Source organism: Drosophila mauritiana, chromosome X (assembly GCF_004382145.1).
Source record: "Drosophila mauritiana strain mau12 chromosome X, ASM438214v1, whole genome shotgun sequence".
Taxonomy (NCBI): domain Eukaryota; kingdom Metazoa; phylum Arthropoda; class Insecta; order Diptera; family Drosophilidae; genus Drosophila; species Drosophila mauritiana.
Genome location: NC_046672.1, coordinates 7,345,713 through 7,489,891, shown reverse-complemented (window position 1 = coordinate 7,489,891; position 144,179 = coordinate 7,345,713). Strand labels below are relative to the sequence as shown.

The window sequence follows — 144,179 nt, the reverse complement described above, 5'->3', positions numbered from 1 at the left end:
CGCAAAAATGTCCCCCTAACCATCATTTTTACCTCTCCCGAACAACGGCTGCCAAAAAATGCAAATCAACACCCCGTCCCTTTGAAAATCTCCGCCTCCAAAACCCCCAATCATATATTCCTTTTGCGACGGTTGGAAACTTTATATATTTTTACAACGAAATGAAAAAACAATAAAAATAAAAAATTCCACAAATCCAACATGGCATAACAGAAAAAACAGAAGGAATGCAAATGAATGTTCCAAGCAATCGTATAGAAGATGAGGATACCTAAAAATTCATTACATTCTAAAATGAATAATTGCAAATTATGTTTTTCGTTTGCTAAAAAACCATAGAAAGGAGAAAAACATGAACCATTTTGTCTAAGTTCAGCAACTATTAATGCCTTCAAATTGTTTAATTGGTACTCCTTGATGTTACTTTCGGTTTATTATAGGGTATTCGGTTGCAGGCGTCGTCTGTGGGTTGTTAAAAACTTTTTAAATGCGAAAATGAAAGAGCAACAAGGCAATGGAGTCGTGGAAATGGAGGGGAGTTCTCCAATGAGTGGTTCTGTACTGTTCCTGGTTAGAATTGACAGGCACGCAGGCGGCACAGGATACAAGCAGCCAGGACACAGCGTCAAGTGCCTCAACAGTTTGGCAACACAACAATTGAGTTTGTCCTCCAACGTTCGCGGAAATGGAGGCGGCAATGAGGGTGGGTGTGTCACTGCTGTTGAAACATTTAATTTACTGGAATTTGGCGCGATGTGTGTAAGCTTATTAACAGCTTTTGGGGGATCAGCGGGGAGTTGGAGACGGAAAAAAATTAAGGGGATAACGGAGAGTGGGGGAACTTCCGCGCCTGTTTTTCTATGCAAATTTCATTTGTTTCTGGGTGCTGGCCACAGATGTTGGCTTAATAAAGTTATAATAAAGGTAGCTTAGCTGACGGCAGCTGTGGAACAATGGATTTGATGCACATGGCAGTTATGCTATTACAATGATACGAATACAGGACTCCAAAGGTCGCTGGTTGGATGCTTAAGGCTTGGTCTGATTTCTAATCTACTTTTCTATACGGCCCTTTACCAATTACTTTCCATTTACTAACGTCTTGGCTTTTCAGTCAATCTTAAGACGCTTTTAAGTTCAACACCAAGTCCCTGCAGCCATTATTTAGACTTGCTTGCCCACCGAGAAAACTCACACACTCATACACCGAGACAGATTCACTCGGAGCAAACAGGAAATTCAGATTTAATTGTCCCGTGGGTAATGGTTGGGCGGGAGCATGGAAAAGGCGGTGGAATGCCGGTCCAAGACAATGCAAATATATCCCTATACAAATATAAATCTCAAGTGACTTCAGCCACAGAACTGAGCCAACGTCTTTTGTGTGTTCTTAACTTTTTTCTCCAACAGCAGCTGGAATGAAGGACAGCAGCAACAGCAGCAACATCTCGTCGAGCAACACAGCAGGGATGCCATGCTCCACGGGAGGAGCAGTAACGTCGTCAGGGGTAACCACCAGCAATGCCACGCCCAGTGCGCCTAGTACGCCCACATCAGCAGCAGCAGCAGCAGCGGCGGCAGCAGCATCTGCTGCAGACCCAACCGCAACGAATCCGCAAAATCCGCAGCAACGCAGCAAGAGCAACATCCATGAGCTAAGAAATCAGGACTACGTCAGTCGTCTAATGGCAGCCACACCACCTTATTTGTATTCCGCACCCGTGGGACCGAATAATTTCTTTTTCAGCGATATGCTGCGTTCCTTGGTGCAAGCGCGAAATAATGAGACGGCGCGTGTCTTGCAGCTGCAGCAACAACAGCAACAGCAGCAGCAGCAGGCACAGCAGCAACAGCAGCAGCAACATCAGGCCGCCTTGGTGAGGCGGCCAAGAAAACGCTCCTGGTCGCACCGGCCATACTACGAGCAATTGCGGGAGCGACGCGATGCAGAGGAGAAGCAGCAGCAACACCAGCAGCAGCAGCAACATCAACAGCATCAGCAGCAGCAACATCAGCAACTTCAGCAACAACTGGTGCCGGAGAAACCTCTGGAGCTAACCAATAAGGCAATGACACCCTATGGCTATGCCAAAATGGAAACCAAACCAGGTGCTTTGGGTATAACACCACCAACGCCGCAGACGGCACCACCAACGGCTGGCAATAAGACTGGTGGTCTGGGCGGTGCCGTGGACACTAACCTGCAGGACAATACACCGCCGGCGGCATCGTTGCCACCACAGGACTTGGTCCTGCCGCCACCACCACCGGTTTGGTATCCACCACTCTATGCACCCTACGGCATCGATCCGTTGCACTTCTTCATCGATCTCCGAGTTTCCGGACACATATACGATAGAAAGAAGGAGAATGTCTCACCGCTTTCGAGTAGCAACAATGCACTTGCCGAAGAGGGTTCACCCGGCTCGTGTTCCAGCTCGGGCGCCACATCCGCTTCCGGTTTGGCCAGTAATTTGCTGAGCAAACAGCGTCATGGCTCCGCCTTCACCGTACCCATACCCAAGGCGGCCCAAAACGATGCGATCAATCTGTGCGCCAACGCGGCTGGATCAACCGCCGGCGGTGGTGGCGCAGTGACCACCAGCACATTGGGCAACAAATTCGAGCACTATGCCAAATACTATGATCTGGGCGAGACCAAGGAAAATCAGCCGTCCAGTACGGCTGCTAATCTTTCGGCAGCCGCTGCTGCCGCCGCTGCAGCTGCGAACCTATCGAAATCGGGCGCCAGCTATATGTTGCAACATCTGCCACGCCTATACAGTCAGTTTGCCGCCCATCAGGCGCAGGTGCAGAGCCAGGATACCGATGCCAAGTCGGAATCGGCATCGGTTAGTGCCTCACTTTCGGCACCCGATCTTTGCGATGAAGATTCACTGGGACGAAATTCCAGTGACACGGGCGCCGGTTTGGAGGGAACCAGCGGCAATCAGGCCAATTGTGACATCGATGTGGAGATCATCGACTCCATCAAGTATCGCACGGATGGCGAGAGCAGTCGATGTTCCAGCAACGACGAGGCTTCCATCACGCAAATCGATTGAGGCTACTTATTTAAATAATACGAATAAAGTTAATGTGTCCATGATATGATCATTGTTTAATTTATTTTCTACAGAAATTGGGGGTTTTAAGAAGGTAAGTAACTTGGAAAATAAGAAGAAACAGTTACTCGCCAAATATGATTTCTATACAACAAAATGATAAGGATCTATTCAATCAACGTTTCTTTGCAAATAAACATGACAGCTTGTAACTGAAACTCTGGCCCAAGTTGAAGATTCCCTGCCCCTTGAAATCTGCAGCGGTAAAAGTAATTTCATAAATCATTTCACGCCGTCGTCGTCGCCTGTTGGTTCATCTTTCACGTATTTGCTGCCTCAAGGCATTTTTTAAATGTCGTTGCGCGAATTGTCGAGCATCAGGCCCACCAACGTTGGGCGCCACATAAAAAAGGAGCCTTCATCATACCGCCACCGAGCATTACACGCCTGACTACGCTTTGTGTAAATTAAAACTGCTGCCGGCTGCTGGCTGACGATGACAATGCCACCCACTTCCCGCCACAGTTCTCTTGCATTCCTCGTTTTTTTTATTCTTTTTTTCATTTGAGCCCCACAGGATATTAATTTTTACACCATTCATTGATTTTGTTTGCTACCCGGTTGCTTAATGAACACATTGCAATGCAAAACGGTGGGGGCGTGGCGACTTGTGCGTTCACCAGGCTCGTTTCCGTTTCCGTTTTTATTTATGTTTCTTCTTGTTTTTCCCCCCTTAACATTGTTATCAAACGTATGGATTTTCATGAGTTTGCAAATTTCTGCACATTGAGGCAGAAAAAGTGCACTGAAAGCCAATCAAAGCAGCAGTAACAAAACAAAAAAGTGAATAAAAAACCAAAACGAGTACAGTCTGAATCAAAAGTGTCGATAAAAATTTGCATGGACATCGCTAAGAGAGGCGGGGCCAAAAAAGGAGAAGCAAAGTGGGGCTCTCATCATCATCATCGTGATTGTGTAATCAAAGTAAGTAGCAAGAAGAGATAGCAGCGAAATTGAAATTCAACCTAATTGCAGGAAATTTATAACTCAACTTAACAGCTGACAGATTTTTCCCTTTTTGCTGCCGCGGGGAGTTCTTTGCGGTTAGAGGAGGGTCCTTTCATGAATACTTGCGTACTTTTGTTATCCTCTCGAAATTCATAAATCTTGGCAGACGCTCATAATTCATGCAACAGTCGACAATTGGCAGCGGTTTCCACTCAAGACGATGGGGATGATAGTGGGTGTGGGTAAGGATTTTCCAACCAGCAATAAGATCAACTTGCGGCTGAAAACAAATTTTACCAATGACAATTCGGGCTAACTGGCAACCAACAAAAAAAAAAAAACAGGAAAATATTTCGAGAAAACCCGAAGAAGCGTTGAAAATCCTTTGGGCGAGGATGGGGTGGAGTTTCTTTTTTAACAAACAATGAATGCAGCATCTCCCAAGGGGACAAAAGTACTTGGGCGTGTTGACAGCTTAAAGCTTTCCCCTTAATTGATAGATTTGTTTGTCTAAAAGGCAAGGAAATTAAAGAAGACGTGAAAAAGAGTTATTGTATTGGGTGGAATGGGATTATTTAATGCTACTGTCTCTTGAGATTATATTTATGGCTTATTTAAATTTACAAAAATATGTTATTTCACAAAACACAGTTGTAACTGCAACATCTAAATTAACTTTAGAAAATCAGAATTTGCTACTTTAGGAAGAAAAATTACAGAAAAATTAGTTTTTGTAATTCAGAAATTACCCAAAACCGAAACATGTGGCGCCATCTATGGCTTAAGTTAGCATTTAAGAAACCGTTACAGTGAGCGCCATCTATGACTTAAGATACCACATACGAAACCGTTACATCGAGCATTTCAAAAGATTATCGACTGCCAATGCTGCCCATACTTATATTGTCTTCATGGGTGGCACTGAATTGGCGCGCCGTTCAAAATATTTTTTTTAATCAATTTTCATTTGTTCCTTTTAATTTTCAGACACTAAATACATAAGTAAATTCGAGCAACTACGAACTTGGTCCCAACATGGCAAACAAATTAAATCAGACTACCTTAAGGCAGTCTTGCATTTACCACCAAAAGAGTTTTATTTGGCCTTCGGCAAATTATCATGTTATTGTGACTGCTCGCATTTTTTTGTCTATTTGTTCTGCTTTTGTTGTCTTTTTTCACTTTTTTGACTTTGCTGTTGTATTAAATTCATGCTTGTAAATGAGCTCGAAATGCTGATTATATTAAGAGAGGAACGCGCTTTATTTGCTCATACATATTTATGAGAAAATTTTCCAGATAGCGATATGATTTTTTTTTATTTTTTGCTTATGGTATTTATTTAGCTTAGTTTCTTGGTCCCAAGTTACTAATTGTGGCAGCACGTTTATTAAAAATATGACGATTAAGTAACTTTAAAAATAGTAAAATAGTTTTTATACAATTTATTGTATAGGTATTTTCAAATGCGTATTTGATCAACAAAAAATCCAGCAATAACTGGGGAGGGTTCAAAGTAAAGAAACGAATACAAGAAAAGAAGATAGGCAAAAACGAAGACGCAAAATCAAAGGCAAATGTAATGTAAACGGGATCATTTTGCGTCAAAACAAAGTGGGGCTAGGTGCGAGTGGGATGGTGCTATACAGGACCAACGAGAAAGAGAGAGAGTAAGCGACAAAAGAGAGAGAGAACGCCATTTGAAGAGCGAGAAAAAGCAAAGAAGAGAGAATAAGAAGAAGGCTGCCGTTATTTGTTTGACATTTATCAAGAGCAACAATAACAAGAAACTAAAACAACAAATGCAGTGCGGGCAAGCGAGATGGAGGTAGTCATTTGCTTGACATTTTTAAGAAACAATAATAAGAATAACAATAAAATAAAATGTTACCATTCAGAATGTAAGAACAATGACTTATTAAAAATCCAAACAATAAAACTATAACTTAACTTTTCAGCTAAGTAAGTAAAGCAAAATTTAAAACAAAGCAATACAAAATGACGCTTTGAAATCAAAAGCAAGTAAACTTAACAACAAAATGCACAATATCCAAAATTTACAACCAAAATTAAACCAATAAGTTGAATAAAACTAAACGATGAAAAGAAAACGACAAGTCAGCACCAAAAAGCGTCTAAGATAAATGCCATAAAAATAAACAAAGATTAACGAACACGAGTGGATGGGGGAAATCGTTGACTTCTATGCAATTTTCCGCCTATTTTTACGCGCTCTTTATGCGAAGAAAGACTAAAGAGAGAGAGCGAGAGAGCGTGCTTAATGCAACAAAATATTAAACATGGCTAAATGCGTCCAACCGACCGCCACCCACCGTCCCGCCGCCACTCCCCCTGCCCATCAACGCTTTTCAACGACCTCAGCTAGACAATAAGGCAAACAGAGGGAAGAGCAGAAGGGACAAAAGAAGACGATGAAGAGGCACCGTGGAACGAAAATGCAAATGGCAATGGGATAAAACAATTACTAATGTGCATATGCTTGCCGATCAATCAATGGATACAGTGGATATGCAAATGGGAGAGGTAAGCAGATTTGAAATTCTAATTATCCAAAATACGCATATATAAGAAATCCAGAAAACTACAGATTACATGCATAGACCTCAGGTAGGCTAAATATGCCAATTGAATATATTGAAAGCGCAATCTTTAGATAGATCTGAAGATCTGGGAAAATCTATTTATAAGCTAGATACATAACATTAAAGCGAATGTAGTTCTACTTTTCCACATTTATATGCCATTTTTTGCAAGCCTTGTGTCACTGTGCACCGCATGAGCTACATTTTTCTTTAGCGTCTCATCAACAACATTTTGGGGCTATATAGCCACCGATTCGGATCCACATCTCTACACCTCTGGCTGCTAAAAATGTTTTTGTTAATGCCTTTGGATTTTCGCTTTTCTGTATCTTTAATTGTGTGTATTTCTCTATGCAGTGCCGCGCATTTGATCGCTTTGTTTTCACTTCATTGAAATTTAATACAGCCGCCGGCACCATTCACAGGTTCGGAACATTTAGGCAGACATAATGATAACTTCGCTTTTATAATTGTTTATTAAGGTCTTATTTCGAAAAGGGTTATATTTTATGATTACCATTGCAAAATGTTAGGTAGGTAGGATTACCAACTACACATTGGGATTTTTCCACTCAAGGTCAAAAGTGTCTTAAAGACATATCCAACCAGAAGGTATAGACGTTCTACAATGTAAAAATATGAGATTATAAGGTTAAGATAACGCGGTTTTATACACTTTTCCCCTCCCTTTTAGGAAGTTCGTTGGCTACTCACACAGATACTGTAGCTGATATCTTCAATACGATTCCTATGTGAACTGTGTGTGATATTGTGTGTGTCTTTTAATTGCATTCAATTTCGGTGCTCGGCATTTGCATATTTCGAGTCCGATTCAAAACTACATGCGACATTGGACGGGTTGATGGTGATAGTGGCGATGATGAAGATGGTTTGATCGTTCGGTTTTGATGGGATGGTTTCGTGGGAGTGCGGATGCGTATGGCGATGTCGATGGGGATGGGGATGGTGCTGTTGTGGTCTGGGGTTGTACATGGCAACAGAAAATTTGTCGGGTTTGTTTGCTTTATTGCTCCACTTTTGCTTGTGACTTTTAGTGCCCTGGCCGCTGTCGCTGCTATTTGATTTTCACATTTTTCTTTATTTTGGTATCACATGATTATACAAACATACTCCACACTCAGATACAGATATGTAGTATACCTGCGGCTTGTATGTGTGTGCGTGTGTGTGTTTGTTCGGTGGAAAATGTCTTTTTCGAAACGTTCTTTTTGTTTTGTTTCATTTTTTTATTTGGTTACTTTTTAGTTTCGCTTTTTGAGTGACTGATCTGTTGATGTACACATTTGTCGCTGTCGTCGTCGTTTGCGCTGCACAGCAACAACATGCGCATAGTGACGTCAAAGTTTACCTTCATTCTTTTGTTATCTGCAAATATTAAGAATTCAAAAGTAGTGCTAATGATGTCGATCAATTAATGCTCTTCTACAGCTATTTCCCATTATACAAGCTCTTATCATTTCCCTGAACCGATGATAAAATATGTACATATTTTGGTATTGCCATGCAGATCAGATTCCTCTATTACATTCAGAATAGAAAAGTTATCATTAACAAAGTACAAATAAAACCAAAACTTGAATTAATTATAAGTGCGCGAGATTAAAGGTTATGTTGAATTTACAAAATTTTATAGGGTAAGGAATGTGTGATACAACTATATTGTTAAATCACGTGTTGTTGTTAGGTCCGACGAGTTTGGTAGCTATGGTCCCTCTAAAGCATGCTCTTTCTAAGCTTTTCCGCTCTCTTTTAGCTCTCTTTTGACTCCGGCTTGTTGTGCTTTTTTTGCACCTGTTTAACTGTTTTTGTTTTTTCGCCGTTTTAAGCGTTGTTTTGTTGGTGCGCAGGGGCGGGTTGGTAATGTAAGCCCCCCATTAACGTTGCCATGGTTCTAACTGGTTTTTTGAAATTCCTTCGCACTGCAATTTCACTTGCCCATTGGTATTTGGCCCCCAGAGCGAGTTGTATAACTATTTATGTGAGATCGTGTATATAGACCAGGCGACAACAACTACAGTACGGCCTCCAAATAAGCAATTAGGTGCGAAACTTATTGTAGCTTAAATATTAAATGTTCAATGATTTAAATAACTTACTGTTATAGGTTAGTTTTCATCAGCTTATATATATTATAAATATTACAAAATTTTATATTCATTTATTGCCAATTAAAGCAGTTTCCACTGTACCACAACGATAACCGCATGGCAAATCAAATGGGAGAGCCAAAGAGAGCGACACAAACACAGTGGCGTCGCGTAAAAAAGTTGTGAGTAAACAATTGGGGCCGCTCTCTAGCGTCTCTTCACTCACATCTTTGCGAGAGAGTTTGTTTATGCGCGTTTGTCCCACATAATTTTTGTTTGTTAGTTTTTCTCTAGGGTTGTCATATTTCAAGAAAAGTAGACCATTTCTATATACAGAGGTGGTCAAAAGTATTTACACAACGAGCTTTTTTTTCAATTAGTTGACAATTGAAAAAAAAGCTCGTTGTGTAAATACTTTTGACCACCTCTGTATAAATGTTGTCTTACTATTACAACATAGGTACATATTTAGGTATTATTAGGAAGTGATCAAAAATGTTTATATGAATTATTAATTGTACAAATCTACTTTAGATTCCCAATTTTTACATACATATATATGTATGTTGCCTATTGTATAAGAAGACTTAAGAAAAAATCAGTATGACAACCATATTTTTCAGCTGCTTCTACACGAGCTTCTGCTTTGTTTTTCTGTGTGTGAGTGTTCTATTTTCCAACACACACGTTTTTCGTTTTCGTTAAATTCGCTCTTTTCTATCTATCTATCTCTTTTGCGTATTTTTGGCCAAAGCCACGTTGTTGGAAAAATCGGTTTGTTGGAGGCGAATAAACCGGCCGGAAAATTGGGAAAACAATTCCTATTGGAGTTACGAGAGATCTTTTCTCTCTCTTTCTCTGTGCGCTTGTGTTGTTCTAGGCAATCATCTAAATTTTGTATATTTTTTTGATGACAAACCAAACGATAAGAACATGCCTTCTTTCTTTATGTTGCTTATCGTCTTTTTGACTTTCTTTAGCTTGCTTTGTTTGTTTCGTTCAGCTCTCTCACCGTTTTTCATTCTCTAATTAACACGTTCGCATTACAATTTTCATTAATAGAACAAAATGCGAAGAGAGTTACCAAAACTAGAGCGATTTTAAAATACAAGACAAATACGCACGCAGCGTAAAAACAATAACGGCATCCCTATCTCTCTTTCACTCGTTCTCACCTAGTAAATGCCGATACATTGTATTTTTGTTATTTGCGCGCGGGTGGGGACCGATAAGAACAATAACAACAAATTCTGAGAGATAAAGAGAGAGAAAACGCGAGTGTGATTGACTTTTTCGCCGCTGCGTGTGACATATGTTCACCCACACAGAAGCGGTTTAATACAGTGTGTAGCATTTATGTAAATGCGACGAATACCTTTTATCGATAATAAATAAGAGGGCACTGTGAGCCAAAAATTTGCTATACTCTGCATGAATATCTATATTTGGATTCATCATTACTAGCAAATATAATAATGTATACATACATTAGCTAATTTTACAATTCAAAGCAGTTTTATTGTGTAGTTCCATAAAGTTGTAACATATTATAATATTATTAACGCTTGCGTTTGTTTCTTTAAAATGTGCCACTGTGCAAGAACAACAACGCGAGGTAACTGTAAGCGCTGCTTCTTCTTCTTTCGCTACTTCTACGTTTTGGCAACAACAAAAACCATGTGTTTGCCACGCGCTCATTGCGCTCTTGTGCTCTCAGTGCGCTCAAGAGAGCGCCACTCTCTTCTATGCCATGTGTTTTCCGTTGCTTTGCTGCGTTTCAGAAACAAATCCAAATCAACAAATTGCAACCATTTCAATCAATTAGCCGTTTGAGCCTTATGTTAATACGGCAGCTCGAAGAATATCAGCAATGCCAGATTTAAGTTTTACACACGATATATGTTTCGACTGTAAAGTAAGCGAACAACTGTGTGTGTTTTTGTTTTATTTGTTTTTTTTTGGTACGCTTTCCATTGTTGTTGTTGTTCTGCCTCAGCTGACGCCGCCGCCGTCTGCGCTGCTTGTCTGCTTGACGTTCTCGCGTTTGCCTCCGCATTAATTTTTTTGCCTTTCAGCGCAGCGGACGTGGGCACGTAAAGTATTTACGAAAAGAAAAAGAAACCCCCTTAAACAATAAACTGCAATAAGTAAACATAAGCAAAAAGTAAAGACTCCAAAACAAACCAAGCAAAGCTAACGAAACGCCGCCGCTGATAAGACAAAAATAATTCAGTAGGTATGCCAAACCTTTTTTTTTACAAGTGTACTTGTGTTTAGTTCATTTGTGATAATTAATAACATAATCCAAAACAAAAATTGCAAGTGCCGCCAGCAAAAAAAAGAAACTGATATTCGCAAAAAGAAAAAAGAGAGAGTGTGCTGCAAAGCCAAAAAACAGTGAGTGCCAAAAAAACAACAGAAGAATAACAGGGAAAGCAGCAACAACACATAAAACAACAAAAAGCTTAAACAACGTGGTAAACAGCAAATATTGTAGGAGTATTTTTAGTGCTGCCCACCGTATGTGTGTGTGTGTGTTTGTGTGTCACCAAATGTGAGTGTGTGTCCCCCGCTATGTTGTTGTTGTTGCTGCTGCTTCTGTTATTTCCACTTCTTTTCACGCCCCCCGCTTGGAAGACGGGAAAATTGGAAACTGGAAGCAAGCGAAATTATCAATGATCCCTCAAAACAAAAAAGGATAGGGGCGTTTCTACAAAAAGGGGGGCGGGGCACCCGCATGAAAAATTAAAATAAAACAAGGCACAATTGTTAGTTAAACGCAATATTTCAAACTACCATACGCAGAGAATGAAAACAAAATTTGATATTATTTTCAGACCAAATAGCTGAATTTAAAAGTCAAAACAATGCCACATTGAATTTGAAGAAATAGAAAATAATATAAACTCTAGTTAAGCCACAAATTTCGAATCTTTGAGATTCTTTCTATCAATAATTTTGAAATTAAATCGTCGCCACCTGTTGGCCTTTTATATAAGCACACTCGCACACACACATACTCGTGCAATGAACGCATATCAATCAAAATCTGGGTTATTTGCCCCTCTTCGACTTCAATTCTAATGCAAATCCCATGCCGAATGTTTGACACCCTTTTACCTAAGCCTATTCTAACCCGAAAAGTGAATGTTTGCGCTTTACAATTTACACCAGCTACTGGTGGACCTAACTATGATGAATTTCAAAAGATCCCGCCTATAGAGCTTTCGGAACCACAAATTTAAGTTGTGTATATATACTAGACAGTGAATTATCTCTTTGTTATTTGAAAAACACGTTTTTTGAGGTTTTAATGATTTTCCACTGTAATCCACTTTGGTTTGTTGTCACTTTTTTCTCGGTTTCGCGTTGGCCTGTTACCCTTACATGCGCACACAAATCTACACACGAGCGCGGTGTGTGTGTGCGAGAGTGTGTTTGGAAAGGGGGTTGGGGTAATGGGTGGGGAGGGGGTGTGCGTCGCCGCTGCGTCAGCAAGAAAATGTTCTGGCAGAGAAACGAGGCGCAGAATATCGACAACGCTTTGTCGTTGATTATACCCTGTATTTTATGTCCCATAGCGGTATATTAGGCTGATATCGCTATGCTGATTCATAATTAGCATACAGCAAATCCAAATATAAAAATGTGTCAAAAAAATTTAAACGATTGGCAGTTGTTTACATAATAAGCTAGCCCGAATTTGGGGTTTCTAGCAGTTACAAACTGATGATCGCGATTGGTTTCTATGTAGGGTATGCTATGTTTGATCGACAATACTCGTTACTGGTTTTATTTTGGCGTCGTTGTTGTTTTTGCTCCTCTTGCATATTTCATGTGTGAGTTGCGATCGTGTGATTTGTTGCTCTCCTCTTCTTCCCTGTCTCTCCGGCACTCACTCACTCACCCTCTCTCTCTCGCTCTCTCTCTCTCTTTGTCCCTCTCTCCCTGTTGCTCTCCCTGTCTCGCTGCCTTTCTCTATCTGACCGAGACGCTAATTTGTTGTTGCTAGTGGTGCTATATAGCATATAGCGTCGTGTCTTGATAAAGCGACCTCGCCATTGCCTGCCTTCTTTTTCGTGTTGTTGTTGCTGTTGTATTTTTTCCCCTGATAGTTAACCGTCTTCTATAGTTTGTAAAATTCAGTTGTATCATCAATTGGAATGACGAAAAAACTTAGCTAGCACTTATGCAGATTGTGAAGATCACGTGGAACTAGTAGCTTTAAGTTTGGGTTTAGGGTTCATAAGCACTCTGTGCAATTAGCACGGCGATTATGCAACGACGAGCATTCAAGAAAATCCAATGAATACTTCAGACTTTCAAAGCTTTTTGCGTTGTGTGTATTGTTTATTGTTTTTCCTACTAGTTTTTTTTTTTTTTCGGTTGCGTGTATGCGTGTGGCGGCAATTTCCGACTTAAAAACCAATTGGAAATTGAAATTCCTTGACGCTGGGCGGGATTAAAAACTAATTGAATATCGGCCGTAACATTTCCGACGTTTCGGGGGCGGCAAGTGGGTGGTTTGGTGGGCGGTGGCGGACGTTTGGGTGGTTGTCGGCGGCACGCAAGACGCGCACCACCCAAAAACAACAATAAAGCCGAAAAACTCGTGCTGCCAAAGTGGCTTCTCTCTATTTCACCGTGTGTATTTATGTTTTTCTCATAGCTTCATTCCAGTTGGATCGAGTTTTTTTAAAATGATAATTAAGGAAGAGGTACTACAAAAATTTAAATAATTCTTCAAAGCAATAAACATTTCGTGCTAGTATGACAACCATGGGCAACTTATTAGCTCTTGTAGAACTTATAAAATGGGTTTTAGGCTCCATTTGCACTAAATTTATATTACTTTAAGAATTAAATTGCTTGAGAGCTATTCATCTGACCGCTGCTGTTGAGGCGTGTGGTGTGCTTTTTTTGAGAACCTCAGCATAGAAGGCAAACTGAGGCTGATTTTCTGTTTGTTGATTACATAAAAAATGAAAATAATTATGTATGTATGTACAAATGTTGTGTGTGTGTGAGCTGGTGTGTGCTGGTGTGCTCAACTAAAACACATTCACAACCAAGTTGTTAGCGCGATAAGATATAGCGACTATTAAAACAACAACTAAACGGCGGCAATAGTGCGCAAAATGCAAACAAAAAATAAAGTAAAAAAAAACTTAAAAGTAGCAACAGGAGACGACAACTTTGTTGTTTCGTCGTCGATTGTTATACAACAGCAAAGGCGGAGAAAATAGAGCGACGCATCTGCATCCAAATTAGAATTGGAATTCGAATTGCAATTACAATCGGATTGAAAATAGAAGCAGCGGAAATAGCAGGTCAAAAGCACGTTTAGCAACATGTTAGTTTATAGAAATGTATCAATGGTAAATAATAAATTAAGATATGCGCATTATTGAGATATCAAAAAGAGGTTGAGTATATAGTGTTTCAACCATCGTGGCATATTTTTTGAATGAATAACGAACTCTGTATAATGCGAACTACAATGAAGACTCATAATTGGTTTTTGGATTTCACTTTGCGGCGATATATTCGTACATATATTTTTCGTTTTCATTTTCAACTCAAGCGAGCATACATATTTTCCATTTGTAATTGTTTAGAATACACCTGTTTCCCACTCTGCGCCCATTCAGACCAATATGGAATGTTTTCCCAGCTGTTAGCACATGTTCACATGTTCGTTTTTCACTCAATGCTGAGCAAATGCAGTATGCAAATTAATATAAGAGAAAATAATACAACTTTAATCGTTAGCCAACAGTACGAATACGTAATGCCATCCGACCTGCTCCTATTTCCATCAATTATCAATCCATCTATTTAACCAAATGTTTAACGAAAAAATAACGTGGCTTGGTACTCCATATTAGTTTATTTTCTTTTATTGTGTTTTCCTGCTCTCCATCATCTACGAATGTGCTAATTAGTGGGAAACGTTTAACGTACGAGTCTGTGTCAATTGGTTTAAGTTGGTTGATTGAAGGGCATCCCACTGTGCCTGATGCCCACTGTACGAGTGTGCCAAACAAACAAACAAACGAGCACAGTGTTTGTCGAAAGTTTTCATCCCATTGCTAACCATTCGCCAGCACGCACTGTTTGGTCACAGTGGACACTCGCTTGAAACGACACTAATTGAAGTGGCTTTGAGAATACCAAATGATGATGTTGGATGAAGCTGTTAGTTAAAATAGCGGCTACTGTACAAAGCATTCACAACGTGAAAGGACAGTGTTATGGAGAGCCCACTGTAGTTTGTGATGCTTTAAAATGTGGATTTCAATCAATTTTCAACCATTTGATATATGTGTTATGCATGGGTGGTAACACTTTGGTGGGCTGTGTGAAATGCAATTGTGGCATTCAGATTTCAGTTAGGGGACAAGTATGCTACCTTATTAAGCCGCATCACGTATACGCCACCGATGCACATCGTTCCCGCTGTTATCAGCGATTGCTCTTTTTTCTTCTGTTTTCTTTTTGGTTTTTTTTTTTGTATTTGAGAACGTTTTCGCCTGCTGCCCACAAAAGGGTAAACAACTTTTGCTCTGTCAACACTGAACACACTCATTATTCATTATTATTTTTTCCCCCAGGCTTTTGTTGTATGCACACATATTGTTTTTCATTTTATTATTATTATTCTTTTTTTCTGCTTTTTCGCGAGGGAAATGTGCGCTTTGGCTATATTTAGTTGTATTAATTGCGGTTGACCCAATTTGTTATTCTTGCACAGGCGACGCCTTGTGTAATTGCTTAGAGCAAAAACAAAGAATAAAAAAAAAAAAAACAACAAATTATAGAAAAATAGTAAAAATAAACTGAACCAAACACAGCAGACGGTGAAATGCAGATGTGCACGAGGAAAAGCCAAAAAGAGCACATGATGGGTTTATTTTGGTTGAACGACGACGAAATCAATTGAAATTGAAATTTTTCGCCGACCACAAGAAGTCGAGTAAAATCGAGCTGAATAAAATCGAAATTGTCAGTCGAAGGAAATGTAGAGTCCGTAATTCGTCGTCTCAGATGATCATTGAGGTGATTTTTTTTTTTTTTTTTTGTTGCTGTATTTGCGGGGATTATCGGGGACTGTAAGTTGGCCTGGCAACAGCGAAAAAGACCTAAATGCCAAAGCGACAAAACAGCAAACAAAATGTACTAGCAACATGCCTGCATAAACACATAAATGTATGTAAAGAAAGGCATTTGCGGGCATTAAGTATATACTTGCGATACTACACCACTTAAAGTCAATTAAACAACAATAAAATAACCATAAGAAAGTCATTAAGTAGAGATTTGAAATCTATGTTTCACAAAGGTTTATTTAAATCAAATAATATTCGTATTCGATTAAAAACTTTAAAAATGGCTTCACTATGAAAAGTGATTTGTTTAAATTTAACTTTATGCACTTCATTTAAGTTTGTAAGATTATAAATATTATTTAAGTGCTTTACGAGGTGCTAATTAAAGTTGCCATCATATTAACCGAAATTGTACGCAGATTTGTACTTAGCTACATAGATAAATGTACATATGTACATCTATTTATTGTACATATGTACATACACAGAATATATACTTGCCTTACATGCATACATTTATATTTAGTTCTTTCTTTTGTTGTCTCTCCTGCTGCAGTTTTCACCGTCTTCTTCTGCCCATGCCTCTGGTTTCTTTTTTAGCTTTTTGTGTCTGTCTGTCTTTTTTTGGCGTGCCCAAAAAGCCGGCAAACTTCGTTTTTATTTACGCTCTTTTCTTGTGGCGCTTAATGCTCTTTGAAAAGCGCGCTCTCGCTCTGTGATTTTCTCTTTTTCTTCTTCTTGTTTTTAGCTTTGTTTTTTTTTCTTGGCGTTTTCATTTTCAATTTCGTTGTTGTGCGTGCGCCGTGGAATGGGGAAAAAGTTGTATAAATTTATTTATATTTTCAACAAATATAGGATGATACATAAGCGGTCGTCGTTGTTCAATTTTCCGCTGCTATTGCTAAAATTAAATATGGTTAAACAGCAACGCCGAAAAGCAACAAATGCGAAACTAAAAACAACTCAAACAAAGCGAATGCACTGCGAGAAACTTATATCATTCGGTCGCATGACGGGAAGTAAAGAGCTTTGAACATGTTCCTTGGAATATTTATATGCTAACCAAATGTAAATAAAAACAAAATAATAGATTTTATAACAATTAGTGAATACATTATATATTAAAAATTTATTACATTTTTTTCAGTGCGTTGCTGCATTCGATATGTTGTTGGTATTGGAATATTTGCGTTCGCTTAATTTATTTAGTGTGTGTGCGTTTGGGTTTTGGCTTCTTGTATTTCCTGCTTTATCGCTCACCTCTTTGGCTCTCTTCTCCCCCTCCTCACCCACCCACTTCACCCCCCTGTTTTTGTCGCACGTGTCGCTTTAGATTGTGCTTTTGGTTTTTTTTTTAATTTTGGCAAGCGGCTAAATCGCTAGCGTTATATTAATTAATTTAATTATGCATTTAATCAACTATTGAGCTAGTTTTTCTTATTAGGAAAGTAAACAAGTGTTTGCGGTGTTTTTCTGCTGCTTTTAATTATGACGTGTAGTTTCAGTTGCTAATACACGAATTTTGTCTTGTGCGACTTCTAATTAATTAAATTAGGCAATTGGCTAGATTTTTTCATTTGATTTGAGTTTATTTTTATAATTGAACATAGTTCCTATGTTATTTGAAAACACTATGAATTGTAATGAAAGCATCAATTTTTCTTCTTATGTGAATTCGATTTGAAGAAAATTATGACATCTTATTTGATTGTTACGTACATTTTTAAACTCGTGATTTCGGTTTTTGGCGACTTAGGTCATCAAATATGTGTGGATAAATGGTAAATAAATTTAGTTTTTTAGTCAGAAATAATGACGTATTTTGTTGAGCGCACATTGCTGTTGCCATTTTGTTTATTTATAAATATTTAGAGAATTGTAATAAAATACAGACTTCTGAGTCACATTTGCTCACCCAAGAGCGCAGCAAAGAGAAGTTTGGAAGAGAGCCAATTGAAGTAAGAGCTTTAAAGAGTTATAATTCAAGCCTAGCCCAAACAGCTGTTTGTTGTGCCTTATTTTTGTTTTTGCCTTTGGCTTTTGTTGTTGCCACGAGATCCTTGCCAAAAGTTGTTTATGTTAAGGAGCAGAAAAGAAGGGTGAGATGGGGAAGCTGCAAGGGCTGCGGACGAAAAGAGACGGACAGCCAGCTGGCCTCCACGAGCTTCGAATTTGAGTATTTGTTTTTTTTGTCAAAGTATAGTTTTATTTCGCATATTTTTGTCGCGTTTGTATTTGTTTCTGCTCACTTCAATAAATGGCAATGTCATGCGCGAACGCACAGACACATACAAATATATTGAGAGGTGTACAGTAGGCACTCGAAAATCGGCAATAGAAATCGATATGTTATTTGAAGTGCATAGGCAGAGTGTTTGCCTTAATTTGATCTAATTTAGCTTACAGTGAGATTAAAATTCCCAGATATGAATTTAAAGCTACAGCTGCTTAGCAATTAAGTGAATATAAACGTTTCATTAACTACTTTTAAATTATATTTTACTGTACCTACTCACTAGCTTGTTTACGACGCTTTGACTTTGCTTTGGCTTTTATTTATTTTTATTTATTGTCGCTTTGCCGGCTCTCTCTGTCTCTCGTTTCTCCGCTCTCGTACACAATGAAAGCTTTGTGTGATTTTTGCCAGAGAGTGAACGGGAGAGAGAGAGAGAGAGAGTGTGTGTGTCGTGTGGGTGTTGCGGTGTGTGTGTGCTCAACAGAGTGGGGCTGGTGGGGGTCGGTTTTTCAATTGCTGTTGCCGCCGCTTCGCTTCATTCGTTTGCCTGCTCGCGTGCTTTACGGTTCGAGATTAACGAGAAAATCTTGTAAAAACCTTTTAACAAAAAAAAAATTACTCCATGGTTTCATAAACAAATTTTGCGAACAAAATATATAGCCACAGTAAATGGAGAAGTCTTCAACAATTTCCTAAACACTTAAGAAATTTTTTTTGCGTGCCAATAAAACGACAACGAAACTGCAAGAACGCCTTGTATGGAGGTATGTGATACTGAATCCACACAAAATAAATATAAATAAAAAATAGAAGAAAACCAAATTTTTTAAAGCGGCCCATAAAAATAAAATAAAAATAACAATAGTGTGTGTGTGTTGGTTGGTGTTTGTGTGTGAGTAAAACAAAAATAATAATAAGAAATACGAATGGCAAACAAAGAGAGAGGGAAAGAGCGAGTGTGGTAGAGAGACGGAGGATCGCAGATTACAATTTGAATTTTAAATTGGTTTTTTTCCAATCAAAAGTACAACTTGGCATTTTGTAATCGATTCCCCATTCGAACTATTTCATTAATTTTGCGTAATGCCCGATTTTCTATGCATTCTCCGATTTCATAATCATGCCTTAAACTTAGCTACTAAATGTATAAAAATAACAACAACTAAAAAGAATGCCTAAGAAACGAAAACCACGTTGAAATTTCGTTTATATTCCTCTCTTTCTCCGGCTGCCCTTTCTCTTTGACACTGTATTTTGGTTCTCTTCTGTCTTTAAAGCAGTTTAAACTGCTATTTCACAGTAAAAGCTCCATTAATGAACCAAAATCGCTATTTCCAAACTATAGAAATTGTATTACGCCTAACGAAATACAGCTGAACTTCTTCCCCAAGATTGATAATAAAATTAAAACTCATGAGTAATTCGTTTTGGAGCTAGATATTTTGTTAAGAGTGCACTGCAGACTAGCTGACACACTAAAAAAAATGTATTCTCTTATCGTCCACACTATTTTTCTCTTTTACGCTTTCTCGCACACACACGTGCAATGACATTTGTTTTTTTTTTGTTTTATGAAAACGACGCGAATAAGCTAACAATAAATAGACAACAACAAAAGCGATCAACAGCAATTATAAACGCCAAAAGCGCTTTTCTAGCGGCCTTGCTGCGTTTTTCAGTGTATACAAAAACCAAAAACAAATCCAACTCAGGCGTGTACATATATAGAAAAACTTAGCCAAATTTGTACAGATTTGTTGCGTTTTTATTTATATTTATTCCAAGCACATTTTTTAAACAAATTTTTGTTTGCCTCGCTTTTGGTTAATAGTTTATGCCAGATATACATGTTTTATTCTTTGTGAATATTTATAGAAGATGGTGGATTTGCATAAAATATAATACAAATCGAAAACTTTTACTTTTCATGCACCCTTCTTATTGGTTTTTCAATGAGTTTTCTTTTCAATTTCATCTTTTTCATACCTCATACGCCCTGTTGTCGGTGTTTGATTATTCTTTTCGATGATTTGACCCAGGCGTATACGTAATGTGCAAGGCAAAGCGTAAGAGAGCGTGAGAGAGAGCGCGTGAGAGCAGTCACACACACACATGCGCACACTCACCGACACCAGGGCAGAATCACAGACATGGCGGCCACATCGTCAGGCATTACGTATACGCCGCGTGGTTGTCGCCATCGCATTTCTTATTTTCTTTCCATTTTATTTATTCTGATAATTTTCCTTCTTTTGTTATTGGCATTGTATATCGAGAAATTGAGAAAAATCGAGAAATTGACGATAAAAGTGAACCGTCTTGCTTTAAAGAAACATTAACGAAGTGTCGACCTGAAAATTGGTGGGAAAATACAACATATTCATTTTAAGCCGTTTAACGAAAATATAATATAAGTGCCCATAATGCTTAAAATACATGCATAAGTAAACTTTGTGTATCATACGAATAACTAACGAACAAGGTATGCAATTTCTTGAATACTGAAGTTACTAATGCTAAGCATTTTTCTTATCGCGGTTTGGACACCTAAAACCGAATAAATCTGAATCGCAAACACGTATTATAAACAATTTCCCCTTCGTAATTGTTTAAAAATCATTTTTGATTCACCTTTGTTCTCTGTTATTTGAATGAATTCCAGAAGTTTTTGTTTATATTTCATCAAATGAGAGATAGCGAGAGAGAAACAGGGCGAATAACACAAAGAAAGAAAGAAAAAAGTTCTCTCAAAAAATGCTGCTGCTGCTTTTCCTTTTTCGCTGTTTCTCGATTTTATTACACCTTCTGTGGTTGTTGTTGTTGTTGTGGTCATTTAGCTTTTTGCCTTCTATGCTATCTTGTTGATGGCCGGAAGTATGCAAAGCTTTTTCTCTTTCTCGCTCTTTGTTACGTTGAATGTTTTGAAAGCTGTTGCAATAATTTCGCCTATTGTTTATTGTATATTTTATTTAACACAAATCAAAATAATTAAATACACATAGACCGCAAACAAAGCATTGTAAATCAAGGCAATTTCCATTACACTTTAATCTACGATAATTGTAAATGGAAGTTAAGTCAAAAATGCCGGCTACTCATTCTCTTTCTGGCATCTGACAAACGTATTTGCATTTTAATATACCATTATTTTTTGTTATCTCACGCTCTTCATTTTTCGTATTACATTTATTAAAAGAGGAAACAACTCATTTAACATTTTTTCCATATTCCATATTTTTTCCCATTTTCCCCTCTGTCATTTCAATTGGGCGACAATTTTCCCAACAACAGCAAGAAAAACGAAACATGCTGGCTGTCAATTATTTGTTTGTTTGTATTATTGAACCAGTCGCACGCTGATTACCTTACGAGGCTTAACCATTTTTCTACCGTCAGCTGGGTATCAATAGTTTTATGTAAACACCAACAAAATGGGGCCAGAAAAATGATGCGGAAAAGCGCATCCATAACACATGATTACTTGGATTCCAACTAATGTACTTAAGCGGTTGCACAAAAATATGCATTAAGAACTTGTAAATAAATGTATATTCAACGCACCTGTCTTCATATTTCGTTAGTATTTCTGGCAGTCTCAGTGACTTGTTGATAATTGCATAATTTGCAGGGTATCAACGGGCGGTGTCTCGCTATCGTCGTGACTTAACTCCACTTGCTAGTCGGTGGTTTTATTTGCTGCTAAGTGGCTCCCTTACGATTATTTTTTTGACACGCTCGTAAGCATCCGTGTGCCGCATTTGTGCACACTTTGCTACATACATATACATATATATCATGTATCTGGATGATTCATCCTCCATCATCATCATCATATTCTCCTCAGTAGTTTCACGGCGTTTCATTAGCGTGGCTGCTTCTATACTATTTTCTATTCATTTTTTTTTATTATTTTGGCTTTTGTTTTTTAGCAAGCAGTTTGCTCAGGTACAGTTACCACTGGTTTTTTTGTTTTTGGCTTTTGCTGTTAATTGGCTCGCAGAAGAAAAGACCCAAATGCAAGACTTGCACTCTCTCCTGTTCTCTTTCTGTCCATTTCCTTTTTTTTTTGTGGGTGGATGGTTTTGGGGGGTTTCCAGATGACATTTAAAACGGCTCCGTGCTGGAGAAAGGTCTTCAGGTCACAGCCCAAAAGCTAAAAAGCCAACGAGAGAGGCATTTTGTTGACTGTGACGTTGACGTTTCTAGAACACAATACTAATCTCGCAACGTTTACAGTGCACGCTCTAAAACATGAAAAGACAAAGTTTTTTGCGAATTTAAAATAAATTTTGTTTATTCAGCTAAAATCTGAGTCCCAAAGTAATCAAACAAAAATTGAAAATAAACGAATTCAGCTATTTCGCCTTAGGAAAGTTCCACTGTAATAACAAACCGTAGCTGCGGCTCAAAATCAAATGCGTAGCTTTCTCCCTTTTTTTGTTCTCTTTCGAACACAACAATAAAGCTGAGATAAACAAATTCAAACTGAGAGCAGCGGAAAAGAGAGCCTTTCACCGGACAGAGAGAGAGAGAGAGAGAGAGGAAACATATGTATCGGCATTTTGCGATGGAGAGTTTTTCCAGTGCTGCATTGGCCAAAAATTGCTGTTGCTTCTCTTATTCTTATTGTTCTTGTTCATTGTTGTTGTCTCCATGCGGCCATATTTGCTAATTAATTATGTCAAAGCAACAACGCACCGCCTCCACTTCCACCTCTGTTCATCTTCTTATCTCAAACACGCTCTTTTGCTCTCACTCAATTTTTTGCCGCTCTCTTGCGACGCTGCAAAATAAAATATTCGTAAGCGTCTTGTTATTATTTTGTTGTTGCTCTGAAAAAGAAATACAAAAATATAAAAAAAAGCAAAATAAAAAGTTGCCAAGACAACGAGTAGACTTTCAAAAAAAAGAAAACAAAAATTGCGTCGTTTTTGCTACAATACACGAATTCCAGACTTTACGCAGTAAAAAATGTATGACATTTGAAATGAAATTATATACCGACTAATATTTAATCAGTTTCATTAGCGATTTAAAACAAATGTGCACTACCGCGATATTAATTCCCAATTTTTTCTGTAAATGAATGTACGCATCTTTTTGAACACCATAAATTATACACTTTTATTTTCCGTGTATAATAATAAATACAACTTTCAAGCTGTACTTTTTGTTTTGGGCGGTCAGTGTAATGACGGCGACGTCGACTGCGCTGTCGGCGTTGGAGGTCAGCGGAGCTTTGTTTTTTCGTTTTTGTTTTTATTGTTTTTGTTGCCCGTGCGTTTCGTTCTCGTCGCGTTTGTTGTGTTTTTCGCATTTACGGTTACGGTTTTGTTGTGGCGCGCACTTTTCTGCCTCTCCTCGTTCTCTTTCCCGCCCCGCCCCTGTCTCTTTGCCCTTCCTTTTGCCATACGTTTTGCACATGCAAAACAATGGGTAATAATCAGGTAGGTTAGCGCAAGAAGAAGAAAAGGAAATACAGTCCGCACTCGAATAGAAAAATTTTGATAAAAATAAGATATACAATTAAACAATCAAAATTAAAACGCAACTTGAAAAGAGGTCGAATACACAATTTGTCTCTTATATGTTGATATGTTCCTTTTATCGCGGTCCCTCTGTACTAGCTAGTAAAAGTAAAATTGCTTCTTGGACATTTCTATTGTCGAGTTTTCGTTAGTTTCCGTAGTTATTCTTGTTGTGCCTGCCCCAAATGAAAATCAATAAATAATAATACACTTTGTTGGCTGCCCCCCTCACCGTTCGCATCCCTCACTTTCTGTTTAACCAACTATTCGCCCTCTCTTTCGCTCTTTAGGCTTGCGATGCACGACAGCAAATATATGTTGCCCCTCGGGCAAAATGAATATTTAAGTTAATTGCCTTTGATGTAATAGCATGTGATGAGCAACTGACTAAATGGATGAATAAATGATGTATACATTACTCGATTACTTTAGTTCGATCGATCAGAGATCATTGAATTGTTCGAAAGAACGTATTTTGACCTTTAAACTTTATTGAAATTTGCACACCCAATTAAAACAAATCTTTGGGAATATAAGAAACGATTTTCACTGCTGGCAAATTCAATACTTTCTATTTGATTGGTCATCGATCATTGATCTTTGGACTCTCTTTGAATTAGAGTCGAATTACTCGGAACTTTAGTTGAAGAAAATAACTAGAAACTATAAGGGAATATACGCCCGCATACAGAAATACTGATAAGATAATCTGCACACACATGTAGAAAGAGAGGGGGCTACAAGAACAGGGAGAGAGAGACAGGTTCATTATTTGAGAAAGAGAGCAGGTGAAGTGCCAACCCTGTTGGCGTCATAAAAATGCCACAAAAAGCAAACACGCGTAAATTAGAAGTAACAACAAAAAAGTATAAGAACACAAAAAATGTCTTCGATTGCGTAAAATTAGGAAAGGCAATATTATTATTATAGAGCGGGTGCTCCGGGAAAATACCCAGTAAAGTATGCAATAAAAACGGCGAAGGACGTTCAATAACAATAAAATTGATAAATAATTGATTATGCGGTTTTTCGTCGTCTAGTAAACAATAATCGCACTTTACGAAAAGTCAATTTGATGACCGTACAAAGTGCAGTAAATTGATCATTTCATCAAACAATCATTAGATCATCAGCGGGTTGGGCTAAAAATACAAACTTGGCTTTAAATAGCCGGATAACCAAAAAGGAATTTCATACCTAATGATGAGGCAATCTACTGAGATTATGACAACACATAATGTTCGATGATCGCATTCTAAAGTGTTTGAATGTAATTGATGCCATACCAACGGGTCACGATACCAATATCACAATCGATTCTTATACCAACGCATTTGCCATATGTTTTTGTGATGTAAGATCAAGCTAAAGTTAAACAGGGCGAATTGCAAACTCTGACTCAGAGCAAATGACCAAGCCTGATGTCTAAAATCATCGGCCGATGATGTAATGAACAATAACTGTGGTTTTGATAAATCATGCAAATTAACTTGGATGTTGCACAAACGTATGGTTTCTTTAGAAAGAAATGGTTGCTATTATTAATAGAATAATTCATATTTCTAAGGTATTACCCTTTCTGACACGGACTAAACATCTTTATTTCCATTTTCTCTTGCAGCATGTCCACAGATAATCCCACACAGTTGCTGACCACTCGTGATTTGAGCCAACTGCGTGGACATCTGCAATCCGGAACAGTAGCGATGCCCTCCACGCCCACTTCTGTGGTGGCAGCAGCAGCAGCAACAGTGGCTGCCGCCCATGGATACCGCACCATTGCACCGACCCAACAACCCGCCAACAACAGCAGCAGTAGCAGCACTAGCAGCAGCACCAACAGCAGCACAGCAACATCTGCAACAGCAGCAGCAGCATCAGCTCAACCACCTGTAATACCACCAGTTATATCCACAAGCAATAGCAACATGCCGGCAAGTGCCTCAAAATATGTATTTCTGCAGCACAATCACAATGGTGGTTTTACGGCATACGATGGCTCTGCAGCCACAACAGCAGCGGGCAGCACCGGAACTGTAGGTGCCACCGGTGGCAATATAGTACTCCTGGCAGCCACGCCGCTGGAAGCCAGTTCCGGCGAGGCTTTGGTCAATGTGCGAACAACTGAAGATGATGGCGAGTTGCGTTCACTGTCCTGGCTCAGCGATACCAATTTAATTAAGGGCATTGTGACCACAACGGCCGGACAGGCAGGAAAACGTGGTGCAACGGTGGCCATCAAGTCGACGGCTGGGGCAGCAGGCACGGTGGGATCCGGTGCCCCCAATGGCAATCTGTGTATAGTCAGCGATTTGATAGAAGAGCTACCCACTAATCTGAGTGAAACCAGTGAACAGGAGTCGACCGGAGGAGCAGCAAGTGGGTCGGCACCAGCAGCATCAACTGTGTACAGCACCACAACGGTGCACAAAGGAGCCAGTGGCACCACCACCGTGGTGGAGTACAAGGCCAGCAAAGCCAATCAGCAGCAGCAACAGCCGCAGCAACAACAACAACAGACGACCTATTTGCCAACGCCGACAAGAACCACAATGGTGGGTCACGGCTATATGCCAGTGGTGGTCAGCAGTGCCAGCCAACCCATACTATCGCCCGCCAAACAGCAGCTACCGCAACAGATTTACGTGACCAGCAATGGCAGTTCACCACCCGGCGGCGGGACCATCTACAAGGCAGCCAACCAGGCACTTAGCTCGCCAACCACCAGCAGCAGCAGTAGCAACACCACCACCCACCATCCGCACAAGAAGTATCTGCGCGAAAAGATGCACGTCCAGATGGATCACAGCAGTCATGTGGCCTCAACCGTAACGGTGGTCAGTTCGCCGGCCTCCTCGAACAATTCCTCGATTAGCAGCTCCAACACAGGCTCTGTATCCGGTTCGGGTTCCTCGACAGCGGCTGTGAATGGTGGCAATAGCCCAGTGCCCAAGACCAGTAGCTTTAGCACCGTATTCGAGGCGGTCAACTATGCCACATCGGCTGCCAGCAACAGCAGCAGCAGCAACAGCACACCCAACAGTCAAGCCATACTCCATGGCCAGGAGTCGCCGGCTGTGGTGACCACAACGACATTGATCAGTGCCGGATCCCTGCCGCCGGGCTACAGCTTCGTCAATCAAGTGGCCAGCACGCCGCATGTGCTGTGAGTTCATCTAGAATCTATTCTATTCTTTAGACACCAATAACTAACGCCTTCTCTTTCAGTTCCACACCAGCGCATGTTGCCTCTCCGGAAACGCCACCCGGAGCAGCTTTGTTGCCAGGAACTTATTATGCCACAAGCACCACATCAGCGGGCACAACCACAACCACTTTACAGCCGCGCAGTCTGCAGTTATCCGTCTCGCCGCCGCCGCCAAATATGACGCCCACGAGTCAAGTGCACAATGGATCACTAGGAGGAGGAGGGGGAGGAGGATCCGGAGGAGGAGGAGCCAACCTGCGGAGTCCTAATAGCTACGCCAGCTACGACAACGAGGATTCCCTCAAGGAATTCGATCTGGTGGTCAGCTCACGCTTGCACACAAGCACGCCGCAATATTCGGTGTCCAAAAATGGAGCCAACGGTTATGGTAACGGCAACAGCAATGTGAATGGCGGCGGAGCTGGTTCCAATACGCCGCAAAAGCAAAAGCATCCCAATAACGTGCCATACGATCCGCTAGTGCATACCAATAACAAGCCGCCATATAGCTTTAGGTAATTATATACAAACACGAAAAGTGAGATAATTGAGTTATATTTAAATGTTATCAACCAATTGCAGTTCCTTGATCTTCATGGCCATTGAGGGTTCGAATGAGAAGGCACTGCCCGTTAAAGAGATCTATGCGTGGATTGTGCAGCACTTTCCGTACTTCAAGACGGCTCCCAATGGCTGGAAAAATAGCGTGCGCCACAATCTCTCGCTGAACAAGAGCTTCGTCAAGGTGGAGAAGGCGCCGAACATGGGCAAGGGATCGTTGTGGCGTGTGGAGCCACAGCAGCGCCAGAATCTCATCCAGGCGCTGAACCGTTCGCCCTTCTTTCCCAACTCGGCGGTGGATAAAATCAGTCCCTCGCTCAAGAGTCCCAGTGGCGGATCCGCATACGATAGCCTCGATGGCGGCGGCAGTGGTGCGGTTACCTCGGCTCAGCCAGCGGCTGCTGGTGCTGGAGTTCCGGCTGCCTCAGCCGTGGCACTGTCCACGCCCACCAAAAGCAATGGTCTGGCGCTGGCCAATGGTGCTAGTCAGGCCACAAACGCGGCCAGGCCGCATAGTCCCAATGGAGGTGGCAGTGGCAGTCATGCCCGCTTCGATCCCTACCTATTCCCCAATCTGTCCAAAGCTTTTCGCAATATACGCGAGGATTCGGTCGGGCAGCCACTGCTGCAAGATGCCCTCGATGACGAGCTGTCCGGCGATTATCACAATAATAATAATAACAATAACAGTGGCAGCAAGTACAATTACGTGGGTTTGAATGGGTCAAATGGAGCTGTCAGCGGTGGTGCTGGGTCCAACGCAAATGGAGCTTCCGACGGCATCAATTTCGCGCGACTGGCACGCGATTGCGGAGCGGACAGCATGGACGATGTGCATGCGGCGACGGCGATGCTCTACCTCAAACACGGACCAAAGGCCTTTAGTGAACCCTTCCAGAATGGGTAAGTGTCGGGCATGAATGTACCTTCTAGTCAATCCAGATATCTAATCCACAGTTATTTGCTCCACAGTAGTGGCCCGGTGATAACGAGTTCGCCGAGCGAGGATCACACATACTCGGCGGGTGGCAACAGCAATGCGGACAGCGGCTCCTCCACGCCACTGACCAATGGCAATGCCCTGGCCAGCGTGGCGCAAGCAGTGGCCCAGGCTCAGAATAACCAGGGAGGCGCTGGATCCGATAGCAACTGCGCCAGCTCGGATGCTGCCTACGATAGCAGTGAGGAGAAGTGAGTTTTTCGCAAAAGGTTTTCGTGTATGTTTCTCGATTATAACCGATGGTTTTTGTACCCTTCAATCAACAGTCACAACATCACGCCCGAGGAGATGGCCGATCGGCAGCGACATCGCGACGGCGTGGACGCCCTGCTCTCGCTATCCGGCTCCTCGATTGTGGAGTGCGGCTCGGTGGCCACCACACATTATCACAGCAACGGGAGCAGCGGCAGCAGCCATGGATCCCCGCACAAGCGAGCCTCGAGTCACAGTTTGGAGGAGGAGCACCTGCAGCAGCACAGGGAACAGCAGTTGCAGCAGCAGCAGCCACAGCAACATCACCACCAGCAATTTGGCAGCACTCAAGCGGTCTACACCAATGGCAATGGCAGCAAGATGGCTTTATTGAGCAGTGCTGCCGCCAATGTGGCACTCGCTCAACAGCAGCAGATTCACCAGGACTTGTACTCCTCGACGGCTGGACACAATGCCAGTGTGTATCTGGGCGGACTGAACAATCACTGTTTGCCCGGTGGCGGCGGTGTGGGCTCGGTGAACGTGGCGGCGGGCATGTTGCCACAGCATTTGAGTGCTGCAACGGCGGCAAGTAAAAATAAGGTGAAACCATTGCGAGGATTACGCACCAAGTTTAAGCGAAAGTCCGCCTGGATGCGGTGAATATGGCGACAGGCTGGCGGCAAATGGACCTAGTACAGCCGTCCAAAGATCGCCACCCTAACCACGCCCCTGCCCATACGCCCTCCCGCCCCTGCGATCTGTTGTTGTCTCTTTCTAAAGCAAAAATTGTTCAAATCACAGAGCATTTAGACTAAATTTCGTAATCTTAGCAAGTTCATAGTTTCTTCAGATTTTTTATTGCTCTATCTTTTACAAATTCTTGTGTGTTTTCGTTTTTGTTATAGAAGTTTTTTTGACTACCATTTTTTTTTGATTATTAATTTAAAACCTTAGCCCTTATGTTTTTAGGTTTTTTTTTTCTGTGACTTTACTATGCCCCGCAATTGAATGTTGGCCATTTAATTATTACTTGATTAACTATTACTATATGATTTATAAGCCATCCTAGCTGCAATTTCTTAGAACTCCTAGATGTTAAGTGACTTCTTATATTTTAGCTTGTAATTTTAAATTGTGCAAATATTTTACAGACCAATCGCAGAACGAAATTACTTTTAATGGCAACCAATTGAAATCGAAATCAGAGTTATAATGAAAAAGTATCTGGTTTTTTAGGGCCCACAATTCGTTGTTAGCTTTTAATACATAAAAAACTCTAGTTTATTTGTTTTTTAACTCGCGACACGAGGGACACAAGCAAAGTGAACTTTTCCAGCGTATCAGTGACAAGGTTTATATCAAAGAAAACAACACGTAAAACACCAACCAATTGAGCTAAGTAGGAAAGAGTAGCTAAGTAAAAGAAAATAAGAAAAAAATTGTAAAAAGCGAAAGAAAAAGGAAAAAATGTAGAAAGCAAACGCAACGTTTGTACAAATAGCAACCAGAATTAAGATTCTTTTTTATTTCGGTTTTGTGCCGCAAGAAAAGGTTTTTCCTACACTTATAAGATCCAAAACACCCTACTTACATGATCTAAAAACAAGCGATATAAAAATATATACATATATATATATATACATATAGATGGAGAGTTATATAGAGAAACGTAAGATAAGCCAAGCAAAAAAACCCACAAAGAAACACACATTTAGCGCCTTATATATTGAGTCCTTAGCTAAAAACGAAAGAGAGAAAATGTTGAATTGTTTGAACTGCTTTGTTATACGAATGCATGAGTACATATATATATTCTATATATATTTAAGGCCCCATCCCTATTTTGACCTGCCCAGTAACCCCTTCCCTCCGCTCCCCTTCCCCTCACCACACTCAAGCAAATGTTAAATCAAAGATATTTAGTTGATAAGCCAGGGAGTAAACCGGAAATCCTAATTGTAAGCTTCATTTAGATGGTTACGTACATAGTTGAAATGCTAAACATTTGTTAACAAGAATCCAACCGTAAGCTAGCCGATTTTAGTTGAATGAACCTCCTGCAATTTCCCTACCCAGGTGTACATATATACAAAATGGATTAAGCTGTTGAAATGATGCTGCACATCTTTACATAGGCATATTGTGGAAACCAAGAAATACTTATTAATTAAATAATTAAATAGGCGGAAGGAAAAACTTGACAAAGAACGCCCTAAGTGTTTACACTTCATGTACCTTTTTAGCAAAAAGCAAAAAACGCAAAAGCAAAGATCGCATTAAAATTGTATACATACATATATTTAAACTACCAATTACGAAACTAAACTAAATGTTGATGTCAAAGAGAAACCAATTTGCTAGTTGTTACAAACCAGAAAAGAAAACATAAAACAAAAAAAAACAGAAAAACAATGTTAAAACTATTTTGTTCCCTCAACAACATATTATTAAGATTATGGTTTTTGTTTTTTTAGTTTAATTACGTAAAAATATTGCCTTGATGCATATTTTGGGGAAGGAATGTGACTAAAATACCAGAAGCGAGAACAACAAAATAATTGTATGCCTAGCTTTAACTTAAGGTCCTAAAAGCAAGAAAAAAAACCAAAATACAACCCTTTTTCATAAAATCCTTCGTACGACACACAGTGAAAGACAATCGCCGCCCGTGTTGTTGTCGTTGTCGCTTAAGTTTAAAGTTTAAACAAATTCTATGTAGCTATAGATACCTACGAGTAATATATATATATAGATTACACACACACACACACAGCAATAGCAATGTACACATACAACAAATATTGTTATACAACCTTAAGCTTTTGCCGAGATAAGGTGGATAAAACTATCTTCCCGAACCCACAGATTCTATAGCCCACAATCCAACCACCCAAAACAAAAAAAAAAAAAAAAAACAATCGATGAGCTAACCACTTTTGTTACCGTGTTTTTTCTTCTACTTTAATTATTATATCGCATCATTATTATTATTACCGTATATATTCATGGTATATATACTTACATATATGATTATACAACTTTTTTTGCGTACCAAATACACACCAATCAAAATGTGAAATATTTTCTTTATCTCTATGTGTTTTATTTCGGTTAAATTTTTTTACATCATTTTATCATTTTGTGGGTTGTTATTTTATAAACTTTAATTTCTACTCCTATTGACAGCAATGTGAATATAGCTTGTAGTTGTACATAAATGAATATAGAGTTTATATAGAGAGATCGGATTCTGTTGAACTATAGTAAGTGCCTGTCTCCTCCCATGATGAAGTTGAAACAAAAAAAAATATTAAAACCTGGGCCAAAACCAGAGTAGAGCTTTGATTAAACGTCGCACTGTTGCCAATTTTCATAGATTCGTTTGTTAAAGTGTTAGCTTGAAGCTAAAAGAAATCGATCCTTAAGCCCCGCCTTGCTTTAGCCTGAAAAAAAGATAACAACGATAAGACACTCACCTACACACAATGTACAGACTACAGGGTATCCAAAACATCTCGAACAAACCGAAGGGATTGAGATATATTTGCCCACATACAAACAAACTTGTATATCTCTCCGATGAATAGGATGATCAATCTGTTTGCCCTCCAAGGTTTCAACTAGCGCCTGTTTTTATGTCTTTAAAACCTCTGTACCAAAAAAAAAAACAAAAAAACATAAAATACAAATTATATACAAAAGCAAAGTAAATCAATTAAGATACTTAAGAAATACCAAGCAAAACTTAAGCAAATCAAACATAAATTCTATTTATATATATACATATGTATGTACATACGCAGATGTACGTGCGTATGAAAGCAAAGACAAAAATGTTTAGGATGAAAATGTTACCCTGTATTTTTTTAGACATAACATTTTTCTACTTTTTGGACGATGTAAAACTAAAAGACAAACAACAAGTAAACGAAAACCAAAGAAACGATTGTAAAAAATGTATGCATATGAAAGGTAAAATTTATAATTTCCATTTGTTGCTAATTTATAGAAAACACACGGAACAAGACGAGCAAACCAAGTGCGAAACCGATTTGGGACTGATCTTTGGGCCTGTATCTTTGTGTATAAGCGAATTGTGTATGAACATACAATAAATAAATTACTCTCCACCCATCTGTTGATATCGAGCAAATCCGTCTGGCTGTTCTTTCATGGAAATATTTGATTTATCTTTAATACCAGATTTTGAAAGTTAGTTACTCGGATAGTTATGCACTAAAACTTGGTTGGGATTGTCGATCCCATATATATGACGATTGGACTCCAATCTTAAATTGTGATACCTTCACATTTTTGTGGTTAAATTTTCTAAAAAACTACATTTAAATCTAGAGTTTTAGCAGTTACAATTTCTTAGCCTTTTTGAATGATACAAAATGAGGGAAAAATTGATCAAAAAAGTTGTATAAATGTTTTGTAATAAGATTAAAGTACTCAACGAGCTGAATCAGAGGAGCCATTGCGATTTAGAATCGCACTATTTTTAACAAAGTTGTGCTGTCTTAAAGCTGACGAAATATTTCAATTTCTAAACCCAACCTAAAGAGGCTTAAACTCGCAATTTTTGTCGTCTCCTTCAACTCTCTCCGCTTATTCTGCCGCATTTAAAACTGCACTGAATCAAAGGAGACAAAACAATAAAGGATTGGATACAGTTTTGCAGTCCTAGAGATGCCACAACATTACAATTCGCAAGCCCAACCTGAAAACCGTAAACTCACTCTCTTTGTCACCTCCTTGTAATCTCCACTTTCATAACTGCACGCTCTCTCCGAAATCGACGTAGGCTTGCCATTTAGTTGCCTTTCGGTTTTCGATCCCGTCGGTTCGCAGGTACAAAAGCCCGGAGAAATGGCTGCACTTGTCGGTAAGAAATGAAGTACCGTTTGATTTACCGTTTTCGTGTGAAGTGTATTTTTTTTATGTGCTTAAGTGCAGTTTCAATTTTGGGTCGACAGATCCTTTGCGCTGGTGCGCAGGCGGCTTAAAGTGCCCCAAAAGTGTTTAATAATAGTTAGAAAGGTGTTCACGAGATACCAACGGAAATTTGTTTCGCAATATAGCGTGCTGTTATGTGGGAGATGGAAAAGTATTTAAAATAAAATTACATTTTATATGTATTGCGAATTATCAATAAAATGTTGCACATAGAGTTTTAATTCAGTTACCTTTTTTGAAATCCTTTTTGCAATTTTGAATGATACAAAAATAACGAAAAATTGATCAAAAAAGTTGTATAAATGTTTTGTAATAAGATTAAAGTACTCAACGAGCTGAATCAGGGGAGCCATTGCGATTTAGAATCGCACCATTTTTAACAAAGTTGTGCTGTCTTAAAGCTGACGAAATATTTCAATTTGTAAACCCAACTTAAAGAGGCTTAAACTCGCTATTTTTGTCGTCTCCTTCAACTCTCTCCGCTTATTCTGCCGCAGTTTTAACTGCACTGAATCAAAGGAGACAAAACAATAAAGGATTGGATACAGTTTTGCAGTCCTAGAGATGCCACAACATTACAATTCGCAAGCCCAACCTGAAAACCGTAAACTCACTCTCTTTGTCACCTCCTTGTAATCTCCACTTTCATAACTGCACGCTCTCTCCGAAATCGACGTAGGCTTGCCATTTAGTTGCCTCTCGGTTTTCGATCCCGTCGGTTCGCAGGTACAAAAGCCCGGAGAAATGGCTGCACTTGTCGGTAAGAAATGAAGTACAGTTTGATTTACCGTTTTCGTGTGAAGTGTGAATTTTTTTTATGTGCTTAAGTGCAGTTTCGATTTTGGGTCGACAGATCCTTTGCGCTGGTGCGCAGGCGGCTTAAAGTGCCCCAAAAGTGTTTAATAATAATTAAAAAGGTGTTCACGAGATACCAACGGAAATTTGTTTCGCAATATAGACTTGCCGACTAATCCGTCGTCCTTTTGCGCTTTCATTTCGGCATGTTTACCGTTCTTAGTTTTCGATCACGTCGGTTTGCATGTAAAAATGACCTCCTGCGTTGGTGAGAGGTTTTAATAAACACTTTTAAAACTTTGAAATGTAAAAAGATGTTCGCGAGACGCAAAATTACTAAATCGGTTTCGGCATAATGGTTGAAATACATATATAAAACCTGCACGGTTGTGTAAAATAATAAAAAAAAGTATTTTCTGAAATATTTTCAAATGGAAGTTGTCTCAACATATACAAACTTCAACAAAAACAATAAAAATAGAAAAGGCAAGTACATGAATGTGTTATTTAATTAATTGTGTTCATCAACATTACAATAGATCCTTTTTTATAATTATAGTCAATAAATAAACATTTTTGTTAGGTTAGTTATAAAGCCGTTACTTTTTAAACGTTTTACTTTGTCCAAATTTACATACACCATCCAAAGTAGCAAAGACACCTACTCGATTTAGCGAGTGCACACCCCTAGACTTAAAGCTTTTTGAAACCGCCATCTATCTCAAAACAATTTCGTAGCAATCAGCTTAAATTAAATTCAAACTGAAGACGCTTTTGAAAAATATCTGTACAAATGATTTCTTTTAACTTTAATTTCAGTTTTATTCGTTTCCCCCAAATGAAATATAACGTTAGTATTGGAATACAGTAGATTCGTCTTTATTGAATTTGATTTTTCTGTTCAGTTTTACATGCTATATAAACTAGTTTATTAATCATATTATTATTATTTATATTCGCATTATCTCGTGTTTCTCATTTCTCGCGACATTTCTCATATTTTGATAATTGTTTTCGTGGCTGTTTCCTTTTCTCGTTTGATTTTTTTAATTCGCTTTGGTTTTGTCTTCTTTGCAAACCGCTTGCTGGAAAAACGTTTTCAATGAGTGTGAAATCAAAAACACAATTACAGTTTAGCTTAATTAAAAAAAATATTCATTACCTTTTAATTTATTTTGGTTTGTTGTTAATTTTATGCTCGTGTGCATTTATACAAGAAATGCTACAAAAAAATGTTTGCTTTTGTTTTGTTTATTTTTTTTTAAGTTTATTTTGGTTAATTTTTACGTTTTGCTTCTGCTTAGGTCTTAGAAAATGATTTCGAGGTTGCCAAAAATTGTATGTGCTTAAGTTTAATATCTATGTATAATATATATAACTATATATGGTTTTTGTTTTTCTATTTACTTTGTTTATATGTATATTTTTGATATTTTTGCTGCTTTTTCTTTTTCAATTGTTTGTTTTGGGCACATTTTGCTAATTTGCTTAAGAATCTCCTTAATTTTTGTTACTCTCGTCGCTTCGCTTTGCATTTATTTTGTTCTGGTTTTCTTTATTTTATGTTCATTGCATTTTTGGGCGGATTTCAAACTGAAAAACGGAGCTGGCTGTCCTCATCAAGATCTTTGTCGGTTGAAAAACTAAGGGAATCGGCTTGGTATCGGTTCAATAGATCTGTTCTATGTGTTAACTACGGTTCTTTTTCTTGTTCTTCTTCTGGATCTCATCATCATTCAACAGTACTGAATGCATGTTTTTTCATATATGTTATTACGTTATATAGAGACGTTTGTATATATGTATATCTGCTGGTTAACACTATATGGTTATTTCAAGTCTGTTTTTATTTACTTGTTTTTGGATCTGCTAAAATAACTTGCTTGTATCCTTTCGACTTCTTACTCTTTATGCTTTAAACATAATATTGATATGGTCTGGTTTTTGTTTTCTCATGTTATAACTTTCTGATCCACAAATTTGGGATTCCTCTATATTTCGGCCTTTCATTTTCGTATGTACAGTTAATATGTAGTGGGTGGAAAAGAAGAAAAGGTAGGACAATTGGCAAAGTGAGTGGAGTGTGTGCGCATATCACCATGGGCTTAAATTCAATTACAGAGGTGGTCAAAAGTATTTACACAACGAGCTTTTTTTTCAATTAGTTGACAATTGAAAAAAAAGCTCGTTGTGTAAATACTTTTGACCACCTCTGTATATTCATGTATATTCAGATATCTGTGTCTAAAGGTCTAAAAAAAAACAGATAATTTCTTAGTCGGTATAAAAAATGTATGAGTGTGTGTTTCGAATTGGAAGGATAATTTCATATATATCGTATTTACAGCTCAACTCTTTTGATTTGAATCAATTAACGTTACCGTTTTAATTGCTTTGTTTAAAATTAATTACGTATGTTTTTATTGGAGCAGTACGGATCTATGCAAAAAATTTCCACTGCCTACTTTACTAACATATGTATGTATGTATGTATGTTGTTATGTATACATATAATGCGGGTCAGCGCATTTTCTTCATCAATATCTGTACGTTTTACTTTACTTGGCTAGCACCGCATATTGTTAATAAATATAACTATTAATGTTATGTATAAAAATGCTGATCATGCATACATATAACTAGGTCCTATATAGGCTTTTATCGGCTGGGTGGCGAGGGAGTATTTCGACAAATCGGAACTCCCAAAAGTATGCTATACAATTTCAGAGTGTTTCTGTGTCTGATGTTTATTTTTTCTTGTTTAGGGGGAAGTGATGGGTCTTCCGTGGGACGAGGAGTAGTAGGAGATGGGTTGTTTGGGTTCTCGGGGTCACGAGATTGCGGGATTACAAGAGATTGCGAGTACTTTCGTTCCTCAGCGGCATTTTCTGCGATTTTGGTGGTTTTTTGTTGTAGGAAAATAAAAAAGGATATCGATGGGTTTTTTTTCGTTTAAGAAAACATTTTTATTTGATAAAGTTTCGATCATGTTCATGTATTATTGGTATGTTGTCGCTTGTGTATTCGCTTTTTCCTTCTTTTAATGTATATATATTTATAATATTTATATTATAATTACAATAATAATAATAATAATAAAAATACGAAGACAAAAAAATTGTATTTAAGAAACAATTAAAACTAAAAGTTGCGAACCATTTCAACGTGTCGTGTCGGTTTTTGTCTCAGCTCAACTTTTTTTATCCATATTTTGTATATATTTTATATATATTTATTTATTACTTGTTTATCTCATATCCATATAGATGTAATTTATTCATTAGCTAAAGCGTATGAAAATGCAAAGTATTTAACTCGATAACTTAAACGCAAACAGGAGGAAAAGATAAAAATAATAATAATTTTAAGAAGATCGTAACAAATTTCGCTGACAGCGGGCAAAAGTTGTTTGCATATTTTTTAAAAATATTTTTAGTTGTTTCGTGTTTTGTTTCTTGTATAAATTTCGCAAATTGTATTTTTTTAAGGTTTTTGAAATGTGTTTGGTATATGTTGGTAATTTGTTTCTCTTTATTACTCGTCTCATATATATGTATGTAATAATAATAATAATAACGCGGCAAATTTTGGGCCTATGCAAAAATGGTTTCGTGTAATTTTAATTTATTTAGCTTTTTTGGTTTGAGAAATCTGTTTTTTGTTTAGCTTAAACATTTAGCCTAGGAAAAAAAAGGTTTAAATATTTCTTAAAATTTGTTTTTTTGCTCTTCTTGGTTTTCTATGTTGTCTCTTGTTCATATAGGAAAACAGATTATTTTTTATTTTTTTGTTTGTTTATTTTGTAATTTATTTAATATTACGATTACGTTGTAAACTTAAGATCTAGGCAAAAAAAATTGGCTGTCTTAGCTTATTGATTTCTTATTTTTTTTTATATTTTTTCTTTTGTGTAATTTCTTTAGTACGATATGCGGTTTGTGTTTTTTATTTTTATCTTTAAATATTTTAGATTCACAGAAAAAAATTGTTGTTATTTATGCTAGGGTTTAATGCAAATTTAAATTACCGTTAGGCTAAGTTGATAAATTTTCCATTTTTCGCTTTATATGCATATGTATAATCATATATAATTATGTATAGAATAATTAGATTATAAATAATTTAGTGCATTTTGCATGTTTATTTTTGCTATAATTATGAATTACTCAATTTGTGTGTGTGTTTTTGTTGTGTAGGTGTATTTTATGTGTGTGATTTTTTATGTAAATTCAGAATTTACAAAGATTATTGTTATATATTTTTTTTCTCGATTTGCCTTTCCTTTCCTCATCGACATATTTATATTTTATTTGGGCAACAAAATAGGGGAAAACTTTTCTGCTCGCTGCAAATCAGCTTTCTTTTAACTATCTTTTACTTTGGATTTTCACTCCATGCCTTCCACATTTCCCTTTCAATTTCTGCATTGTTTTGTTTCGTTTCGTATTAGTTTTGTTTTGTTTTTTGCTTGAGATCAAAAGATAGTTAAACAAGTCGGTTGCTGAGGGTGGTAGAAGGTAGGATTTTTTTAGGAAGAACGACAGCAAGATCATGCCTCGCGAGAAATCTATGTACACCATCAATCGTCATCATCATTCATTTAATTATTTATTTACACTTAACCAGCTAAACTGCTAATAATCATATAATAGTTTCTCAAAAAAAATGTATGTAGAATAGAATTACGTTTGTAGTTATCAATCCTACCGCCTTTGCTTACAGTCTTCAAGTAGAAACAAATCGAAAAATCGAAATCGAAAATCTTTGCAAGATCAAATCTTTCACTATCAATCGGATCTCGACATTTTGGTTAAAGTTCTTCGGCAAGTCGGGGTTCTTAAATGGGGTTTATTTTCTCATTAATACTTTTGCGCTGCTCTCTCATCATAATTATCATCATCGCATAGCGTCTCTAAACTTTTAGCTACAACTATTACAACTCCTCAAACCTAAGGCTACCTTAACGGCTACAACTAACGCCTATATTTAGTAGTTAATGTTTAATAAAAAAAAACAAAAAAAAAATAGTTTTCTAAAGCCTAAGTGCTATTTATATGTATGTATGCATATCTCCTGGGTCCTCACATCGCTTAAACATTCAAACTTAATCACAAGTAAACGCGTTTTCATCTCCGCTTCTCTACACATTGCACTGAATTCATATTTAGTTCTGTTAATTGTTTTACTTTAATAGTTCCAACCGGCTGCCGCAGTTGCAGCTACAGTCGTTACCGCTGGTGTGCTGCTGCTGGTGTTGCTGCTGCTACTACTGCTGCTGCTGGTGGTGCTTTCTCCACTGACGATAGAAGAAGTTGCTGGTGGAGGAGGCGGTGGTGCGAGGGGAGCTGGCATTTCCTCAGAGGAACCACCACCAGTGCTGCTCAGCCGGCGAACTCGGACCATTCGCAGCTTCTCTTCGTTGATCACCTTCAGTTTTTGCTCGCTAGTCGCATTGTCCTCGTTGTCCAGATTAACCGATCCCGATTGCTCCTCATCGTCGTCCTCTTCCTGTTTGATGTGCACCTCCGGTTCCATGAAACGCTGATCGATCTCCAGCTGGGCGTGCTCATGATCGGAATCATTGCCGCCGTCCGTTGGCTTGTTGCTATCAGTATCATCGCGGCCGTACTCGGAGGCCTGCATCACGCACACCCCGTTGATGATTCGTTCATTGTCCGCCGCGGCAGCTGCGGCCGCAGCAACGGCTGCAACTACAGCACTTGGATTGGTCACCGCTCCGGCGGGATTGACCCACTGTGGGGCAGCTGGCTTTCGTCGTGAGCTCCGCACTGCATTGGACATGTAAGCGGCGGCAGCGGCCAAAGCGGATTTGTGCAGCACCTTCTCGTAGTCGGTGGTCTTGTCCTCCGGCTCCTGACCCTCCAGCGATTCGTTGTCGCTAAGATTGTGGCCACCGCCCTCCAGTTCCAAATCGTCCTGATAGTCATCGCTGCGTTCCCGCTTTAAGGTGGGCATCGACAGATCCAGACCGCTCATCTGCTCCTTGAAGGCCTGATTCAGGGCCTGCAACTCATCACCGCCAGAGGCGCCAACTGCGGCGGCTGCTGCAGCTGCTCCTGCGGCCGCTGCCGCACCGGGAATCCCCGCCAGACTGCGGCCCAAAATGGCAGCGGCAGCAAAGTACGGCGGATAGGGAATGGGGGCACCGCTCATGCCCATTCGTTCCTTGTGGAGCTCCAGTAGACGCTGCTGCAGCAGAATGCGGAATTGGACGGGATCGAAGGGCGTGGCACTTGTACTCTCGCGACTCGGTATCGGATTATCTTGACCGGCAGGTCCGTGTGGCACCTGTTGCTTCAATCGCATGCGATGATTGTGGAACCAGTTGGTGATCGTCCGCGTTGCCAAGCCCAACTCATTGGCCAGAAACTCGATGGTGCCCACATTTGGATACGGATCCAAGGCGAATGCCAGACGGAGTGCCTCCTTTTGCTCCTCGGAGAAGAGGACACGCTGCTTTTTGCTCGGCGGAGCACCACCGACACCCGAACCGACGGATCCTGGACCCGGACTGCTGGTATAGAAGTCATTGGTATCATTGCTGGAGGTATCGCTACTATTGTCCTGTTGGTTCGGGCCCGTGCTCCTCCTTCGTTTGCTGGCCTCGCGTCGCTCATTCTTCAGCAACTGCAATCGTTCCACATTGTTGGCATCACTGAGCCACAATTGCATCCGGATGAAGGGTTCCCTGCCCTTGATGGAGAGCATGTGCCAGGGCTTCGGTTTGCTCAGCAGCTCAGATACGGATCCCTGGGAAAGTCCCAAAACGGCTTCGCCAAATATTTTCTGGCCAATATTGTTGGCCAACAACGCCTCCTTGATCTTGGTGGTGATGTCGTGGGTGTCCAGATCTTGGGTTAAAGCGGCCATTTCGTAAACGGTGGGCGACATGTGCTGGTGTAAACTTCTCATGGCATTTGTGCCATGAACCGGCATCAGCATGGGTTTCTTTTCGCTGTTTGAGGGATTTGAGCTACCCTGATTACCACCAGGACCCCCTGGTTGGGCTCCACCCGCTGAAGGTGGCAGGCTGATGGCATGCTGGGGTGGCAGTCCGGGCGAGGTCAGAAGCATGCTTTGGTGGTGCAATGCGGCAGCCGCTGCGGCTGCTTGATGGTGCTGCTGATGGGGGTGTTGCTGCTGGGCGAGATGTTGCTGCTGTTGCAAATGCTGCTGCGCCTGCTGCTGCAAATGCTGTTGTGCCTGTTGCGCCTGCTGAGCCTGCTGCTGCGCTTGCGCCACTTGCTGCTGCTGCATTGCTGCCGACATGGCCGCCGCCTGCATTTGTTGCATTAAGTGCTGCGCCTGTGCTGGTTCCTGCAGCTTGAGTTCGCTCATCATCTTCTGCATGGGCAAGGAGGCAGCCTGCATTTTGCTTGCCAATCCCTGTGGCATCTGCGGACTTCCACTGTAACTGCCCGTTCGCATTAGCTTCTCGGGGGCAATCTTGTATTGACTGGCCACCAGTTTGTGCACCGCGTTCTCATCCTCAAGGAACATCTTCATGCGAATGAAGGGTTCACGGCCCTTTTGAGTGAGCATGTGCCATGGCTTGGGTCTAGCCAGTAAATCGGAGACCGATCCCTGCGACAAACCCAGCACGGACTCGCCGAACAATCGCTGGGAGATGGAGTACTGCGACAGGGCCTCCTTCACACGTCTGACTATATCCTCGGTGTTAAGGTTGTTGAACATATCGAACTGTTGCTGGGTGATCGGTGGCAGAACCGCCTTGGTGGGTCGCTGTGGCGTACTGTGGTGCGGCGTCACCGGGGGTTGGGTAATCAGTGAATTGGTGATCGAGGCCATTCGCTGCAAAGGACTTGCTGTCGCGGCGAACTCCTCCCCTTGGCTGCTCAATGCCGGTGGAAGGATTGAATTGCTTAGGGGACTGGGTGCTGCCGAATTGCTGCTGGCACCCCCGGTTGGTGGTGCTGCTGTGGGTGGGGCTCCTGCTCCGGCTCCTGGGCCAGATGGTGGGGCAGGTGGTGCGGGTGTGCCACCTCCCTCGGATTTGCGACCATGTAGGGAACTTGGATACGCATCATCTCGTTCGCCATCTTTTGAACAACTGCTGCTGCCGGCACTGTGCTCCAACGAGGATCGCTGACCGTTCAACTTGATGTCCTTGGCTGCAGCGGCAGCTAACGAGAGATCCTGGGCTCCGTTGAGAACCTGCTGTTGCAGAGCCATCAGGCTCGAGAAGTTGGGGAACTGTGCCTGAGCCTGGGCAGCTTGTTGTTGCTGTTGGTGCTGCTGCAGCTTGGCAATCTCACGTTCAAAGACGTGACGCATATTTTCATCGGCCATGGCGGGAAAGGCATTGCTGGCTGCTCCTGGCATGCCAGCAGCTCCTCCAAATAGCGAGGGTGAGAAGAGAAAGCTATGGGAGAAACAGATACACCAGTTTAATGTTTTGCATACTGTTCAACAAATAAAAATCATGTCTTATTCTTTAAAAACCATGAGTAAACATACCTTGGAAAAGCCGTCTCACGCGGGGTGCGTGCAATCAGCTCCTGGTAGAGACGAGCCATCTTGTCTTGGTCGTCGTGCCGCAGTCGCTGCTGCTGCTCCCGTTCTCGTTGCTCGCGTTCCCTTTCCCTTTGCTGAGCGGCAGCAGCCTGCTCGGGATTAAGATGCTGGTGCTGCTTCAGCTGCTGTTCCACCTTGAAGAACGGCGACGTGCAGCTCTGCGGTGGCGATTTGCTGTCCTCGTTGCTGTGTGAATCCTCGCCGCCGTGACTGCGACGCTCCTGTTCCCGATGCTGGGCCACACTGCTCTGTTTCATCAGCGAAGAGGCTTCGCTGAGGATATGTGCAATCCTATCCTCGGACATGGAATCATCGCCGCCAGCGCCGCCGGCTCCACGACCAGCATACTGCGGCAGTCCAGAATCTGCAAAGACGAAGAAGATGGTTGATATTCCAGATTAGTAGGAGGTAGATGATCGTAAAGCCCATTAAATGCTGTAAAAATTTATGCCAAGCCGGATCATTTATATGGGGTATGCTCGCTCGATTGGCAGGACATAGACATGGAAGTGGAAGAGGACATGAACCTGGGACCTGGGACGTGGGACCTGGAACCCAAACCAGACCGAAACCAATTAAGCCATAAAGCGTTCAAAAAGCCAAAGCGAATTTGCGGCCATAAAGCGGCGCTGCAGTTGAAAGGGTCCCGCCAAGTGTCCACCAAATGCCACGCCTCTTGCCCAACCGCCTAGCCAATGCACTGACAGAAATTTCGAAAGCCCCAAGGGGCATGGGGCGGCTCAATTATAACCAGCAAGCAAGCACAAACACAAACGGTGCTCATGAATGGTGTACAAAAAAAATATTCGTGTAAATTCGTGTTATTTTATTTTTGTACATCCCCAAACCTGAGTTTTCCCATCCAACTCTGGACCTCAAATAGTTGTTCGATGCAAAAGCGTTGCGCTAATTTGGCACGCGCCTGGCCTTAAACCCAGGGAAATGCTCATCGAAGCGAGCGTCCAGGAGTTGAATAAACGAAACGAAATGAATAAATGAATGAATTCAATTGCAATTGAGAGCGGTCGGAGGAAATGCAAAAAAAAAAAAAAAAGTGCGAATGGGAGGGGCTTGAAAAAATTGTAAAACTGAAAATTGTTTTGCTGAAATTCAATTGAAAACGAAATGGAGAAGCGTTTTGCTTTTTGACTTTTTGCTTCTCGTGACAGAGAATCGAGTGGTAAATTGCAAAATAATCACACAAGTGGTTCGAGCCACCCACATGCACACTGCGATACTTTGATATGGCGACCGGGCAGGGACATACCCAAACCCGGACTTGGCGTGGCGCCCGAGCAGGGACCATTGAATTTCCTGTGTGATGTCCTGCGGCATGTTTTTGTGGCTGCCACAGCAAAAACATCAATCAGCCGCACACGTTCAGCGGAATGGAACGCAATGCGGAGAGCTGAAGCTGGGGAATGGGCAGCGAAATGAAATAACTGAAAATCGCTTTACAATTGCCAAGCATAATCGATGCCCAAAGGAGCAAACACTTGGCCGCAAATAAAACTGCAAGAATCGGACGCTAGCGGAAACGGAAATCAACACATGAATGACAAATGTCCAGGCACCGGGTAACGTTTCCTCTTTCCTCCGCTCAACATCCTGGCTGACAGCCATTGAAGCGAGAGATTTGAAAAATAGGGTGATAGTATGGGCCTGAACTCCCCAGATACGAGAGTAGATGGATAAGGGCGATAAAATGGCCAACTACAATAGATACTCCACTCCCATTTGGTTTTTGCTCTCGTTTCCATGGAATAAAAATTGGAAAAACGATTTTGTGGGAATTTTTTTCTTTTTGTATGGACTCCTTGTCGTCGCTTCATTTGGGGATTACAAAGTGTTTTTGTGTTATAAAGTCGAAGATGACATTGATGACACCTGGAATGACCCAGACCAGAGATGGGATCGAACAAAGCGATGGTATGGCGTTGGTCAGACACAGACAGCTTAAGCGGTCTTAGTGGATGATTGTGGCCAGCTGGATAAATGTGGTTTGGGATGTGTTGGAAGGACTACTGCTACTCTAGTAGGTTGCTTTAAAGCTGGGCTACGTATGGGAAATTGCTTTTCCTAAAACTATGCCTTGCTTCATTTTCGAACTCAGGAGTTAATTTAACAAAGCCAAACGCCAATAAGGAAACCCCGAGCATTTGTTACCCGATTTCCATTTTTATTTGTAGCCATTATTTTAATATTTTGGCAAAAATTTAAGAGTCTCACGTGGCGCATTTCATTTGCTGAGCAGACAAAGCTGTCGCCCCCCAACCAAACCATCCGATATTCCTGAAGTTGCCCGCAGTTTTTTGGCCCAACTTTCGCTGCCATCCTTTATGGCCATCATTCAACTTTTTACTATATATATATATATATATATATATATGGAGATATAGATAGCGAGATTTTTCGGTAGTTGGAGGCAGCAGATATGGATATATATTTGTCGTTACCGTTGGCCACTTTTTTGTCTGCGATTTACATTATTTTTTCCGTTGTGTGTTGTGTAACCCACACCATTCGTTCTCCCTCCCCAGATGCTGTTTGGATTTTTTGTTTTGTAATTTATTAGAGAGGAACATGTTGACCAAATTGTCATTCAAAGGGATTTCGGACCGGCAATCGGACGGGGGAAATATGCGCACCAGATATGAGCTATCATATTTGTCTAGCACATACCAAATATATATATATCGTATATTTTTATATGACAATCTATCCCATCTTTGTGCCCCTCCCTTTCCTCGTTCTGACCCCCACCCTCGCAATTTGCTTGATGAATATTTGCCTTTTATAACAAATCAGAGGACGAAGAACCCAGGAGCAGGAGCCCAGACAGTAGAGTGAAGTGGCTGCTTCAGCTCCAGAAGGTCTTGGGGCCTTGGGGTTGATTCGTTTGTTTTTTATTCTAATACAATAAATATTTGCCAGCACACAAATATGTAATCGTACTTCAACATGTCGCGTCGATCTGAAAGGGTTATATATCTATACATATGTATGCATAAATATGTATATGAGGGGAAAATATAGGAGGACGGAATTGAACGGCACATTGAAATTGGCACACGCACGCAATTTGCATTAATTGCAAGAAAAATTTTCTAATTAAAATGCCAGTCATTTGTTTTTCCTTTTCCCCCACTCAGTGACTCCTTTGGGCCCCGTTTTTCGAAAACCCCCATCCGCCACCCCGCACTTTGTCAGTTGCTCCTGTGTATTAGCAGAAGTGTCAATTAAAAAAAAAAAAGAAACTGAAGACAAGGCCAAGTGGGGCGTGGAGAGGATAGGGAAGTACCTTCAAATGGAATTGGAAACGAAATTGGAGGCTTCTTCTTCTAGCTGAGCAGAAACCAAACGTAGCATGGCGAATTGAAGAGTTTCGACAGGATAGGAAGCGGGGTATACGAACGAATGTGGGCCCATTCTGCACTGCAGAGTATGGAGACAGGGTTCGTCACCTGTTATCAAAAAATAAAAAACGCTTCTTTGCCATTTAACCCGTTCCAATGGCACCTTCGCACTCATTGTTTGTCTTGCAATTAGGCAGAAAATATGAGAGACAGAGACCGCCAGAGGGTGGTGCGAAAGAGAAGGCTAGGACACTGGGTCGGGGGGAGAGACTGAGACTGAGGCAGAGGCGGCAGCAGCCAGGAGAATTCGATGTATGGATGGAATGGGTAACGTGCAGCAACTTTGTCTTGCATTTTAATTTGTTTTCGTCATGATTTCGCTTTGTTCTTCCACCTTTCAGACCACTCCCCTGGCCACCATCCTTCGCTGCTGTTGTCAAAGTTCATTACAAAGTAATTAGCTGCCTTATATGCAAAATAAAAAGCACAAAAATCAAGCACGAACACGACATGTGCAACATTAATTTGGTTGGTTGGTGTGTGTGTGTGCGAGTGTGTGGCGGTGGGCTTAAAAAGTTTCCCAGTTTGTCTGCTTATTTTTTCTGTTATTTATCTTTTTATTACAGTATTTTTCGGTTAGTCCTCATCAAATTATTAGCACTCCCTGATCGGAGGCCATTACTCTTCGGCCGCGGGTCTTTCATTCCTGATTGCCTCATTTCGTTCATCACAAAAGATATCAAAGAAATTCAAAATAAAATAAATTTTAGCTACGCTACTCGTTGCCTGCTCTTGTTGTTGCTGGCGATCGTCAGATTTATGAAAATTGTTGAGCGAGCTTTATGCTAATTTATGCATATTGTTTGGCCGGCCCACGCAGTCAAATCCAACGGCTCCCCCCAAAAGAAAAACCACCTCATCTGTCTGTTTTTGTTACCGCAATGAGTCGCCACACTTATGCGATGCCACTCAATGAACAATATTTTAATGGCTGCATGGCCAAGTGTTAGTGCATTAGGGATGTCACTTCAAGATCGCTAGCTGAGTATAGTTTCGATAATACAAATGGATATATTACATATTCTTGAAGTTTGAAATGGTATATTCGATATATTAGTGCTAACCACCCTATCGGCATATGCGCATCCCTAGCACTGTACCTGTCTTTAATGTGTATAAATAAAATCAAATAAAATGAAATACAATCGAGAGGGGGCCAAGAATCGCGTAAAAGCGAAGGAATTGATACGCCCCGTTGGTCACTTAGTCAGAGCAATATCTCCCAGCATTTGTTTCATTTTCTTCGTGTGGCATCAACACACACACACACACTTTTAGCCCGCTTTATGGCTTGTGACAAATAATTTGTGAAGCGGCCGCAAATGAATGTGTGGCAGTCTGCCTAGCTTTTTTATTTTTCTTTTTGTTTTTACTCAGCCGCATCTTTTGGCGTTTGGAATGCTTTTGTTTTGTCGAATACCGTGTGCGTTGTGTTTTTGGTTCTATTTTTAGGCACTCGCACTCGCACTCTCTTTGCTTTTCTTTTTTTTTCGTCTTGGCCCGAGTTGGCCTGGCTAAAAGCAAATAAATGACAACGGCGGTGCCTGCTGAAAATTATGTGTTAATATGCTAGTATTATTAGCTGCTATAATGGCTCCGTTTGCCTTCCTCTTTTCCGCCTTTCGACTCCTCTGAACTCCACGCTCTGCTTTTGTCATTACGTATACGCCGCGTAATTTCTTTCTTTCTATTTTTTTCTGCGCTGTATTTGCCTTGGCTTTGAGCGCCATGCTAAACGAGTTTCAATTGAGCACTTAAATCTCCCCTGGTCTTTCCTATTTCGCTACTTTTTTCTATATCCAAAGTCCTGTCAACAGTTTTTGTGCGTTTGTGTTTTTTAAGCAAACTTTACTCGCAGGGGAAGAAACGAAGGGAAAAAAGGGAATTGACCTGGGAGCACGGAAAAAAATCAAACCGTTTGTTAATTATTGATCTTATTTTTTATGTGAAAGCAGCCTAATACGAGTATTAATATTCGATTGGCCCAGCTTAAAATCATAGAATTCTAAAGCCCTAACCTATTATCGATATTTCAACTCGTCCTCCGCAAAACGTTAACCCTGCGCTTGCAGTTTAATATGCAACAATTGTCGTTAAATGTAAAAAAAAAGAAACAGAAAAATATAAGCCAGCAAAGAAATAGGAAAACAAACCGAAAACGCAAAAACTTTTGCTTCGAGCTAGTGGTGCTATGCCTACCCTGCAGTGGTATGCCACCCACAACCACCCAGTACCACCCTCTTTTTGGCCAGCCACAAAGACGACTTCAAACGCTCGGCACGTCAACGTTTTGCATGCCTCGTTGAAGTCAGTTGCAGTTGGTATTTGTTGTTGCAGTTGTTGTTGTTACTGTTGTTGTTATTACTATTGTTGTTGTTGTCGTCGTCATCGCTGGTTGTTGTTTACATTTAATTCAACTTCACGTTGTTCGCTATATGTAATGTTATTTTTTTTTTTTTACCATTTTTTTCTGTTTTATTTTGTTTTAAGCCTTTCACAGACCAATTGTCACGGCAGTCGTCGCGTCGAACCAGCTCCTCCTCCCCAGTTTTTTGTAACCACCTTTAGCACCCACTTTCCCCCAAACCGCACCTTATGTCCACCCATTTTAGCGGTTTCGTTCATAACGCGCTTTAAACAATTACAATTCAAAATTCATTGACGCGCATCCTGGGTTAACTTTTGCCACAATGACTTCAAAGTATTGTTAGCCAACAGAGTTGACAGGGGCGCACATTAGAGAGGGAGCTTAGATGGATGCCCAGAGGGGGTGAGAGTTCACTTAGAAAAAAAGTCGATTAAAGATGAAGTTAATAAATGCTAATTAATTGATTATATGCAGTTAAAGAATAATCTTTGAGAATCTACGATCCTCTGGCACAACTCTTCGTATATGTTTGCCTATAATTAGCAACGTTAAGTTGAAAAAAAAGTCGAATAACCTCGGTTGCACTTTAGCCTTTGGATTCCGCACCCCTCATCTCACTCTTAACCCTCTGCTGGGCAACTTTAACCCCCCGCCCTGCCATCAGCAATTCTTCTCTATAAACAGTCACAGTTAGTTTAGCTGCCATGAGTAATCGTCATAAATTAATTGTCAACATTTGCATGCACTTAGACCAACACACACACGCACAGTCACACACATTTGATTAACTTTGCAGCAGGTGAGGAAGGGGCGTCGACCGAAAGGGGAATGCGTGCTAGCACTTTAAACATACTTTTGCATTGACATATTTTCGCTTTTTGCGCTGCCAGAAAGTTTTACGGACATAAAATTGATGACTAATCAATAAGGGAGCGGGAAACCAAGACAACTAGATAACAAGAGCAGACATTGGGGTAAGTGATACTAAATAAGCTAACAAGTTGCGGGAAATAACTGCAATTTTTGCTTGTGCTTTAAAATGGCATATTTAATAAGTAAAAGTTGTTACTTTTAGCTATGCTCAGACATGATCAACAAATATTGCGCGTCTCGGAATTTGCCGTGAATGAAAAACAAGAACTAAAAATTAAACACAAAAAATATTAGATCGAAAAACGAGACAAACTGAAACGAATTCCTGTTCATTTTCACGCCTAATGTGCGAATTTGCCGAAATTTATGGCGACAGCCAAATGGCCGCTCCAACTGCACCGCAAATGTCTCTTTTTGGTCCGCCACGCCCCACTCCCCCGGGGCCGCCACTGCCCCCCACTACCGCCGCCGCCACCACCATCCTCCTCCTCCTCCTCAGAAAATGGCGTCGTCAAGTTTGTTGTCGCTGCTGCTGGTGCTCTGTGTGGCTGCTGTTGGCACGTTGATTATACGCAAAAATCAAAAATAATTAAAATTTCACAATTTAATGTTTTGGCCGCCGGCCAAACGAAATGAAAAACGCCAAAAGCCGCAGGAATATGAGAAAAATAAGGAAGCTAAAAAAGGAGAGAGGACATCGAGGACATCGTTTGAAGTTCGAGCTGAAGGATTCTCTTCAATCGGTCATAGCCTAAGGTTTTCAATCGGGCCATAGTGGTTTTGAAACTAGTTCAATGAACTGATAATACGGAATATCCAGTCCAATAGAAGGTTCTATAAAATAGGTATAGTAATATATGTATGTATGCATGTATGTATATGCTAGATTAAGTTGGACAGCATTGCAACTTTCGCGCCACGCCCAGCTGTCCAACTTGCAAAGCCCGTTTAAATATACCATACATATATCCGCCCCGCTTACAGGCTAATCCACTCACCTTTCTTGGGTATCAGCGATTTAAGCAGCATGACGGCATTATCGTCACAGGCCCAGGCGTGCATTTTACGGTAGCTATCGCGTCCCTTCTCCGTCAACTTGTCCCACGGCTTGGGTTTGCTCAGCAGCTCGGAAACGGTGCCCTGCGACAGGCCCAGTATGTATTTGGCAAATAGTCGCTGGCCAATGTTGTGCACCGATAGCAGTTCGCGGACACGTCGCGAAATGTGCAGGGTATCCAGCGCCTGATTGGCGTACTTGTCCATGTTGTAGCGCAACATCTCCTGAAGCTTGGCCTCCATGGGATCACCCTTGGGTATGAGCGATTCTCCAAGACGACCGGCCATCGAAGCACCCGGTGGCAATTGCAGTTCCGAGTCGGCGAAACGGTAATGACCCCGTCCATCGCCACCGGCGGCCACTTGGGCGGCGGCAAACTGAAAGGCTGGAAGGCCGGGCAAAAATCCTGGTCCCAAGGCTGCCGCATGTTGGGCATGAGCCGCCATGGCGGCGGCGGCCAAGCCATTGCTATCCTCCTGCATCAGGGACTTGCTGCCATTGAGTGTACTGGCCAAACTGGCGGCCAATTGAGCGGTACTATTGGCATTTGTGTTGCTGGAGCTGTTGTTGCTACCATTGTTATTTCCCGCCGCTGTGGGTGTACTCGAATTCGAATTAGATTCGGTCGTCTGGTGGTGCAGATGGTGCGCCGCCGAAGAATGCAGCAAGCCATGGCCATGCAAATGGTGTCCATGATGGTGGTCGTTGTTCGCTGGATTGCTGTTGCTGCCGCTGCTTGGTTGTTGCAGGTGATGGTGATGTTGCTGGTGGAGGTGCTGTTGCTGGTGGTGTTGTTGCTGGTGGTGGTGCTGCTGTTGGTGGTGCTGCTGATGGTGGGCATCTAGGCGAGAAGAGTTGGAAGAGTTGGAAAATGTTGAGTTAACCAGTTGACTAAGCAGGGCTGTGGACGATGGTCCATGTTGCTGCTGATGTTGTTGTTGTTGTTGCTGTGAAAAGTGTAGATGTTGTTGTTGCTGCTGTTGATTTTGTTGCTGCGGGGGTGGTGGTGGTGGCGGCGGTGGCGGCAGCAACTGTGCCTGCTGCTCGACCTTAAAATTTTGATAAATTGTTGGCGTTTTGCTCCCTGGCATTGCAGCGGTGCTCGTATTAGTGTTATTCCCCGATTCGACAAAGCCCCGTCGCCAATAGTCGTTGACTAGTTGCTCCGGCAGGATTACCGGTTCATCGGTGGTATCCTCATCATCCACTTCTTCGATTTCCTGCTTGGTCGCCATGTCATTGCTGGCTTTTGCTTCCGAATCGGTGGCCAGTGTTTCAATTGGTGTTGCCACTGTTGCAGGCGTTGCGAGTGTTGCAGTTGCAGTTGCTGCTGGCGACACTTCGTCTTCGTCTTCATGATTTCGGTTGGTTTCTGGGGATAACAACAAACAAATGGGGCTATTTGTTGTTGCTGCTTTTTAAAGCAAGAGCATATGTTTCTTATTGTATATTTGGTCAACAACATCCATGGAACATAACGCCAAAAATTAATCAAAATTTGTTTTTAGCCAGTTCTTTGTTTTTTTCACAGCGAAATTTGTATTTATCAATTTGTTTTCTCGATTTTTTTCTTGCCAATTTAATGCAACAAAATAACAAAGAATCTCTGGTGTGTTGGAGTATATATGTATAAATATATATATATATATGAATATGACATATTAAAACGATTTATAATTGAAAAGAGCGATGTAGAGAGATGGAGTGTGTCGTTCTGCTATCGATAAACATGCAGAACTTAACAACAACATCAACTTCATTAACAACAACAACAACGATAACATTGATATCAACAAAATAACAACAGCAACAATAACCATCGAACGCTCACATTCACTCGATGCAAATATTTTGTCAGAGGTGGAAATGAAAGGCAAGTAAAAAGGAAAAAGAAAACGAGAGCTGTTTGCCTTTTAAGCCCATAAAATCTGGCGCCGTCTGCCTTTATTGAAACCCCTCCTCATCTCACCGCCCCCGCCCATTATATATATAATTATGCTCCTTCTCCGGACGGTTTATCCTCCGCCGGCGATAAGCGGTCAAATAAACCATAAAAAAAATAAATCAAGAAATACAGAATGTAGACGCCGTCGGTTTCAAATCAAAGCGATTGATAAACCAAGAAATATCGGACAAGCGGAGGAAGCAGGATAGAGGAAGGAAGAAGTAGAGGCAAGACAAACCGGAAGTACAGTACGCACTAGGGTGAATCGATTATAAGTCGACTTAGAATGCACTTTAGGCGATCAAAAAATATATTTCTTAATAAAAGAAGAACGTTAACTCTGCCAATCTATTTTTAAATGTTTCTTTTAATTTTACTAATCGATCCACCCAGCTGATACCTGCGACGAGAATTCAAGACTTACCTTCGCTGAGGGCATCGCTGGCACCATTCTTGAGCGCCTCTGCGGCCAAGGCTTTGGTCCGCTCGATGAGCAGAGCCTGGAATTTGTTGGGGTCATTAGCGCAGGCGGCGGCAGCGGCGGCCGCAGCTGCAGCGGCAATGGCCGAATTCGGACTGAGCACATTTAGATCCAGCGGACTGCTGAAAGTGTAAAGAGCATTTCAATGTTAAAAGGGAAATTGCTTTGTTTTCCCCTGAGTTGTACACTTACTGCTGTTCCTTTTTGATTTTGAGCTCGTTGCTATCGGTTGTGGTGGCATTGACCGCCTCCCGATCCTCGTCCTCATCTTCGTCGTCATCGTGATGTGAGTCCTCTGGCTTGTCCTCCGCTTCCTCGGAATCCACCAGCATGGCCTGATCCTCATCTTCTTCGTCATCCTCCGTCGGAACTGGAGCCTTTGTGGACTCCGGTAGATCGGCAATGGATGATGACGCATCCATCGCTCTTTCTGCAGCGGTATTAAGCTTCTTATTGTTGTCGTTGCTCTGGCTATTATTGTTGTTGTTGGTTGCGGCGGCAGCTGACAAAGCGGTCGCCTCGGCCAGCGCCTCATTAATTTGCTGCTTATCCAGACGTGCCTCCAATCGAATGATGTGCTGACGCTTGACCTCAAGATGTTCCTCCAGTCTCTGGATCTGCACCAGATGCGTCTGCTCCTGCGCCCTCAAGCGCTGCAGTTCGTCCAGAAGTGCTTTAATCTAGAATAAACAAAGTAGAGATTTCGATTAGACCTTGATTCTTATTTGATTTTAAAAGGGTTCCTTAGTTACTTAAGTTCCTAATGTTATTGCCATTTCCCATCGATAGCTGTTGTCTTGTGTTTTCATCGTTTACCTTCAGGGAAATACACATTTTCCTCACATGAGCATACGTTCGAGCGTGTGTGCGTGAAAAGTTCTCGAGAGTTATAAAATAATTTTTAATAAAATTAACAACGACGTCAATGTCGCTCGGCGGTGATTGTCAGGGAGTGATGGGTGATGGCGGCACAAACCACCCAACCGCCAAATGCCGCCAGGTACAGTGAAGCCCCAGCCGCCCAACAAACGAAGATTCCGCCCCCAGCTTTGCCGATGTGGGCTTTGTTTGGAACTTTGTTTGTTTGATGAAAATATGATAATTGGCAAATTTGACAAGGGAATTTTTCTTAAGTGCGTCGACAACACACACACAAACTCTCATCCCTTCTTGATTTTCGTTTTCGTGCCACCCTCACTCTTAAAAACGCCCCTTTTCTTGGTGAAAGTTGACAAGATAAAGTTTTTCGGCAGCGCCGTGTGGTATGCAACGAAATTTTTTAATGTCAGGCAGGTGGGCGTGTCCCGCCGCTATCCTCCTTTACACACGCGTGTGTGTGTGTATTTGTTATTATGTGATTAAAATTAATTTTACGGCGCGGTTTTTAATTGACGCATCTGCCACGGGGCCCATGACCAAACTTTGTCCGCACGCTAAAATTGGAATATATCGATCTCTCGGTTGTCGGATGATGAAAAGTGACTTTGTCATAAGGGAAGAGTTTTAATTGTATAACCAGGAGACTTTATTTAAATTGATTAGTAAACTAGTCACATAATTGTTTCTTTAATGCTTTTCGGCAACTATGTATAACTCCGCCGAAGGAAAACTACCAATATCGAGCTGTTCTAATGGGGAATGAGTAAACTTTAACCCATATGCAAATAAATAAGTTGAGGAATCAACATAATTCTAACTACGAATTTGCGTGTCATTGCGTGATTTGTGTCGAACATGGGCATAAACAATAATTTCATCAACATGGGAACACCACAACCCAAACCAAGCCCCACTTCATGTGTCTATTTTATCAATATTTGTGGATGGGCCTGAACGAACTCTGATGATTATTGGCCATAAACAATGGGCCAGAACCATAGCACATAATTGGCATTAAAAAAGCATCAACAACATGCGTGTATTGCCATGTGGCATGGCGAAAAATGCAAAACAGCCGCCAGCCGGTTAATTCTATTATCAATCAAAGGATCCAGGACATGTGAAGCGGCTTGGGTTTGGTTGTTGTCCCTTTCGTATGGCCCCCCGGATGGGGTGAACGAATATGTTGGCATGCGTGTTCGATTTTTCATTAGCATACGGGATACGGGATACGGAGAATACCAAACTTACTGAACGAGCCACCCTTTCGAAGGAGAAGACATGACAAGACGACAAACGACTCAAATTAATTGCATAAAAATCCTATGGGTGCGGTAAGCCAGGAGGTTTTGAGGTCCTGAGGGGGTGGCTCTTCTAATTGCCAACTGGCTTGGCAGACAAGCGAAGCTCAGAGCTCTTCGCAATCCCCCCCTTTTTTGGGAGAATGAAATTTTTCAGCTTTCTTAAATAAACGTAATTAGCGAAAGTCGCGGGGAAACACTCGAATGGATTTTCTTCATCTTACATTTAAGGGCATGTGTCCCCACGCGGATGAGTAGTCAGTCGCACATGTGGCAACTGTACCGCAGTGTATTCATTATGCGATTCTTTGAGGTACCTTTGCACTGTTACAATAAGTGAAAAACTTAATTAGTAAACATAAATGACAACGAAGTTTGGCAACAATGCCCAGGCAACGTATGCAAATTGAAAGCCAAAAATTAAGGGGCGAAACTGTCATTTCGATTTTTGCATTGCCACAAAATTTTTGAAAAACGCCCTGGCAAAAGAAATATTAAAACGATAAATCAACTTTTTGGATTTCCAGCACACAGACAGCAGAAATCATTTTCAACCCTTGAGCACAAACTTTCTGCAACTCCTTCTGTGGTTGATGAGGCTGCAAACTGGTGGGTCCCTCAGGGGGTTGGGGGGAATTATATATGTAACATCTAACAGCAATCAAACAAACTATAACAAATACTTTTGAGCGGGGTGGGGGTTATTTGAGGACTCCTGTGTTGGTTTTTGCCTCCTGTATTGACTGTGAAATTATGAAAATTTACATTTTTCCCGACCCACTCTAAACCGACAGCAAAAGCTGGACAAAAGAACTGGACAGGAGAGCTGTTGCTGCTGGATTTCCCTTAGTTTGGGTAATAATTTCTGACAACAAATTGATAGAACGGGAATGTAGAACATTAGCAGCGAGCGAAAAGCAAACGATTTGTAATTAACAAAATTGCCAAGCAGCCGAAAAGTTCCCATTCCTCTCCCGCATTTCGTTTTACCCTTTGCATAACAATTGACAAAGCAGTCAATATACATATATGGGGGGTTTTTGGGGGGAGGTTGGGATGTGAAACAACAATAACAAACACTCGAAGGCAAAAGACGAGAAACGTCGCACAATTGGCAGCAGGAGTTTCGCTTACACATGGAAAAATTTTCAAGTGGGAATATGACCGAGTAGGAATAAAGACCATTAAAGTCGTTTTGATTAGGGCAGAAATCTAAACGATCGATAGTGACAAGCTTTTATAGAAGCCTAAGTTTTAAAAGTCAAATGAGCCCTATTTTTTTCAGTGCGACAGAAGGAAGCATAAAATGCCAAAAGGAATTAAGGTTATGCCTCAGTCTGCTGTCTCTATACATACACATATATATGCCACATGAGGCATGGGTTTTCAGCATAGTGAGTGGGTGGTAGTGGGGGTGTAAAAAAAGGGTTTAATCAGCGAGCAGCAGCATCTCACACACACACAGACACACATATGTATATGTACACACAAAGACACCAATCTACAAATACAAATTAACAATAAGCAATCAAAGACACACACACAGCCACACCGAACGAAGCTCTTCAGGGCTTGCTTATAAAATAATTCTCTTCTGTTTTTTGTTGTATTTTTTTTTTAACTTTTAGGCCGTCAGCTGCCAATGGCAAAGGCAAAAACCGTCAAAGGAATTAAAATTCATTCGGGCATAAAAATTTTAAAATATATATATGACTGGCAGAAGCGAAAGTGGAGTGATGGATAGAGATAGCGCATATAAAAAAGGGGTAACTTTTGCCAGCAGCAACATCAACATCAGGTGGCGGGTGGGGGGCTTGGGAGGCTGGCCGGGGGTTGACTCTGTTGTTAATTTCCAAAAAGCCAAAAGACAAATGAGTAAAAGGCAACAGCCGGGGAAGAAGCTTCGTCTCAATGTCGTCAACTGTTTTTTTTTTTCTGGCGTTCCTTGCTGAATTTTATGTGCCACACGGAGAGAAAAATCGTGATTCGGTTATAAGGCCCATAAGCTAGTTGCGTATTTATTTCGCTCAGTGATCATTCTTTGCCGTGCAGCTTGTCATTGATTTTTGATTGTTTCAAGTGTTGGCAAAGGAGTATGGTCCGCGATGTTTCGACGGGCTGTGAGGGGCCTTCGAGTGATAAAAAAAGGGGCATTTTCCGGGGGAGGAAGCTTAAAAGTCTGCCAAGTGCACCCCAGAGCTTTGACGCCAAGGCTTTTGTTTGTTTGTATCGCTGTGGATGTTGCATTTTTGCAACTGGCAATGCCCAAGTTGGCAATTTGCAACAAAAGATAACAAAGAATATGACGAGCGAGAGCGCAAACAGAAACGAAAGAAAAAATAATAAAAGAAAAGAGTGAAAACAAAAAATAAAAGCGGAGAAAAGCAAACATAAATACAAAGCAGAAACAAAGACCCCGAAAGAGGTCACATATGGAAAGAGTCCCTACAGTAAGTAAGCCCCCGCCACCCATTTACCCATGCACCCAGCCTCCCTCAACTTTTATCCTATCGAAAATGATTCATCTGGAAGATTTCTGTATTTATGATATTTATGAGGGTACTTTCGTTTTGTTTACTTCTGGCGAGCTTAAAAATACATATTATCGGAAAATCCGAGGTATCACACTTAGCCCTATTAAAGCACTTTGGAGTCGTGGGGTTGTAATCTTAAACGAACTGTTCAATTGAATATTTGGCCCGTGCTTTTGATTGCACGGCCTTATTCACTCACTCTATCGCCTAATTCATTCACTTATTCATTCATTCCCACTGACAGACAATTCATCAACTTAAAGACCTCAAATCGCAGGTAATTTCCCCAGAATTTTTGCATTATTTGTCAATTGCCGGGGGGTTCTGGATGGGTTTTGAAAATTTCAGGGGGATGGCGGTGTATATGTGGGGGTACGAGTTCGAGGGGACCTGGCAATTTACAACAATTCAAAGGCATAAATCAAACATTTTGCAAGTTGAAGTTGGCACGAAAACGTGGGTTTTGGTGGCTAAAAAGGGGGGATTGTCAGTTAGTCAGTCAAATAGTCATTCAGTCAGTCAGTCATTCGTTCATTCGCTTATTTACGCGTACACGCACACAGTTCCAGAGTTATTGAATTGATTTGAAGGGGGCTTCCAAAGGGGGAGGGGGGTTGCGAATGGCATTTGAAGCTCCCCCTTGGGGGCACGCAATTCGCAACTCGTTCGTCTTTCGCCTTTCTTCTTCTGCTATCCCCCTTGATGTTGTTGTATTTTTTGGATTATAAAGTTTTGTAATTAAAATTTGACAGCTTTACAATTCCCAGGACCCCCCGATATCGCCCACCTTATCATTCAGAAAATATGAGGGGGCAAATATCTTCTTCTTCTTTACCGCGCATTTTCTTATTAGAATTTTACAATTTTCGATTTATGTTTCGATTTTATTGTCTGCCATTTTGTGCGTGAGAAAGGGAAGACAAGGATTTGTGCCTCTGCCTTTCCCCCTGCCTCTATTTAACCCTTGAGTGGGCGCACTGCTTGTCCTAACCCCCAAACGTCCTTACATATGTATAATTTTAATCAAAGTTGCCCACCTTAACTCACACTCGACTCAAACTTTTGTTTCTAATTCGTTAAACTTTTGCTTAATAATTGTCTGGCTGGCTCATAAAAAAAACCCCTTGACTTTTATTCATATTGCCAAAAAAAGTGTAGAATCAGGTTTTTATATATTTTTTGTCGATAAGCACTCGAAGTGAGATGGGTGGTCCATGGGTTATTCGGGGCCCAGTCACATGTCTAATCCTTTTGCTTATTGATATGATATCTGCACACGCAAAACAAAAAAAAAGGGAAATCCGAAAAAGGTTGTGTATGCCAGCGAAATTTTATTATATAGGTTTTTTTTCCTGTTTTTGGTGTGGGTTTGAGTGGTCTTTCATAATCAAAAAACGTTAAAATCATAGTCTAGACAATAATTTATGAGCACGGCACATTGCTCATCTCTCGGTCCTGTTGTTTTGGTCCTGTTTTTGGTCCTTTGCCCGCATGGAGGAATGCCTCCTCTCCCACTTAACCCTCGAATGCCAATCAACATCTCTCGAGCAAACAGTCGTAAGGCTCGAACCGAAAGTCCTCTCCATCCTGTCTGATGATCCTGCCGCTCCTGGTCGCAGTCATTGTTTTCTGTGTGTGCTTTCATATTTTTTCGGCTATTTTTTTGTGTTGGCCCTCAATGGATATATGAAAATATGAAGAACGGACGGGTATAAAATTCCAAATGGGGGGTTTGCCAATTTCTAATGGTTTCAACTTCCTTCCGCTTGCAGTTGTCCTTTTTGCCAGCTTTTTGTGTGTGTTTCGAGTGAAATTTTTGAAAAGTAGGAGGTTAAGCAGGTGTCTGCAATTGCAACACACAAAGCTACTTAAGGGGTCAAAGGAGGAAGTCCGGGGGCTTGTCAAGAGGTTAAAGTCATTCGACGATAGCAGCTGCAAGTTTGGCAAATAAAGGTGAAAAAACTAAGATATCGATGCAATCAAAAGAGCCGCTAAGCAAATACAAAATGTATTTCGATCCAAAGAAAGTCACCGCAAAATTTGTTGTTCTCTATTTTTTTTCGGGGGCGTGGCAGGCAGAGGGGCGGTACTATGACGGGACACTAATTTGATTTGAACATCAGCGTCAACTTCTAATTGAATTTCAGCCCCTCATCGCTGTCTGTGCATCGATTAACTCGCCTGCGTCTCCTTCTAAACTCAATCTTCGTTTGATGACAATTTCATTCCTATTAGACGGTCGGCAGTTGGAGGGCTAAATGCCAGTGGAAATGCATAAAAAGCACCGAAAAAGAAGTCGGGAAAAATAGATATGGCCAGCTTATTTTAATTGCCCGCCTTGTTTTGACTTAGAGGTGGGGTAAAAAGGAAATGGTAGTGAAATTGGTTGGTTGGAGTTTTTGGCTAAGCAACGGTGGGTTAAATTGAGAATTTTAATTCAAGTGATGGTAATTCATCGGATATTAGGAAATATTCCACGCACAAAACACTTTGCTTGAGTTGGAAAAGCAAAAACAAGCAGGGAAAAATAAAATCAAGTGTTACTATTTTTAAATTAACCCCACAACGCCCACTGTGCGTCTGGGTCTGCGGTCGCATTTTGACCGAGCCACGGCAATTATTTTGACGACGCTTAATTTGCGTTGAGTTGGAGATTTCTCGGATGCGGATGATGACGACGACGAAAACGGAGATGAGTCGAGATGAGATGAGTTCAGATGAGATGGCGATGAAGATTGGGAATTGAAGATGGGGACGGCGACGATGTCGCGGTTAACTTGCATCAAAATTGAAGCGACAGCATAGCAAACTAATTAAAGACCAGGCATTTACCGCCCCAAATTGAATGATTTTTATGCTTAGCCTTTTTTAATTGTTCGAATTTCGTTGAATTGGACTTGGCACTGCGTTTGATGGGCCCAAAAAGAACTAAAATGCAGAGCATCAGGCGCTATAATGACATATTTCACGTTTTATGGCATTTCATCGGGGTGTTTTTGAGCCACTGTTCTGTTCTTAATTTGAAATCAATTGTGTAGTTAATTGCTTGGCTTCGCCTAGGTGCTTGCTTTTCCGCACATAAAACCAAGCAAGATAAATATATTTTTCTCGTTATTTGATTTTTTTTTCTTTGTGCCATATTTAATCGCGTGTTACTACCGCCTCTTGGCAATTGCATAAATTCTTGGTCTTGTTTTTTGTACTTGGCTATCTATCATAATAATCGTTTTGGACTGTCACACGTACACACATCGCCGAAGGTTAGCAAACAAAAACGCCAACGGAGGCTAATCAAACACATCAGCAACATCAGGCAGCAACAGCAACTTTAACCATGACTGCTTGAATATCTGTATGCTTTTTGCCACTATCTTCAAGATAATAAATTCAAATGCAAAGTTAATTAATTGCCAGGTTTGCTATTTGCCGTGGGATCAGCAAAAGAGCAACATGTTGCTGCTGTGCTGCTGCTACCTTCCGACTGCTTGCAAACTCAATTTAATGGTAAATTAATAAAAAGAAATGAAATTTGATTTATCGACAGGCAAAATGAAGGAGCAGGAGAAGGTGAAGGAGTCTCGTCGTCTTTTGCTAATTGAAATGCTAAATTTCCGTTCATGCCTGTAATTGACTTGGAGGCCCAGAGGTGCGATGTGGAATCGAAATTGACAATTTTACAGATTGCCAGAAATTGCCAGTGATTTTGTGTGTGAGTTTTTCGGAGGCCCCATACCGAAAAATATTAATGGCTACAAGATTTTGGGCCAAGACTTGGCAGATTTTTCATTTGAGCACCCACCCCAAAACACCACCTTCTGCAGCCGATTATTTGTTGGCCATAAATCACGAGCGAATTCGGTTTTTCTTTTTGGCCAATTGCATTTTCGACTTGTCACCGTTTTAATGGCCTCCAATTAGGTAGAGCCGTGTGCATGTTTCTAAATATACGAAGTGGCAAAAATACAAAAAAAAAAGAAAAAAAATGGAGAGATTTTCCATTTAATGAGGCGCGGGAAAGTTGATAAATCCAACAATAATGCTGATGCAACAGCCGTCGCCGCATCAACAATAATTTTTTTAAATTCCAAATTGAACTGAACTAGCTCACGCAACAACAAAAGCCCAAGCGAACGAAAATAAGGAAATAATCAATTTAAAAAAATCAAAATCACACATTTACCCGGCACAAAACTATACTAAGTACAACACTGCTCTACGGCAATCAGTCAATGTGCGACAGAGAGGGCTGGCCGGCCAGATAGAGAGGGACTATCTCTATGGCCGGACTGCTCAGACACTCGCCGATCAGAATCCATATGCGATAAATAAATTGAATTTATCCGCAATTGGTCGAAAATGCCAGAGGGTTGGTTGGTGTGTATAGGCTCGCAAGTATGTTTGTGTGTTGTTGGATCAGTGGCGTACTGCAATGGGGATCGCATATGGGTTTCTACAAAGGAGTATAGGTTCTCAAATGCCGCAGATCATCAGCAATAGAAGTAAACAGTCGATGAAGCTAGCTGTTAGTTTTGGAATTTCAAAAGAAGCCAGCTTTCATTTATCGAAAGTCCCTTTTTCTTACGCCACTGCATACGATAATGACTGTTTTTCACTTTAATCAGCAAATACATATAGCAACAACAACAGCCACGATAAGCGCAACAGCAACATCATCATACAGCAGCAGCAGCAGCAGCAGCAATGATTGCAGGCACTAGTAGTCCTAAACTAAGCTCAATGTCTCCAGTAATCCATGTGCTTTGGTATTTGTGTGCTGATTGATTTGAATTGAATAATTGCAATTGTGCGACTTGTATTTGTATTTGCATTATTATTATTGTTATTCGTATCGCCGTATGTCTTTTTGTACATTTTCAGTTCGTTTTTGTGTTTGAATTGAGACTAATGACATGTTGAGATGGATAGAGACCATTTCAATAACTAAACCACTAATCCGATACGAAAATGTTGCCCTCACCCGTTTCATGATATTTCTCTGAGCAGCGCACCGAATAAATTTTTGTAGTCAAACTTTTGCTTCGATTGGCATAATAATTCATACTAAATTCGAATAGTCGCCAATAATTTGGTTTGCTTCGTTTCAATTCTTGAACATTTGACAAGTGCGAAAAGCAACAAATAAACCTAATGAGAATCAAATTAATAAAAAATCTAAAATAATTGAGCTCTTGCCTTGAATCAAAGATTACGAATTTCAATTATTATTTGTTGTTTGATTAGAAAAAGAGAGACTGAGACTGGCAGAGAAATGAAGTAGGGGAGTGCGACCAAATTTCTCAGGGGGATCGATTCGATGAGTTGTTTAAACAGTTGATCTGGTTTTTGGCTGTCTTGCCTTGCTTGCCGGCTGCGTTTAATTTTAGACCATTTGCGTTAGACATTTGATGGATTTTCCGCTCGATTTGCATTTAAAAATAACACACTGGCATTGTCTTTTGCCTGGAACGTGTATCCAAATATTTAAGTCTGTCAGCCAAACTGTGGCACATATATAAAAAAATATATGCGAGCCAACCCTTTCGGGGTTTTGCCTCTGACGTAGAAGGTCTGGGCAAATAACTATTCCAAATATACATATATATATATATATGTATATACACACGTATACTCCAATTCCAATTAGCCGAGAAAGCCATCCGTCAATTCGAGAATTAGAATTATATTATTTTTGAGCGCCCATCGTGGGATCGAATTAAATGGGGATCGCAGTCACGCGATGATAAGCACAAATCGAATTTGTGCATGAAAAATTATGATTATTTCTATTATTCCTAAACCGATTATCTATCACGTCCCAGATGTCGTTTTATGCTGGTCAATGGATGGGTGTTGACGAGATGCGGGACACAAAACTATGTGCTCAATAATCGTGTTGGTTATCAGTCAAATTTGTTTGAAAGGTTCTTAAAATAGACGCTTAAATATATTTATTTAAATATATTTTTTACTTGCTGCTTGATAGCTCTGTGAGAAAACTATAATATTGTATGGGACCACATTGAAAAACCTCAAACCTTATCAATGGATTCGTATTAATAATGGGCCAGCTTATAAACGCTTGTGGTTTTTAACACTGCTAATCAGATATATTTTTGTTTAATTTTTATTTCTCCTTCTACGGCATAGTGTTAGGATAAACAACTAAATCTAGCCGCAAAACAAAGTAGATAAAAAATTGATTTCGGTTTGGGGCTTGGCCTTTTTTCCGTCGGTGTTTTTGTTGTGCATAAAATAAATATGTCGAAAAATGTCGATAAAAAAATTCTATAAATATATATGTGTAATACACATACACATTTTTGTAGGGGCAGATAAAAAAACGAAATCGTGAATGTTATTTAATAAATACATTTCTTGTATTCCGCTGGTTTTTTCCGCATATGCTGTTTGTTTTTGTTTGCGGCGTGTGATAAAAAAAAAGTATAACAAACTGCCACCGTACGTGTCGTTTTTGTTTGAAATTATTGTGTGCTTAGTATTAGTAACAAAACAAAATCGAAGCGGAAGCTGCGTTGGCTGCTAATTTGTTGTTCATTTGTTTGCTCTGTCAAGAAGCATTTCGTATTTCTTCTCCATTTTTTTGTTTCTTATTTTTTGATAATATTTTCCCATTTTTTCGATGCGTTTTATTTTTGGAAGCAAGACGCGGCCCAAAAGCACTTTGTCTATAAAAATGCACTTCTGCGAAAAAATAAACACATGCCTCATAGCCAAAACAAACGCACAGCAAGTGAGAGGAGCTGCTGCACTTCGACTCTAACAACAAACAACTGTTGCAATTCCATTTAACATGATTTCTGGGCAAAAACTCGCGCCCCATACAAATGTGTTGCAAATAATAGTAGTGGGAAAAGCAAAATGCATTTCTCAAATTGACTGAACACACTCGAATAAAGTCTATAAAGCACTGATCAAGTAATTACAATTCGAGAATATCCTTTTGCATACATTTTCTGTGTGTGCCAACATTTTTGTATCCAAGACAACTATTATTCTTCCCACAACTGTAGATATATCCCAGGGCCTCGCCGTTCATATTCCTGTCGATCATCTTTGGCTGCCGCCGCTTCGAGGACAAAAAAATATTGTCGCATATTTATGAACATGTGTAACAGATAAATCTGAATCTACGCACACAGCAGCGCTCATAAGTGATTTAGTTGTCAGTCGAGTGCATTTATCACAGCTGTGCATGGACGTTGGTTTTAGGGGGGGAGGGGGTGGTGTGATGCATCGCAAGAGGGGTGTCTTTTTCGGGGGTGGGGGGCTTGGGGAGGTGTCGCCCGGGCGCCAGTAATCAAACTAATGAGCCTGGGCCCACCACCAGGCGGCAAAAATAGCTTTAAATGGATTTCAAATAAGAAAACGCCACGAAAACGCAGGTTAAAAGCCAAATCCACGCAGAATTCCAGGGGTGCACAGTGAGAATTATTTATGTAAATCGATTAAAATTTAAAGGTTAAGTGATATTTTCTCCCATTATGAAATCACTATACATATGTATATTCTTATACTACAAATAATGTGTTTCTTCTTTGAAAACCACTCAGATTTCTTTAAGCCCCCGCGCCAATATCCCATGCAAGCCTCTGGGTGGGTGGTTGGGTGTCTGGCCAAGTGAAGTGATAAAACATTAAAGAAATGCGCTTCTCCTTTTTTACTTTTGCCCTCTTCTTATGCGGCAACACCTAGGGGTTGCTAATGGAAGAGAAGCCGCTGCTGCTACTGCTGCTGCTGTTGCACTTAATGGCAAATGATAATGATTGATGCTAAAATGCAATGTGCACCACTCCCGAGTGCACATCTTCGAATCAGCACAAAAAGCCGCACGGAACACTTCAAGTCAAAGCTTTTCACGGGTGGTTTTTCTGGATAAGCAATCATTCAATGCGGTGCGCATTACAAAAAGAAGCAGAGGAAGGATGCCGTCTTATTTTTGCATTAGGTAAATTGGTAGGTTTCTGGGGACATCTAATGGGCATGGTCCTTGTAAAACAAATCTTTGTTTGATTTAGGAATATTGACATTCATATCTGCAATAATTTGCATCCTAAGCCCTTAACTTTAAGTCTTCATTGTTTTTTTTTTTATCTACCTCATCCCATTTCTTGACGCGACATCTTTCTTCCGTTCCCATTTGGTACTGTGTAAACAAAGGCATTCAACAAATTTGTAGGCGTAAAAATTGTCTTGTCAATATTTTAATGATATCACTTTACACCCCCTGTTTTTGGTCCTTGTCCTTGGGACCCCGTCCTTGTTTGCCTGCCGCAAAAGTTTCCTTCTACCTTTTTCCCTTGGCTTGATGTTGGGTTGAAATTGCTGTCCCAGGGAAAAGGCTCGAAATCCCTGGCTGTATGTTGGTTTTTTTCGCTTTTTTTTATTATTTTTTTTAGCCTGTTTGTCCCTTTTTGCTGCTTCTTCTTGTTCTTGGGCGTGTAAAGAAGAAGTCAAAAGTCCCGCCGCTCATTTGTTTGCCTTGTATACTTTTTTTGTTTTCTATTTTTCCCGGTTTCGGTTTCGTCGTACTCGGGCAACATTTTTTCTGTTTGGCTAGAAAATTACAAGAAAAGTGGCCGAGTGGTTGGAAAAGTGAGGGGGGTTTTGTTTATTTGTGCAAGTGTTTTCTCAATTGTGCGTACTGGTTTGGGGGGACGGCGGTCGGTCAGTCGTGCGTCGTCGTCTGCGGTTGAAATTCCTCTCCTTGGTACTTCGGTTAACTTTTTTACGCTTCTTTCACTCCTTTTGGCAGCCCACGGCATCCTTTCCCAACCGCTTTTCCCCCCAAATACACACTTGCACATTCCGAAATTCCGGTGTGGGCGGCGACGTTTGTCTAATCTTAACGGTTTTACATTTCATTGCGCCGGGTAATTGTCTGGCGGTGGTTTGGGTGGATTTTAAGGATATTCGACCTTAGTCCGCTACAGTTTATTAAATTAAAAAGTCACTTAAAGTTGGTCTTTTTTCACTGAGCAGACTGGAGAAGTTTTATGTTAATAGGGTTGTGTTTAATCCCTAGTACTTGAACTGACGAGGGGTTAAAAGGTAGACTTAAACTTAAAACATCTGCACTAACTTAACAGGAAGCTTTAACCTCCGGTTAATAACATTTAAATGTATTCATCTTAAACTTTACTTCTGGGATGCATTTTTCGTAGGCTCCATGGCTTGAGTAAGATATTTGCTCAGCCGAAATGAACTTTATTTTTAACCACCTGTCAACCGACTATTTCCACTTAACCTCCGGTTAGTTGAAACTTACCTCTTTATCTTTGGCAGCTAATAGAACAGCAGGCTGGCCGTTGTTGTTGTTATTGTTCTTCTTCTTGCGCTTCTCGCTGTTGCCGCTGCTGCTGTTGTTATTATTGTTGTTGTTCGTGTTGCTGGTGGCGGTGTTGCTGGTATTGTTGTTATTGCTGGTATTTGTATTGTTGTTGGCGCAATCATCGTCCTCCGCCGAACTGGCCACATGTTGCTCACTTTCGTTGCCGCCATTGTTGTTCTTTCGACTACAACTATTATTGCTATCGGTTGTATTGTGATTATTGCTAACATTTAAACTAGCCTCCCCCGCATCCTTGTTCTCCTCAAGATCCTCTGCATCCTGCTGATGCTGCTGTTGTGTTGTTGCACTTGGCTCAGTTCTGGTTTCTTGCTGCGCATCCAGCTCCATGTCATCAGCATTCGATTGCATCGAGGCATTCTCCTCCTCATCATCCTCGTCCTCATCCTCCTCCTCCTCCTCCTCTTCGTCCAGCTCCTCCTCGTCCTGGTGACTATTGTTGCTGTTGGTGTGATTGACGTTGCTGGTGGTGCTGCCGCTCTTGACGTTGCCAGTTGCAATCGGTGTTGCTGCTGCGGCTGCTGTAGCAGCGGCTCCTGTTGCTACCGTTGCCGCTGGCTGTTCTGTGGGAATCGCAACTTCATTCGCCGGCGAATGGAGGGGTGATTGCTGTTGCTGCTGCTGTTGCAATGCCGCCGCTGCTGCCGCGGCTGCCGCCTCCATCATCATCATCTGCTGGGCGTGATTGAAGAAAAGCTTGGGATTGAGGCAGGCGCCGCCAACACCGCCGCTCTGTTGCAAACTGCTCTGCAACTGCTGCTGCTGCTCGGCGCTGAGCAACGGCGGCGAGGGCGACGGCGTGTTTGTGTTGGCCAGCAGATTGCTGCCGTTCTGCTGCTGCAGCGTTATGGCCGCTGCAACAATGGAGCTGTTCAGCAGCTTGTCGCTGTCGCTTTCCAAAATGCCGCCGCTGGCCGTCTGCTGCAACTGTTGCTGCTGCTCGTCCTCGATGTCGTTTGTTGCTGTTGCTCCTGCAACAACTGCTGCAACTGCTGCTGCTGTTGCTGCCGCTGCCGCTGTATCGCTGTTTTCGCTGTTGAGGTTGCTTTCGGGATTGCCGGTGGATAGCTGCTCTTTGAGTGTGTTCACTTCCTTTTCGGCAAGGGTTGCGCGCTGAAAAAAAATAATAAATAAAAAATAAATAAATAAGTTATTAAACAGATATATGAATACAAATAATTCAATTATTATATTTGTACAAAAGCGACTCGAAGGCAACACCATCCCCTTTCAAAAGCTGTGCAGCAACATCAAGCACATATGTTGCTTTTAACACGAACAAAAAGCTAAAAGTTTGCTTAGCCCTTTTACACTCCTGCCTTATTCAGACTTTGCCAACTATCGACCCTCATTAATTTTACTTTTAAAGTCATTACGGGTTAAATTTAGCCAAATTAATACGTTGCAAAAACTTTTGTCGGCCCCCCAAAATGCCAGCACCAAAAAGAGTTCTTCCAAACACACAATCACACGCCAAATAGGTTAAAAGGAGTCAGACGGAAGGCTTAAAAAACATTCCGGGGTATTTCCGTCTGCATTAGCAACCAAAACAACAACAAGGATCTAGAGCCAGGACCAACAAATTTATAGTTTATCGTCGGTATCGATAAGCCCAACTTGAAAATGTTCCCTGCTATTAGTGACCTGACCTTCGACGGTTTTGCCTGCTTGCAAGACTCTTTCTCTGAATTCAAATGCCAAAATGAGAAATTAAAACAACAAAATAGAAAGCATTGGGCAATACAACAGAAAAAAAGGAGAAGAGAGTACAGAACTCCCAAAGAAGGTTACAAAAATATGCGGTGCAAACTTTTTTGGCAAATTAGTCTGGGACCCAGACCAGAATCAGGATCTCCCCCAAGTTTTAAGGCTTCCATTCCATTCCATTCCATTTTGCCTAAGCCCAAGCCAAGCACCAAATGGCAATGACTTTTGCTTCGATTTTCCGTTGATTTGTTCGGTTTGGTTTGGGGTTTTTGTGCAATTTTATTTGTATAAATACCGGAAGCTTGCAAAAAAGCAGGACTTCGGTGGGCGTTGCAGGCAATAAAGAACTTTGGAAATTAGTCGGTGGGCTAGTGCTGCTGCTGCTGCCAAAACTATTTGGTGTGAGTTTTAAGCCTTTGCCGTTGGTTCTTGGCCAAATTGTACTACTTCATATCGATGAAGGTCCTTCTGCCTCCAATTTTCCGAATAAAGTTAAGCAGGAAGTCGTTACACAGAGTATAGAAATGTGGGTAAAGGGTGCTAGATAGTTGAGTTTTGTGGGTTGTAAATACGATATTTAAGCTGTTCTGAATACTTTGAAAAGTATAGATCACTTAAGAAAAATGGTCAGATCTTCGGCTTTAAAATGCCAACAGCTGAATTTTGATTTATATCTGTAAGTTTCCCTTATAGAACTTCCCCTAATGGCTACAACCAAAACCACAAATCGTTCGACATTCGATGATTTTGAGTACGCTTAATGACAATATCCCTGGGAAAAGCGAATGTCGAATGGCAGAAAGCAAATCATTTTTCTTGCCCTGCCAGGCATATTTGTCAACATCATCATCCTCATTACGGGGGAATCGAAAGGAAGGAGTGGAGACTCGCATAGATATATATTTATGATATTTAAAAGCTCTTAAGTACAAACAACAGACAAGTGGTTGGGTGCAGTTTTGTCCTTCGTCCGACGTCCTTTCGAATGCCAGACACACTGGCAGACAGCTGGAAAGTGGGTGGGCTTGGGTGGTTTCTGGGCGGTTGGGTGGCTTCTCCCTCTCTCGGTGGTTCAGTGGTTGCTCTGTTTTAAGACCTCGGTCGGCGGCTGCTGCTGATGCCACTGTCTTGTTGTTGCCGGTTGTCGTTTCCCGTGAGCTGCTTAAGCTTGAAAATTGTTTTCATAATGGCCAAAAGAGAGAGGCTGTAGAGGATACTTTTCCGTTTTCATTTTCATTCCCGGTTTCCATTTCTTTCGCTGACTTTTTGCTGGACCAAAACGACCACCAAAATCGATCAAACTGAAAAGCAATCCCCGTGGGAAAGGCAGCACTTGTTGGTGTCCAGTTTTTCCACCTCGCCAAAATAGTTTCTTGGAAATTGTACTCTTCGTAGTCTGGGCAAATCAATTAATGCCAGCCAGTCCAACGATTCTGGCCCACTTTGAGTTCGGCTTAGCAGCAGTTGCCAACCAAATGAGTTAATTAACTAAAATGCGGGTGGCTTTGCCGGGCATTCCTTTTTTTTTTGCCCCCAGTTGGAGAGGGTTTTCCTCTGTTTATTTTTTTTTTTCTGGACTCTACCCACTTCAATGGCTCTCGTTCTCGTCCTTTTGGCCCGTGTGTGTGGTCAGCTTATGGCAAGGCAAGGCTTTTCGTATTGAGCACCCTTTTAGCGTGCCCCATGCTCCCCTTTTATTTTTGGGTTTCATTTAATATTTTGCCGGTTGCCACTTCAAAGGAGCTTTCCAAAAAAAATGTATATATTTATATATATATATAAGCATCATTGCACAGAGAAACGGGTAAAACCTTTCGCGCGCGAACCAAAAATGTTAAGTGAAATGTTAGCCCCTCGTCTAAGGGTCTGTTAAAATTCCAGTCATACTACAAATTGAATTGAAATTGGGAATGGTTATGGATGGCTAAATGATATATACGTATATATATTCACAAAAGTGAGGTACTACTAGGTTTAAGTGGATTAAATTCAACTGGTAATTCTATGGCTCATTTGTTTCGGTCGCAGACTGCAATTGTATCAACTATTGGCAAGTCCAACTTGAAAGTCCTTATCCCACTTTGAGCGCCTGTTTCTGATTCTGATTCAGATTCTGTATTTAATTTTTTTCTTTATAATGTTTTGTGTGTCCGTAGCCGTGTGTGTGTTTGAGTTGTTTGCTCGCAATTGTCGTGTGCTTGGCACATGTCAACTCATTCGCCAAAAACCCCCTTGCCCCTCTACCCTACCCATTTTCCACACCCTCTGAAGTTGCAGCATGCGGCATTGTCTCAAGCTGTTTGTCTGAAGTGAGTTTGCCTCAAGACCCGCGAACGGGGAATTCTCTCTCTTTGGCAAGGAGCGCAGCAGCTGCTGTCAGGACTTCGGGACCTCAGGATTTCTGAGCTTCTGAATTTCTGGATTTCACGATTCCCGCACTTTTCTTCTTTTTTTTTTAGGAGGGAGGTTGGGCGAGAGCACTTTTTGTAATTAGTACGAAGGCAATGTTATGAATTGTGCTTCAACTTAAGCTCGAGTGCCTTCATCTTCTTCTCCTGGTTTTCCAGGGGGCATATTCAACCCCCTGTTGCCCGAAAAGGGTAGCTACATCGTTGGTCGTGGTAAGGGTTAACACGCGAGGCTGCATTGTGCGGTTTTTGGACAATAAATCAAAGCAAATCAATGCAACAACAGATGGAGTAAAAGAATGGGATCCTGAGGGGGATAAGGTGGCACACGCCGTTACTTCTTTGAAGCCAGTATACCCTACTCCCTAGTTAGCTGCAAAAGTCGAAGGACTCTTGAAAGTCGCTCCCTTAACCCATGACTGCCACTTAAACGCCTACATGACATGACAGGCTGTCATGGGGAAAATGCTGTGCCCCCAATACCCCATAAAAACGAGGAGATGACGACGAAGAACCCAAAGCGTTTTTTACAATTACACACACATTAAACAGCACAAGCCAAAGATAAAGCTTCAGAAAAGTAGAAGATGGCTACAAGGGGTTAAATATAGATATGTGTGTGCCTGTCTAATGAGAGCGAAAATTATTGTAGCCTGACATTTGGCGCAGACAAAGAAGGAGGGTAAAAAACACGGAAATGGAGGTTAAGCTCTTGCTTTGACAGCCACAAATGCTAAAATAAGGATATATATACTTGAAAACTGGAGCACATACATATGTGTTCATGCATATATATGGTTAAAAGATGTTCCGCGAAATCGAAGGAGTTCCATAATATTAAATAAAAATAAGGAATAGATATAAGAAGCATTAAACTCTTTCTGTGCCTTAGGAAATATAACCCTTTCCCTCCAAGCGCGATTTAAAAATCCCTCTTCATAGTCCAAAGCGCATTTAAGTAGCTCAACTGTTATCCATTAATTGCTCGGTCTGCTTTTCGACTTAATACTCCAGGAACTCCTGCTCGAAACCCCCACTTTTTGTTGCCCCCCCTCAAAAAGTATTCTTCAGATTCGGGGCATGACTTTGCATTTGCTTTACAATTTCAAACATCATTAGCAACGCACACAGAGGAGGTTTTGAAGGGGTTGTGGGAAATACACACGCACACATGTGCACAAACATATATATCCCTTTTTGCTAATTATTTAAAAAAATCCCCAAAACACACACAGAAGGAACGAGTTCAAACCCCACATCGCAAAAAAAAAGTAAAACTGCAACAAAAACCGAAAAAAAACGAAATGGAAAGAGTGCCATAAAATCAACACACACAGAGGAAACACCACTCACACACACACACATGCAGAGGAAGAGAAAAGACGAAAATGATGTATTGATGCTGAAAGAGAGAGGGCGATGATATGGGGATCCTGTCTGCACACAAATAAAAAACACTCGCACACACAAGACAAGGAGGAGTAGAAGAACAAGAAAAGAAAGAGATAGAGAACGATATGGCTCTGTGTGCAAATACATAACTGTACATTCGTTGAGATACCGTTGGAGATTTGAGCTCTTGTGCCTCCTCTTCTTTTGGCTAACTAATATTTTCTAATTTAAAATTCTGTTTCTTTTTTATTGCCTCGAACGAACATACACGTATGTGTGCGCCTTACCCACACATCCTTCTCCACACACACACACACGTATGTAAATTTATAACATTTTCTATTTACTTATCAAAAATCAGGCAAAAGGCATTGAGAAGGGGTTGGTGTTTTTTTTTATTTTATTTTGTTTTATGCTTTTTTTTGAGGTTGGGGGGTTGTTGGTAACTGAAAACTGCGTGCACGCCCAAATGTATGCTATACAAAATATAAATTAGCTTTGATATGCGAAGCTGCTGACGAAGATGAGAAAAGTCTGGGGGGAGGAATGGATGGGGCGTGATATTCGGGTTGGGGTCCTGTAAAAAAGGATTATATACACGCGTGCCCTGCATATGTGTCTGTTTTGTGTGAAAAGATGCTGGAAAAAAGGATTAATGCGTGCGCCAAAGCAAGAAGAAGACGAGACTTGGCGAAAATGTACAGTGTGGGGGTTTTCGATTTTTAATGCGTCACATGACAGCGAAAAAGAGTTATATGTGGGAGAGAGATTGTGGAAACTCAAGTTCCTACGAGTTTTTTCACTACGCCAAAAAGTGTCAAAGTGTGCGTGTGTACTACGCTTGAGAGTTACAGTGTTCATAATACCCAAGGCATGCGAATGTGTGTGAGTGGGCATCAAATGAGAGGATTTATAATTGCCATAGGCATATAGGAAAGGGAAATTAAGAGGTTAGAAGAGTACAGTTAAAGAAGTACAACTGGGAGGATTGCTGTGAAACCGATCGATGATCAAAAGCTTAAAGTTAGTTTGAAGATTACGGAATTTTTTCACAAATTACCTCCTTGATTCCTTAATACAAATACTACCAAGCCAAGTTTTGCTGCCGTTTTTGATTAACGGGGGGCATTGCAAACCCCCCTCCGTTTTCTAAACAACCCTTTTGGAATTCCACCTTCCCGCTTTGAGTGACCAAAAGTAATAATAATTTTTTGGCTTATCCTTATTATTACATAACGTATGCATACCTTTTTTTGTATGCCCCAAAAATACTCATTCCACTAATAACAGGACCAATCGTACATCAAAAATGAACGCTGGACATACATGTGTGTGTATTAGATGACCCTTTTTTGTGATCCAGTGGGTGGGTGGGTGAGCCCATTGTTCTGTCTGCCCCATCCCAAACAAGGTTTTCCGGTAGGCCTTTTTCGGTCAGGATTTTTGTTGTGTGTATTTTTTCTCTCTTTTTTGTAAAGTAAATAATTAAGCATTACACTGACCAAATAGCACAAAGCAAAGGGTGTGGGAATGGTCAAGTCAAGGCAGAAAACGGGCCCAGACAAATACAAATAAATATAACTCATATGTGGGCATTGTGTGGGTTCAAGGGGGCTGGGGTTGGGGTTTGGGGTGTGGGGGATGTGTGTGTTCGGTCAGGCCATACAAATAATGATTAGAAAGCCCCGCCCCTAAACCCTTGTAATTTTTGACATTTTTATGCGGGCCGCAAAATGCTTTCAGTGGGGATAAAAAAGGAAAGCCGAAGGGTTGTCCATTACCTAAAAATTGACATTTTAAAATCTAAGCGAAATTAATGATTTCAGTTTCCTCGGTGGTGGTACAGTTGTGCACGAAGCATGTGAATGTGAATACCTAATTAAATATTATGTGAATCCTTTCTGGGCTTAATCAGACCAAAGCATTAATATAAATGAACGTATTAATGCTTAAGGCCCCGCAGACTAGAGAATCAATAATTCTTTTGGGTGCTGGAATAGCAATGCCTAAGCTAGCTCCGTTCGAAAAATCTCTTAATTAAACCGAAAATGAAGCAATTTATTATTTGCGCTTTATAGCGAAGTTTCTTTGCTCCAGGACGAGACCCTTTTTCAATCAAAATTTCCAATCAATGTCAATTCATTATGCCGAGTTGCTCCATCTCTTGAAAAACCAAGGCAACCAAATTTGATGGTTGGGGTTGGTTGGTTAAAATTCTGCTACTAAAGCAACCCCGAAGACAAAACTCAGTTGGCATTTTTAATGAAAAGCCACGCCAACAACGATGGAGCGAAGCCCAAAAGTTGCCTGTCAAGTTTTGCCTAATCAAAATCGACAACATTTTATAGTTTGGGGGTTTTTCGACGGGGGCTCCGTTCGTTCTCTATAGAGATGAGAAGACCTCACCTTACCTTTTTCGATGGCTTAGCCCGCAGAGTGTGTGACAAACAAATATTTGAGAACGTAAATCAGAAATCTTTCGCTTTCATTTGGCAATCCTTTTGTGAGCGAGGAAAGTCTACGAGTAGAGGGAGAAACTTGGGGTTGCTTCTGCTGCTGTCCTGGCAAAATCGAAAAACATTTCGTGTATTAAAACCGAAACGAATTAATTTAATTAATTACAATCATGTCTTATTAGAGACGTATGAAGAAGACGACGACGACGACGAACCAAGACGTTGTCCCTCGGCAAATCAAGGGTCGAGGGGAGAAAATCAAGGCGGGAAATCGGGAAAAGGATGACAGTTTTGTTGCTGGCAAAATGAAACAACAGCGCGTGTCAGCTGCCAAAGAGTTGCTTTTGTTTCAAGTGCTGCCAGCGGAGCTTAGTGGGTTAAATTTCGATGGGCTGTGTGGGGGTGTTCTTGGGGTGTTAAGGGTGAACTTTTGGGTGGTGGCGCCAAAATTTTATGCTCACATCATTTATAAATGCCTGATTTGTTATTTACAAAACGAGACAAGTTGCGGCATTTCGGAATTTTCCAAACGGAGTTGGGGGAGGTGGGTTTCGGTCTACAGAGCTATACATATACTCGTATATGTGTGTTCGTGTGCGTAAGTGTGGGTGCCCCGCCACTTAATTTGAATTTGAGTAATTGCCCAAGGAGGAGAATTCGCTGGCAAAAGCTTTGTTCGCCCGGTTTTAAGTGGTTTTATTTGGGTTAAATTTAAAGTTTTATTTCCACCGTTCGGAAAACAGAGAAATCTATTCTTCATATACATATTAACAGCAAATTTCTGACTCAGACAACTACTGCAAAGATAATGTCAGTCCGCATATAGCACTCAATATATCTCTCGCTTCTTTTAACACTTTGTTGGCTATTGTTGTTGCTGCTGCTGTTAATTAATTTCTGCAAAAATATTTATTATTATTAGTCGACCCGCAAATGGCGATGGCAATGCACCCGGCCAGCGAACACTCGATTTATATATGTGCTTATATATCTGCATAAAAATGCATGCCACTGATTCGCACTGGCTGAACCCCCCTCCCCCCCAAACACCCTACTCCTGTCTGTTTTTTTTTTATTTGTGTTTTTTACCCCCCTCAACGACTTGACTGTCACTAAACGGCTCATCTAACTGCAATGCTTCATAGAAATTTGTTTGTATGGCCGGAGGAACGTATCGGAAAAGGGAGCATTATGGGGTTAAGGGGGCTGGGGGGTTAACGGGGGGGTCTGGCTGGCGGGCAACTTATTTTTACAACAACAATGAACCAGAGCGTGAGCAAGTGAGATGGAGGGATGGAGAGCGGGAGAGGGAGCACAAATCACAGAAATGAAAATCGAAAAGTGCATGCTTCTCCCATATAATATCAGGCAAATGAACAGACACAAATATGCATATGCGATATATTTGCATATATTTTTATACAGATAAAAAAATATGTAGGTCATCGACACGGTATTATAGATATCAACATGTAACATCTAATTATGCAAACCATTTCAACATAGTCAATGTAAAACTTACGTTACAAAATAGTTATACAAACTGAGACTATTATTTACTGATATACTGAAATGGTCAACATTTTTCTACGGTGCATCTATATCTGCGTCTGTATATGTATATCAACATACTATATACTTTGTATCCGAGAGTTGGGGCAACAACAAATTTACACTCCAACAGACGATGTCGTCGTGCCAGTCACTCAGTCAGCCAGAGCGGCTGTCTATAATGCAGTCCCGCCCCCTCCGCCTCGTCCCATATTCCTCATATCGGCTGATATATATGCGCTCATTTATATATACCTACACTCATATATATATATATATATATGTGAGTATGTGTCTGTCTTCATATCCCTCGACTCTTCTATAAAAATAGGCAAATAATTATTTAAGAATTTCTTGATTAATTGGCAACGTTGTTGTTGCTGTTGTTGGTGTTTTTGCCGCCAATGTTGTAGTTGTTGGGGCATGCAAATGTTGCCGCCGTCGTTGGCTAAAGCGAGTGAAAGAGTCAGAGAGAGGGGGCAGAGAAAGAGACAGCCACAGCAGAAGCAGACTGATGAGGCATTTTGGCCAACACTTGATTGCGTTTTCAATTGTTTGCCGTTATGCATTTTTGCCAATAATTCACATAAATGGCGAACGGGTTCCGTCTCTCAAAGACATTTGCAATTGTTTTCTATGTTTCAAGGAGACGAAAGACACACTGCAACTTAGTTGCAACTTGAAATGCAAGAAAAAGGGGAGAGAGTTAAGCATTGCTATTTTAATGGGCGATTTTAATTGGATAAGCAGGAATGAAGTCAAGTATTTGCAATGAAATGTCATTCAGTTGATATGATGAGTTAATGCAAGGCAATGGGTGCAGTTCAATGAGCTTGGGTATTCTCAGGTAAGATAATGATTTCGAGGGCTAACCAACCAATTAATGAAGTCAATGGAATGCTAATTATTCATCAAACGCTTGTTTCTAATTAACCTAATGGAATTTTAATTTTTTCGTTGTGCATAATAAATTGAAGTTGGCAAGTGACCCAAATTTGTACATATAAAGAATATATAATGTCAAAAGTAGCATATACGTTATCCAGCCGATCGATAGCAATAGCAACCGTTTTTCAAACAACTTCCCCCGTAGATTTCATTCAGTGCGACAGTTCCTCCATCTCTAGAAGGCAATTAGCATATTTTATATCAATTCTTGTCATACACGCATTCCACACCTTGCCATTTAGTCAACCGCCCCTCACACACTCCCCGGAACCCCAACCCCCGCAGAATTCAAGTGTCACCGCCCTAACAATTGACAAAGTTGCACAAAGGCTTGCCGAAAGAGATGGGGATATGAAGGGAAAAAGAGACGAGACATCGCACTCCTTTTGATGCCCCCCTAATGTCCCTTTCTACTTCTACTGCTCCTTCATCGTCTGAATTTTCACGTCTGCGATGTGTGGCTCTCGTTTATTTTTATCAACTTTAGTTTTTGGGCTTTTTTGCACTTATTATGCGGCAGACAGAGAAAGAGAGGGCGCGATGCAGAGGAGAGAGAGAGAGCGAGAGGAAATATAGAAATGGAGAGACATTTCGCAGATTCAGATTCATCTTGTCGTTCCGCATAAATAACTGTCGCGTTCTCTCTATCTCTTTGCCTGCTCTGTCTGGCATGATGCATGCATTATTTCATTAAAGTATTACAATATTAATTCGATTTTCACTAATTAACAAGAAGAACAAGAGCAGACGGAGCAGGCAAAGCGAGAAGAATTGAAGCGCAACGAATTTGACTCTGTCTGGGAGCTGTAGATGTCATTGGGGGTGATTAAGAACATTGTATCAATACGGTTTCATAATTGAATATTAGTTTCGAATGGTGTATTAGAATGATTTCCTTGCATTTGCCAACCTTCAGTTATCACTGTTTCCTACAACCGTTCAAAATGCTCTCAATCCTGGGCTTAGTTTTGACCTGATTTCGAGACTGTTTAGCCGACTTAAAGCCACTTGGCAAAAAAAAAAACCCCTCGAAAAAATTCGCGGATAAACAAAGGAAAAAAGAATACAGCCCAAACGAGAGTGAGAGGCAGAATCGGGGAAATGGATATAGGTGGGTGGTTTCAGAGTCTGCAAATGTTGCGGTTTTTACGCACAACATTTGGGTGGGGGGTATTTCTGTTGGGGATTTTAAAGCGAGTGAAAGAGAGGGGTAGAGACAAACTGTTGCTCGGCATTTTGCGTTGGCATGTTTGGTATGCTTCTGACCCCAAAGTACAAATCAATTGCATGTGTATGCTGCGGTGACTGTGCGTCTCTGGCTGTGTGTGAGCAAGTGTATCATTTGCACATCACACAGACACAGACGCACACAGATATTAACCCATACAGTGACAAACTGGCCACGTGCTGTGCTGTGCTATGCTGGACTGCGATTGCGAGTGCGAGTGCCTTTTGGTCAATGCCAGCCGACTGACTGCCGGCCTTGTCTCCCTGCGAAATTGTGTCAATTGCAGTGGCCACTGGGAGATGTCACCAGCCCCCCATTCCACAGGCCACCCACTTTTCACACACCCAACACCCACTCTCACACACATTGTCCACACTCAACGCAATGTCAACAACATGCGCAGGTTGCGCGTATTTTCGCAAAAAGGGGGCGGGCAATTTCCGAGTTCGTTGCTTTTTGGGGAGCACCCGAGGCCTATGACTTTTCAATGTCAAACTGAGGTTAATAGGGATAATAAACGGGAGCGGTGATTTATTTCTTGGTATCTACTTTGTTTCAGACTACTAATTTTTCCAAGTAGATAAGATTACAAGACCCCCCCAAAAATTCCTGCCTACTTGGATATCTATTTTCCCTGAAGTTGGTATTCTGCAAAATGCAGTTGGCTTATAATTCGTTTCCTTCTCCTTCAATCACTTTTTTTTAATGTTTTTATCAATTTCTCAACGGTTGAGCAGACGATGAGTGGCGTGACCTTCAATGTGAAATCAAAATCAAAATTAAAATCGAATGCTCCCACGCATTCAATGGATGAATGCTTAATGATGATCTTTCCAACAAAGAAAAAATACGACAAAACCGAAACGAAGCGAGGCGAACGCTTAATTTAATTTCCTCCAGACAAAATGTGAAATTCGATCGAAAGCATTTTGTATGCCGAAAAACAAAAAGCCCAACAAAGAATCGCTCAAAAGCTGAACCAATTCTTTTTTTTTTTTTTGGTTTTGCATATCGACAAGGGCAAACAGGAAATCCATGTTTATGTTTAAATTAATAATAATACAAGAGAACAGGGTACGCACATCTATACATACATATATATACATATATAAGTATTTATAATATAAGAAGGGTATCAATGAAATGCTGCCCATTGAACGAACTCTGATGGCGATAATGATGTTGCTGATGATGATGATGCTGACGTTATGCGGGACAGCATTAATACAATAAATTATATTATGGCTCTTCCTGTTTGCTCCGATAAAAAAAAAGCGAAGAACGAAATTGAACAATATTTTTCGCTCTCTTCTTTGGGCTTTAGCTTTAGCTTTAGCCTTTTTTGCGGGGGATTGATAATAATGCCTGGTCGTGGCTGGATCTGGCAGATCTTGAGCGTCTGATTTGTGCAAATAATTGAAATTTGCATATAATGAAGGCGACACACTGGGGGCGTTCAATAAAGGGGGTCTTCGGGGGTCTGCGGGCTTCGGGGCTTTTTTTTTTGCCTTAATTTTTTATTTTTTATGAATGAAGCATTTCATGCACAGTAGCTGCAATCAAGTCGTGTGCTAACTCTTTTGGTCCCAGGATAAGTCTATTGTAAACTGGAAACATAAATTACATTTAAGGTGAAGTAACCCCCACTTTACCTTGAAAAATATGAAAAAAAGGAAACCCTAAAGCCCAAAAACTGGTACCCAAATTGATGATCATCTGGTAATGAGCATGATGATGTTGCTGTTGCGCCCACTTTGTGTGGGCGAGATGTTGCTGGCGTGTCTGTTGATGTTGCTGCCGTGCTGTTCCTGATGTTGCTGTTGTTGCCAAGTTGTTGTCGCTGCTGCTGCTGCTGCTGCTGCTAATGGCAGACAGACGAGACAAGTTTTGACATATTTTGTTGCAGGAGGATGGAGAGGACAGCACCGCCAACAACTACAACAACAGCAACGACATGAATGAAACGCAAATGAATGAAATGCGGCTCGAAGGCAGCAAACACACACACACCACACGGCCAAACAAAAAGCGCAAAAAAGTGAAAAATATGTATGCAGAAAAAAAAGAGGGAAAGAGAAATCTGAAAACAGGACCCCCAATCGCACGTGTGTGTGTAGTTATCATTATAATGCCAGTCGCGACAAACATCATTAGTTGCTCACCACCTTAAGTGGAGCACAGTGCCTGTCTGGCCGAGGGGAAAGGGAAAGACGAAAAAATACAGTCGAAAACTTACGAATTCTGAATGAGAGCAATGGAGTGGGAGTATTACCTGCAAAGAGAAGATGGAAATTATTGTTAATTTTATAATTATAGTTTTGGCATACTTATTTAAACTATAATATTCATTGTTTAATTAATCACTTCAGTTTTATCTGTGTTCATCTGTTTACTGAAAATCATGAACCGAACAGTGAATAACTAGCGGTGAATCACGTTAAAATTGTTGATATATATTATATCAAACAGTGATCAAGGTTAGGTAACCTCACTTTAAAATCTACAAAGATATCTTCTTTTATGCGACACAGAGTAAAGAGTGAATCACTTCAAGTTTCCGCTTTGAAAAATGTAAGAAAAAGCAATCAATGCGACAATTTTCTTTGCAAATTATCTTAGATCACCATTAGAATTTTTAAAGCACACACAGATAACAAAACCGATATAGTATACCAACACTGCTCACGCACCAATCAATTGGTATAACCACAAAGTTGGTGGAAAATATTTCGAAGCTAAAGCCAAGTCGGTCGGAATACGTCGGTAGCCGATATAACGCGTCAAATAGCAATTAACAACTGATGTAGATAATTTGCTGGACAAAATATTCTGAGCGCGAAAAAACTTCAGCCCACCGAGACATACGGACAAATACACACACAAATATATATATACGAAATCCATATAAATACACATGTGACTGTGTGTGTGTATCCACACACGAAATGGCCGCAGCATTTTGTGATAAACGACAAAATAAAATCAAATCTAAAGCTCCCAAAAAAAAAAAAAAAAAACAAGAATACCAGAATGAAATAAAATAATCACAAGGCAGCTACTGAAGCTGCCTTTGTGTGTGTTTGTGTGGCATTAGTTGGATAAAGCTAAAGAAGAGCAACAATTAAACAAATACATCATCATCATCATAATTATAAAATTAAATTCCTGTTGCCGTTTTTTTTATCAATTTTATTTGTGGCCGAGCCGAGAAGCAGGGGATCAGGTGTTATAAAGGCCATACATTTCGTGTAGCAATGTTTAAGTATTGCTAAAGATACCGAGAGTCAGAGATATACATATGTGGCCCCAGATAAAGTTAAAGTCGAATGTGTGCTTAAGATATCTAGACAAATAGCTGCCATATTTATATGGAGACGTAATCAAGTCAGTCAAGTAGAGCTTCGTCTATTGGCCAAAGGTACAGATACAGTGTGATACTGTACCGCCCCTATACAGATAAGATCTGCACCTTATCTGCCCCTGATGTATACGCCTATATAAGCCGCGTATATAGTATATATAGTATATATCCTCGCCTGCTTAGTGGACAAACAAATAGCGTATAAATAAAAACAAATTACAACAAAAAGCGAGACAAGGGTGCCAGCGAGATAAGAAGTCAAGAAGTGGCAGTCATATCTGCCTGACGAGCTCGAAATATAGCCATAGATATAGCCGAGATATCAGTTAATCGGTGGGCCATATAGTCGCACACATACTCATACACTCATACTTACAGAAAGATTCGCCCGCATGGCGGAGACAATCGTCATAAATTGTTTAGTTGTTGGCTAAACATGTTGAAAGATTTATGGTAGGGCTATACGGCCATCATATAGTGATTTGTAAGAAATCGGCCAGATATACGTGCAGATATATATAAGGCGATGTGACTATGTGGCACTCTGATTAGGCAATGGCGTCAGTTGGTTAGTAAAGTGTGAAAAACTGGAAACCTTGAGCTACTTGGAGTATTTGCTCTTGACGTCTGGAGGTTTTTGATATAACACCACTAGACCGAAACTGATCTTAACAAATAATCCATATACTATCATTTCGTATGATTTTCATATTTTGCTATTGAAAATATTGTACAGTCTTTTGTGAAGCTGTATATATATAATATGTCAACTATCGAAAAGATAAAAAATAAATGAAAAAGCAAACTAAAATGACATGCAATGAAACACGGGCAGGAACAAAAAATGGTATATATCGCTTCTATCTGTGCACACAATCGGCGAATATATAAACGAGCGAACTGATATATGTACATTGCCCATCTATATATCTATATGTATCAAGCGAAATCCCTACAATAAAACGGGGCGGAGCACAAGTGGCAAAAAAAAAGAAGAAAAATATCGAAACGAAAAGAAATGAAGGAAACGAGAAATGGGAAAGCAAAAGAAGAAAAATCTGCCAAGTGAAAAGAAATCGGAGCCAGCTGAAGCTCGAATGGCAGTGGAAATGCGAATGGAAATGGGGAGGGGGTGGAAAATGGAGGTGGAAGGAAGCCTCAGCATCCAGCAAATCCTGATGCTCCATCTGTATCTGTATCTGTATTTGTATCTGTCTCTGTCGCTGTGTGCACGTACGACTATACATATATGTGTGTGTACACCTATACGTAGCTGTGTAGATGTTTCTGTAGTTGCCAGCACTCGAATAAAATCGAATAAGCATAAAAACGCATGCCATAAGGATACGTATGTGTATGTCCTGAGTACATAAGCCGATGCGATGCTGTATCCACAAGATATACTCTATACACATGTCTAAGCGGGCTGGATTTGGGTTGGCTGCGCCTCGAACGCATATTCAATAATGACATAAATAACACACACGCACACGACAACCTCCTTTCTTTACACCTGCTTTTCTTCCTTGCCGCTCGTTGAGTACGCTTCTTAGCACCTAAAAGCATGCTACTATTTTTTCACTCGCCACTCAACAACAACAAGGCTTCCCACCAACACACCCATACATGCCATTCTGTATTTGTGTGTGTGCACTTGATTACATTTCTGCTTCTTCTCTTTTTCTCTTTATCCCCCTTCGGTTTTTTTTCCTTTGGCTCCCTACACATGTATATTATATATATTGACGTTAACCCCCCTCAACGCTGGTTGGGCGCCTTTGAAACTTGGGAACTTGTCAACCCAAACCCCCGAAAAGCCAATCCCCACCCCAATTCAATGCCCCAAAACGCACGAAAAAAACCCCCCTGATAGTAGTAGGGGTTGCATAGGGGGTTGGAAAAAATAATAATAATAAAGAAAAAAAGAACCGAAGCTTAAAGGGCGCTGAGAGAGAGCGACATCGCCATCGACAGGAAAACGAACACGAACCGAAAAACGAAGTGTACGAAGCTCCTCTCGAAAAAGCGTAGCTCAGAAGAGGGTAGGCGGTGCTGGGTGGAAACTCTGGGTGGGGTGGGTGGCAGCCTCCCGTTTCAGGGCCTTAGCTGTTGATGGCTTCCCAATCGAAATCGATGTTCGTATGTATTTCGCTCCTTTTTCTCGGTTACGTTTTGGATTTTTTTTTTAACCTAACCACCCTAAAATAGAAATTTCACTCGTTTGCTCGCTCTCCTTTCTCTCTCTCTCTTTCTCTCTTGTACTCTCTCCACTTTTTTTTTGGGTGGGCCCTGGTTGACAATATTCCTTGGGTAGCAGCTTTAAGGCTTCAACGATGTTCGGCATTGAGTCGAGTGAAAGTGCCGCCTTGTAATTTTTTCTTTTTTTTTTCTTCACCCCTCCACCCAATGCTGGTTCTTCTTGTGTTTTATAGCTGTCTGGTAGTAAGAATCCCCTTGCCCCCCCCTTCATTGGTTTTTTGTGTGTTGCTTTTTTTCCACTCATTTTTACGTTCTTGTTATATTATTATTTTTTTTTATAGCGCCAAAGCTTCGGTTTTCGAGTTCGGGTGCCAAGATAGAAAGGGACAGCAAGTGCTGAGCAAGAGAGGAGGTCCTTTCCCAACGCAAGGAAGGGGGGGCTCGAAAAAAAGGAACCCATACGGGCAATACCAAATTGGATTGGTTTCAGTTTCGGTTCGGTTCGGTTCGGTTTATGGGGGAAAAAGTGGGTGTAGAACTTTGTCGAGGGGGGTTGGTTGTTGGGTGATTGGATGGATGTCGTGTATTGGCATCTAGGGGAGGGTGACTGGGTGTCTGGATGACTGAGAAGGAGCACAACATTTTCCTCTCCTTTTTTTTTTGTTTTTTGGTTTTCTCCCTCGCTTTCCTTTTTTTCTCCACATAAAAATTTGTGCGTCAATTGAATTCGATTGGACGAATCCAGAAACGCACGAGTGGATTTGTGTGCGTGTGTGTGTGTGTAGGGAGCGAAAGAAAGAACGGAAAAAAGGGCAGCGCTGTTGGCAGCGCAGTCAGCGACAACGAAAAGCTGTTAACCTTTCGCACATAAACACACACACACACAGAGATACCCACCGTATATATATGGATTGCTTTCAATACATATCGGCAACGCCTTTCGGGCCCCACTTGTGATTGGTTTTCACCGCACAGGCAGCGGCACAAGCACACATATACGTTGTACTACCGAGTATATAGGGAGGCAGGGGTAGCTGATGTATTCCCACAGTAGTTGACCCTAAGTAACTCGATTTCTGCTCGAGCTAACCAGATGAAACTTTGGCAGGGTCTTACGTGGGCTATTCAGTGTTGAAATGAAACAAAGCAGGGAGCTGCAATTGGATGTCAATGCTTTTTATAACCCACGAAGCTGGACTTCTGATTACGTTGGAAACTTTCTTTGAAGTGGCCAAGTAAGGGATTCGAAAAGTAATACATTGTAGATTTTAGATGTAGATTGAGAACCTATATTTGGTGTTATTAAATCTATAAATACCTAACAAGTACATTTAATTAGTCACTAAAATATTTAGCACATTGCCTCACATATTTCCAAAAATAATTAACTTACTCAGCAGGCGTGTACTCAAAGTAACTAATCATCTGGAAGATTTTTGAAATTTGCTAATCTTTAAGTTATTAAATAAAATAAAGTATATTTGATATACATATATTTCCATTTGCTTATTTGGAAAAAACAGCCAATTGCATTAGTCAAAGTTAAGATAGGACCGCCTGTGCTCTAAAACCCATGAGCTGTGAGCAATGAATGCAAACCCCAAAGCACTTTGGTCCATTGTTAATAAATAAAAAAATAGCCAAATTAATGAATCACAGGGAACAGCTTATCGCGCTCAAGTTGAAAATGAACCAGTTATCGATCGTGAATCAGAGGTCAAGCACGTTAGAGATCTTAGTGCAATAGTACGGAATGGGATTCGGTTCTAAATCGGGACGATATACATATGTGTGGATATATCGTATGTGGTTCGAACCGCTCGTCCATTGGCCCCTCCACCTTTTTCGGTTTTCGGTTCGCCTGTCGATTGCTGATACAAGCACACAGGCATGTGTGGATTTTGAAACCAGTCAGGCAAAGCGAACGAATCATCGGCCGTGTGCTTGTGTGTGTGTGCGCCAGTCAATAACGTCCAATCAGGTTTGTTAAAAATCTATCTATATATGATGTTCATGATGACGGCGACGCAGTCGATGTCCGCACACTCACACACACGTGAAAGAGCGAGAGAGAGAGTAAGAAAGCGAGAGAGACCCCTCTCGAAAAACGGACTCAACTGCAGGCTAACACCCTCCACCCCACTGCCTCGTCAGACGCCACGCTTCTGCTCTTTCATTCATTTGCTCTGGGTTATCGAACACACATTGAACCGAGTGCTGCTGTGTGTGTGTGTCTTATCAGCTGCAACTGCTCGCGTACTCTCTCTGTCCCTCTCAACCTCTCTCTTTCACTCTGCTTATCTCCTTCTGCCACACTCGTACGAGCGGGCGTTTTCTCCCCGTCTCTCTCTGTGGCAGTTTCACTCAATGATTCGCAGCGTATTGAGCATTATTTTGAGTGTTCTCTCTCACTCACAGTCTCTTGAAAAAATCAAGCTAAAAAACCAAATAAAATTGCAGTTTCTTGGTTGCAATTGAGAGAGCACTCTCTCCGTTAAATTTTCTCTCCTCTTCTCTCATCCGTTCTCTCGCAGATTTTTTGTTTATTTCTGTTTTTCACTGATTGATTTTCCATAATATCCAACCCCAGGCAGTGACGTCGGCCGAGGCAGCGCTGCCCGCGCTCACGTGTGTGTGTGTGTGTCCGTGTGTCTGTGTGTTAGTGTGTATTGAACTCTTAGCCAATGGCAAAAATTTCCAATTGCGTACGATTTTCCAATCAAAATGGCACACAATGAAAATAAAAAATGGTAACGACTGGCGCTGTCGAAGGGATGGATTGAATGGTAAATAAAAATGCAAGCTGCATCTACACTTAAAACAACGTGCAGCTTCACTAAAGCAACTTTTAGGGAGGTTGTGAAATGTATGCATTGACAAGGGATATTCGAAGGTACATCAAACTGAAGACTCAAACTGACTGCAGCAATCACGCCCATTCCCCTTGCAAAGCCACACTTAAGTTCATAGAAAAATCACGAGGTCCAAGCGCAGCAAATGCCGGCTCCTTGTGCGCATCTCTGACATATTTCCAATATCATTGGTCGATAAATACCGAGTAAAACGAATCGAAACGAAACGTACGAAAATGGCACGTTATGGGGGGACCTTAAGGGGCTGGCCTCGTACATATGAGGGGACATATTGTCACATTTGAGGGGACAAGTAAAAAATGAGAAAGGACTCGCTTCGTTTGTTGGCCATACATATATATAGGTACATATGTGTTCACCACTTGTTGTTGTTAGTTGGGTGTCGATTTATCGTTGTTGTTGTTAAAGGACATCCATGTGTGGAGTTGGTGCAAATACACTGTACTTTTTTTAGTTGAACTAACCATTGGCTAAAATTTAGCATAAAGTTTCGAAATATATGACATATAAGTCTACTTAATCTATTTGCTATTCCTCTAACGAAATCCCTACTAACTCTTAAACAGGTGGAAAAAGCTGTTTAATCTTTGCTGCCTTTAACATTGCCTCATTTGATGCATTTTTACGACTAGAACTTAGCTTCAGTTTCCAAGAGATTTTCGTTTCCTCCTAAGATTTCCGATTACCGATTCCGATTGGTTTCCGATTGCCCAAGAGTTCCCTTACCCACACACATACGAAAGACAAATCCCTCTTTTATCCCCATGGCCATAAACGAAGTCTGCCAATACAAAAAGAAGGCGTTGTACTGAGAGACCCATCCACAGACTGCAGAGGCATGCCCGCAAGGTCTTTAGAAGGCAGGAGGGATTCCGATTGTGAGGAGAAGGGTGTGCTGAAGGACCATAAGGATGGGACTTTTATAGGAGGCCCTATAGATGGTGTAGGGTCTTTCGGGGAGTCAGTGTCGACGCACTCAGAACTGAACGGAACGGACATGGACAGCCGGAGAAGAGAAAAGAGGATACCCAGTGCAGGCGTCGTCCTTCGTACTCGTCGTAATAACGAGTTGTGGAGAAATAAGAAGTACGAGGACCACGGGGAGGAAGTGAAAAGGAAGAGAAGAGGAAGCACTGGGTCCTGCCGAGGACAACACAAACGATGATGATGACGACGACGACGACGACGACAATGTCCTTTCACATTTGTCGTTTTGGCCGAGACGATGGCTTCAGCTTTAGCCGCACAGTTCGCTGCTGTCTCTTTCCCTGTCTGTGTATTAGTGTGCCTGTGTCTGTGTGCGGAGGGACTGACTGACTGTGTGTGTGTGTGTGTCGAGGGGGTGGTGGTGGCATAAAAAGTTTACTTGTCTGCGATGCTGTCTGCCCCAAACTGCTGCCAATTTTTATGCGCTCCCTACATCTTTTTTTTTTATATCCACCTCCAGACCGAACCGAACCAGCAGCAAAACCTCCCAGTACCACCCTACACCCTCCACCACCTCCACTTTTGGCTGCTGCTTTATTTCATTTCATCTTCACTTTCGGGTTTCGTTTTCTTTCTTTCTTTCTGACGTGTATAGATTTTTGTTCGGTAGGGATGATTGCCAGCTTTCGGGGGGTGGATGGATATGGTGGATATTGGGGGTTGGCTGACTGGAGGAGGAGCCGTACATTCCGATTCAAGGATATTTCCCGATATGTGGAAAAAGAAGAGCAACGAGAGCCAGAGGAGCAGGGCAGCAGAAAGAAAAAAATGAAATGAAATAAAATAAAATAAAGAGAAGCTCGAAGCGAAAGAAAAGACAGGAAAAATGGGAGGAAATTGGGTAGGGGCTACGGGGTCTTTGGGAGGTCCTAGGAGTTCGACTCGCTCTCTTTCTCGTTCTATGTTTGTGTGTGTGCGGCTCCTGTTCTTGATTGCGCGCGTTAGCAGAAATGAAAATCGGGAGGAAAAATATATATATAAAAAAAAAAGGAAAAATGAAAGAAAAACGAAGTTGGAGAAGAAGAAAAAGCAATCGCGGCATATAAGAAATAAAAAAAAAAGAAAATAAGGGAATTTATTTCTTTTCGAGCGCGCGCAGGATTTTTGCCATTTTCTATATATATACATGGCCAGCAATCCATACATAGCAATGCATATATATGGCCATAGATATTTGTGTGCATGCTATATACAATCTAGAATGGCTGGAGCACTTTTCTGAATAGCTTTGGCCGTGTACATGGCAATAAATTGCCCTCTGCCAGCGCTATTTGATGATTTTTATGCTCCCTATCTTCACTTCCCCACATCCTGGCCTCCTCTTCTTGCTGCCCCGTATGGAGTAACCTCACGTAACTCGGTTACTTGAGTGGCTATGAAGCTGGGACTCGACTTAGGCTTAAGTTCCTGCTTGGTCTATCAATAATAACTGAAAATCTTTAGAGATCTCGAGGGTTCTGGGAAGTAGGAAGTTTCCGGCTGCGGTTTTATGAGTGATTTGCCACTGGTATTCCCTCTATTGTCACTCGCTTTTAATTACAAGAAAACTTGGATAACGTGAAGTCCGAATAATAATGCCAAACACATATGTCGGTTAATTAAATCCCAACATGCAAACACATTATAACAACAAAGTAAGCATATACAAATTGCTTTATTAAAATGTATAATTATATGAAAATCAAATACAAATCAAATCAAAGCAAAATGCTAATGATCAACTCATTGATTCAGTTAAAACAAAATCCACCTACATGTTTACCCTTAGGCGAAATCAACTCAAGTAACTTGACTTTTGCCCGGGCAATAATGATCAAACTTTGCACGATTGAAACTATGATTGGAAAACCGAAAATGTGTATAAAAATCAAAGAAATCCAGACATGCCAACCCACAAAAATAAAAGTGAGCCACAGAAGCGAAGCCACATTTATGGCGATCGCGCAGCTTAAAACATCCGGTAGTTAAACAATCTTACAATGAGCCTAAGCTCGGCTAAGTTGACTTCAATTATCAGACTCAGTTTGGTTCGGTTTGGTTTGGATTCGGTTTTGGTTGTTTTTTCTTTTTGTTTGACTGAGATATGGGGGATGGGGAATGATGGAATGGGATTGGGATTGTCTCGTCCGGCGGCCAGATAATAATCATTAGTATGATCAATTGCCCGGGCAGCGAGCAGAAAAAGTGTTGCGTTTAACTGGTAAATCAGTTCGACTACCGGCTGAGTCCGTATCTGAGATATGAGATTCACCGCCGGACGTTGGCGGCGGAAAGACACTTAATTGAATTCGATTTGACGACTGGATGGATGGATGGACTGGACTGACTACCGACTACTGACTACAGTAGTAACTGAGCGGGTCCGACTTTGGCATGTCAATGTAGAACAAACGGAAGTCGCTCCAAAATAAATTGAAAGCAAAGCAGAAGCAGAAGCAAAAGCAAAGCTGAGCTCAGAGCATAAATAGCCCGAAAATCAAAGGCAATCAGCAGTGAAACAAAAGTCGAAACAGAAGCGGGGCCAACATTTTATTGTTCTACTCCATATCCATGTGTGTGTAGGCTGCTTCCTGTGTTCATCATAAAAAATCAAAGTAATAATGCGTGTACTTGCGTTTGCCACTTTATAGATTTATTAGGCGGCAGACCCTCTCCTTATTTCCTATACGGATCGTTCAGCTCCCAGAGACTCGAGATCCCGAGTACCCGACTTTTTATGCTCAACGGAAATTCAAATTAAAATTGAATGCCATAAGGGAGCGTGAGTGCATCTGACAATGATGCGTTTCGCCCGCCTTTAATTTGATTTCTCCAGTTCAGTACGGTTTGGTTCGAGTTGGGATTTGCATAAGAACAGAACTGAACCTCTATTCAGATGAAGTCGTGGCGATCGAACATTAACTTGCAAGAGTAGAGTAAAAGAAAAAAAATATAAGATGAGCATTAAAAGCGCGGGCGTGCATATAAATCAAAATGCGGACTTATGTTTCTCCAACAATGAAATATGTGATTCAATGACTTCCTCCCAATTAAAGGCTGCGCTTGGCTGTCTATTTTTGGCTTCCACAAGGAATTACAGACCTCATTTTCGGAGTCTCCCTCTAGCTGTAAAAGGTGTGCTCCTCCGATCTGCCCATATATCATATATATGGTATAGTGGCTGTGTGCGGGATGTGCGACGAATTCAATGAGATGCGCTCGGGATCAAGGAGGGGAATATGCGATATGGAGATGGAGATGGGAACCAAGGAGCCATGAAGTGTTATGTCCAACAGATGTGCGATAAGTGCAACAAAAACAATAACTTGGGGATATTATTGGGGTGTCGTAAAAAATAGTGTCGACTTTTGGGAAAACTATTTAGCAAAGTAGCTCACGCCCATGAACTAAATCAAAATCAACTGCGATTGCAAGCACAGAAATTATTTAACCTATTAGTCAGCTTCCGTTTCTTGATATTTCTCATTAAAATTTCTGTGGCTCAAAAATCAAATTCTTCGGATTAACAACATTTAATCAGTAGTTATTTTTATCACTGATTCACTTCCTGCCATCGTTGCACGAAATACTTGTACATACTTACAATATTTTATTTAACACTAAGCTCTTTTTGTAGTAACTTCGATGTACACATACCTGAAAAAGAAGAAGACATGTCAATTAGACAAGTTCGATATGTATCTTATAGTCGTTAAAATTTTATACAAAACGTATACTTTTGTTTTATCAGAGTAAAATGCTTGATACTTCTATGTTGTTTGCCCAATTTCAATGCGATTAAATGGGGCCTTGAACGGAGTTTTTGGCTTAAAGCCGCCCAACTGTTGCCACCCCAAAAAAGAGTGAAATGTTCTAATTAAAGCCAACAGTAAAAGGCACAAACATTCGCTGGCACACTCATACAGTGCCAGCATGGCAGACGGGAAAAGACGGAAAATGTGCCAAGAGGCAACGATGATGATGATAATGATGATGATGGTGATGATGATGACGACGACGACGACGACTACGTCGGCAGTGAAAACTAACCTCAGACAACAAAACAATAACGAAAATTCTAAGCAAGCCGACAACGACGTCGTCAGCTGGCCCGGCAAAAAACTAGCAAAAGAAATTAAATTTAAAGGAAAAACCGGCGAGTCCTACTACTACAACGAATCCCTCCTTCCGAAAAAAGCACGAAAACCTTGCCTAGTGTAAGGCGCCCTCAAGTAAATTAAACGCTAGCCCGCTCTCTTTCACTCCACGCTGGCCCCCTCTCTTTCCACAGCTGGCAGGCAAAGTAGCAAAATTAGTATCAAAAAGAGCCGAGCAAAAAGACGAAGACGTGGTCTAAAAAAGGGGGTAGAAAATAGGGAGTGGAGTACTATGTGTGTGTGTGTGTTTATGGAGGATGGGGCTTCAAAGCCAGAGAAAGACAAGGCACTTTTGGCTTTGTATTAGTGTTGTTGTTTGTTTGTGAGTGTTGTTTTTTTTTTGTGCTGTCTTAAACTTAGACCACGTCCTTGAGCTTCAATATGCCAGGCTATGTGTGTGCAAGAGCTGTTGAGCCTATGTCTCAACTTTAAAGCGAGCAACAGTTTAAACCAAGAGAAAGGGATAGTCACAGCTGGTTTTAACCTACTTCATAATTTTAGATATGGAAAGCTTTTAGTGATCTTCAAGGCTCATTAAATGTTTATTAGAGTTTATGGAAATGGATTCTTTAATGAAGCGGTTCGCTTTCATATTAAAAATCGTATATACGGCCACTCATATTATTTAAAAAACTTAAAACTTTAATTTTGTCAAAAATTCGACTTAAATAATTAGGATTTTTTCATTAAAGACTTTTGTGAATGCTACAGTATAACTGTAAACACTCACGCACACTCCCTCACTTTTAATTACGCACGTTTTGCGGTGGCGACAGAGAGGGACGGACAGACAGAGAGTTTGCGAGCGGGAGTGAGATGGGTGGCATGGCTGCATGTGCGCGTCTCGGAAAATGCCGCAAACGCATGATTCCGCCACCCACCGCCCAGCCACCACCCAATTGCTTTTTGTTGTTGCTGCTGCGTGCATTGCATGTGTCCTTGAAAGTTTTTGGCATAGTTTTTGGCTGGCACCGAAACACAGCCAAAGCAGTTAATGCTCTCTAAAATCCTATGCTCGTGTGTGTGGGTTAATGACACTGGAGGCTGGCCACACTGGCTTTAAAGCAGGGGTGGGACAAATCCTTGGCCACACTTGTACCAATAAGTCAACCTATGCAAACAGTGCCGCCGACATTGATTCGGCCGAAATCAAATTAAACACTCGAGACCCTTCGGCACAGGCCACTTAAGATTCATCAGTTGACCCTTGTTGTTTTCGTTAGTTTTATTGAAGCAGGGCTTATCATAAGCCACCGATCTGGGCCAAGAGCATGATATGACAGAAATTATGACTTCATAAACGGTTTACTCGAACTACAAAAAATATACAACACGCACGCACACAAACACACCCAGCACAAGAGAATTCAATAGAAATTTACCACAAAACCCTCGGAACCCCCCGACGGATGCCAAAAATGTTTGGCAATTATGCGGAGGGAAAACTTTGGGCCAAACATTATATCATAATTAAAGGGAATATACCAAACATGTATGTGTGCTTATCAGTGCTTGCCAATTATGAGGGAGGGGGCATGGCCCGCCCTCGCTTTTATGACCTCTTAAATATTTATGATGCCCCGATACCAAATGAGCCAGCCAAATGAGCAACTATCATGGACACACACCATAAAGCCCCCTTCCCCATAAAAACCGGGGAAAGAAAACACCACAAGAAACAGAGCAATTTGAAATAAATTTTAACAAATTAACAGTGGCAAACTAATCCCCGAAACATAACAATGGTCCATCGCCCACACACGCAAAAGTATTGGCAATCACCATAAATTGTCACAACTGATATCCTAGACTATAGCATATAGATATACTATATCTGCAGATGTAGCGCGGCGGGAAAAGTTATAAAATTTTATGACAAACTTTGCTTTCCTTTGTTGTGCCTTCTCTTTCTTTGTCTGCCTCTTGGATTTTCAATAAATTTTCAGTTTTTTTCTGAAAGCCCAGTAAAAGTATTATTCGTATATTCTGGTTGAAAATTTATTTGCCTGGCCCGATCGAAATATTGTGAAATCAAAAAACAAATAAATTAAATGAAAAATATACCAAAAAATACAAAAACAAAAAGGAAAAATTATAACGTAGCGACATGTGAACTAGAAGAGGCACCAGAACAAAGCGTACAATGCGCTCTAGTTCCCATCGAATCAAATATACGGCGGCAAGAATTAGTTCCCCAACAATGGGCTACGAAAACTATGCCAAATTGGGGGAAGGGAAGACGTCGGGTGGTAGGGGGGTAGGGTCTGAAAAAACAAAAAACTGAAACCGAAACTCAACTGAACTGAACTGAACACAGAAAAGTCAAATTCAAATTCAAATTCTATCGATGTGTGGATATTTTTATCGAAGTCGAGTCGAGACCGGAGCAGATCACTTCGTCATGTCACATGAACAACAAAGAGGAAGAGCGCTATACATCCCCCTGGCCCGCCCCCTCCTTCCACCACCTCACTCTTTCGCACGAGAGATGTATAAACATATATGTACATATACATATATATATATTTAGTACAATATAATACCTTTTAATTTAATATGCAGCTGACGTGCGCTCTACGATCGCCGTCCTATCAGTCAGTCAGTTCGCTTTTGTCTCTCTGTTGGCCATTCGCCGTATCTGTTTCTGTCTCTTTCGGCGTTTTCGGTTGAAAATAAAATAAATCGAAATGACAGATCATTAAAATTTACAACAACACCAGGGACCAGGCCCCATAGTCCCAGTCCCGATTCTGATTTCGATCCCAGAAAAGGCAACCATCGGTTCTCTGGGCATTATTTTTTCATGCCTTCCGAAAAAAAAACAACATTAGAGTCGAATTGAACGACTAAGATATACCTCGTACTTCTTGCTAGGCAAGTAGCATACCCAAAGGGCGTAATTTCACACATAAACTAAGTTAACTCTCCGATTCGCACGAATGATTCGCTTGGCTTGTAAAGATCCCGCGATATTGCAGTGTTAATCAAATGACTGACGAATACAATATACCCATCGTATTAACGGGTACTAGAAAGCTGAAACAAAACGAAGCCACCGCCGCAACGAGTTATATTTGTCGTTGTCGATCAGTTTTTATGTCGTTCGATATGGCAGCAGCGAAAATTTTTTATTAGCCTCTTCCCCAGTGACGATGGCTGCCAACAAGTGCAATTTGATTTTATGCACGTCTATATGTATGGAAATTGTGTTTCCTTGTTCTTTCGAGAATTTTGAGAACCGTAGAGTTGAGTTGCTGCAGATGCACAAAAATCAACTGAGATCATCAATTTGCCAAAAAGGAGAAGCTGCACCGAAAGAATGCCCTATATGTGGACTTGTTTAATTTTTCCCCGAATTTCCACACTCATTATCTTCTCCTTCTCGGCCTGCTGCAGATCCATAAATTAATAAATAAAGATATTTTCCCCCGCACATTAAAAACTGTTTTTCCACGCCCCCATATATTTTCCCAAAACAGAAAAAAAACAGAAGCAAAGAAAACCATCAATGAAATGCACAATATTTACGTCCATAATTTTTTCTAATATTTTCAACAGCTGACATCGAGTAACACCAAAACTCAAGAGGCCCATGGCTCATGTGTGTGTATAATTGACACTCAATTATTCGAGAGCGGGGGTGTTTGTCTATATGTTTTACTTTTTTTATGCTTGGTGGGGAGTGGAGGGCATTACGCTATGCCATTATCTGAGCTACTTAGCAACCGTTCAACTGCCACTTGTTGGAGACGGAGACCGACACCCCCATCTCCATCAAACAAAAAAAGAAACCGAAATATAAAAAACCAAACTAGCTAATAATACAACAACAAGCGGCCACTTGAGGCCACATCACAGTATATATAGAGTGGCACAAAAGATTTCCGCTGACAAAAAAAAAAAGCACCAGCAAACCAAATCTCTTTCTTCTTTGAAAAGAAGAAAAATTGAAGCGCGATTGATCACATTGATCGCTGGCTGCCAGTTGTGTGTGTCTGTATATCTAAACAGACAAAGTATTTAGTAAAACACGAGCAACAACAAATATCTCGAGTAGCTGTCTCTGCTGAAACACTGATGAAAAATATCAAATAGTTGGGATAAGCAAAATATTTTGAAAATGATTAAGATTATAGTTTAATCTGCAAGACCGCAGAGCGGAAAAATGATATAGTAAATATGAATATGAATATATTTACTTATATATATATATTTACTTACAAATGAAAACATTGTTAATCTAGTGCTATAGTATAAACTTTTCTCACAGTGTCCTGTGGATCTGTCTTCTCGTTGTCGCTGTACATTTGCAGTTGATCTATATAGTAATTCATATGTTTAAGCATTATTTGGGCACAACAACAACGGATGATGATCCACACAATGAGAGGAAACTTGAAAAAGCCGCGTCAGCAGAAGTAGAAATCTATCTGGATGATGAGGGGTCTTGAATTGAATGCAGGGTTTTGAGTAGAAGAAGCTTCTCAACTACAGAGGGCATTAGTGTGTGAAAAGCAAATCGTTGGGCCGATGAGAATTTTTCCGACTTGCATGTAGGCGTATCGAGATTCAGAGATCTGAAAATCGAACTCTTGAGTTGTTCGTGTTATGCCACCAAAGTTCTTGAGTTCTATCAATCGTTCAAGTTGCATTTCAGGCGAAAGATGAAAACGATATGGCAATGCACACACAAACAGTAAAAAAATCGTGTGATCAATAGGGAAACCAAGTTATATGGTAGCAAGCTAAGCGGGAAAAACAAATCTAAATATAGGAAAGGGAAGCCAACATGTGCGCATTGTTTGTCACTGTTTGGTCGCAGACTTTTGTCAGCCACCGTACGGCAATAATTAAAAACATAAAAAAAAGAAAAAGGAAAACCGGCAAAGGGTAGCCCGAAAACTAAAAACTGAAGACTGGAGATCCGGAGAACCGGAGAAGAGACGACTCAGAAGAATCGGAGAAGAGGGAAGTAAGAGTATTTTGCCTACTTAATCATTGTCTTTGTGCTGGTGGTGTGCGTGCAACATGCAGCATCTTCAACTCCACATCCATCTGCAACTGCAACCGTTGCTACTTGATTTGATTTACGCCTGCCAATGCTTTATGATTGAGTGGGGCACATACTCACTCGCAGGCTCTGAGATAAAATGCATAAATGTGTTTTTATTTTACTCGGGATTGGAATCGGGATCGGGATCGGGATGCGCCCCCCTTCTTAACCAACCCCGATATTCATGCCGCATATGCCGCAGATATATATTTTTCTTTTTTCTTCTCCCCTCTATCTCCCTCTCGCTTTTTTTACGTCTGTTGCCTTGCAATGAGGCGCAACATTTTGTGGCATGCTGCAGCAGCATAGCTAGAAAAAATGCAAAAAACAAAAACGAACGAAAAAATATCAAAAAAATTGAGAATTTTATCCCAGCTGTCCATAAAAAAAAACAGAGGAATATATTATTTTCGTTTGATTTTTTTGGTGCTGCTCTTCTCTCGAATTAAAAAATTGGAATTGTGCTCAGCTCATTGAATAAATCAAACTCATTTGCATACCAACTGATAAATTATAGCGAAACAGGCCCGACAATTGACAAACTGGCCCAAGCCCGGTCGAAAAACCGAAGCCAATCCAACCCCAATACCAACCCTTCCGGGCGGAAAAGAGCAACCACCCATGTGAAAGGGTCAAACAGCAGATGAGGCGACACGGGGAAACCCTCCCAAGGTCCAACTTCTCGACGGGAATGAAATTAATCGAACGATGACAAGATCCGAGCTGCAAACGAGTTCTTCTCGTGGGATTATGTCCGGGAAAACGAATGGAAACCTTATGACAACGATTGGCGTACAGTCAAGCTTTTCTTGTGATCATTCGAGACACACTAAATAATATTTAAAGCGAAATCATTCAGTTCCAAGTAAATGTTAATTAGAAACTAACTCTGAACCTTATCGCAAACAATGAGCACCCGAAATTCCGTTGAGCTCCCTCAGGAGGAAATTTCAAGACTTATTCCCTATAAAAATAATCAGCAAACTCTCACACACATGCACATCCTAATGCCGCAGTGCAAAACCACAAAACGATACGGAATCTTGGGGGGAATATTTCACATAATTAATTATATAAACATTTCGCCAAGCTGCCGTTCCATTTGTGCAACTATAAAGCTCAATCGAGCGTCTGTCGATTCCGATGAAAAAGAAATACACGCCTGATTCTAGATACTAGAAGGGCGGAATCTAAGGTAAACAGCTAAAGTTATGCCACATCAAATATTTCAATAACAGCAAATTAAACATAAAACTGCTTTGTGCACATAGAAATCTGCGGCGATGGGGGAGCAATGGATTGCAAATGGTAACAAGCACTCAAAAGTCAAAGCGAATTAAATTCTAAACTAATTTTCATGTCGTGCCAAAAATAATAAAAAGAGAGCCAAGCAGACGACGAAATGCATATATTGCAGGGGCGTTGGCAGGGAAGGCGTCTGGCGTGGGCGTGTTAGGCGCGCAAAAACCAACAACTTAATTAAAGCATCAATAAAAAATTGTAAAAACATCTGAAAAACGCCACGAGGACAGCGATGTAAAATTGTGTGCAAAAATTCGGTTCACTAAAAAAGACGAAAAATGCGAAAAGATCAAGAGCTGTTCTTTTTCTCATTTTTTGTTTGTGTTTTGTTTTTGCCTTAATGGAGCGAGCCCGCCAATAAAATCCTTGATCCCCCCTGCCAATAATGATGATTCCTTTTTAATGTGCACTCCTCGGGCGTTGGTCATTACTCAAGAAACGAACTTTTCGAGGGGATTCTCTGTGGGACTCGGCAGCCGAGATACTATATTTCCTTTTATATTTCTCTGACTCTTATTTTTTGCATTCAACGTATCGATCACACAAAATGTTGCCAATACCAAGGGAATCCCGAGAGGAGAAGCTCACAAAACTCATCATCATCAGTTGGTTCGTTTGGTTCTGTGGCGAGTTCCTCTTCGTTTTCCTCTCGAAAAGGGGGCGTGCACAAAATGATATTTTATTCAATATCCTCAACATCAGTGGGTTTTTTTTTTCATTCGCTTTAACGATTTGTCCTTTTCAAGCGAGAAAAAGAAAAACTCGCCGTGTAGGAAATCAAATTGATGGCGAGACACACATGAGAAACCTGAAATTAAAAACTCATAAGATATCGACTGATATATTGAGCTGCACAAATTACTGACAACTGAAAGATGAAAGAGGCATCAGCGCGCACACAAAAAAAAAACACAAAGGCAAAGATTTTCAAGACAGGTTTGCCATCCTTTCCCCTTTTTTCCGCTCCACAATCGTTTTTGGTTTGGCTTTTTTTTCCTATGTCCCTCCGATGTGTATATGTATGTACATATATATATGCATATAAAAAGACAATTAGTTGTTATTAAGTTGTACACAAAAGCCGTCGAATCTTTTCTTTTCCGCTGATGCCACTGCCGCTTCTTCATTTTTGGCATCGCCAGCTTTTGTAAGACGGTTCGGTTCGTTCGTCTAGATGCGGAATTAATGATGCAATGACAATTGATGCACACCACGCAAAGCGCATTTAGCATTTATGATATTTATGCTCAATTAGTGTCGCTGTTTGCCGTGTGGCGATTTAGCTGGAGATCCATTCCCCAATCCCCCCATTTTCCCACTTATATGAGAGTGTGAAGTTTCAGTTTGATTTGATGGCAGCAAGCTGAGTTACATGAGGTTAGCTGACAGACGACTAATGTGTACTTATTTTAGTGCTTACTACGAGTATGTAAAGTATCAGGGTTGTTTAAGAGGTATTTATTTGTTTGATAACCACAAGCTGAGCTCCTTGCGATTCAGTATATTGGTGTATTGGTTTTAAAAAATGCCCAAACACACAACCCACATGCTTTGAAAAGCCCACTTTAGTGCTGTGTAAAATTTCAATTGATTAAGATGACTGCAAGCTGAGTTACTTGAGGTCATTGCATAGCTGGATGCTTCATTCGATAGAAAATCAGCTAATTACGGCCTAAACATATCACATGGGAAATTTGAAGTGCGTTTGATGGTTAGTTAGTTCCCAAGTTACTTGAGGACACTCCACTCGACCGGCTTCAATTAGCTTCAATGGCTATTCATAATTAATGCCATAAACCGGAAAGAGAGGGAAACAGCAAATAATCATAATAAAAATTGATCGAGCACACACAGATACAGATACACATATGTTAGCATAGACGGACGGGACGGACACACATAGTTCATGAACTCAATTTTTAATAATAATTTCCAAATGATTTTTATTTCACATTATTAGTTGCGTGGTAGTTCAGATCGAGTTCGAGTTCTCGGGTTCTCGGGTTCAGATCGGCATCTCCACCCACCCACCACAAGCTTTTAATTGTTCGATTTTCATTTCGATTCGTCTCGTTTCGTTTCGTTCGGTTCGTATAGTATAGTATAGTATCGTTTCGATTCGTTCGTCGCATTTTGTTATAGATACTATGTATGTACCGATGTGGATGTGATGGACATTTCGGTTTCTGTTTCTGTTTTTGCTGCTGCTGCCGATGCCGCTTCTGTTTTAATTTCCGTGCTGACAAATTAATTTAATTATATTAACATATCTTTCCAGCGATCGAACGATTGAACTGACTGAAATATTTTCGTATACCATTCGTGTGTGTGTGTGGGTATATCTACATATGTATGCATCTGTGTGCTGTGTGGGTGGTTGAATTCGGTCTGTGATTCTTGGTATAACCCCTTTTTTCCCCCCGTTTCGGTTTCTGTGACTCATTAGCTGGCTTCTCTGCCAGAGAGCGAGTAAATTGCACTTAAAACGCTAAAAATTATACGACACACGCCGCCGCTCAGTCCACCGATCTGATCTCTATCTGTATACTGTATCTGGTAATATGGTATCTATGGTATGGTATATGTGTGCAAGGTATCCGTGTGCTTCCAAGGGCTTAAGGGACAACCCTTGGCTGCTCATTTTCGGCATATGCAAATGCCGGGACGCCATCTTTGAAAATTAAACTTTATAAACTATCAATGCTCGTCCCCGGTATTCCGCATTTCGTATTTTATATCCGTATCTGCATCTGTGATGGTGCTATGGTGGTGGTGACTACCCTATAAACCGGTTTCAATTCGATTAAAACGGAACCCAAACTCGATTTGCTCTCATCTTTTCAATTCAACTTTGCTTTTTTTTTAATATTTGTTAAGTCAGCAAATGCATTTGGCAATTAGTTCGGTTTTGTTGTCTTTCCATTTCCATCTTTTTTTCTAGTTTGAATCAGCACAAATCAATGACAGAAACCTCATCTTTCGTCTAGTTTTTGGTTTTTGGTTTTTCGGATTTCGGTAATTGTAGAAGCTAAAAAAAATCTGTTCGATGTTAATGGGTCAAGTTTATAGATTGCATTACGGAAATTAATTTTGCTCTTTTTAACTTTTGATTCTTCTTTGGCTTCTGCTTTTTGTTCTTGCACTTGTTTTTTTTTCAATTTTTTTGTGATCGTTTTTTCGGTGCCACCGTTCTATATATTTAATGACAAAACTTTGTGTTAATCAAGCACATTTTTATTGTTTCTTTTTCGAATTCGATTTGTGTCAATTTTTTCACGCGCGCTCTGTTCTTGAAATGTAAATAAATAAATAAGTGAAATACTATAAAAAGTTTTTTACCAACTCATTTGGACAGCTGTAGACGTCTGTCTGCGGTTTGTTTAATTTATTTAATAAACTTCTATTTTTGGTTGGCAAATTTAATTATGTTGAATAACCTTTTTTCTGCCGCAGAGAAATGGTATTTATGGATCGAGTTCTAATTTTGTTTGGTTGATCAGCATGCGAAGGCATGACGAAACCTTTCAAATATTGATTCATTGATCACAATCGATCATTGGTTGAGGGATCTTGAAGCTTTTGAAAGCCATTAAATGATCGTTAGGCAAGAGGAAAAAATAAACCAAAAAAAGGGGCGCCTTTAGATGGGGTTTTGGGTTTTCGTTTGGGCCGCCAACACTCTGCTCTATCACTACATATCTAATATTTAAATATAACAAGCAAATGCATTTAATTAAATTAAAACCGGTTCTGTTTGAAATCCGCAAAGCCCCATTCATAAAATCCTGTGTACACCACTGACTTTAAGTAATCCTAACGAGTTCTGCGGCTTCTCATCTTTTTGTCTTTGTTGTGGTTCTCGGGAAAAAGTCGATAGGATAGCTTTTGGTTTTGCTTATTTAAGTTTTATTGATTGCAGTTTGCATCGCCATATCTCGTACAAACATATTTGTGGAGCGGGAAAAAACGCCATTCACCGACGGCAAATGTCTAGATTTTCCGGGAATTTTTCCATGTCTGTCTTTCACTGTGCGCGTCTCTCGCTTTTCACGATCAATCGAAGAAGAAACTCCAATTAAAAAATTTGCCCGGCTGTCGACGCAACCTAATTAACTTGCCAAACCATATAGAGAGTATTTTTATATATAGAAATATTCAAAAATATATACAGCAGTTGATATTTCCATGTCTGGTCTGGCAGATGATTTTCTTTTCCCCTTTTTGGCCTCTAATGTTATTTTGCCGCCTTATTTGTTCGGAGTCTGGCATTTGGCCAGCGAAATTCTCAGCATCGTCTGGCCCCCGCCTCCCGATTTTCCACGCCCCCTTTTACAGCGAAACCCCCCTTCTGAAGTGTCTCTTCCGTCTGGCCGATCTTGTCTGGCTTTATCTTTTTCGGTTCACTGGTAGTAGGAAACAGAAAAAAAAAAACGCTTCAAAAAAAAGTTATTCAAGCAATAAACTGTTCACTTATTACTTGCTTGTTGCACTTTGCATTTTTGCTTTTGTTTTGTGCAAACAAATTTTTTTCAGAAATCAATAATAGCAGAAAAAATAAATAAATTTACAACAAGAAATTAGACAACAATAACGGGGCAGCAACAATAAAAACACATTTGCCATAGACACGCAAACTCAATTAGTTAACTTAAGTTAAGTTAAGCAGTTGGCGGGGCCAAAATATGGGGGCTGTGTGGGGTTAAAGTGGGCGGCTGGGCGCTCTAGGGTTATTGTTGTCAGCTGTGGGAGTTTCAGTGAAATGCAACGAATATCACAGAACTCGGGAACTATTCACTGTTTACTTACAATGATAATTGCAAATTTGTATATGACTTTTCAGTCTAATCAATGTATGTAAAGTTCTTTGGTTTTTAATTTCGCATATAACGTTTTAAAGGCTTTGGGCTTTTCGCGTAACGCTCCCTAAACTTTTCACTTTGAATACACACAATACTGTATGAATCGAATTCATTTCATTCATTTAAAGTTAGAAGCCGCAAGTATCAAATTCTATGCTACATATAACAGGTGTAATTTCATCTTTTTGTTGACAAAAATAAGATACACTTTGCATGTAATATAAACGTAAGACTGTTTGCCAAAGCGAATAAAAGGGAAGAACAGAAGATGAAACACTTTTGCACCGAACATTTTAAAACCCGTAATCTCAGTTTGTTTGGCAAACCAATTGAACTATATTCATTATTATCTTTGGAACACGAAACTCCTTGCTTTCAAGCACCGTTTTCCATCGTTTTGCTAACTTTTCTTACCTGTTGCCAAAACTGTGCCAATAAATAAATTTGCTCCTTTTTGAAAAACCAATCGTTGATTGATTGAACAGCCGTCAGATCCATATCGGCTGTCCCAGCGGCTTGTGGCAATGTTGGCTGCATTCGTGGGCTTTCTTGGGTTAATTCAATAATTCTCAGTCAGTTTTTGCTTAGGTTTTTTGGGGTTTTTCAGTTTTTGGATTCTACCAATTTGGGGCTAATAAGGCCTGGCATTATTCTGTTCTGTTGTCGTTTCGATTTTACTTGTTAGTTAGTTGTTATTTAATGGTTTTCGTTTTTAGTCATCACATTTACACCTTAAGTAGTATGTTTCTTGTTACGTGCTCAAAAAAATTCATAAATAAGCCAATTTCTGTGTGTTATTATTATTATTATGGTTATGTTATGTTTTGTATTTTGTTCACTTTAGTTCCGAAAAAGAATTTTTTGATTTCTTGGAAGGGGGTTTCTTCTTGTTGTTGTGTGGGGGATTTTGTTGTAGTTGTTTGTTGAATGGTGAGGGTATGATGTTGTTGTTTTGGTTGTTGCCTGTTGTTGTTGTGTGTGTGATTTTTTCAAGCCATTATCATTATGTTGTTGCTGTTGTTGCTTTTTGGCTGTGGCTTATTTTGCACATGTTTGCTGTCGCTGTTGTTGCTTTTGATGTTGCTGTTGTTGTTTACACTTGACACTCATACACGCGCACATATTTTAGCGAACAAAAATGCACTCGAAAAAAATAATAAACAGTTATATTATACGTTCGTTTAGTCCTTTTTGATTTGTTTGGCTGTGTGCTGTTTGTTTATAAATATGATCAATACGTTTCTTCTTCTTGGCAAGCGAGATTCTTTCTTTTGCAATTATTTTTTATGAATTTTTTGTATGAAGTGGGTGGGGGGATTCTTCTGCACACACACACACACGACGTACGCACACAGTGAGAGAGAGGGGCACACACGCACACACACCCGCGCCGCGGCTAAGAAGAAGAAGCTGCACTGCCTTGTGGGGCAGTAGAATCCAAAAATCTTCTAAAATTCTCGATTTCTTTCGGCGACGGACGAACGAAACGACGTTGCCAGTCACGAATGCTGTTGATGACTGAACAAATCGAACGTTAACGAAGCGCCGACAACCCTCTGCCGCAGAGAGCGCCGACAGCGGCGTTGGCAGCGACAGAGGCGCCACAAACACACAACACACTCATGCAGCGCAGCTCTCTCGCTCGCTCTCTCACGCTCCGCGCAAGAGAATCTCACTCAATTCCCGTGCACTGCTTTTGATTTCTTTCAATAGCTTTTTGATTTTCTCACTTTTTTTTGCGCTTTCCTTCTCCGCTTTTTTTTTACTCTTATTTTTGAGCATTTTTCTGCGCCGTCGCATGTCAGTTGCATGTATTGAAATTCATTCATTCACAGACACTTTGGCTAGAGCCCTCCCGCTCGCACATCGCTTTTCTTATTGGAAACGAAAGAGCCAGGCGCTCGCCTCTCTCCACTACCGTTTGTTGTTGTTGCTTATTGAGCGTAGGATTGAGTGCAACGTCGACTGTGACGCCGGCGGAGGGATTGAGATTGAGGATATTTCGGAAACTTGTAATATTTTTTGGTTTTGGGAGGATTTACCTGGAATTGAAGTATTATTCTGAAACTGATAAGGTTTAAAGTTAAGAGCTCAAGCACTCAAAGTTCGATGAAATTGGTCTTAGAAAACACATTCTTAAACTAGTTTAACAATAGAATATTCCTAAAAAGCAGCTGCTATATTCATCAAATGTTATAACATAGTAGACATACTAGAAAGCGATGTAAAGTGATACAATTGAATAGGAAGTGTAAAAAAAAAGCTAAATGTAGATCCGACAAACAATTCTATGTTTTGTGGTTTGTTTTAATTTATATGTTTTTTTTAGAGGTAAATGTAACTTTTAAAAACAATCTGTTCTTTCCGAATTTGGGAATTGCATTCCCAACTTAAGTCCCTTGGCTGGCTGTCTCTGTTCGGCTCTTCAAAAATCCATGGAATATTAAATTGGAGAGTAAGCCCCTTCTCAGCCTCCTGGTATTTTGTGTTTTTCCGCAAACCCCTGGAATTTGCAGTCCCGTTGCGGGATTTTCGCATAAAGAAAAGTTCAAATTGTATCGAAGCGCCAAGTGCAATGCAGACGCCCCCGCCCCCTTGGGTTTCTCACCCCCCACCACCATTTTTCCACTAAACCCCATGATTTCTGCTGGGCGGGGAGGGGCGATGTGGTTGGGATTTTCCAAGGGGTTATGGCTTACACCTAAACTGAGACTGAGAACCCAAGTCGCAGTCGCAGATGCGTTGCTGCAGTCTGAGAGGAAAATCGGTTGAAAAGCGGTAGGGATTTGGGTGGAAAATTGTTGGTAAATGGGGTGCACGGGGAATATTGGGGGCTTGGATCTGCTCGGGGACTTCGTCGTCGGCTTGCAAAATAACGAAAATAACGGGAGAGCCGAGAGAAAGGGCAGCGCCAACTACACGAAGACAAAAAACGATGCTCGGTTCCGCCGTCGGCGTCGAAAAATGTACTCACCCCGAAAAAAATACTCATTTCATTTTATTGCTCCTAGTTTACCCCCCAACCACCAACCCCACCCACAAAGGTAAGGGAATTTAGCCACATATTATTGGGGAAACCAATAAGAGATTTTTATATAATTTCTTTAATACATTATTTATGCGATTATATGCAACAAAATACAATATGCAAGAATACAATATAAGGTTCTAACAATTTTTAAAAAAATATCACTGCTTGTTATAATTATCATGAAAGGAATGACTGATGAAATTCGTAAAGGTTATGAAGTTCAAAGAAAGATTCTTTCTTAAAAATGATAAGACGTGAAAAAACCCACTCTTAAATTCTTAATTTTAAAATATACACAACTATGCAACATTACAAATTATAAGTGCATTCAAGACCCCTACAAATCGCCCATATAGAAACAAGTGTCCGTCAACCAGCAGAATTCCAACTGGATTAAAATCGGCGGAATTCAAGAAACCACTCAATCCAAATACTCACAAGATATTCACTCACTCGCTCTCCTGTCTTTGAGTCGAAAATGCAAGGGGTTCGAACTCGTTTTCGAAATATTTTCGAACTTCCATCAAGACATCCAACTTATTAAAAGTTGATTACTTTACCTGTTCTATGTTCTGTTTTATGTTTTTAAGTTGTTTATGTTCTTGATTTGCTTTTAAAATATATATTATTGTTTGGATTTGCTACATATAGTGTACATTTCCAGGACAATTATTAAAAAATCATTATAGTGAAGAAGGATGCTAGATTTTGACTCAGTTTCCGGTAATATTAATAGTTCTTATATTAAATGGATGAATTTGTGGTTTGAAAATAATTGAATCAAATATATTAAATAATATTAATCAAATAAAAAAATTAAAACTAGCTCCCTCAAGCCCCAAAAATCACTCATTTAGACAGGCCGCTCTCGATTTTCGATAATTCGCATAATAAAAACCAAATCGCACACACATAGCCAAGTGTCACATAAAAAGTCGAAGAAGAAACGCCGGGGCAGAGGCGCCGACTGAGGCAGCGGCAGTAGCAGAGGGCAAGAGACTGACAAAAAAAGAAGAAAAAAGCGAAGCAAACGATTTAAGCCCCGCCCCATTTGATTGGCGAGCAAAAAGAAAAGCAGAAAAACAGAAAAGCAGACGACGACAACGTCAATGGACAACACACATACTCATGTATGTCACACGTGTGCGACTGTGTGCGGCTCTGCCGAAGTCGACGTCGACGGCACTGCTACCTGTGAGGGGCATCCAATATCTGTTGCTCTCCCCAAAACTTAAAAACATCAACAAGGAATTATGAAGTTTGTAAGGAAACTTAAATAATAAAATTTTAAGACAAACAAAATTTAAGGGTTTTGTTCGATTTGGTGAAATGGATTAAGTATCGACTTAAAAATATACATGCGAATTACAAAATCACAAAAATTTCTGATCCAAAATGAATCAATCTGACATAAAAACTGGAAAGTTATTTTTCATTCTATAAATTTAAAATAATAAAACAGTTATGGCTAATTAATATATAAATAATTTAAAATATCGACAAATTTAATTAAACAACAAATTTAATAGTGGTATATTAATAAATGCAGCGTACCTTCAAATGTATAAAATAGTTTATATATTTAAAAATTTGATGTTGAATAAAAGAAATAAGACCACAGAACTATGTTAAGTAATTCATTGACTTGTTGAAATTGATGACAAAATTCATATTGTTTTTAATCTTGCTGATCATCAAAAAGTGGGTAAACGCAAATGCATTGTAATAATAGAAGGTCAAAAGGATTAAAAATGTAATTAGTTAAAGTTAAAGAAATATTTTAAAGGAAAGCAATTCAATAATATTCTAACTAAAGGCTAGGAAAATATTCTAAATTTTTGTATGACATATCCAACCTTCAAAGGTAAATAGTTCAGTTAATACTAATGGTAAAAAATCAAAGAAAAGCCAAGATAGAAAGAGAGAGAGAAACAACAATTGCCTCGTTGTATCTCGCTCGCACCAAACGCCATTGAATGTCTCTTCTTTATATTTCTGTTTTTTTTTCCTACTTTTTTTCGAACAGCTTTTGGCTTTGATTTTTCTTCGGCTTTCAAGTTTACTTTCTGGCCTCTCGCTCGCTCACACCGCGCCCTCTCGCTCTCGCTCGCTCTAGAAACTCACTCTCCTTCCACTCTCTCTCACTCATTTTCGCACTCATTCTCTGTCGGTGCGCGCAGGCGCTCTCATCGCTTTTGGATTTTGAGTGATATTTTTTTGCTCTTGCTTTACTTTTATTATTTTTGTTTTATTTCTTTTTGCGTCGACTGCGCTGCCGACTGCGTCAATGTGAGTGCACGAGTGCAAGGGAGTGAGCGATATGCAGGTGCCGATGATGCTCTTGCTCTCTATCTCGTACTCCCTCTCACTTGCTGGCATTCATTGTTGTTGTTGTTGTCGCTGATTGAAATTATGATTTTTTATTATTAGTTGTGCGTGTGTGTGTTGGCCTAACTGTTAAAGTGTCATATTAGCGTTGTTTTTGGTTGGCTGATTCGACATGTGCTTGCATGTGTGTGTGCGCGTCGCAAATTGATTTGATTTGTTTTGACTTTTTTCGGGTTTCTTGGGCAACAAACGAATCAATTCGTTTTTGAGCAGTGTACGCTAGACGATTGCAAGCGACTATAAATATTTCAGATTAATATTATTATTTTCAATAATTCGATTCTATTTAATTTAATTTATTTATTTATTTTCAGGTATGGACCTCAAACCTATTTTAATTTCTTATTTGGTAAGAACTTGTTATATTTTCTAGTTGTGAAAATTCTTTTACCCTGTTCTTTAAAAACTTGCGGTTTTGCTGATTGAATTTCACACACTTTTGTATAATTTTTCAAAGGGCCTGCTAAACACTTTCACTTGCACACACACACGCACACATATCGTCGAATACCCATACAAACGCCCATTTAATGCGTTAATTACTGTTAATTAGACGTAAACATGAAAAATCTCACAAAAAATGCTTTCCCTTTCGCTGCCAAAAAACAACAACGACAACGACAACCATACTGCAGATTGACAGCAATTACAGGAGTACCTCTGCCGGCGTCAGCAGCGCCACAGGACATCGGTTGCCTTTTGACCTTTTTGCCAAAAAAAGAATAGCAAATTGCATAACACACATATACAGAGAAAAAAAATAGAAGTTATCGAAGTATAATTAGTTTGCCTTTTGTAGCTTGTTCTTAAATAACTGAGCTATTCTCCAATGTACACATTTAGTCACATTTTCCTTGTGTTTAAGCCCATTTAAAGTCGTGAGCCTTAGAAGATACGCGTAGAGCAACAGTTGATAGAACTGGACCTTGGCTGTTGCTGCCGTGTATTTTGCATTGTTTCGCAATAAATGCGCGATAATTGCACACATGAGGAGAAAGGAGTCCGTGGAGAAAGGGGAATGGCAATGGGCGGAGAGGGTGGTGTGCTGTGGCGTGGCGTGGCTAGTACGCAAAGGTGTTGCAACTGCAAGGGGTTGAAAGGCGGTCGAGAGAGAGGGGTGAACCTGAAAATGGGCAAAGGGTTGGGTAGCTTCAAGACGGGGGTAATAACAGTGCGTGCCATTGTTGCTCCTGCACATTGTTGGTGGTTTGGAAAACAAAAAAGCTGCGAAAAAAATTACACCAAATTTAGCAATGCGAATTTCCACCCGAAGGATCGTAGGGTTGGGTAATTTCACCGAAGGGGGTAAAAGGAGCAACAGGCGGCAATTGTTGCGCCCGCCGTAATTGCGTAATAGATAAATGATTCGCGAATTGTTGTTTACACGGCCGCAGGCCAAAACGATGGAGTGAAATTAAATGCAAGAGTTAATGGGGGCGTTGGTATTTAGATGGGCGAATTAATATCATTTAAGCGCTCCTTAAAACGCGACAAGCATGATTTTTGCAATATCTAGTTGATTATTATACATATTTAAACAACATATGCCTTCTAAATAAAACTGAGGTACTCACATTTCCAAGACCCTTAAAAACCGTTTAACACTTTATTCAATCTACCCCCTTGCGATTGATATTTCTACACAATCAAAATTGCGACTCAAGAAGTTAGCCATTACGTGGCAATTGCTACATGTTGCGAAGCTACCGCTTTTGCTATCCAGCTGCTTTTGAAAAATAAATACAGAAAAAATGAAGAAATAAATTCCCTCGTCCTGCCAGCCGATAATTAAACACCTTTGCTCATTACTCGCCTCACTTGGAATTCGGAACTTTGGACTCACCTTCGATTCAAGGGTTTGTCCGCTTTATAAAAATCGAAAGGGTGCCCGCCGTACAGCCGGGTGTATTTTCATACACACACAATACATATATATATACATATCTCGATTCGGCTCGTGCTAATTTGCATATTGCAGGCGCAGTTCGGAGCTCCTTTAAAACCATCCCACTTCCACTTCCTAGGCAGTAATTTTTCTTCCTTGTCCTTTGTTGAAGGCGCTTTCTTCGGTTCGGTTTCTTCTTATTCGGCTTAAATTATTATAATCAAGCGGGGGGAGGGTGGCGAGTTTAGAGTCTAGGGTGTCAGGGTGCCGAGAAGATGCCAGCTGCCTCAAGTTTCGATTGCCGTGAAAATCGGCAACGTTGCTCTCGATCGCAATGATCACGCGGCTGCACTGCATAAAAAATTGCCTTGACAAATGGATTACAAATTAGGAAATGGGAAAATTCCACAAGTAAAGAAACATATTTCTTATATTATAAATCTAAATATTGGTTTAAATTGAGTTCGTTAAAATTTAAAGTTTATTAGTTAATGTAACTTACTTATTGATAGTCAATAATACTCATAGAAAATGCGATTTCTTGAACCTTGTATTTATTTAACACACTTAAAACCATTTCCAAATCTTGCGAATATTTGTTTTCTTCAAGTGCTGCTGATAGATGAGATCGCATTACGCTTTGGTAAACATCCTTCAACGCCTGGGTAAGCGCCTCTTTAATTGGAATTAGAATCCGCCAGATGCATTTCAGTCGCACACTAAATTTCCGTTGCATCTTTTTTGAGCTTTTCGTTCTAATTACGTCCAATGGACACCGATACCTGGACTTGTGACTTGCGGATTGTGAATTGCGAATTGCGCTGGGCTATTGGATAGCTGGCAAACAGACAGAAGACAAAAGCAAAGGCCTCCGAGTTGTAGATACAGATAGAGATACTGAGCGATATATAGATACAATGTGCATAGAACCAACGTCAGCGATCTCGGATTTCGTTAGCATTTGATCGTGTTTTAAATTTGTTTTGGGTTCGTTTTGGAATTGTTTTGAAAGCGTGATCTTCTGACCACAATGGCTGCCAGTTGCCAATCTCCTGCATTTGCATTTCAATTAAACTGAGAAGCCTCGCTCGTTCCCCCGTCGCGATTTGCATGGAAAACGCATAGCTCATCATCAGCATTTCGAAGCAGATTTATGACTCTTGCATATGCCACCGACTGGAAACATTAAAATATTTGAGTATACAAGTATATACAATTGCCAATCGCAGATAGACATAACGCATTATAGATAGCGGCGATTCCTGCGGGAACATCAACTGCACAAATGTTTGATTTTTTCCAACCCACTTCTGACCTTTTTCTAATGAGTGTGCACAACAGCACCCTCAACCCTTGTTACTTATCCATAGAACAGTGGTTAGAAAAAGGGCTTAATACAAAATAATGCCTTTGAATTACACAAGTACAAAAGATTGAAGGCTATTTCTTAAGCATAATTATTAAGCCAATAAATAGTATTTTCTTAGAAGATAAAATAGGTGTAAAATTCGCTAAAATAATTATACTACCCTATTTTAAAGTCACACACCACTGTGCAATGTAAAGTATCCATGTCCTGCTATCGCCTTTAATTATGCAGATTTCGGAATTTCGAACGCTGATCGCTTACCTATTTTTTTTCTGCAAGCTGTTAGCTTTTAGAGAGCCACCTCGTACCTCTTAAGATACCTTTTTTTCTTCCCACAGGGGAGAAATCTTTCTTGGAAAATTACCAACTAGCTGCAGTTATATATAGTACATGGACTATATAATTTTGTTCGAGGAGTGGGCGTGGCCGCTGTAAACTGTGTCGTTTGCTACGCATTGACACGCTCAGTGCGCCAAAAAAAAAATGGAAAAGGAAAAAATCATAGAGATACAAACGTATCTAATAGATACATGTGAAAATCATGCATTTGACAGCGCTGGGAAAGCCAATGAATTGTACTATTGGATGGACTTTGTGTGTGCATCCATGGGATACAAAACCTCTAAGCGACGAACTGCACGGAAACGTGTTATGACAATGGAGCCATCAGACCAACGGACTTTTGGCGGGAATCTCGGAGTTAGGGGCTCGAGGTCTTCAGATTACTATTACTGGGCATAAGGAAAACCGAGCAAGAAGAAGAAGGGGAGTTCTGGTCTATTAAGCAATGCTGCGACTTGAGACGCGCGTATCTTAAAGATACAAGTTAACTAATAATTAGCTTTGCCAGCAGCCACAATTGCAGACTGTGGACTTACGAAATTTGTGGGAATATTTTCCTGTTCGATTGTTCAGTTTATATGGTGAACCATACAATGGTTTTCAAGCGGTTAGGAATAGTATTTATTTGGGATTTCCGATGTTCAAAATAAAATTGCTGTGTTTGGTTATATAATGGAAATAATAGTTAATAATTAGTAATTATATATTTTTAGTTTATAACTTATACTTGAACTCATTCTTACCCCGAATTCGTAGCTCTACATTAATGGCACGCACTGTGGTCGGCGTGTGAGTAAATAAGTTAACTCCTTGACTTATTGTTTTCATCTTTCGTTTTTCGTTTATGGCTTGCTTTGTACTTTGAGTTTGACTTTTATGGCCAACTTGTGATTATTTTCTGTTTTGTGTTGAATTATTTTTTCTGTATTTGTTATTTTTTACTCGTTCGACTTTTGGCCCTCTCAGCGTTTGGCAATCCAAGTCTCCGGCGTTCGGATGCAATTTTCGGCTGGCATATAATGGACAACAATTTTATTGACATTATTTTAATTAGCAGTTTCAGTTCGAGTTTTGTATTTTCTTTTTTTTTGTTGGTTTGCGTTTGGTTTGTGTTTGCCATTGTTTTGCATCTCGTTCGTGGCCGAAGTCACTAATTGAGGTTAATGGGGCTTCTTGAAATTGTTTCAGCTTCCAAAAATAAAGCTAGAGATTTTTCCCTTGCCCACCTTGATTGTCAGCTTCAAACTATAAATCGTCCGCTCAGACTTTGATACGTTCGCACATTTGAGTTTTTTGTTTCATTTCCAGTATCAACTTTAGTTCGAGTTTCAGCTTCAGCTTCTGTTAATTCCCATTTACGGCTTGTATAATAATTCAGATTTGATTGTTCGGTTTCCATCACTCTTAAGTGCCACTCGCCAGTCAATTGTACTCGACTCGAGATCTTTATTTCTTGTTGCCAGGGCAGATGGCAGGTGGATTATTAATTTTTAAGTGCCAAAATTGCTAGATACTTGCTGGCAGACGTGTGGGGAATTTTTAATGTTGATTTGAAGATAGATTCGAAGATATTGAACATTTTGTAAGGGAAAAGAAGGCCAAGAAGAGTTGCCACCAACATATATATATTTAATATTTAAAATAACTTATTTCTCACCAAGGAATTCCCATAAAACTTTTTGCCACAGAAATACTATAAAACATAAAGGAAAAATACCCAGAAGAGAAATCATTAAAAAACTATTTGCAATCGTCTCGGGCCAAAAAAACATTTGATTTCACACAGGATGTTGGGATCCGTTTTGGGCATCATTAATTTGCATTAATTCCGAATCAAGGAATGCGAGTCCTTTTGAATCGAATTACACGAATTGAGCATATGTGTGACAGGCTTGTAAGGCTGGGAAATGGATCCAAGGAGAAAGTGGAGAAAGGAGAGAGCACGTCCTGCCTAATGACATTTTTGAGGTTGACAGCAGTCGAAAAGGGTTTTCCACCGTCTGCAGATGCGCAACGCATATGACATTTGTTTATTTGCATCATTTACCTTCTTCCACTTCAGACTCTCTGTTAGATTTTCGTTTGCTTTTTCCACCCAGACTTTTCTCCACTTTTCCGCCGTTAAGTAGGCTACGGGGCAAGTAAAGGATTATTAATGATGCCGCTGACAAGTGAAGCGAAGAGAAAACCGCAACTGCCTCTCTCTTTCGTATGTGATTTATTGGCATTTTCTGGCATTTAGCAAAAAGTCTCTCTTTCTCTGCCTGCCCTATTTTCCGGTAATTCAGAAACTCAAGAATCCAGGACATTAGCATAAAGAAACCACCGACGTCATCTCGTTTGGCCTATTGATTAATGGTCCCGAACAACAAGTGCGTGAGCCAATCAATGGGCTCCCTTTTTACTAAACCTCAAGGCCCCCTCTTGATTTTGTACCCAACTTTATCTATTTATTCTGTGGGAATTCCATCGCACAATGCATCGTAGGCATGGGTATAGCTATAGCTATATATATCTGGTGCTCCAAATTTGCATAACCATTCAGGAGGTGAGTTTGTGAGTCCGTGAGAAGCGGCATGTCCTTGAGTTCCTCTCTTCCTCGCTGGCAAAACAGACTCAAACACACGGAAAACAACAACCTACATCACATTATGCCAGGACAGGCAGTCAGGCAGGCCAGGACTCTCCCTCCTGCGAATTTAGAGCAGGATTAGAGGAAACGAGAAATGGGGGGAGAAAGTGCATTAGATGCACGCATCGATATGCGAAGGAGGGCAACAAGTGCGTGCTGAAGGTATTCGATGCAGGGTTGCATTCGAGATATATCCTTTATGCTAATTATCAAGTAACACAAAATATGCGTTTTATACACTTTAAAAATATAAGAAGAAATATTGTATGTACATTTGTGTTTACCCGATATAAATTATTGAAAACGTTTAAATTGTAAGTTTAAAATGTAACATATTGAACTCTGGGCATTACATTATATACCGGTAAAAACCTTTTTTAAAATTTGCGAGCCCTTTGCAATTTGGATCACCTATGATACCCTAGCTTAAATCGAATGAACAAAAAGAAAACAAAGAGGGAAGCGTGGGCGAAAAGCAAACAACGACAGCGGCAACATGCTCATTATTAACTACTAAATAACATTGGCCAAAATGGGGGCGGCCGGAATGGGCTGCCAGTGGGGGCGTGGCAGCAGCAGGTTCAGGCATGGCAGTTGAGATGCGGCACATATGTAAACTTGCCTTTTTGCCCATTTGTATCTCATAGATACGCAGGGCACATGGTTAGCAATTCGCCGTTTGCCGTTCGCATAACGGTGCATTTTGCTATGCGGCCCGCGAAAACTTTGCACCAACAACAACAACAGCAGCAACATTAGCAGTAGTAGTGGCAGTAGTAGCAACACCATACCCAACAGCAACATGCAGCACACACAGCCGCAAACGACGACCTTTTCAAGCCTTAGCGTCTGGTTTTTATCAGTGCCTGGTAAATCTGCAATGGCCCCCTACAATGCCACCCCCCTTTTAGCCCCTTAGCCCCCAGAAACCCAGCATAGAACCATTGCACTTGCCGTTGGAAATTAATTTTCGTGCAACAGTCGGAGTTGTCTAGAACAATAGACAAACAGTTGCGACCACAGAAGCTAACGTGAACCCCTGATATACGTAGTATAGCCCTGGCTTTATAGTGGTGGTATTATAACCCCTCCACACATACACGCACACATACTGTGGTTTAATCCACTCAATAAAAGTTGAATTGCGGAAAAGATTCACACACGTTTTTTCTTGGCTGTTCATCAAGAGTTCTCTATCGACAGATAATCTTGAAACCAAATTGGTTATGGATGCATCTAGAGCAGCAATAAAAAATCTTAGATGAGGATCTCGTAATGCCTGGCATTCCTCATCGGACATATAAAGATAAAAGCGCAGCAAATAAAGTGGGGAATAACCATGATATACATAATCTCAAAAATAGGGTGAGATCCAGATGAGAATAGTATGTATGAGTATCCAAAGTAAGTGCCAAAGCTGTCATGGAACGAATATCTTTTATTGTTGAATCTTCTTGGATATCTATTATTATAGTATATTTATCTAGTTCCAAGCTATGCTTAATAAGTTAATTCCGTAAAATCACATTAAAATTGGCCACTCGCAGATATAATCTGCTGTATAGAAGTCAGTCGACATAAATGCAGATTAATTCCCGAAAACGACATAGTCCCAGCGGGATCTATTGTTTGGCACTTGGGATCTCACATATCAACTTTAGCAAACAATGCCCGAAAACGACGGTAAACGATGCCAAGTTGATCTCATTACATGATACATTGCCTTTTTCGGGGAAAAGGGTTAGGCACTTTCACCCTTTCGCCAAATGTTTTGCGCTGTTTTGCCAACTTTCCATTCTCAGAGCTGGCAAATTTTCGCACAAAAAGGATTTGGGTTTGGGATTGGGATTGGGTATGGGTTCGATAATGGTTTTCGGACTTGTATCAATTACCACAAAATGCCACTCGAAATTGTCGCAAATCGCACAATGCGAACAATCAATTTGATTTTGGCAAATTTGCCAAATAGCTGAGCTCTTCAAAGGATGCGGATATATTATCGGGGAATATTTCAACCCCCAAAGATGCGGCATTTTTTGTTACGTCCGATTTGCATAATCATAATCTTGAGGCAAGTCCAAGGTAAGGGTTGATCTGAATCTCAAATCTCAAATCTCGACCTCGATCCTTTTCCTGATTCCGATTTCAATACACTTCCGATGCCGATCATTTGCATATCAATGCCAGCGGATATTATTTATTTCCATTATTTTGGGTATTTCTTATTTTGGATTTCGCCAGTCCCTGTTACCTTCTAATGGGTGCAGATGTCTGCCCGATCGATGCCTTTCGGCCAGCGCGATTTTCTCATAATTATAAATGCAGACCCATTTCTGAGTCGGTGTCGATATTTTAGACTTTCGGGTCTACGGATGGAAATGAAAATATGTGATGTTAGTATGTATGCTCGGTTCCTCGTCATTTACATAACCAAAACTCTTATTGATTGATCCCTGCTTCCTTCCTTTCTACCCGAAAAGTTTTTTGGAGTTTCGTCAGTTTGTTTCATATGTAAATACCAGACAGCAGCTGAATTTCGTCCGCATAAAGGTGAAATAAAGGTAGCCGAGCGATCATCAATGCCACTTGATGGTCACACAACGAGATAAAAAATGTGTGAAATTTCAGGTTCCATCCGTTGCATAATTTAAATTGACATTATTTTGGCTTGTTGGCGATAAAACACCTTTAGCTGGATACGATTTGTTATGATTTCAAGCACTCTTGGTTGATTTGTGACACAAAACGTAACTTTTGAATGGATCAATAAGCAAATGACATTAGGAAAACTACGTCTTCAGTATACTGTTTAATATGAAAGCCACCAAATTACATGATACATTTGAATAACTCCTACCGCCTTTCGATTTCGGTATAATTATCGCTTATCCACAGCAAAGTCGACAACTCCCTCAAGTCGCGATAACTTTTTTGTTATAGAATTAAAAGAAAAACCCGCCACCGGGGAACAAACCCATTTGGCCGCCACACTTGACAACTCACACGAACCTATAAAGGTGGATATATTATTGTACACATATTCGTATATAGTTAATATAGTATTCGTATAGTACATAACGAACCTTACACACCTATATGCCTATATAAAATGCTAATTTATGGCCAAAACCGATCTATTAACTTGAATGTCAAAATAAATGCGACCGGGCGAGCAACCCCCATATATAAAATTGTATAACCCGAGGGTCCCACAAAAAACACAGGGGTCAGTCGAAAGTCCAGCCCGGGGACTCGATATGCCACCATTGGGTGTCATTTGATTAGCATAATGCAACTATAAATGTGATATAGCTTACTTTTTACCAATACCGCGACCTTTTACCGCGACCCGCGTCTATATGTATTTGTTTATGTGGCTCTTGATATATACATTTAGTTGTGTTAATGTTGACATTTGGCTATTTGTCCGCTGGCCAGGTGGAGAAATGGAAATTCGAATGGGCGAAAAATGGCCGCTCGAATGGAGAGGAATAGTGTAATTTGAATATTTATTACGTTATTACTGGCTAAACATATGCCATCGGGGAGGATTTTCATTACGTGACACAATACCTTTCACTTCCACTCTTTAAGCCAACCAAAAACTAAGATATTTTTTATTTTGGGCCACAATAGCTTAGAGCCATGCTAGAAAAAACAAAAATCTTTAAGATAAATTTTGATTTATACTTTTATTTACACTTCAAAATTTATATAGAGCCCCACTTACCTTTCTGTGTGTGCACTACATACCCTACCAATCCCCTGTGCCTAGTAATTAAGGGCAAAAGTTGAGACTGGAGAGGCTTGTTCTTGACTTCCATGGGACTCTCCTTATCTGTCATCTCGCTCCATCATCAGCTTATTTGCTTCTTCTAGCTGAAATTTATTGTTCGCTCTGCGTACGTGATCACCCATAAAGGTGTAATAATTTTTATCAAGTCCCCATCCCCCATATCCCCACCGCACTTCAGTTCTCCCTTATGACTTATGCGTGCGTTGCATTGGGACGAATCATCATCACCATGATCATCGCCTCATGATGATGGAAATCTTTACGCAGAACTCTTTAAGTTCCGAGCTTTTGGCATCGCTTGGGCACGTGTCGGCATTCTATGGCCTACGAGTTTTTATTTCGAGATCATTAAAACCATTCTATGTCTATCGATTTTCGGGGTTAACGATTGTCCCTTGCGATCGACGTGCCAAATCGTGATAATTTCTTTGCGGGACCAGATGCAAAATGAGGAGAATCATAGTATTGGGTTGGGCTGGTCTCAAATTGCCTAAGCCTTCAGTTTGGGTCACAAATCGGATTTTTTGAACCAGGAAATTTAATTTTAATAACAAAGCGAACAACATTGGGATAGCTCTATGAAACGTACTAATACTCGTATACATTTAAGGAGATGCCTTAAATCTTTGTCTCGATTGCAGTTCACTCCCTAAGATTGATAGCTTCAACTAAAATTAGCATTTAAGGTGATAAAAAGGGCTATCTCACCTTAAGCCCGAAAGGTGAGAGACCTCCATTAATACCGACTGGTATGCCCAGACATGCATTCAAAATTGCCAGGGACTTAACCCCATTTAACACCCCCGTTTTTCGTCTGTCCAACGAAGGACTGTTATCACCTTTCAATAATGAAATGCACATGACCAATTGGTGGCAACAGTCGAGGAGTCAAGTTAGCCAGCCCAAAACGAGGGCTAGAAAAATGACTTCAATTAACCATTCGACTGACCAGTGACTAACCAAAAAATGGTTAGTTGAAGGGGTGGTGGTAAAAAACATTCCCTTGGCAGGACACGCACACCGTATTTACAGGGGTTGAAGGGTTGACAGGTCCTGAAATGAAATGTAATGTTGTTCGGCCTGTTGGCGACCTAAATGATCGTGGCGCCACCTAGCGGCCATTAAGGGGACTCGAAGGGGGGTTTTTCCACAACTCCCGCAAACTTATTTTTCTTTTTCCAACGGCCAGCCGACGGCTTATCGATTCGCATAAATTAATTTTCATTTAAAACGAATACGAATAAAGTCAACGACGGCAGTGTGGGACATTTTTCTTTGTTGGCTATAGTATATTTGTTTCGATCAGTGGTGTAGTTTTCTAAGGGGTTTTATTTCGGGCCTTAACTAAAAGTAGTATGTGATGCCAGAATTAAAAATCAATGGCATATATGGTAGATCATCCTCATTCTTATTGACTGATAGCCCCACATTTTAGTATTTCTTCTCCACTTCTGTTTGCGGTAATAGTTGGGTTTATATTTATGTATATATGTATCGCATATAAACTTACCTTTCGTGTGTATATTAACATAAGGTGTATTGTGTTTGCATATGGAACCAATAGATGACGAAAGTCGATGTGGCGAACTCAGACACATTGCATGTGAGAACTCATTCGTTGGCTTTTGTTTAAGAAGTCCGAAATTTGGCTGCGACACACCACAGTGGGATTTTTCTGGAATATGTGTTCAAAATAATAGATTTTACTATATTGATCGCCCGTTAGTTTGGTTTTCCTTCGGCGATATTTATGATCATATTTCTTGAATTTAAATGTAACCGAATGAACACCGTTGAAGGTAATTTTTCAATGCATTTTATGATTCTAATGTTGCCTAAATTGGGACATGTGAAGCGCTTATAATTCATATGCAAAGAAAGTTGAATACACCGAAATGTATATAGACCCAAATATATAAGGTATAAACTTGACTAAAAGGACTCGAGGGAGATATTAATCTACTTTTTTCCGCCGTTAAGGGAAAAAGGGCAAGGAGCCAGTGAGTCGGAGCCAAAAGCCAAGCGTTTCATTCGTTTCATTTCGCCTCGTTCATTATTATTACCAACTATTCGCGGTTGTTGTTTGCCGGTTGGCTTTAACCTGATACCCGAAACCGAAAACTGAACGGAACCCGGCAGGAAGTACACACACATATTCCCGTACACATCGTCATTTTCACGGGTTTTCAGCTGCTTTTCATTCCCATGTTGCTCCATTTTGGCCACCGCTCTTAACTTTTATTGTTAACATGCAATTCATTTATTAATAACACTGGTATTCATACATCAGTGCATGTGTTGCCTGCAGTATCCTCACCCTATTCCATATACGTTCCCTTTGTAATATATTTTCATAAAAAGTAAATAATAAATATTTATCGGCTCGTATTATATTAGGTATAGACCAACTTGTTTATTATGTTATTAAATGACTTTTAAAGCAAGCGATTACTATATACCTTTAGTATATTTAGCGCATTTAATTATCGTTTTTCTGTTCTTTCACTAAAGAAATGTTCCCACAGAATTTCTGGACACCAAAGTTTCTCAGAATTCCCGTACTGATTAAATGGTAAAAACAAGAAACCCCAAAGGTAGCCGCCATATTGTGCGCCATATTAAAAAGCTTTGACTCAACTTGTCTATCTCGCTCTAAACTATCAGTCTCCTTCACTCGTTAAGATTTCTTGTTGGTTGTGTGTGAACTAAAATCATATTTTGTAATAAACTTGTACACAGGTTTAATTAACTTCACACGTTATATATGCAATGTCTCTGCTGAAGTGGCCCTTTCCGATCTTTTTGGAACGGTGCTTTCTTGCCGTCTCTCTTGCACACAGAAAGAGATAGACAGAGAGGGAATCATCATATTTTAACGAGTTTAATTTGAAAAACCTTTAAAAGGTAATTAACGTATATTTTTGGCAGTTTTATGACAATTTTTGTTGCTTATGTTGTTGCTTAAGTAAGATACTCACATACAAAAGAAAAAAGTAATAACCAGATACCAGATCCATATTTGTTTTACTTGGGAGGTTTGTGTTTTTTCCCCCCTTTTTTGGGCTGCTACTGCTGTTGGCCAAGTGCGGAGAGTGTTTAAAAAATTACTTAATTGCTGTCATAAACTGGTGACTTTTTTCCACTCTTATTTGCTTTATTGTCATGACTCGGCCGTATACACTGACTGCCAAAAGTAAACTGACCACAAGACCGAAAGCCTTTGCCTATTGAATTTAAGGCGACTTTTGGGCCGGACTGTACTTTTTGTCTGACAGCTCGAAAAAAAAGGCAGCAGCAATCACAATAATAATAATAGTCGCCGGGTAAACTGGTTGTTAATAATAATATTTTATTGTTATTGCATTACCTGCTAAATGATTAATTTGAAAATGTTGCCTCAGTTTCCAACAAACAAAGGTATTGTATGCATGTGATTTTGTTTTCGGAAATCATTTTCAAGGGGATCATGGTGAAATCATAGGCTTCGTGTTGTATTTTGTATAGTATACTAACGTTAAAAATTGAGACACATTTATGTCGTTACCTTACAATTTGCAATTAAGGATCACAGCACATTTTTTTCAAAAAATTAATTGACATTTATCCTATCATACGATTTAAGTTATGATTTTACTTCCTTCAATTTAATTGAGTTACTTGATTATTCAAATTGCTGACACTGGAGACGAAATGCGGGATTTGGGTTTGCCAGTTCAGTTGCATCGTAAATTCAAATTCAAATAATGTCGAAATTCACATTTACTTACTCATCGTGTGGCCACTTAATTGATATCTTTTTGTTGTGTGCCCTGGCGATCTCGTAGCTCTCAGTAGTCGATTCCGATTCAGATTCAGATTCGGTTTCTGTGTGCGCTTTTAGTATTACTCTTGTTTCTGCGATGTCTCATTATTTTGTTGCCTTCGTTTGGGGCTTTAATCAGGAAGTTTTTAATTGCGTCGTGCGTTTTAACTGGCAGCTAACCATAACCATATCAACCTCCTTCCACCCCCTTTTTATTACCCACCGCCCCTTTCCATCCGCCTTTTGGGGCAATCATCGTGTGGCGTCATTTAATTGAATTATTTCGAACAACAACAGTAATACTGAAGAAAAGGAAAAAAATCGTCAAGAAATCAAAAAGATTTCACTGCTTGATTTTCGTTTTGGTTCCTTTTTTTTTTTTGCCAGCCATCCCCTTTGGATGTATATAATTAATTTTTAATTTGACTCTCAGAAATTGGGTAATAAAAATTGTAAATTGTAGCAAAAAAATAAAAAAAACAAAAAACCAAGAAGGTAGTCAGGGAGGCATATAGACTTCAATCATTAGTTGCTCGAAGGGATGGGAGGGGGTTGGCCATTGTTCTGCAGGTTTATTGAGCTGAACTCCTTTTAATAATTCTTATACTCAGAAAAATAGTGCGCTATTTAAATTAATTACTACAATTTATATTACTTATAACTCTAATTCTGAGACACAAAAATGTGCTTCTGATTGCACAATTAACAACGGTATAAGTAGTATTTTTTCTGAGTGTAGACGGCTTCTTGCCTTCAACACTGTTCAATGCATAATTTTTTAGCCTTTCGATTTTTTTCTTTCAGCCGTTGCTTTTGCATTATTAAAAATGTAAACAGTGTTTCTTAGGCAGGACTAACAATCGGCTCGCCTCTCAACCCCCCGAGTTTTCCATAACCCCTCTTGGCCGACAGCTGCAGTTGACCAGCAGGCAAAAAAAAAAAAGAAAAGAAAAAAGTTATTATAATTTCCTTTTTTGCCTTTAACCGTTTGCCTATATATATATATATATATTTATATTTATATATATATAAATGTATGTAAGGATTTCCCCCACTTTGCTTTGTTTGCCATTTTTCTCGTTCTACCAGTAATCGTCTTCGATATTCCTTGACTTCGACTTCGGGATTTTGGACTTTTGACTTCGTCTTCGACGGAAACGGAAACGTAGCCAAAATGCGACGCCCTGCTGTCGCCCAACACTCCTTTTTACTCACCGTTCTGTTCTGGTTTGTTGTTATTTTTCTGGTGTAACAATAAAATTTACTTCCCCTTTCTCTTTTCTTCTTCTTGTGGGTTGTATCCTTTACTAAGGCAAGGAAAAAAATCGGAGAAAAGTAAATGAAAAGGAATCAAAGGCTGCAATATGCCGCCCAGCAATGTTGACGCCGTCTTAACCCTCTACTGCCCCCAAACCCCAGCGACACCGTCTGTTGCTGTAGTTAAAAAAAAGAAAGAAAGAAAGCCGCAACCGACACCGGCAAGCAATTGTTGTGCTATGTTTGGGTTATTTCTACTCTTTTTTTCGGTTTGGTTTTTCCATTCTTCATTTTTTCTTCTACTGTTATTTTCATAAACTTTCAATAATTTTTTACCTTTGCCCATTGGCTGAAATGCGCTATAATCGAAAAAATTGGGTATATGGGGTATATTTTAAAAAATGTACGATATTGGTTTAAAGATGCACAAGGTTTTCGAGCTAAGGAATTCTGAATTTTCATATATGTAGAATTTAATTACGCAGAAATATTTAATATACTAAAGTATATGTATATATCGTGTTCTTTGTCATTTTTTTAAATAATAAATAAATAAATAAAATATATAAATTAAATATATAATAATTTTCATTTTGTCGCTCATCATTCTAGCCGTTAGAGCCTAAATTTTTGGTTCAGCTTGCAGCCGAAGATTTTGTTACACAAGTCTACATTTTTTTTTTACTTTTTTTGTGGCTCCTTATTAATTTTTGGTGCAATTTTTCGCCCCTTTCGCTGGCGGCCCCCTGGAAATTCTTTCACCACGTTCCCGCCCTCTTTCTTTCCTTTCCTTGTTTATCCTTGTTGTTTTTCGGTGGGTGGCCGCCTGCTGCTTATCGTAATTCATTTGGCATTCTTGTTACCCATTCCATTTGTCGAGCGATTCCTGGCAAGGCGGCCCAACATTAATTTCTATATTGAATCCTTTTTTTTTATAGACTTTCCACAGACTTTTCGCCCACCTTAAAAATCCCCCTTTTTTTGTTGCGTGCGACGGATCGCGTTTTATACCATTTCTATCTATCTTTCGCTTAAATTGTCAGTTAAGCGACTTTCGAAACACAATGCCGCGACAAAAGCAAAATTTTACACGCACGAAACCCAGGGATTGGAATGATACTTGGGTACTTGGTACTGCGATTGAATTGGCTGGGACTGGATGGATCGGCTGGGTTCCCATCGTGGCTTATAATTTGCGATGGGAAACCACAGAGGCCTATCTCTATCCCATGGATGCGTGTGTTTCCCCATTTTACTTCCCATCACTTGATGGATTTTTGGTTAAGTCAATGTTTTAAGCCGATATATAAATATTCGTTGCATTTTTTCAAAACTATTGTTTAGCTATTGTAATATATACAAATAACTTGTTAATAAATAAAGTAATTCCTAACCAATCTGAACTTCAACCTCTGGCTCCGATAAGCTTTTCGAGCCCCACTCCCTTTTTTCGTTTTGGTTTCACTCCACGGAAGTTGACATTAGCCTGGGTGATGATGCCCAGGGAGAAAAGAAAAAAACCAACCAAAAAGACAAACACAGAGAGTGGCAAGATGAAAGGTCTACACATGGAAATTAAAAAATAAATAAAACGAAATGAAATAGAGTGGGGAGAGATAGGAAAGACATTCACCCAGACACTCAAGACACAACATCCACCTTTTAATTGTGGTAAAAATGGAGTAATGACGGAGTTCGTCTTTCGGAAGTTGGCATTTTGACTTAGTATTATGTACTATTATTGTTATTATTTTAGTTACCTGGAGCGGTCTTAGACAAACAGAAAGTCCGCATTGCATGCTGTCGCTGACATTTTCAGCGGCTGGCTCTCTGGTTCTTTTTGTTTTTTATTTTTTTACTTGCTTGATATATTTTTTTTGTGGCTCTTGAAAGGCCGACTTGGTGGGGTCGCCACTCCACCACTACCGGCACAAACAGTAACACCACCACCACGACTCTTTCTACGCAACCACATCCGGCCCTCGTCTTTTGGGGAAGTAGAGAGCTGACTTTGAGTCAGAGTCTTTGGCTTGAATTTGAGTTTTGGCTCCCACACACGTGAGCTTTCTGGAGCTACTGGAAAACAAGAGAAAGTTCACTGGGTCAGGCCAAAATCGGCTAGCAGGAGGGCCAGTTATCACTTGAAGATAATATCCAGAACATTGCCTCGGTCATTCACTTGACACTTGGCAATTTGAAAAGGATTTAACCGTCGACTGTGGGAAATGTGTGAACTTCTGTGGGAAATGATGTGAAAAATGTTGAAGGATAGCTATGGGTCTCATGCAGCTATAATATTAGGATACTTACATGTAACTAAAGCACGTTTAACGGTTTATTGTTAAACAATCTTTGCCTTTTCTGCTCCTATATTGACTAATATCTGTTAAACTTTCTGAGTTTTTTTGTTGCCAATTTGTTGTTTATTAAAATTCGCATGTCGTCGAATTTGACATACGCCTGTCAGAACCTGGAAATTACATTTATTTTTTCTCTCCGATTCGTATTTTTTTCCTCTCAAAGAAGGAAACATTGGTCTTTTTTTTTTGGGTAAGAGAATATATTTTTTTTTTGAGGGTCGTCTGGCAATCGGTAGTTGGAAGTTGGGGGAGTGCAGGGTACTGGCAAGTCCATCAATCATCAGTCACACATCCAAGGCGGAGCTGAGCTGCGCACTCAACGTAACATTCAAATCAATCAAAATGCGACTGCGACTTCTAACTGTTATGTTTTTCTACATATATATATATATATATATATACATTATTTTTTGTATTTTAGTATGAGGGAAGTTCGAGCCTTAGTTGTATGCAAAACGCAAATCTAATTTTTCATCGAATGTGTATATGTGGCAAATAGTTCATGCAAGAATTTCCCCGTCATTTTCTTCCTCGCTGATGAAGTTGTTCGGAATAATGAATAATGTGCCCGATTTCGGGACAAAGTGGGGTGGTAATGCTCATATGGCGTGCTCTATACCAAGCCGCAAATCCATATGGTAGCAAGTTTAAGCACCCATCCCCTCAACCAGCTGCTTTGGGGACTTATACCTTTTTCTGTCCCAAGTAGTCCTTGCATTCTAATTCCTGCTGTCATAGGCGAGTTGAAAACTTTCACACTCATTGTGTGAATTCAGTCACTGCCTTTCACACGTAAAGCACTAGTTTTAGCTTACACAAAGTATCGGTTATAACTTTTGGAAATTGGTAAGCACAAAATAAGTATTCCACTTTTTCCGAATAAGAATATTATATTTGAAATTCAAGAGTCTGGCGAGAATGTTTTTTGTAAAGCAAAGGACCTTGGCGATAGGAGGAATACGACATTTTCGTTTGGATTTGCAGCAACTAATACCATGCTGGTCACAAGGACCTGAGAAAACCTCGGCCACAGTTCTCGGTTCGGAAAATCCCATTAAAAGACGATATGATTGTGCCTAATCCCTCCTCGAACAGGTCAGTGATCCCAAAGAATTGGCCAAACAGGTTATTAAGTTGGCCAGAGAATTGCGTATGGAGCGCCAGAAAAATAAAATTCTTATGCAAAGTGTTTTGGATCTAAAGGAATCTAAATTGTTGGAGCAACGCAACAAAAATTCTAATGGCAGGTCTAAATAAAAGGAATAATATCTCAATTCCTCAATCCTTTAATATAAAATTATATTTTAATATATAATTTGCGTAATACCTCCAATTTTGTAAAAAAATGTAGTTCAAATAAAAACACATTTCTAAATTTGTAAGCATATAAACTAGCACCATTAGTACCATTTTTCTTTGAAAATGAACGTAGCCACGATCGAGGGTATTATCTAATGGAAAATATATTGGACTACAAGAAGGCATTTTCACTATTCTCCATAAAGTCCGGCTTTTCCCCCATGCAATGACGTTCGGCATACAGCCGAGGAAGTGGCAGAGATGTCACTTGTCTAAAAATAGCACTGTGATCGCATATAAATTATAATTGAAATTATCCATACACTGGTTGACTGATAAAAAGCGCTGCCTCGAATCAGAATCTGAATCCGAGATATATATGACAAGTGGAGGAGGGAAGCCGAACGAAACGAAACGAAAAAAGACGGTGCCGTTGATGACTTGATTTCAAATTTGAAATGATATTTTAAGAAACTAATGCCTGGTGGTGCGGGAATCTGGTGGCCTGTCTTATCCACCCCCAAAACCCCACACCACCCCGCCCCACACCAACTGCCCCACTAGATCTACACCCTGCGACACTTCGTGGGCATGTTAAATGTCATTTAATAGTTGACAGTTGCACTTGCTTTTGCTGTTGCTGCTGCAATGATTATTGCAGTTTATTTTTTGTATCTAGCAAAAATTTATGTGTAGGTGGTTTTAAATTTATGTGGTCGTCGTTGTCGTTGTCGACGCCAAAACAAGTCGCGAAAAATTCTTTTGAATTTGGTTCGTTTTTCTTTAATAAAAGTAAATTTTATTGCTTACACTAAAAATGCATTGCACTGTGTGTGCTGTAGGCTAATGCTCTCGCGGCTTCAAATTCAGATGCAGAACCGAAAAGATACATTTAAAGATACAAATACGTATGCTGATGCAGATCATTTGCTTATTGAAGACATCCTGTGACTTGCATCCGTTTTTGTTGAATTCTGGCTCCACAAAACAGAAACCTGACAATCAAATAAAATTTAAAGACGTGCTTATTCTTTGGCCTCATTGGTGCGCAGTTTGTATTAAAATGGGTTAATCTATTACTTGGAGCTTTTGTAAATTGCCTACAGAATTTATAATGATTTTTTTTATTAAATAATAATAAAATTCCCATTTAAGCTGTATTATGTTACAACTTTTTTCCAAAACTTTCCATGGCCAACAATTACTTTTGGTGAACTTTGATCGCTGCTTTGATTTTCACGCAGCTTGCCGGCGATCTCTTGGCTCTTCGACCCCACCAAAGGTGGATAGAAAGTTTCTGTTTATTTTGGCAAATCATAAAAATGGCGATGGTCATGGATCACAGCCCAGGAAAATACGAAAAAGCCAAGACAAAAAAGTCAAAAAATACAGCGTACAGTTGCGGATAAGCCAAAATCAGTCAGATATTCAGTCGGCTTGTCAGTTCGCCAGTTAGTCATTAAGTCAGTTTGCCAGTTAGTCAGTCGGTCAGCCAAGCGTCTCCGAGTTCAAGTTTTCTTATCGGTGGCTGCTCAAATTCCACCTGCTCTTTTTTCGAGTGTGCGCCATTTTTGAATTTCGTTTTCTGGACGAATGCCTCTAATATGAGTTAACAAAAATATATATATATATATCAACCAAAAAAAAGAACATAGAAAATGGGAAAGAAATGAAAACATTTTTCAAATTTTATGCTCATTGTTAGTTATGCATTTTTTATTTTTTTGGGTTTTTGTATTTGGCTAATTAGCGTAGCCCCTGGGAAATGGAAATGCCTCAGCCTCCGCCCGCAGCTCTCAAAAGTCAAGTTTCCCTTGAATACACGTAGTACCTACGCCACACATAATCCCACATCCATATCCATATCCAGGTTATAGTCATTTTTTTTTTTTTTTTTTTTTGCATAAATTAAATATTTTTCGGTTGGGCCATTTGCCGGTGGGTGGCTTTTTGGCCCAGTTGACTGGGCATTCGAAGGTGAGCCAAGAGCGTTTCGGGAATCTCAAGAGTTTGTAGGGGAATGCGCATGGCAAATGGTGGAGGAAAGTCAGGAATAGGGGGTGTAGGATAGGGTAAGAGGTTTAGGTCTTAAGATGAAAGATGTGTAATGGTAACGTAATTATTATTCCAACGCCAAGAATGTGAGTTTTGTTAGGGAAGAAAAAAATACATAAATTATGAAATTATGAATTATGAATTGAATTCGATTACAAAATGTATTCCTCGGTAAACCATTTTACCTGCCTAAAATATTATTATTTTTTTTAAACTAACTTCGTCAGTCGATGTACTCTCCCAAAAGTGAAGTAGCGAACCCAAAAGATCTGGAAGTTATTAAAGCGTAGACCCAGCTTGATGCGGATACTATATATTGTTTTAGTGGGCTTTTGGCGCTAGATTCACACTGTAACAAAATTAGCTGAGCCCCTTCTTTGTTGTTATGCTCGCATTTAGCTTATTACTATTATGATTTTATATATTTCACGCCGCCATTGTGACTGCCCATTTGCCGGGTTCAATGACTAATTTATGAAAGTTGGTCTGACTTGACTTTAATTTTGTGTTTTCGGTTCTTTCAGTTTTTTTTTTAGTTTTTTTTTTTGTATTTTTGGGGGAGCGACCAGACCACAGGAAAGCAGCCAAGTGTTTCGCAGGCAAATATATGGAACAAGCCGGATTCCACATCACATGGACTTCCATCGAAGTGTGTGCTTAGTTTATTTTTCTGATATGATACAGATTCCCTAAGAACTTTCACCGACCGCATAATAATAAAACACCCAAGGATCTGAGGATTCCGGGAAGCGGATATTTGTGTTTGCCTGTGAAATTTCGCGTTTACTTGTTGTGGTCGCATTTAGGGGCATTGTAAGCACACAATAATAGGCTCAATAGATTACCAGACCTGAGGTTAACCGACAACCAGCGAAACAGGTACATACCTTGAAATTGAAATGCCGACAAAGGAGTGGCAGGATCATTGGAATCTTGTTGCCTAGGATATCCGGGATCCGGGGATGGGGCATCTTCATTGTCATCGTCATCGTCACTTACTGGTCAGGGACTTAACGCCTCTAATTGAGCTATAATGTCTTCGATATGGCCCCAAAATCGAAGCCATTCGGTATTTGGCTCGCTTTTCGTGTGCCGACGCAGCGTTGAGAGTAAATCAATTTTTATGCCGCACTTTGCAGTTAATGTTGGAGGAGCGCACAGTTACACTAAAAAATGTTATTTGTTTTCATTATTCAATATAGATAAAATTATATTATATACAAAATTTATTTAAAGTAAAAACAAAATAAATTGATATTTTACAATCGAAATATACGAAAACATTTGATTTTAACAAATTGATTTTAAATTTTTTGATTTTAGTACTACAAAAGCAGTCACATTTCCTGCTCAGTGCACAGATGCCATCGAAGAGATACAAAGATACTCGCGAGCCTCTCGTTACATTAAATATGCATCAAAAATTGATGATGATGCATTTTTAACGATTCGAGGAGATTTTTATGTCGCCAGAAATGCATTTGACAGAGCATCGAGTTCGTCAGATGTATGGGCCCAATACACATGTCCATCATTCCATCAGTCCATCACATTCGACATCTCCATCTCTTCATTTATTTGGACTTGTTTGTCGCTTGTCTGCGCCTCAATTTGATTTTAATGGCCTTTTGATAAATCCCCCCTTCCTCGGGGCGCCCCCGTAGTCTACTAAACTCCCTGGAGAACTCCTCTAAGATGTGAAAAACCTGGATGACTATATACATATAGTTGCCCTTGGAACGGGTAGTACATGTCATCAGCGCTGGGCGGCGCCACTTTGCGACGCTCACACGCTGCGCGTTAACCTGGACAGTTTGTAATTATTTCTGTGGCCAAATTGAATTGAATTAAAGCGAAGAGGTGAAGTGCACACGGAAAGCAATGGCAGAAACCATCAGGGCAGGCAATGGGTCTCAAGACTGGAAAACTCGACGTACGCCTACCCTGGGCAAAAGGAAATACTTTATTTTCTGTAGCTACACTCCATTCGTTTCACATGCATAAATTGCTTGCATTCTTTACTTTATTTATTAATATTAAGAGCTTAACATATTTTCTGGCAACTCATTTAGCCCTATTTTAATATTATTTAAAAGTCTAACTTCAGTACACTCCGGCTTTGCCTGATATACCCGTTTTTAACTATTCCGCTTACCCAGCATAATGAAGCCGGGAGTCGAGCGCAAATGAACAACGAACTTTTTGGCCACAGTTGAGTGATTCTTGGGTGTCGTCGTCATCGTCTTTGGTCTTCTGGTCTTCAGGGCTTCTTCGGCGGTTGCCTGTTCATCGTCACCAGTCGATGACGCCGTCTCTCGGTTGCACCTGTGGCGGTAATCGGCACTAGGTGCTTGGTACTCGGTATTCGGAACTCAGTACTCTCTGCTCTCCACTGAGACACCAAAAACCACCATCGATGGAGTCCGCGTCCACTGTCACTGTCAAGCGTAATCATAATTTATTGTAATTATTTTGTATTATTTTTTAAAATTGTTTTAATGAGTCTTAGTCGCTGTCGTTGTCGTCTTCGCTGGTTGGTTGGTTGCCTTTTTCTCTGTGATCGCTTTAGCGTTTTACTTGATTCTCTTCAACAACTACCGACAGTCACCTCGATCTGGTCGTAATTGTAATTACATTATAGATATTTCCATGTTGTGATTACCGTTGTCTGTCGAACTACGGACGAACAACATACGAACACCCAACGACAGCTGACTGACTCTCTTATGGCATTTTGTCAAATGAACAAATCTCATAATCGGAAGTGTTAGGTGGGCTGAAGTGTTTTCCGAGAGTATGTGGTGTGTACTTTGCGGCGGGCTCCCATTATCCGGGCACTTTTAATGAGCCGCAATTATTGAAATTTCTCGAATGCAACGGCCCATGGGGAAGTGCGGGGACTCTGGAGAGAGGCACTTGTGGGTATTTCCTTATAAAACTTTTGATGAGATTTTTTCGTTTTGGGTTTTGGTGTTGTTGAAATCGGTTGAAGATTGTGTGATTAGTGCGATTGGTTGGGTTTTTTCCATGGGAAAATTGTGTTAATCAAGGGGACCGTAACTGAACGCAATGTGGATGGATGGCAATGTAAAAGCTTATGGAATGTTTAATGTGTAATAAATTTAATTCTGATTGGAAAACGTGTAAAAAGGTTCAGTTACACCGTTATTTATACAATCGTTGTGCAGAATGGATACTCAGTATCAATTAATCTCAACATTTCCAACGTAATTTACGATGTTACTTGGTCCACTTTCCAGATCTCATGATCATTGCGCAACGCCTGTCATCTTTCAGTTACGAGATGCTGACGCTGCTGCTTCGCTGGCACCTGTTGTTCTTATGCAAATATGAAATAGTTCCACACTGAACAATGCGATCCCTGACAATGTACACACCCTGTTTCAAAGGGAGGGAGGTGTGTAGAGGATGGTACAAGGTACACATTTTCGGGACTCTGGTACTGATAAGCCATAGATTCATTTGTGTTTTCGACTTATCAGACCCGGCTTGCGTGAATTGCGGGGGTGTTCGGCATTCGGTTTATTTGGTCTCTGTATGCATGTGTCTCCGGTAAGAGCGATAAGATATAGAACCGAAAACTCATTGCCTTCCTGGGCATTTAGTTTTTTTTTTATGTCGTGGATTTCAGCTTCAGCTTAGGTTTCATCAGCTATCCGCAGCATGCCAAAGCCATGAGGCCAATTTTCCTAGAATAACTTGTGATTTTGTTTTTTCTTTTTTTTTTTGGGCCTTTTTAAGGGGAAGTTGTCCCCCCGAACAAATAAGTAAATAGAGCAAATGTCTTAACAATAATAACACTTCACATTAGGAATCATAGAAATTATTTCATTGTTTGCCCTGCGATAAGGAATTCCTCAGCCGCAAATAAGTGGAAGCTCAACCAAAAGAAAAAATACAAGCATGAAGGTTGTTATTTTATTTTCTTCGCATCTGACATGTGGTTAGTACAGTTGCGAAAGTCAATAAGATTAGCATCCGTCACATCATCATTATCAAAATCATAATGAAATGTTCTTGAATTGTGATTGCATGTAAAGTGCGTATCATAATATAAACTTTTTTCTGTTGATTAGGGGATTTCGACTGATTCATGGGCAAAGCTTAAAATCAAGTATTTAAATATCTTTAATTGGGTATATTTATGTGGGCGGGTTCGCATTCTAAATTATAAAGTTGATGAGCCGTATTTTAATGGTACGCACTGCCCGGTATTCTCTGCCTAGTTAAGACTTCTTGCTGTTCATCATCTACATCATGATTGTCGCCATCGCCATCGCCGTCGTGCCCAGCTCATTACTTTTATGACTCTTTGTGCCGGGACTGTGTCCCATCTTCGCCCCGTGTTCCCCTGCAGAAAGTGATCTAAATCTATTGACTGAACTCCCAGAGAGGAGCGATGGTACACCTGAGAACTCGAGAGTTACAAGCAAATGGTTTCTGGTTAACTATTTATGCCAGCAGCAAGAATAAAGCTATATACTGTACCCCTCGGTATGTGTGAGTGTGTGTGTATTTTTTTTATTGCCATTCATGCATAATGCCAAAAAGATAAATAACAAATAAATTTTCCAACTATGTTCTCTCGATCTATCTCGCTCTTTCCCAGTCGGTGTGGTAATTATTAATAAATGCCTGCCCACCCTTTATCCCTCTGGCGAAGAAGCCTCCTCTTTGGGCTCTCTAATACTATTCACGCTTCGCTTAACATTGAAGAAAACTTAAGACTGCGACTTAGACCGGAGTCGGAAGAAGAGTCTTCGAATCTCCGGGGCCTGAAGTCTGAAAACTGACTGGTGACTGGGCCGTGCCCTTAGCGTTCCGAACAGGCAAACAACCAAACCACCCGACAACCAATTGTCTTTTGGCATATTTTCAAGTTGAACGCTCGCCTCGTTTTTTTTTTGTTTTTTCTTAACCCATCTTCCTTCTACCATTTCTAGAGATTTTCTAGTGTGATTAAGCGAAAAACGAAACAGTCTCATAAAAAATATTTCTCTCCCACTCTGGCGATTGTGTTTGCTTTGCTCATACATAAATATAGTGGAAATGGTGGGGAAAATGGTGGCTTTGGTGCTTGAAACTCGAATTGAAACGCAAATTGCGGATAGCCTTGGTCAGGCAGAGTTCAATGGCAATGGTTTAAAGTTCAATTGTAAGAAGTACTTTTTTTCTTTATTATCCAAAGCTACTGCAATCAATACCTCAATGACAAAGAAATCTCTTTTTAAGCAAAAAAATTCTGCAAGCTGTCAACGTCTGCTGTCAACTCGCCAATAACCCATTCAGTCGTTTATACATGCATTCATTCTAGCTGAGAACCCTCGATTGGGTATTTTGGCATCACCCTCGCAATTCCGCAAAACTGCTTTGCATATTGACATCATCATTTTGCCAGAGACGACAAACTGTCAAACAAAACAATTGCTGTCAAATTTACTACAATGAGCGTACCAATGGTATGGTAAAGAAAAAATGGAGCTGTCAAAGTTTTTATGGCAGGCCAAGAAGCAATTTCAACATATCAATAAATTTTTGACAATTCCCGAAGACACAGCTAACGAAAAGTACAAAAAAAAAGTATAGCAACGTAACGTACCGAAACGAAGGGAAACAAATGCCAGGGAACACCTTTTCAATAAATTTGCTACAACTGTTAGCGAAACAATGTCATTGTCACGACGCCCTCACCGAGGTCCTTTGCCTTGTGGCCCACCTCGAGCAAAAGTCCTCACCCTTTTTTAAAGGAATACTCGCACAAATATCGCGAAGGAAGCGACCTATAAACCTGTCACAGGACCCAGGTTCCATTCAATTGAAGCGAAAAGCGAACAAGACTGGCAACGACGACATTATTGTCGCTAAACAAACGATCAAATGGCAATTTAAAAGTTTTTATTTAACACTAAATCACCCACACCAACGACCAATGAGCCACCCAACCCAAAAAACCTCCAACTTTCAACCACCTGACATTCGCTTTCTTTTTCAATTTCGAACCCTTTCGACGAAAACTCAACCCTTGCGCGATTTTCAATAACTTTTGTGCCGGGCGAACAAAAGGCGCAAAACTTTAGCGACTTAAATTATGGCCTTGTTGTTGCTCCTCAGTCTTTATTCGTATTATTTCTTCCTTTTTTATTCTTTATATACGTACTTTGTTGTGTTTCGCTGTTGTCAGTTTTCTGTTGAGCTCATCGACTGCCTGACTTTTGACTCCCCATGGCATTTGGCGCTGTTGTCTTGTTGCATGCATGAAAAAATTGCTATAATTCAAGGAGGATGGGATGGAAGATGTGGGTTAAAGGCAAGGATATTGGAATACGAGTGAAAGACATTTGACACGGGGTTAAGCGCTCAGCCTTTGGGTTTTGATTCCTGACCTCGTCGCTAGATCTTCAATACCTTTCATTTAGAATAGATTTAATCAGGAAAAAACCCACCTGTGTTGCAACATGTGACGGAAGTCCGAAAGGTTTTTAAATTTAAAAATAATAAAAACTACGTGTTTATAAAGCATACTCAACATGGAAACGACGCCATTTAATTGGCATTCCAACTTGATAATTTATTAGCTCCGACAAATGAACAGTATCAATAGATAATACAGCATCGTTGAAAAGGTGGGGTGCCAAAGAATATGTTTTTGCTGAATAGGCGTATAGGAGTTCTACTTCCAGGGCTGAACGGCTGCATTGGTTCGTTCTGATCTCTTGTTCATAAAAGCAATGGTAAGGTGACGTTTTGCGGGAGTTAGTGTTTGCTTTGATTGCACCGGCTGACCCATTAAGGCGATACTTCCCAGACTGCTGTCCACCAGAACGGATCGGAATCTTCGACGGACTCGTGGAATGAAGTTGGGGCGACTTGGAGACATCGATTTGTTATTATTGTTATTATTATTATTCACCTTCGGTGGCGGGATCATGATCCGCTCGCTGGTGGCGATGGGCTGGCGATAGCGTCTTCCCTTTGGCAAACGCTTGATTCGCGAGCTCACGCGCTCCACAGAACGATGATCCTGCTCCTTTTTCGGTTGCTCAGGTTCCTTAATTTGCTGAGATGGTTGCATTCCACCGCGGGCTCGGCGAAGAACCCCCGATCCATTGCTTAGTGGATCATCGATATCCTCTTCGCGTTGCAAATCTCTTATCAAACGCTCCCGCATACGGAGATTGTGCCTTTGACGACTGGTGATATTGGGACGTTTCATTTGGGAAATTGGTTGGGTTACCGATAGTCTTTGAGTGAGCTTGCGGCTTTTTTCCTTTAGCAATTGGCACGGCGGTATGGCGACCCCGGCATTTGGTATTTGGGTTGCTCCGGCGGCACCTTGGAATTGATATGGAGTATACCACGGGAAGTTTACCCTTTGCATTTGGCGTCCAACATGTGATGTGGGTTTAATCTGGGCAGAGATTTTTGTTTGCTCCACCTTGGTGCTTCTCGCTGAATGCCGGATTTTCCCTCCCTTACCGGACTTTTCCTTTCTCTTGACATCGCTATTCATCGGTCTCTGTAGATTTTTCTTTAATTGAGATCCTCCCGCCGACAAGCGTCTTTTTTGAGGGCGTTTCAGAATCCACGGCTTGTCGTAGCTTCTTTGCGGCAATGACTTTTTCTTGACTGTTCTTAGCATCGATCTCGATTTCACCTTTTCCGCAGGCTTGGAAATTGCCATTTTGGTGTCTCCCGCCTTAATGCGTTGATTCAAGGCATGATTCTTGACATTTATTGTCTTGTGGGGTGGTGAGCGAAGTGCTTTGCTCGCTTTCCGAACAGATGTCACTTTTTGTGAACGAACTGGTGAAGGAGACCGTCGGGCCTGAGGAACCGAAGGGGACCCCGATCGGGGGCGAGAAGGTGACCGAATCAGCTCTTTCTGGTGGTTTTCTTGCATTTTCTTTACTGGCTTCGGTTCTTCGCTGCGTTTCTTCTCGGGTTGACGCTTTTGAACTTGAAGAATCTTCTCCTCTGCAATTTTCTCGCCATCCTTCTGTGGTCCTGTCTTCTTCTGATCGGGATCATTATCCGGTTTCTGCGGTGGGCATTTCTCCGATGTATCCTTGGGCTGGGCAGATCGGAGACGCCTTCGGGACCGCTTGACTAGCGACGGGGGCACATGCAAAAGGATCTCCCTTTGCTCACCATCGAGCGGCAAATGAGTTTCGTCAATGATTACACCATTTAGACTACGACGACCTGCATCCGCCAGCTGAAAAATGGTGGTGGAACTCTTCTTCCGACTCCGAATTTTTGGCCTTGAATGTTTTTTTGGAAGGCCGGGCTTTTTAATAATTGATTGCTTCTTTTGTGGTTTTTCTAATTGCGGTGGTGATACTGTCATCTGTAGTTTAACGTTAGGATTGGTCGGATACTTCGAACGTTTCGTGATTGCTTGCTTTTTCGCAGATCGCGGTTCGTGGAGCAACAGATCATCGAAGGCCTCCTTGGACTGGGCAATCAACTCGTGAAAATTCAAGCGATCCGGCTTGGCAAAGTACATGTGACCCTTGTAGTCGGCCACCTCCCCGAGGGTATGGTGCTCTGCGACCACCTGGGCCACCACTCGTTTCATATTGCTGCGGTTCAGCTTCAGATGATTGGCCACATTCCTGGCCAAGGCCTTCAAAGCGCCACCAGAACCACCTACCTGCGGCGCGCTCCATATATTCTGATGCATTCCTTCGGGAAATGGATTTGTGGGGATAGAGATGGTCTTCCAGTAATAGTAACGAAAACAATTAATTTAAACGTGGGCCGAAAGGAGCTTGTTCTGGTTTACTAAAACTATATAATATGATGTGTATTGTTTGTGTGTTTTCTAATTTTGTTTTCAATTTTTTTTATCTGTCAATCGAATGCCCGTAGGTTTTGAAGTGTACTGTAAAAATGAAAATGCTTGCGTTTACTGAAAGATTACCCAGTTATGCTAAAAAGCATCTAGAAAGTATATTTAAGAAAGTATTACCAGGCGCCTAAGTGCTTGAAATTGCCATGCCTGCTGAGGTGGCTCCTGTTTCTTAGTTTTGATCAAGCATTAGGCGGATCCTTGGGCAGCTGAACTCGCTGTAAGCAGGTGATCCACCAGTAGCCACGTGCTAAGACTGAAACTATCCCCTATCAATGGGTCTCGAAATGAGCAATCAAGCGTCAGGAGGAAAACACAAACTCAACGGGGAAGAGAGGTACAAGAGAAAAGAATACCGAAGGGCCAGGAAGAAAACCAGCGAACCCAACCGCAAGACATCACACAAGACATCACACAGGGTAGGAAGAAAAATTATAAATGATTTCATTAAGACGAGAGCGAACCATCGAGGGTCGTCGTAGGTCAGGAATGAAGGTTGATGCACCTGCAAGTTTTAGTGCACCTTGGGCAGGTGAGTCGTCCTCACTTGGCTTAGGGGTGGGAAAAATGATTTACGCAATGAGCGGGACACACAGTTCTGATGATGATGATTCGCTTCAGTAACGCCAAGGGGAGTTTGGAAACCCAAAACTGAACCAAACTGAACCGATCCGAACGGAACCGAACCCTTTGCAAAGTTCGATACGGAAGCCCCCCTGTCGGTCCTCCTTCTCTTGTGTCTCATTTCTTTTTTTTTTTTTTTCTTTTTTTTGCCTCGTTTGGGCCACTTAACCGTAATTAGGGCTTTTCAATATTATTAATGATGATGGTCGCTGGTCTGTGGGAAATGCATTGCGAATTGATGACGATGACGACCACCGCAGACATCAGCAGCAGCGGACAATGAATGCAAAAATTGTAAACACGCAAACCCAAAGCGCAACAATTTTCGAACAGCAATTTTTGTGCCGCTCTTGCCTCGCTCTATTTGACTTTTGTTGTTTGTTTGTTTGTTTGCTGCGCTCGGTGGTTGTTGGAAGTTGCAAGTTGGTGGTTGGGCCATCCATCCATACGTTTTTAGCGTTATCAGTGCAAAATAATCTTTCAATCTGCCCTATGCCATAGCATCGCATACATGCATACATATATGTACATATGGTTTATATGGGGTTCCTATTCCGAGTTCCCAGTTCTGGCTTCTGCGTTCTCTGTCCTGTTCTCTCATTCGCTCTCTCTCTCCCTCTTCCTTTATTCTGGTCGTATGCAATAGTCCAGCCAAGCGTGACGCCAATTGTTGCAGTTTCAGTTGCATTTCCAGGCGCGTCAGGGAAAAGGGGGTCTCGGCACTTGAAGGGCTTGCAATTACAGGCAGCCCAGGAACTTATCGAATGGCCAACTTTGTGGAGGGAAAAACGGGGTCATATATTAGTGCACACTTGTTGCACTAATGTGTTGAATTTAGAGTTTCGGTGTAGGTCCTATTTATATTAAAGCCCATTGACACAAGTAAATACTCCTTAGAAAAGGACCAATTTATTTCTTAATGTCATCATAATTTGTTTTGCGCAGCATTACTTGGCTAATTAAAAGTGTAATGATTGAGTATTTCACCTTTCACAGCTCAGTCCAACAAGTTCTTTTATTTAATATCATTTTCTAATTACTCAATTTTCGTTCAATTTTTGGTTTGTTTTTGACATTATAGTTATTATAAAAATAATTAAATTAAAGATTTTAAGACTTATGCCACTCAGTATCACTAATAAAAGATATATGTGTTAAAATGCCAGTTTCGGGTCACCCTAATCCAAAGCCAATTTGTCAGTCGAAGCCCATCTTAAACGTATCATAACTCGGCCAAAAAATATCGGATCCTAGAATGTTATACCTTCCGCAGCTCTGCTCGACGAGTACTTTCATCTGGTGCCAATATCAGGAAACTAAATTTTTGGTCAATTTTTTTTTTTTTTTTTTTTTTTGGGGATAGCACGAAAAAAATTACTAAAAAATTTCAAAAAAACAAAATCAAAAGTTTAAATACAGATTTTTAGCTAATTCAATTACAAACTTTTAGAGGTATGCCACTTTGAAATCGGAAGTCAATAAAGAAAGTTATGATTGCTACGAGCCCTGTTTCGGGTCACTCTTATTCAAAGGCAATTTTTCACTAAAGCTCATAATCAGCATATGATAAATCGGCTAAAAACAGTCGGATCATTGAATGTTATACCTTCCGCAGCTCTGCTCGACGAGTACTTTCATCTGGTGTCAATATCAGAAAACAAAATTTTTGGTCAATTTTTTTTTATATTTTTTATGGGGAGAATAAAAAAAAAATTTCTGAAAAATTTCAAAAAATCGAAATCAAAAATTTGAATACAGATTTTTAGAAATTTCAATTACAAACTTTTAGAGGTATGCCACTTTGAAATCGGAAGTCAATAAAGAATGTTATGATTGTTAGTTTTGGGCCAGTTTTGGGTCACCTTAATCCAAGGTTAATATGTCCAGTCCGAAAGCTCATAAATAGCAGATCATAATTCGGCAAAAACCAGGCGGATCATGGAATGTTATACCTTCAGCAACTCTGCTCAATGAGTACTTTGATCTGGGGCCCATAAGAAAAAATTAAATTTTTGTCAATTGTTTTTATTTTTGACTGTATTACAAAAATATGTTTTTTCCCGTTTTTAATTTGTGGCCATGGCTCGGTGGACTCCTTATATAACTTGCACCTCCGTCTTTTGAGCCCACCTTCTGTATTTTAATTCCATTTGCGCCTTGTTTGCCGTTTGCGGCCCAAAAAAAGAAGAAGAAACTGAATAGTCGGGGAAAAGAAGAGGAAGCGACTTGCGACCGGGAATCATTTAAGCATTGCGGTGTGAAATTTCACACCGATTGCAATAAACATTCAACATTTCAGGCGGCCCAACAATAAACTCGAAGTCGAGCGGAGAGAAAGGCTAGCAAAGCAGCGACCCTTGCATTGGAACAAAATCAATCAAACAGACGGGCTGCGCATGCGCGCACGCCGGATGTGGATGTGTTGGTAGCCCAGCAGCTACCGCCACAAAATGAGAGGCGGTTCAAAGGGGTTATGGGGAACAGAGGCAAACTGTGTACTGGCGGCGTTAATGGTGTCACTAAGTACGCCACAACTGACGGCCTTTAAAGCCGCGCTCTGATCATCGAATGGAACCAATAAAAGTCGCCTTCCCATTGTCTTTATTTGCGCGGGTCTCTGCGCAGCCTGCGCTCATGTGCACTCAAAAAAGAAACGTATTACCAATGTTTAATTGTAAAACAATCTATCAAAAAGTTTGTTTGAATTCTTATATAATATTGCTAATGATTAACATATATTTTAAGATCCAATTCTTACATTTACCTGCTAGGCAAATGTAGATGAAATTTTGTTGCACTTGTGTTTTCTCTGAGTGCACAACATACGCGGACTCACACTTGTACTTCCATTTCCCATTTCATTCAATTTGCATTTGTGGCCAGCTCATGGTTGAATGGTCTTGCGGGTGCCACTAGTGGGGGTGGAAAGAGGGACATTTTCAGAGGGGATTTTTGGTAGGGGGTGGACGAAAAAAGAGAGTCAACTGGAGAGCCGAAACAATTCAATTGTCTGGCTGGTTGGGCATTCGGTGTTGGCTTTCTTGTTCCATCCGCAGTTCGTCAGTCGCGGTACATTGCATATCACACATCTCACATTAGCGCTGCCAATGACAATGAATGACGATTGCAGTTTCGATGACGATAGCATTCGCAATGACGATGACGAACTTTGGTAGAATGAACGGTTGAGCGACTCTTCCGTTGTACTCGTTCTGCCCCGAATAATGAACAGATCTGCATTCGAATTTAGTTTATATAACTCAATTGTTATTCAGTGTAATAACGTTCGGTTGTAAAATGTTGGGAAAAACTTTCCAATAGTTAAAATTTAGTTCTTCCTTATGAAAAAAGCTGGCTTATTGACTTTCCTGTCTGTCAAACGATGTTTCTGCATGCATTTGGACATTTATCATATATCAAACATTAATAGACATTTCCGAATAACCCGGAACGTACTCAAAAACTCCCACTACCCAAAAGATACCCTCCATATAGTTTCCTGCTAATATGCGGGCGCGATCGGAACCGCAAACGAAGCGATTCCAACCGAAGACCCAATGTTAATTGCACCCGGGGAAAGAGACCAACGTATAGTATATATGCACATATAAATATTTTTTCCGATGAAACATTTTTATGTTAATTCGAAAAATTGTTTTACAACCAATTAACTTAGCCAATGCACCAAAAAGATCAACGGACAAGATCGCACTGGTGCACCCGGTTGAGGGAAATATATGTTCAGGGGCGGGGGTTCTTCGTGGGCTTCCAAAGGGGGAACAAGAGGGTGAGGTGAGTGTCGATCGCATGCCGCTCGGAATTCCATTATGCGACTTGCCAGTTGATGGCCCGTACCAAAGACTTCTTGGCCAGCGGGCAGGCAGGTGCAGCACTACTAAGATACCAAAACGCAGGAACCCTGATGGAAACTAGATGGTGGTGCTGCATCTAGTATGATGTGGTGCCTGCCACTGGTGGTGGTGGTGGTTGTTTCCTTCCTTTTTAACGGGATGAATGTCCTGTTGGTGCGGGTCAGTGCCGATCTCTAAATCAATCAAGCGCGGTCTAAAAATAAGAACAACCTAAAAATGATGAGAGCTGCAAAAGGATACGATTACAAAATACCCTGTTATTTAATGTTGTTTTGGAATATGCAATGTTTACTTGATAAATGCCCTTTATTACTTTTATAGGACATTAAACATGGGAATTTTACGTTGAAATGTAATCTAGACATAATAATATATGTTATAAAACGTACTTACTGGTATTCAGATATTTTTATATGATTATATAAAGGCCGTGAGAGACAGGCTGAAAAACAATATACCCCTCGATGGCCAAGGAAAGGAAAACAAAAACACGAGAGACAGTAAAACCATTTCAATTAAAATGCCACTTGGGGTCGTGTGCTGTCTCTTCCTCTTCTCCTTGCATTCAGGTGAGCTACAGGTGCGAACGGACACCAGGTAACTTGACCTGCGGTTGTGTCATGTAATTAGGAACTTCCCCGAGGGGTTGGGCATTGCCTATCGAACGGAGGATCGCTTGATCGATCCATCGGTGCCATTCAAATGTGAATCGAATGGGATCGAATGGGATCGGATCGGCACAATAAAGTCATTCGGCAGCTGCTTCTGTATTTCATAATTCGGGTTGGGTTTTCACTTCCATTTCCATTATTTTTGGCCAAGTCATGACCCGGCTAAGTGGCCACTCGTGATCTGCAAAAAAGCGAAAAACTTTCCCAGGCCATCTATAAGATCCGACTAGGCGGAGATCTTCATTATAGCCGAGTTCCCGGTTATCTACCAGTGTCGATCAGCTGGCCAGATGCATCCAGGAACTGCTGTCC

At 40.5% G+C, this 144,179-nt stretch overlaps 5 protein-coding genes across 10 annotated transcripts in view; 3 read left to right on the top strand and 2 right to left on the bottom strand.

The window, feature by feature from the left end:
- LOC117148365 (general transcriptional corepressor CYC8) overlaps nt 1-3,109 on the top strand; it is a 5,092-nt gene extending 1,983 nt beyond the window's left edge. For both annotated transcript variants that reach the window (XM_033315723.1, XM_033315722.1), the window contains exon 2: nt 1,411-3,109. In XM_033315723.1, coding sequence (XP_033171614.1) covers nt 1,419-3,065 — 1,647 coding nt within the window. In that variant the 5' untranslated portion in view covers nt 1,411-1,418 and the 3' untranslated portion in view covers nt 3,066-3,109. The remainder of the gene's footprint in view (nt 1-1,410) is intronic.
- A 7,750-nt stretch (nt 3,110-10,859) lies between these two features.
- LOC117146911 (mucin-19) lies at nt 10,860-31,544 on the top strand. 4 transcript variants are annotated; one of them, XM_033313535.1, is made up of 6 exons: nt 10,860-11,016; nt 25,279-26,823; nt 26,886-27,380; nt 27,448-28,329; nt 28,399-28,617; nt 28,693-31,544. In XM_033313535.1, exons 2-6 carry the CDS (start codon nt 25,280-25,282, stop codon nt 29,279-29,281), a joined length of 3,729 nt encoding a protein of 1,242 aa, XP_033169426.1. In that variant the 5' UTR covers nt 10,860-11,016; nt 25,279; the 3' UTR covers nt 29,282-31,544. The 4 variants fall into 4 exon arrangements, with proteins under 4 accessions (XP_033169426.1, XP_033169425.1, XP_033169424.1 ...); XM_033313534.1 differs by having other exon boundaries at nt 10,860-11,020; XM_033313533.1 differs by lacking the exon at nt 10,860-11,016 and adding an exon at nt 18,671-18,893.
- A 6,377-nt stretch (nt 31,545-37,921) lies between these two features.
- LOC117146640 (homeobox protein cut) lies at nt 37,922-105,117 on the bottom strand. 2 transcript variants are annotated; one of them, XM_033312972.1, is made up of 7 exons: nt 104,027-105,117; nt 67,072-68,265; nt 53,264-53,751; nt 53,015-53,193; nt 50,587-52,017; nt 42,875-43,295; nt 37,922-42,779 (listed from the first exon to the last, which is right to left on the bottom strand). In XM_033312972.1, exons 1-7 carry the CDS (start codon nt 104,147-104,149, stop codon nt 39,563-39,565), a joined length of 7,053 nt encoding a protein of 2,350 aa, XP_033168863.1. In that variant the 5' UTR covers nt 104,150-105,117; the 3' UTR covers nt 37,922-39,562. The 2 variants fall into 2 exon arrangements, with proteins under 2 accessions (XP_033168863.1, XP_033168864.1); XM_033312973.1 differs by having other exon boundaries at nt 37,923-42,779; nt 50,587-51,486.
- Nucleotides 105,118-127,216: 22,099 nt separating this feature from the next.
- Nucleotides 127,217-127,846, top strand: LOC117147842. Its single transcript, XM_033314905.1, is given in 2 exon segments — nt 127,217-127,320; nt 127,381-127,846. A coding segment is annotated over 1 exon segment (339 nt). The 5' UTR covers nt 127,217-127,320; nt 127,381-127,392; the 3' UTR covers nt 127,732-127,846.
- Nucleotides 127,847-136,375: 8,529 nt separating this feature from the next.
- On the bottom strand, nt 136,376-138,760 carry LOC117148479 (serine/arginine repetitive matrix protein 2). Its single transcript, XM_033315855.1, has one exon. The coding sequence runs from the start codon at nt 138,530-138,532 to the stop codon at nt 136,520-136,522; it is 2,013 nt and encodes a 670-aa protein (XP_033171746.1). The 5' UTR covers nt 138,533-138,760; the 3' UTR covers nt 136,376-136,519.
- Between the last annotated feature and the right edge of the window lie 5,419 nt (nt 138,761-144,179).

Coding starts and splice junctions, on each gene's coding strand:
- LOC117146911 (XM_033313535.1), top strand. CDS start 25,280: ATGTCCACAGATAATCCCACACAGTTGCTGACCACTCGTGATTTGAGC. Junction 27,381..27,447: donor AAGCCGCCATATAGCTTTAG/GTAATTATATAC, acceptor AACCAATTGCAG/TTCCTTGATCTTCATGGCCA. Junction 28,330..28,398: donor AGTGAACCCTTCCAGAATGG/GTAAGTGTCGGG, acceptor TTTGCTCCACAG/TAGTGGCCCGGTGATAACGA.
- LOC117146640 (XM_033312972.1), bottom strand. CDS start 104,149: ATGCAGCCAACATTGCCACAAGCCGCTGGGACAGCCGATATGGATCTG. Junction 68,266..104,026: donor TGGCACAGTTTTGGCAACAG/GTAAGAAAAGTT, acceptor ATTTTTTTTCAG/CGCGCAACCCTTGCCGAAAA. Junction 53,752..67,071: donor TAGCTGCCAAAGATAAAGAG/GTAAGTTTCAAC, acceptor TGTTTATTCTAG/ATTAAAGCACTTCTGGACGA.
- LOC117148479 (XM_033315855.1), bottom strand. CDS start 138,532: ATGCATCAGAATATATGGAGCGCGCCGCAGGTAGGTGGTTCTGGTGGC.